The 114,197-nt window shown below is 52.1% G+C and overlaps 6 protein-coding genes across 8 annotated transcripts; 4 read left to right on the forward strand and 2 right to left on the reverse strand.

The window, feature by feature from the left end:
• Nucleotides 1–3,953: 3,953 nt before the first annotated feature.
• MYO15B (myosin XVB) lies at nucleotides 3,954–34,844 on the forward strand. The gene is given in 67 exon segments (XM_057501707.1): nucleotides 3,954–4,199; nucleotides 4,201–5,538; nucleotides 5,540–6,006; nucleotides 6,396–6,465; nucleotides 6,710–6,819; nucleotides 6,980–7,058; nucleotides 7,369–7,491; nucleotides 7,739–7,842; nucleotides 8,013–8,076; nucleotides 8,250–8,363; nucleotides 8,538–8,699; nucleotides 9,264–9,312; nucleotides 9,315–9,343; nucleotides 9,468–9,526; nucleotides 9,603–9,675; nucleotides 10,408–10,503; nucleotides 10,730–10,861; nucleotides 12,586–12,711; nucleotides 16,176–16,253; nucleotides 16,499–16,614; nucleotides 16,702–16,747; nucleotides 16,891–17,015; nucleotides 17,429–17,546; nucleotides 17,800–17,963; nucleotides 19,784–19,877; nucleotides 20,512–20,568; nucleotides 20,868–20,925; nucleotides 21,151–21,281; nucleotides 21,945–22,040; nucleotides 22,348–22,583; nucleotides 22,666–22,844; nucleotides 23,068–23,140; nucleotides 23,556–23,717; nucleotides 23,865–23,965; nucleotides 24,071–24,147; nucleotides 24,269–24,353; nucleotides 24,558–24,656; nucleotides 24,814–24,923; nucleotides 25,033–25,206; nucleotides 25,399–25,477; nucleotides 25,647–25,754; nucleotides 25,828–26,086; nucleotides 26,165–26,255; nucleotides 26,371–26,590; nucleotides 26,961–27,073; nucleotides 27,270–27,329; nucleotides 28,075–28,150; nucleotides 28,273–28,391; nucleotides 28,568–28,686; nucleotides 28,760–28,901; nucleotides 29,142–29,253; nucleotides 29,353–29,507; nucleotides 29,899–30,047; nucleotides 30,211–30,274; nucleotides 30,365–30,437; nucleotides 30,839–30,915; nucleotides 31,888–31,961; nucleotides 32,050–32,165; nucleotides 32,258–32,352; nucleotides 32,454–32,531; nucleotides 32,645–32,741; nucleotides 32,897–33,039; nucleotides 33,250–33,365; nucleotides 33,699–33,832; nucleotides 33,934–34,067; nucleotides 34,187–34,327; nucleotides 34,444–34,844. Coding segments are annotated over 67 exon segments (9,024 nt in total). The 3' UTR covers nucleotides 34,504–34,844.
• A 2-nt stretch (nucleotides 34,845–34,846) lies between these two features.
• RECQL5 (RecQ like helicase 5) lies at nucleotides 34,847–65,845 on the reverse strand. 3 transcript variants are annotated; one of them, XM_036900063.2, is made up of 20 exons: nucleotides 65,687–65,844; nucleotides 65,081–65,218; nucleotides 64,159–64,280; nucleotides 62,466–62,984; nucleotides 61,883–61,985; nucleotides 61,253–61,364; nucleotides 59,885–60,047; nucleotides 56,216–56,295; nucleotides 39,113–39,331; nucleotides 38,790–38,889; nucleotides 38,616–38,652; nucleotides 38,442–38,500; nucleotides 38,280–38,353; nucleotides 37,832–37,925; nucleotides 37,374–37,508; nucleotides 36,609–37,096; nucleotides 36,373–36,463; nucleotides 35,929–36,156; nucleotides 35,648–35,717; nucleotides 34,847–35,558 (listed from the first exon to the last, which is right to left on the reverse strand). In XM_036900063.2, exons 2-20 carry the CDS (start codon nucleotides 65,202–65,204, stop codon nucleotides 35,458–35,460), a joined length of 2,919 nt encoding a protein of 972 aa, XP_036755958.2. In that variant the 5' UTR covers nucleotides 65,205–65,218; nucleotides 65,687–65,844; the 3' UTR covers nucleotides 34,847–35,457. The 3 variants fall into 3 exon arrangements, 2 of the variants coding, with proteins under 2 accessions (XP_036755958.2, XP_036755960.2); XM_036900065.2 differs by lacking the exons at nucleotides 64,159–64,280; nucleotides 65,687–65,844 and having other exon boundaries at nucleotides 65,081–65,220; XR_008997456.1 differs by lacking the exons at nucleotides 34,847–35,558; nucleotides 35,648–35,717; nucleotides 36,609–37,096 and having other exon boundaries at nucleotides 35,952–36,156; nucleotides 65,687–65,845.
• On the forward strand, nucleotides 47,166–48,362 carry SMIM5 (small integral membrane protein 5). Its single transcript, XM_036900066.2, has 2 exons — nucleotides 47,166–47,300; nucleotides 47,761–48,362. Exons 1-2 carry the CDS (start codon nucleotides 47,174–47,176, stop codon nucleotides 47,865–47,867), a joined length of 234 nt encoding a protein of 77 aa, XP_036755961.1. The 5' UTR covers nucleotides 47,166–47,173; the 3' UTR covers nucleotides 47,868–48,362.
• SMIM6 (small integral membrane protein 6) lies at nucleotides 53,796–54,222 on the forward strand. The gene has a single exon (XM_036900069.2). It carries the CDS (start codon nucleotides 53,802–53,804, stop codon nucleotides 53,985–53,987), a length of 186 nt encoding a protein of 61 aa, XP_036755964.2. The 5' UTR covers nucleotides 53,796–53,801; the 3' UTR covers nucleotides 53,988–54,222.
• A 169-nt stretch (nucleotides 65,846–66,014) lies between the features above and the next one.
• SAP30BP (SAP30 binding protein) lies at nucleotides 66,015–108,914 on the forward strand. Its single transcript, XM_036900313.2, has 11 exons — nucleotides 66,015–66,135; nucleotides 67,376–67,485; nucleotides 71,043–71,090; nucleotides 94,220–94,262; nucleotides 99,000–99,088; nucleotides 103,574–103,665; nucleotides 104,536–104,596; nucleotides 105,050–105,101; nucleotides 105,982–106,040; nucleotides 106,954–107,038; nucleotides 107,303–108,914. Exons 1-11 carry the CDS (start codon nucleotides 66,030–66,032, stop codon nucleotides 107,482–107,484), a joined length of 927 nt encoding a protein of 308 aa, XP_036756208.1. The 5' UTR covers nucleotides 66,015–66,029; the 3' UTR covers nucleotides 107,485–108,914.
• On the reverse strand, nucleotides 68,199–69,176 carry LOC130683609 (acidic leucine-rich nuclear phosphoprotein 32 family member B-like). The gene has a single exon (XM_057501708.1). The coding sequence runs from the start codon at nucleotides 69,106–69,108 to the stop codon at nucleotides 68,572–68,574; it is 537 nt and encodes a 178-aa protein (XP_057357691.1). The 5' UTR covers nucleotides 69,109–69,176; the 3' UTR covers nucleotides 68,199–68,571.
• Nucleotides 108,915–114,197: the final 5,283 nt, after the last annotated feature.

Consider the following 114,197-nt stretch of genomic DNA (forward strand, 5'->3'; position numbering starts at 1 on the left):
TGGCTGTAGCAATGATCTGGCTGATCAGGTTGAATAAGAAGAAGTCAACAACCCCACAAACACACGTGGAAATGTCCTTTGGAGATGGATTTATATCCATGCCCATTAAGGATAAGCTTTGCCTTGCCTTAAGTACACAGTGCTCTGAAGTCTTAGCTAATGGTGGTCATTTGCATATTTCAGTGAGATCAACAATTCTTATTGATAGGGCTGCACAAATGAAGGGCTTGACATTCTCTATAAAGTGGATTTAGGAAGCTGGGCTGGAGCAGAGAGAGAAGTGGGGGGTGTGGTCCCTGCAGCCGCCATCCAGGGAGAGGTGATGGTGGTGGCGAAATGCAGCTGTTGAGAGGTTGAGTTGACAATGATCCCTGCCAGAGGGAGGGGTCACTGCTGACTCCAGGGGCCTTGGAGATGTACTCCAGGCAGCTGGCCATGGGACCTGGAGACTCAGATCTGAGGGTCTCAGGCATCTGGAGGTGGGAGACTTGGAAGTCAGGTAGACCCACCCCTCCAACACTGGCTTTGTCTGTGATTGGCTCTGTGACCTTTGTAGATGACCTCAACCTTGTACGTCAGTTTACTTATCTGTAAAATGGGGCCTACCTCAGAGGATTGTTAAGGATTGTATGAGAGTCTGTAAAAACTGCACCTGGCTCCTAGTAAACCCTCTCCAGAAGGGGTGCGCATTACTGTGGATGGTGAGGAGGCCAGGAGAGGAGGCAGCGGCTCAGGAGGGAAGAGGGGGTGTGTACAGAGCAGAGTCAGAGGAGGGCTCACCCAGACCCCAGGGGCTCACAGTGTCCGAGCAAAGCAGGTGGAGGAAAGAGTGGCGAAAGCAGGAGGCAGAGGGAGGAACCGGGATTGGGGCTGGGGACAAGTTCGTCCAGGGGGTTCCCTGGAGATTGTGGCAGGTCACACAGCCAGGAGGTGGGGTGGGGACCAAGCGGGCTCTTCCAAAGCCAATTCCCAGCAGAAGCACTATGGAACAGAATAGCAGGGACTGCGGGTCAAAAGTTTGGAGTTTGGTCCCCAATTCCTCACTTGGTGGCTGTACCTCCGTAAGCCACTCCTCCCTGAGCTGTTTACCATCTGTGAAATGGGGTCGCATTCCTTTCTAGGGTTTGGGGAGGTTTAAATGCAGTGATGCCAGGAAAGGACCTGAGGCTCAGGGACTAAGAGTTTGAAATGCCCATCCAGCCTAGGGAGGCACAAGCCCTGGCCTGGACCCACAGGCAGGGGAGGGAGGCACCTGGGAAGGTAGGTGGAGATGGGAGAGGTGCACAGAGCGCCCCTGTCTTCCCCTAAGCTCACAGGACACAGGGTATTGGGCCGGGGAAACTCAAGTTTTGTTTGTAGGTGTTTAACGAAGTTCTCCAGTGGGCCTTGGGAGACAGGTTCCCTGGGTTGGCATCCCAGCTTTGACACTATGACACTCAGCTGTGTGCCTCAGTTGTATCATCCATTGAACGGAAATCCTTATAACACCTCTTCAAGTGCTTTCAAGGGTTAAACGAATTCATAGTACAGTGTTTAGAGCAGTGCCTGACACATAATAAGCCCTGACGTGTCAGCTATTCCTTGTTGTTATTACAGGGCAAAACCTTTCTGTGTTATTTTAATTATAAAATGCATACAGAATAGCAAGTCAGGAATACAACCTGATAAATCTCCACAAACTGGACAGACAGCATCACCCACACCCTGGGAATCCTTGAAACTTTTCTAGTCATGATCAGCCCTCCCCGCCACCTGCAGCCAGGGCACTGCCCTGGAGATCAGCCTCCCTCTTTTCATACTTTATGCACAGACTCACAGTGATTTATTCCTCTTCCATGTCTGGCTTCTTTCACTCCCCATTGTGAGCTAATCCATGCATGTTGCTGGTAGTTGTGGACTGTTCTCAGTACTGTGTAAAAATCCACTGTGTGAATACATCAGCCCATGTTTCTCTCTTTACAGGTGAAATGAACCCTCTGAATATCATTGTCCTTTGGCTCCCTCAGTGGTGGTGGTGGGGAAGCAAAGCTTACAGACTTTCACAGTAAAAGTTACAAGTTTTATGAGTTATATGGTAGCTAATGTTGCCCACAAGCTTGTGTTCTTTGGGGACAGCTGCTTCCTAATCTAGAAGCAAAGGCCAAGCCATTTTTTCTCCTTGCTCAGACCAGGCCTCTGGGCTGTGAGTGGTGGCCTGCCCTGGGAAATTGCGTGCTTGCAACAGCTCCAGATGTTCAGAGGTGAGACAGATGCAGGCCAACTAGAGAGCATTTGGAGGAAAGTTTCGTAGTCTTGAATGTTATCTCCCCTGCTCTGGTTCTGGATGGGGCTGCTGGTGAGGTGAGGCTGGTGAGCGGTCAGCAGGTGCACAGAAGTCCTGGTGGGACAGGTCATAGGCCCTGGCTGCATGTCTCAGCCAACTCCATCCTGGGTGCCCCAGAACCTGGGTGCCCCAGAACCTACCCTGCCACAGTTGCTCACCCTGGGGCCCTTCAAACAGTCTCATACATCCTGCCTGGGTTTACCAACAGTATAACTAACCATCTAAAACAGGCCCATGCCCAGTAGAAAGATGGGTAAAGGATGAGAAAAGACAGGTCTCAGAAAGGAAAGCAAATGCCCTAAGAGAAGAGGAAAGCTTTTTCATTTTCACAGAGAAATGAACTTTTAAAGACAGTGGGATTTTATTTGTCATATCTCAGGGAGGCAAAAATGTTAGGTAACACCATGCCTTAATGCTTTGTGGAAGTGGGTGGTCTCCTGTCTTGGTGGGAGTGTAAATTGGTAAGGCCTCCATGGAGGAAAATTTGGAAATCTCCTAATTACAAATGCATATACCCTGTGGTCCACAATTCTACTCAGAATTGCTTCTACTTTGGCACAGGTGAAATGCTGCTGCAGTGTTGTTTGTAGTAGAAACAAAAGATGGGATGAAGGTAGCATCCACTTCGGATGTAAAAATCTATCAATAAAGAACTGGTTAAACTATGGCACACTTTATTTGCTGGAATACTATGCAGTTATAAAATAGGAAGAAAAATCTTTATGTACTGTCATGAAATCTCCAAGTTAATCTGTTAAATTGAAGAAAGTAAAGTGAAGAACCATGAATTAGATAAGCTTGCATTTGTTTTAATCTGCATGGATAGCACTGGAAGGACATAGAAGAAATGGGTAAGATCAGGAAAAAAGTTGAGTAGCTGAGAGTCAGGAATGTGAGATTGTTATTTTGTGGACTTTAAACTATGTGAATGTATTACCTGTTCAAAAGTTAAATATTTAAACAACACACATTGGGGCAATCCGGAATTTATGGGGTCTGGTTATGTTCCACGAATCAAAGGAGGTACACAAGCCTTTGCTTCACACCAGTTCAAGGTTTACATTACGTTTTACCCAGTTTCTTACGGTTATATTTCACAACCTAAAGGTCTAACAAACCTAATGGAGTTCTTGCTGTGCACTAAGGTCGGCTTGGTCCCAGCCTCCTGGAGCAATCCCGGGTGCTAAGGGAGGAGGGTGGGCGACCCTTAGAACTCCCAGGAGGAGGAGGACGGCGCAGGCAGGTTCTTTCAGCACCCCCTCCCACCTCCTGCTGGGAAGCAGAGCATGGGCCCCCTCCCGGCGCGGTGCCAGGCCGTCCTGGCTGGCTGAAACTCCCGGGAGGCACGGTTGCCCGGTCCACGGCCTTTGTCCGCCGCTGCAGCGTCTCCTCTTTCCTGGAGGGCCTCCGCTCCATTGTGGGCAGAGGGGGTCAGGACCCGCGCCACCTGCATTATTGATGCTCGTAAAGCTGGAGCTCAGGGGGCTAGATTGAGCCGGAAGCCCCGCCGTAGCAAAACCGGTGTTCGAAGGCTGGGTGCGCCGCCGAGGGCTGAGGGCGCCAGTGGGCACCAAATCCTCTGGAAGCGGAGAGGACGGAGACACCGGGAAGCCTTCTTCACTGGCCCACCATGGGCGGGAGAAAGGGCAAAGCGCCCCAGCGCCCGGGGGCACAGGCCTCCGGGGAGCAGGAGTCCGGGTCGGCCGGCGCAAAAGGCGCTCCCAGCCGGGAACGCCGACAGCACCGCGCAAAGGCCGGCAGGGCGAGACCGGTCTTGGAGCCCAACACCACTGGAGGCGAGGGGGCCCCCGCTGGCCGCAGGACGCCCACCGCAGACAGGAGCGGCGGCCGCAGACACCCAGCGGCCGGGCCAACCACCGGAGGCCCAGGAGAGACTAGGCACTGCGCGGCCCCGCGGACGCGTGCCTAAGGGGAGCAGCGAAGCCAGGGACCACCGTGCGCAGCCCCTGCAGGAAGAGAGCCTCCCCCGACCAGAAGGCAGGATAGGCGCGCGCGGCCGCCGCAGGAGGAGAGGAAAAGGGCAGGGACCTTCCGCAAGGCAGGGCCGCGGAGAGACCCGGAGCCTCGACGGTGATACCTCGGGCGGAGACGCAGGCAGCTCCTGCCCGGACAGCGAAGCCCGCGAGGCCCGGGAAAGCAGTCGCCAGAGCGGCGGGGCCCCGGAGCTGCAGCCCAAGTCGGAGCAGACGGACACGGGCTCTGGAAGCACCCAGACCGGACGGGAGTTAGTGCTGGAGCCTGGCGAGAGCCCGAGCAGCGGCGGCAGGGGCAGCGACCCGTCCCCCGCCAGGCCCCGGAGCAGGGAAGGGACGTCGGAGGCGGGGCCCCAGGCAGTGGCCGAGGATTCCGGGACAGACACCAACTCAAGCCTGGAGGAGGCTGGGCCTGGACGGAGTCCCCGGGCAGCCCCAGAGATGGCCAGCAGGGCCACTGAGATCGAAGACGTTGAGCCGGGCAGAAAAGCTACGGCCTCCAGTCCCCTCGAGGGTAGCCGCGGGTCTGTTTCCCAGAGCTCGCAGGCTTCCTGCAACCCCAGGCCGGCCTGGGACGCGGGAGAAAACTGGGCGCAGCCAGAGGCTGAGGCGCCGGGCCCAGAGCGCGAAAGCGCCAAGGCCTCGACAGCTCGGGCGCGGCGCCGCCAGGTCGGAAAGGTGGTGGGGCAGGTGCAGGTGGCGGCGGCCGAGGGCGAAGAGGGGGCTGGAGGCGGAGACGGGCCCGGGGACCCAGCGCCGCTGGCCGCTCTCGTGGCGCTAAGCAGGCCCCGCGCGAGAACCCCGCCAGGCCCCGCTCCCCAAGCCTCGGGTCCCCGCCGCGCCGGCCTCAAGGATCGGCTCCTTCGCGTGGCCAGCGTCCTGGGCCTCCTGCGCTGGCTGCGGCGGCGCCTGGGGCAGAGGGAAGGAGAGGGGCGGGGGGCGGGGCCGCGGGCGGGCGACGGGCGGGGCCGGGGGCCGTGGCTGCGGCGCCGTCTTGGGCTGCGCCTGGCGGGCGCAGTGGGGCTGGGGGCACCGCCGAGGGCTCCCCCTGGCGGCGGCCCGAGCTCCACGCAGGTTGCGGAAAGCCCCGCCCCCGAAGACGCTAATGAAGATGGGGACCCGATTCCGAATCCCAAATTCGCTGTCGTGCTCCCCAGGATCCACAGGGCGGGGCGGGCATCGAGTAGCCGGAGCTCCGAGGAAATGTCCGCGGACCCCCCTCGCCGGGGAGGGGCACGTTTGGGCTTGTGCGGGGGTTTCAGGGGACAATGAGGGGCACGGGGCGGGTGGAGAAGGGGTGGCTGGTTCCCGCCGAGGATCTCTCCTGGGCCCGATTGCCCCCGACGAAGCCCTAGACGAGGGCGGCTCGGGCAGTGGAGCGGGGCCTGGAACCTTGGAAGCCGAGACTCTGGTGCACTGGGCACAAGGCTCAGCCCCCCGCGAGGACCCTGGTCTCAGCACAGACGTGCTGCTGCCCCGCCTCACCTTGGAGGCCCGCCTGCAGCTGGAGAGGGGCCCAGGCCCCTGCGGGTCCCGGATGGAGCCGTGGGAGCCGGACGACGAGGCCGGGGAGGCGCTGGAGAGGCACCTGGAGCTGAGCCCAGGGCCAGGCCTCGAGGCACCGCACTTTCCTGGTGCCGAGGGCAGGAGCCTTGGGAATGGCCTGGAAGACACCGAGGACCTGGCCCGACCGGTGAGCGGCCGCAGTTCCAAATCCGCCATGCCTAGTCACACGCTTCCTCATAGCCGACCCTACCTCCTTTTTTATAAACGGTGTCCTTAGAAGGGATTTTGCTTCACAAAAGTTCGACTGGCTGGAGGGGGCAGGTAAGGGGTGCAAGTCGGGTGCTCCCGCTTCGGGACTTCTCCAGCAGGCACAAAGACACTCAATCAGCGGCCTAGTCTTGCTTGTAGCTCCCCCCATGGATGGCAACTTACTTGGCAGCCAGGCCCCTGTGTTTGTTGGGGGCAGGGCTGAGAGAGGGTGCAGGACTTGCCCGGAGAGTCTTTGCAGCCAGAGGCACACTAACCTAGGGCCTCCTTCTGTCTCCCATCCCTGCCCCTCCACCCCGCTGTCCCCACAGACCTGTGTGTGACAACTCCGTGCTGCTGTGCCTCAAGAAGAGGTTTCACCTGGGCCGAATCTACGTATGGGGGGTACCCAGGGAGGCAATGGAGGGCTGGCATTCCCTTTCCCCTGGGATCAGAGGGCCCAACAGCACTGCTGCAGTTTCTCCTCCCTTCTCCTCCCTGGGCTTGCAGATAAACCCTGTCTGCAGACCTGCAGAGGGAGCTGGGGGTCTAAGCCGGGCTGGGAAGCTTTGGAGCCCCACTCCATTTGCACCCCCTGTTCCCTCCATTTTCTGATGAGAGCTTCTGCATTCTCCCCCAGACCTTTGGGGGGCCCCTCCTGCTCGCTTTGAATCCCTGCCGGCCCCTGCCTCTCTTCTCACCTGAGGTCCTGGCCAACTACCATTCCGCGAAGGCCCTGAATACCACCCCGTACGTGACTCCGCTGCACCAACACTCTGCTCATCCCCCCGGGTAGCTAAGACCCAGCATGGCCCATCGACTGATGTCCTGAGGACTGTGGGCACATCCTGCCTCCACCTAGGAAGGCCCCAGGTGCCCATCCCTGGCAACCTTCTCATCTGCCCCCCAGACACATCTTTGCCGTTGCGGCAGCAGCCTACAGCCTGTCACAGAGCACCCGGCAGGGCTCCTGCATTCTCCTTGGGTGAGTGGTGGCTGCCCTGAACCCGGAGGCCACACTGAGGCCCAGGAGCAGAGGACGGGAAGGCCTGCATTTGATGCTGCTGGTCTGGTCCACTGCTGGGTGGCAGCTCCGGACTTTGTCAGGGCTGTGCTTCTGGCTGAAGTCACCACGTGCCCCTTGAACAAGGCCTTGGGGACTTTCTTTGGTTTGGTCTCCCCCCTGGGTCTATCTTCTGAACTGCTGTGGGGTCTCCTCTACAGTGGGTATCATTTCCAGGGGGACATGTCCCCACTTCCCTGGCTCAGTGGGGTTGTCCTATGTGCCCCTGCCTGGAGACCCTGCCAGCCCCTCCCTCCTGCTGCGGACACAGCGGCTCAGGGAAGACAGAAGCTGCTAAAAGGATAGCACTGCTCCTGAGCGGCCTGCAGCGGGAGCAGACGCGGGGCAGCAGACGCCAGGTGAGGGCCAGCCAGCCGTTTCCCAGGGACCCAGGAAGGACCTTCTTTCTCCTTGGGGCCAGGAGTGCTGTCTTCAGGCCTCTGGCTTCTCCTCAGGGGCAGCCCTAGGTGTTGCCTCGTGTGCGCGTGGGGGGGGGTGCGATGGGACTGGCCCCTCCGTGGACCAGCACAGTCCCCAGGCACAGGATGCCTGATCGTGAGGCACCCCTGCCACTCCCAGGGATACCTGAATGCCCCTCCCATACAGCTGAACGACGTGCTGCGTGTGCTCAGCAGCTTTGGCCACGCCAAGACAGTCCTCAATGCCAATGCCAGCCGCTTTGGCCAGGTCTTATGCCTCGGCCTGCAGCAGTGAGTGATGGGGGTCCAGGTGGGCACAGGGGGCACCCGTGATCAGTGCCCCTTCCTGGGAACCTGAGGCTGCTGCCCTTGGGTCCAGCGCGTGGTGGGTCCCATTCTGAGCGGGGCCCCTGGGCTGCATCCACTCTGGCACCCTCACCTGCAGCGTCCTGTGCCCACAGTGGGGTCATCTGGGGAGTTTCTGTGTCACATTATCTGCTCGAGACCTCAAGGGTGGTGTTCCAGGTAAGACCCGCCCTGCTGCTCACCTCCCAGAGCAGGAAAGGAAAGAGGGAGGAACCCCTGTAGAGGGCTGTGGCCCCTGAGCCCCCAGGTCTTCCTTCCCCAGGATGTGTCCTGTCTCCCCTGGGCACAGGACTAGGCCACTGCTCCCCCTAAGCCAGTCCTTCTCCCCCAAGGCCCAGGCTGAGCGGAGCTTCCATGTGCTTTACGAGCTGCTGGCCGGGCTGGACCCTGTGAAACGGGAGCAGCTCTCCCTGCAGGGGCCGGAGACCTTCTACTACCTCAACCAGGTGGGGCAGGGCCCACTCGGTGCTGGGGGACAGGGCCTGCCTCCAGAAGGGTCTTGGCACAGAGGCTGAGGAGGAGCTGGAGTAGGGGGGAGGCTGAGGGTGAGGGGCAGGACCTGGAGTTGAGCAAGGCTCTGGGCGGTGGGCCTGCCTCCTCACCCTCGCTGGGCTCTGCAGGGCCAGGCCTGCAGGCTCCAGGGCAAGGAGGACGCTCAGGACTTCTCAGGGCTGCTGAAGGCCCTGCAGGCACTGGGCTTGTGTCCCGAGGAGCTGACCGCAATCTGGGCTATGCTGGCCGCCATCCTGCACCTGGGCAACATCTGCTTCTCCTCTACAGAGGTGGGCTCCCCCTGTGGGCAGGGGCCAAGAGGGGCACTGGATCAGTTGTGGCTTGTTTGCATAATCAAGACAGCAATTAGACCCCAAACACCTGTAGGTAGAGACTCCAGAGGCCCGGGCTTCACAGCTGTCCTGGAAAGCAGGCGGTCCCCATCACAGGGACAGGAACAATGCACTCGGGGTCCTCTGCACCCAGACCAGCGCCTGTTCCGCTAAGCTGCCGCCCTAAGAAGGATAGCCGCCACTAACTGAGCAGCTGTTACACACCTGGCCCTGTGTAAATCACTTTACACGTGTTTCCTAATTCTGTTCTCACGACAGTGCTGTAACATCAGGGTTGTTTTTCCCCTTTAACAATAAGGCAGTGGAAGCCCTGAGAGGGAGACACTTGCTAGATCCGGGCAGCTAGTGAAGCGGTGCAGTCAGGACATGCACTCAGAGCCCCACACTCCAAGCCTGCCCACCTGCCCGGATCTCCCTTTGGGTAGCAGGGCAGCTTGTGGGTAAAGTAACGTCCCGGAGGACAGAGGCTGTCCACAGCATAGCTCTCCCTCTTCCGTCCAGCGGGAGTCCCAGGAGGTGGCTGCTGTGTCCAGCTGGGCCGAGATCCACACCTGGAGCGGACTGTCACCAGGAGGGTCATGGTGAGCCCGAGGGTCCTGAGGAGATGGGGGCCCCAGCCCAGCCACCTGCAGGCTTCATGAGCACCCGTGTGGATCTTGAGCCTGATGGTCCACATGCATTGCATGGCCCTCCTCTGCCCTCCAGGAGACACCCTATGGCTGGGTCTGGAGATCCCTGCCCATGGAAAGCGCCATCGATGCCAGGTGGTCCTGGGAGCAGGAGAGGGCCTCAGCCAGGTCTGGCAGTCTGCTGCACGTGGCTCACTCACCATGCCCGCAGGGACACCCTGGCCAAGGCCCTGGAGGGAGAGAGCACGGACACCGTCACTGTCGTGGATGTCTATGGCTTTGAGGTCACCCTTGGTGTGGGCCCCAGGACAGCGTGCCCACCTCATCCTGATTGTTTCTGGGGACCCCAGGAGCTCCAGCTCTCCCTGGGGGCACTTGTGAGCTGCTTGCTGCCTGGCCTTGGGATGGCCCAAGAAATGGCTGCGTGTTCTGTGGGTGTAGCCTTTCTGCCCTGCTCTGTCCAGTCCTCACATTGCCTCTGGAGAGTTCTGTCCTGCTAGGACATGCAGAGTCTCACAGGACCTTCTAAGACAGCAAAAGACAGAGACCCTAGAGTGGGTCTGCCCACAGCCTCATCTGTAATCCCTACAAGAAGAATGCTGAAAGGCTTCTTGGAGGCGGCAGTCCGGAGCCTTGCTCATGAGGATGTGGGGTTCTGATAGTCAGCAAACTAGGTCATAGGATAAGGTACTTTCCAGACTATAGGATGGCTTTGAAGAGGCCTGAAGGCTCAAAGCCATGCTGAGGCAGAGGGCAGGGGTGTGGCCTGCTACAGGGAGGCCTGACCATGGCTGGGCAGGACTGAGGCAGCCTGAACACTGTGCCAGGGCCTTTGGACTTGACCCTGTAGGCTGCAGTATCAGCCTTGGGGCACCAGCTCTCCCTGAGTTTCTGGTGAGAATGCAGCAGCCCTGGGGGAGGGGGAGGCAGGGCACCAGGCCTGTGTGCCGGCCCTGCATACCTACCCATGCCCCTGCCTTGTGTGGGTGCCCACCTCCCTGCTCATGTGCCCCCAGGCACTGTGGGTGAATGGTCTGGAGCAGCTGTGCAACAATCTCGCCAGTGAGCGCCTGCAGCTCTTCTCTAACCAGCTGCTGCTGGCCCAGGAGGAGGTAAAGGGGACCTGGGCATGCATGTGGCAGGAGGCACCCAGGCACTTCCCAGAGCAGAGGGCACTGAATGAGCGCTCTGCCCCAAAGCCCCCTTGCTCTGGGCCGTCTCGGTCCTCTGAGCCTCATTTCACTCATTTGTAGGAAGGGAGGGCCATTCCTGCTCTGGCTCAGGTGAGGCCCCCCACAAATGTGGGTGGGCTCTGTAAACAATGCTGACTGTTCCCAGGAGGCCTGTCGGCAGGAGTCACTACCATGGATTCCCATCTCCCAGCCTCTGCACGAGTCCTGCTTGGACCTCCTGGTAGACCAGCCCCACAGCCTCCTGAGGATCCTGGACACCCAGACATGGCTGTCACAGGTGAGCCCCAGCGGTGGGGACAAGGAGAGGGGGCCCTAGTGGTCAGGCAGGGGGCAGTGGAGGCTCTCAGGGGAGCAAAAGCTGATGGGATCCAAGGACCCTGCCCGCAGCCCCCCGGCATAGCTTGGGGAAACAGTGGCCAAACTGGGTTTAAATCCTGTCTCGGGTGATCTTGAGCAAGATACTGTACCTCTCTGAGGGTCCTCAAGTCCTGGCTGCAGAAGGGGGGCTGTAGTGATGGGTAGTTGGGGGCAAAGTGGTGGGGGCTGCACTGGGCTCATGTGGGGCTTGCGAGGGGCCCTCAGGCCTCTGGCCAGCAGGGGGCAGCCTCAGGGCCTTGGGGCATCCATTCCACAGACACTCACTGACTGCCTCCACCCCCAACCTAAGTAACTCCCATTACTCTCCAGCCTGTCCTGTACTTTATATTTTTATAACAATTGCGTCCACATGCAGTTACAGTATATTTATTCATTGACTTTCTCCTGAGCTAGGCTGAGCTCCATAAAGGCTGGGTCCTCCTCTGAAGGGTTCTCGCCTTAACTGCAGTGCCAAGGGTTCACTTAATGTTGAATGAATGAGTGAATGAATGAATGAATGAATATGTGTATCAGGAACTGTGTTAGGGATAAAAGGTGAGCCAAAATAGACCCAGTCCCTCCCTCTTAGAGCCTGCAATGTAGCAGGAGAGAAATGTTATCATTATGGAGAATCGAATATGAAATCACACCCGTATGGCTCCACAGGTGGGTATGCAGGGCCACAAGCCCGGGCAGAGCTGGGCCTTCTCTGAGATCTAGGGCAGTATAAGCTAAATATATCATGACCCCAGATATACGATGACCTCGTTTTTTCCCATTCAGAGGTTAAAAATGAAGGATGAAAAATAATGGTAAAATAGTAAAACATGGTAATATTTCATTGCTCAATATAATGTTAATATAAAAAGCATTAATATATAATAAATACTAACATATCATAACCACATATCGTTATACATAATGTATGACAGTCATACATATTTGAAATCTCTTATTAGGTGTGTTAATTCATAAATGATTGCTTTTCTTGATCACATTTCATAAAGTCTTATCAGAGCTTGTCCCAGGCATCTGTGGCACCTCAGGGCCGCCTTTGGAACCACCCAGCCTGGGTGTCCAGAGCTCCACAGCACCACTTAGGTTTCCAGCATTTAAAACAGCATGTTCATGTCTGTGTTGGGCGTCCACCCTGGAATTGTGATCCCAAGCGGTGACATTCAGGCAGGCTTCCTGTGGGCATTTGTTTTGTATGCTCCTTAGCTCTGTAAAGTAAGCTCTTATTGGGCTGCTTGTTTACAGTGTTTTTGGAAGACTCATCTAGAAACACCTGTGATTGAGAGCTTGCACTCCCAGGAGAGGTTGCTACCTCTGTCTGAAAGTCTCCCCGGCCCCCTTTATTTTACATGACTTTATCAGATGTCTCTAAGCTGCCAAATCTTGTATTGACTGAGCAAGGCTACTGTGTCTTTCTAAAATAGCACTTAGTTGTTCAAAACTATCACTGGGAAAGAGCACGCCCTTTATAAGGACTCAGATAAGGAGTGACCCTTCCTGTCTGAGGAAGAAGTTTGGGGAACAAAGCCAACCTCACCTTATGCTCAATGTCTTTGGTCACTGGGGACCTGGGGAGGGCAGGGGAGCAGCATGTGCAAAGGCCTGAGGGAAGCTTGTCCCACTTACCAGGCCACGGACCACACCTTCCTCCAGAAGTGCCACTGTCACCATGGTGGTCACCCGTGCTATGCCAAGCCCCAGCTGCCCCTTCCTGTCTTCACCGTGAGGCATTACGCTGGGACTGTCACCTACCAGGTATCAGAGTGAATCAGTAAGGGTGATGTGAACCTGGTGTCCCCTCCCAGAGCTGAGTCACACCTGACAGGTGAGAGGAGTGGGTGAGGGGAGGCCCCTTCCAACGCTTGGCCATCTGTCCCTACCTGGGCGCTCGGCCCCACCCAGTTCTGAGGGTGATGTATTGAGTTCTGGGTGACATTTTAGGGTGGGGCGAGTTGAGTCCTGGGGACTCTTCAGGCCAAGAGGGGCAGAGCATACTCGTGGGACCTGGCTCTGATGACTTCAGGCAGTCTACTTTTCTTTCTGAGCCTCCATTTTCTCATCTGTAAAATGGGAATGGGAATCTGCCCTATAGCATTGTCTTGAGGATTAAATGCAATAATATGGAAATGTCTGGGCAGGTGCCTGACATATACCAAGTGTTCACTGAACTGACTTTCCTGTCCCCTGTCTGAGTTTCACAGTGACTGCACACTGGCCAGGTGTGCTGAGGGGAGCAGCTTGGTATAAAGGGCAGGACCAAGTGACTGGTTTAAAGTAGGGCAAGTCAGGTAAGGCTTCCTGGAGGAGGCCACATGCTCTGGTTGCAGAAGAAAACATACAAACTACCCAGGAGTCATGCAAACCAGGAATACACGGAGCATATGTCAATTATACTTTAACAAGAATACAATCACATCTAAAACAGAAAGAAACCTGGAGGAGATTGAATAAAGGAAACCGAAACTATATTGAAGATCATAAAAGACTTAAAAAGGAAGAGACCATGGACAGCTACATGTAAGAGAATGAAACTGGATCACTGTCTAACCCCATACATGAAAGTAAACTCAAAATGGATCAAAGACCTGAATGTAAGTCATGAAACCATAAAACTCTTAGAAAAAAATATAGGCAAAATCTCTTGGACATAAACATGAGCAACTTCTTTTTGAACATATCTCCCCGGGTAAGGGAAACAAAAGCAAAAATGAACAAGTGGGACTATATCAAGCTGAAAAGCTTCTGTACAGCAAAGGACACCATCAGTAGAACAAAAAGGCATCCTATAGTATGGGAGAAAATGACATATCTGATAAGGGGTTGACATCCAAACTATATAAAAGCTCATGCACCTTAACAAACAAAAAGCAAATAAGCCAACTAAAAAATGGGCAGAGGAGCTGAACAGACACTTCTCCAAAGAAGAAATTCAGATGGCCAACAGGCACATGAAAAGATGCTCCACATCACTAATCATCAGGGAAATGCAAATAAAGCCACAATGAGATATCACCTCACACCAGTAAGGATGGCCAACATCCAAAGGACAAACAACAACAAATGTTGGCGAGGATGTGGAGAAAGGGGAACCCTCCTACACTGCTGGTGGGAATGTAAATTAGTTCAACCATTGTGGAAAGCAGTATGGAGGTTCCTCAAAAAGCTCAAAGTAGAAATATCATTTGGCCCAGGAATTCCACTCCTAGGAATTTACCCTAAGAATGCAGCAACCCAGTTTGAAAAAGACAGATGCACCCCTATGTTTATTGCAGCACTATTTACAATAGCCAAGATATGGAAGCAACCTAAGAGTCCATCAGTAGATGAATGGATAAAGAAGATGTGGTACATATACACAATGAATAGTATTCAGCCATAAGAAGAAAACAAATCCTACTATTTGCAACAACATGGATGGAGCTGGAGGGTATTATGCTCAGTGAAATAAGCCAGGCAGAGAAAGACAAGTATCAAATGATTTCACTCATACGTGGAGCATAAGAACAAAGCAAAAACTGAAGGAACAAAACAGCAGCAGAATCACAGAACCCATGAATGGACTAAAAGTTACCAAGGAGAAAGGGACTGGGGAGGGTGGGTGGGAAGGGAGGGATAAGGGGGGAAAAGGGGCATAATGGTCAGCACACATAATAGGGAGGGGGATATGGGAAAGGCAGTATATACAGAGAAGACAAGTAGTGACTCTATAGCATCTTACTACGCTGATGGACAGTGACTGTAATGGGGTATGTGGGGGGGACTTGATAATGGGGGGAGTCTAATAACCATAATGTAGGAACAAGCCCCTCGATGGACAGAATTAAGAGCCCTATAACAGACTCAAAAGCATGTAAAGGAACTAGATATGAGACTGAGGCAGGCTTTTAAAAACTGGTAAAATATACATAACATAAAATGTGCCATTTTAGCCATCTATAGCATACAATTCAGGGACTTTAAGTACATTTACAGTTGTGTAACCATCACAATTCCAGAACTTTTTCATCATCCCAAACAGAAATTGTCCCCATTAAACAGTAACTCCCCAACCCTTGGTAATCTAATCTACTTTCTGTCTCTAGAAATTTGCCTATTCTAGGTGCTCATATCAGTGGAGTCTTACACACACACACACACAATCCTTTGGTGTCTGACACTGCACTAAGCATAACGTTTTCAAGGTTCATCAATATTGTAGCAAGGGTCAAAATTTTATGACTGAAGAATCTTCCATTGTGTGGATAGACCACATTTTGTTTATCATTCATTAGCTGGTGGACACGTGAATTGTTTCCATGGCTATTGTGAATGCTGCTGCTGTACATGTGGGTGCACAGGTATCTCTTCGGGTCTCTGCCTTAAATTCTTTTGGATATCTACCTAGGGGTGGAACTGCTGGGTCCTGTGGTAATTCTGTTTACCTTTTTGAGAATCCATCAAACTGTTTTCCTCAGTGGCTGCAGCCTTTTATATTCCCACCAGCAGTGTATCAGAGCTCCAATTTCTCCACATCCTTACCAATACTTGTCATTGTCCATTTTTTAAATTATAGTCATCCTAGTGGGTGTGAAGTGATATCTCACTGTGGATTTGATCTGAATTTCGCTAACGTCTAGTGACGTCGCACATCTTCTCATGTGCTTCTTGGCCATTTGTGTATCTTTGGAAAAATGCCTCTTCGAGTCCCTTGCCCACTTTTGAATTGGCTTGTTTTTTCTTGATACGTTGCAGGAGTTCTTTACATAACCTGGATATTAATCCCACATCTGATATGTGATATTCTCTTGCAGTCTGTGGGTGGCTTTTTACTCTCTTAAGAGTGTCGTTTGCTGCACACAGTATTTCATTTTTATGAAATCCAGTTTATCTCTGTTTCGTTTGTTGTCTGTGCTTCTGGTTGTCGTAGTCAGGAAATCATACCAAGTCCAATGTCATAAAACTTTTTCCCTATGTTTTCTTCCAAACTTTTTATAGTTTTAGGTCTTACATTTATGCCTTTGATCCATTCGTTTTGAGTTAATTTTTGTGTAATGTGTGAGATAAGAGTCCAACTTCATTCTTTTGCATGTGGATTTCCAGTTTTCCCAGCACCCTTAGTTGAAGAAACAACGGTGGCCTCCTAAGTCCGTGGGAAGCGGCTGGATGGACAAAGGGCTGGGCCTCCCCACCCAGACCTCTCTCCTTGGCCTCCCCTCCCCTCCCCACATTGTCTCTTGCAGGTTCACAAGTTTTTAAACAGAAATAGGGACCATCTGGACCCCGCCGCTGTGGAAATGCTTGCCCAGAGCCAGCTCCAGGTGCCGCTGTCAGCCCTCTTGGGCCCCCTCGGGCCCCCTCCTCCACACTTGCCCCCATTCTGTCCTCATCTGGACGCTGTTGCCCAAGGGGCTCACCCTTAAGCCCCTGGCACCTCAGACCGTGGGCTGAGCTTGCCAGGGTCTGGACGCTGTGGGCTGGCCCACTCTGGTTGCTGGGTTGGGGGGCAGGCTGGGCTGTGGACAGGGCTGGGAGGCCAGCCAGCTCAGCCCTTCTCACCCCACAGCTGGTAGGCAGCCTATTCCAGGAAGCAGAGCCCCAGGCCGCAAGTGAGCTCAGCAAACCCACCCTGGCCTCTCGTTTCCAGCGGTCCCTGGAGGACCTCATAGCTCAGCTGGGCAGGTGAGAAGAGTGCCCCCATATTTGACCCTGGGGAGTTGAGTGGGGGAACCGGTCTGTGCCCAGGTGATGCCCGCTCCCACCCAGCAGGAGTCATGTCCACGTCGTCCAGTGTCTCAGCCCCAACCCTAGAAAGGTGAGCTCCCCCCGCACCTGGCCCCAGAGCCCTCCCACCCGTCCTGCCCTTCCCAGCCCCCTGCCCTCCTCTGCTGGGCCTTGCACTCCCCACAGCGGTAAGCCCCTCAACTCCGGTCCCTTGGCTCTGCCCCATGGCCACAGCTTCCCAACCTCTTTGATGTGGGACATGTGGCAGAGCAGTTGCACCAGGCGGGCACCCTGGAGGCTGTGTGTACCCGCAGTGCCAACTTCCCTGTGCGCCTGGCCTTCCAGACCTTCCTGGCCAGGTAGAGCCCCAGGAGGGGTCAGCTGATGGAATGGGCACCTCAGGGCCAGGACTCCCAAGGCAGGCCCCCTGGAGTGGACAGCAGACTTGGGGTTCCTTCAGGGTGGAGATGGACCCACTTTCCCAGGGGCCCAGGGCCTGCATGCACCCCTCCCTCCTTTGCCTCTTCTCCCCCTTCTCTCCCTCCTCCCCTTTCCTTTCACTACCCCTAAACCTCCAGCCCTGAAGACCTTCTGTATTCATGCACCCCTCCTCTATTCAGCAAACTTCTTTGGGTGCCTGGCACATAGTAGGTGCTTTCCAAATCATTGTTGAATGACTTAGGGACGGCATAGACACTGAGGGGCTCAAACCCTTTTGGACGGAGAGCCTTACTGTGCTTATCCCTACCTTGGCTCTCTGTCCTGGGGGCAGGTTCCGGGCCTTGGGGACACAGGGACAGAGAAAGCTCTCGGACCGGGAGAGGTGTGGTGCCATCCTGAGCCAGGTGCTGGGGGCTGAGTCGCCCCTCTGTCACCTTGGAGCCACCCAGGTGGGTGTATGGAGAGAGGCAGGCATGGCTGGAAAGGGAGAGGAGCATTCTAGAACAAGCTTAGGATTTCGTGGTCCTTCTGGGTGGTGCGGAAATCGAGCAGGGCTGGGGTGGCAGGTGCCCTGGGAACCCCAAAAGAATAGATTGTCTGGCTCGAAGAGAGGATGCCGAGGCCCCAGGAGAAGAGCAGAGTAGGCCTCTGCCCCCTGGCACCCATGCCTGGCCTGCCTCTGGCCCACGCCTCTGTCCCCAGGTCCTGCTGCGGGAGCTGGGCTGGCAGCAGCTGGAGCGGCACTGGGCGCAGCAGGGCTCCCAGGCCCTGCTCACCCTGCACCGCAGCCTCCGCGCCTGCATCTCCCACCAGTGCCTCCGCCTCCTGCCCCAGATGCAGGCTCGAGTGTGTGGACTCCAGGCCAGGTCTGCAGGGGTCGGGTGAGGATGTGGGCCTCCTCGAGGTGGAGGGGCAGGTCTGCCTGCCCCAGTGCCATCCATCAGCACTGACTCTTCTTGACCGCGTCTTGCCTTTACCTGTGAAGTCTACCTGGAGACCCCCAATCCCAAGATGCTCACTACCTCCCAAGGCCGCCCAAACCTGTGGGCTTGCCTCTTTCTTTGAGTGTTTTCTTTCCTAGTCTGTTCTCCACTCTGCATCAAGAGCGACTTTTTAAAAGCGTGCATCAGGTTGACGAGGCCCTGGCTCTCTCTCCAGCCTCTTTTCAGGCCAGACTTTTACACTCTGGGTTCTGGGTACTCCTGGTCCCTCCCCTCCTCACCTCACAGCATGTCTTTTCTCATTCACCCACCAGCTGTTGGTTGGGCTTCTCCATCTCCCCTAGGCCAGACATGGGGCTCCCAGGCTAGCTGGGAAGTTGGGTGCAGACTGTAACCAGCTGCCAAGCACCCCAAAGGTGATGATTAAAGCGCCGAGAGCCAAGTGACAGCTATAGACAGCAGGGAAGCCTCCAGAGAGGGGGCCCCCTTCGCCACTACCTGCCTCCAGAATGCTTTCCCCACCGCCAGGATCTCCATGCCCGTTATAGTTGCCCACCCTCCCCTCCCTCCCACCCCTGGCTCTCTCCAGTCCACGTGCTGTCTCTATGAACCTGCCTGCTCCACATAGTTCATAAGTGGACTCAAAAACCATTTCCTCTTATGTCTGACTTATTGCCCTAAGCGTAGTGTTTTCAAGGTTCAACCCTATTGTAATGTGTGTCGCAACTTCATTATTTTATGGCTGAATGATGTTCCATTGTATGGATACATCACATTTCGTTTATCCACTCATCTGTCAATGCACATTTGGGTTGTTTCCACCTTTTGGGTTTTGTGAAGCAGGCCGCTAGGGACATACATGTACAAGAAGTTGCTCAAGTCTCTGCTTTCAATTCATTTGGGTCTTTTATATCTAAGAGTGGAATCGCTGTTCATATGGTAAATCAAGGTTTGTCTTTTTGACGAGTAGCCTCAGACGGTTTCCCAGAGCGGCCACACCGTTTTACAGTCCCAGCATGTATGAAGGCTCCAGTTTCTCTACGTCCTTGCCAATACTTGTCATTTTCCACTTTTTGAATTATAGAAATCCTAGTGGGGGTGAAGTGGCATCTCACTGTGGTTTTGATTCGCATTTCTCTAACGACTGATGATGTTGAATAGAGCATCTTTTTATGTACTTGTTGGCCATTTAAGTATCTTTTTGGGGGGAAGTATTTCATTTGGAGAGATACCCATTCTAGTCATCTGCTTGCTTTTTAATTACAAACCTTTTGTAGTCGTTGTTGAGTTGTAGGAGTTCTTTATGTATCCTGAATATTAAACCCTTACCAAATGTGTTATTTGCAAATGGTCTCCCATTCTCTGGGTTGTATTTCCACTCTTTTGATAGTGTCCTTTGATGCACAAAAGCTCTACATTCATTTTAAATGGCTGCTGCTCAGGACTCCCTCACTGAGAAGTCTCGTCTTTCCGACATATGGAAACTTCTCAGAGATGTTATCTCCACCACGATCTCTCACTAGATTTCCAGTGACGCCGTTTTTCATTTGTGGAAGTTCTGCTTCTTAATAATATGCCTGACCGCTCTGCCAAACAGATTCTTGATTCGCATGTTCTTTCAGCGTCCTGTCCTTTCCCCAGTGCTTCTGTTAAGTACCGGAGGGCTGCGTTAGTGCAGTTCTTACATTCATGGCTTGGCTTGGAGGACTTGTTTGGACTCCTCGCCACCCCCTTCCCGCTTCCAGGAAGCGGCACCTCCGGCGGAGGGCAGCTCTGGGACAGCTGAGCACCATCCTGCTGGCCGCCCGGCCCGTGCTCTGGAGGCGGCAGAGATGGCGGGTGACGCGTTTGGGTGGGGCTGCTGCACGGGCAGCTCCGGGTAGAAGCCAGGCAGCCTTAGTGGCCAAGTTGCCAAGTCCTGACAGTGTCCACCCTCCGAGCCCAACTGCACAAGGACCGAGGCCCCAGAGATGGTTGCTGGTTGGGCTCTTCCCACTTCTCTCTGCCTGGCCAGGGCAGGCTGGGGCCTCCAGGAGGTCATTGCCTTCCTTTATCCCTGCCCATTCCCAGGGCCTCCCCTCCTGTCTGCCTGGGGTGCCTTCCCATCCCCTCCAGCCCTCCCTTGGGGCCCACCATCTCTCTTCTCCTCCCTGATGACTCCCATTGGAGGGCCATAAAGCAGCTCAAAGGTCGGTGCCCACATACTGCTCCCCTCGCTGGCTCCTCCCTGGCTGGACTTTGTCCCTTAGGATCATTCCTTCCCTTCTTCCTGCCCTCTTCCTGGTACCCTGGCAGACGGGCAGACGCCCAGAGCGCTAAGGCTGGTGCGGGCTCTGGAGGGCTGAGGGCAGGCGACTTGCCCCTTCGGGTCTGTGCTTGTTCCTCGGCTGCTGCCGGGCCCCGGGAGGAGCCGCGAGGGGGCTCCTGGTGACTCCTCACCAGGCATCAGCTCTTTCTGCGTTTCTCCCAACAGATTGGGCATTGGCGTGGCTGGCACAGCAGTGGGGCCTCCGAGGAAGCGCGGAGCATGGTAGGTGGCCAGAAGCTGGAGGGTGTCCACTGGGTTGGGACCTGCCGAACCCGCATGGTTTGAGGGGCAGCATGGGCTCTCAGGATGCTGCCATGGGTTCTGTCTCCAGGGCATCCACTGTGTCCCTGGGAAGAGGCCTGGGGTGCCCTTGGTTTCCCTCTGAGGGCTCCTGGGCCCTGTTTGTTTGGGTGCCCAGAATCAGAATCCTTGGTCTCTGGAGGGGAAGTTTACAGTCCCGGGTGAGGAGGGACCCCGTCTCTGTGCCCCTCCCTTAGTACCTGTCAATCACTCTCTGCCAGGAGCTGGGGCGTTTGGAGGTCCCGGCTGAGCTGGCCCTCATGCTGAAGACAGCAGAGGGTGAGTCTTGACAGGTGTCCCTCTTGCCGTGGTCCCTTCCCCAGTCTTTTTACTGTGCAGTGGGTCTGTCCCTGTCATCCCTCCCCTCTGGTGCTCTGAGCCCCCTGAGCTCACTGCCCAGGTCCCTGTGCATCAAGGGTAGAGACGATGATAAGGGGTGGAGGTGCTGCCAGAGCCAGTGCCTTACCTGGGTGTCTCCCGGCTGCCACTCGGTGCTGTCCGCAGGCCGTCAGCACGCCCTGGTCCAGAACATCACGGAGTCCATGCCCCCGCAAGTGCCTGTCCGGCCCAACCTGACTCTCCCGCCGGACACTGACCAGTTCCCCTTCTCCAGCTTCGTCTCCATCAGCTTTCAGGTGGGCTTCGGCTCTTCCTGCCTGAACCCTACAGTGCCCCAGATGTTAGCCCCTGCCAGACAGGAGCTGTGTCTGTTCCTCTCTCTTCTGCCACCCTGTCACAGAGGGTGTGGCTGCATGGCTCGGAAAACCTCTGCTGAACCTAAATGTCTCTGTCTGGTGTTGGATACATGATGACACATGATGCCGCACCTTAGTTACACCTGTGGCATTGCCCTACCATTGAAGTTGTGTCATTAAAGTGTAATGACAAGGCCGACTGTCCAGGCTGCAGTGTTGGACACAAAAGCAGGATGCAAAATGCCTTAGTTTTGTGATAGTTTTGCATTTAGAGAAGGCTCCCAATTTTATTAAAAACAACAGTGGGTGGTGATGTATGTATCTAAGTGCAGAAAGGAACTAGAAAAAGGCTAAATGTTGATGTGGTGTGTCTAGTGGTAGAAGGTTAATGGTGGTTTTCATTTGCCATCTTTTTCTGCGTTTTCTGCATGCATGGACACCAATTTTCTAATCATAAGGAGCAGTTAAGATGTGTTCTGAAGATTGTTTTCCTCACCAGCTTCTCTCCCTCTCTGAGGCTGCGTGGCCCCATGCTCCCCCGGACCTCCCGCAGGTCAGCACAGACCAGCCCCTGCTCAGTGCTGTAACCCTCCTTCCCTGCAGGAGCCATCCCTACCTAGCCCCGGGCAGCTGCTGGCCAAGCCCCTGACCCGACTGGATGGTGAGAACCCTCAGCATGCCCTGGATATCAACAAGGTGGTGAGTGACACATCGAGGAGGGGACAGGGTGGTCCATGCAAGGGCTGGCCCCCGGCCCCTGGTACTGGCTGGGCACAAGGAAGCCTGCAAGTCCTGTGTCTGTTCCTCTCTCTTCAGCCACCCTGTCACAGAGGGTGTGGCTGCATGGCTCGGAAAACCTCTGCTGAACCTAAATGTCTCTGTCTGGTGTTGGATACATGATGACACATGATGCCGCCCCTTAGTTACACCTGTGGCATTGCCCTGCCATTGAAGTTGTGTCATTAAAGTGCACTGACAGGCCAACCGTCCTGGTGTGTGTCTGCAGATGCTGCGGCTCCTGGGGGATGGGGCCCTGCCCTCCTGGCAGGAGCAGACCCTGGCCGAATACCTGGTGCGGCAAGGGCAGCGCCGGCCAGGGCTGCGGGACGAGCTCTTCAGCCAGCTCGCGGCCCAGCTCTGGCACAACCCAGACGAGCAGCAGGGCCAGCGTGGCTGGGCCCTCATGGCCATCCTGCTCAGCACCTTCCCCCCAATGCCCACCCTGCAGAAGCCACTACTCAAGTAAGGGGCCAGGCGTGGGGGGTCTGGCTGGGGGGGTCAGCGGGCCTCTCGCCCCCATACCAGCCCTGTGCTATCCCCACAGATTTGTGTCTGACCAGGCCCCCAGTGGCATGGCAGCGCTGTGCCAGCACAAGCTACTGGGGGCCTTGGAGCAGACACGGCTGGCCCCCGGGACTGCACGGGCCCACCCACCCACCCAGCTCGAGTGGACAGCTGGGCGGCGACGGGGCCGCATGGCGCTAGATGTCTTCACATTCAATGGTGATGCACGCCTCCGGCTTAAGCCTCCGCAAGCCTATAGTGGAGCCAGCCCTGCCCCAGGCCCTTTCTGGACCCACTTCCTGCCTTAGCCCTCCTGCTGTACAACCTTGAGAACCCTGATCTCCCTTCTGTCCTGCCTCTGGGACCCCATGGGGACAGCAGACCTTTCTCAGGGTGGGCCCTACTGTCCCTCACCCTTGCCCCCGACCCCTTGACCTTGCAGAGGAGTGCTACTCAGCTGAGGTGGAGTCCTGGACCACAGGGGAGCAATTTGCCGGATGGATTCTGCAAAGCAGGTGTGGGGGACTGGGGGCGGTGGGGGAGGTGGCCAGCACGGACCACTTTCCTGTCTTCCTATGTCCTCCTCCTCTTGCCAAGCACCTCCTGCAGCTGCTCCCCCAAGGGGCCAGGTGGCAGCAAGGTGTGAGAAGAGAAAGGCAGGGTCCAGACAGTGCACTCAAGATGCAAGCAAGCACAGAGATCACACCGATCCACTAATTAGGTAGCTGATAGAAGTGAGCTCCTCAGCCCACAGAGTAGAAGGATGAGAATTGCAAATACCAGAGACCCGTCCAGGTGAAACCAGCACCCTCGCCAGCTTCCCGTCGCCCTCCGCAGCCCCCTTCCCCACGGCTCCCTCAGGTCCTCGCCCCTTTGGGTGGTCGTCTGCCTGGCTGACCGCTCCCCTTCGGCTCGCCCCATCCCGCTCAGAGGCCTGGAGGTGCCCCCCCGCGGCTGGTCGGTGTCACTGCACTCCGGGGACTCCTGGCAGGACTTGGCTGGCTGCGACTTTGTGCTGGACCTGATCGGCCAGACTGAGGACCTGGGAGACCTGGTCGGTCCCCACAGCTATCCCATCGCCCCCCATGGCTTGTAGGTGCCTCCCCAGCACCCCTGTCCTGTTGTAAGCCTCCTCCAACCTCACGGGGCCAATCCCCACAGCAGCTTCTACACGTCGCCTCGGCCTGGGCACCACGCCCTGCCAAGGTACCCCCTTAGCTGGGCCACTGTCTCCTGCAGAGCCGAGAACATCCCCCCTGCCCCTGGTGTCCAGGCCCCCTCGCTGCCCCCAGGTCCTCCTCCAGGTCCAGCCCCACCACTGCCCAGCAGGAGCCTCACAGGTAAGGCAGGAAGTGGGCACACGGAGATAGACAGGATGCTGGGAATGGGGGTGCAGGAAGTCCCATGCCTAAGAGGGCGACAGTAACCCTCTTCCGGCCCCACAGGCGAGTCCCGCACCTCGGGGAGCCTGGACGGCTTCCTGGACCACCTCTTCGAGCCAGTCCTCTCCCCGGGCCTCAGTGTGAGTGTCCTGCACACCCCCCATCCTGCCCCGTCCCTACTCCCCTGGGGCCTCTGCTGCCCTTTCCTCTTCCTCAGGGCTCTAGCTGTGACCCCGTGACATATGGCTTCTGTCCCTTCAGGATCTGGAACAAGGCTGGGCTCTGAGTAGCCGCATGAAGGGAGGCGGCGCCATTGGGCCCATGCAGCAAGGCAGCTACCCCATGGGTGAGTGCAGGGAGGGCCCAGCACCCATCCAGTGTCTCTCGGCCTAGCAGCATAAGCAGGCATGGCCTGGGACCCCCCAGGTGGCTGGGGTCAGAGCTCCAGTAGGCACCCTGGTGGCCCATACTCTTCTCTTTGCCTGGGGCTGGAGGGAGGTGGTCTGTGGGCCCAGGTAGGGACCGACCTGGGAGGGCTTTGTTCCCTCAGTATACCCAGGGATGATGCAGATGCCTGGATACCAGCCGGCCATGATGCCTGCCCCCGTGCCCATGATGCCAGCCATGGGTGCAATCCCCGCCATGCCAGGTGCGGCTGGGCCAGGGGCACCCGATCCCTTCTCAGACAGGGACTGGAGGAGAGAGGCTCCTGCCAGGGGTCAGAGGGCACAGTGGGCAGAGGGCTGCGTGCACGTGCAAGCTTGGCCGTGGTGCTCACCTGCCCTGTCCGTCTGCCACACTCACAGCCATGGTGGTGCCACCACAGCCACAGCCACAGCCCCTGTTTCCCAACGTGGATGCAAGGCAGCTGGCGGTCCAGCAGCAGAGCTTCATCAACCAGCAGGCACTGATCTTGGTGAGAGTGGGCACGGATTCTGCACAGGGCCCTTGGATTGCCTGGTGGGGCCAGGTGTGGGGTGGGGCCAGGCCAGCTGTTACCTGGCCCACCGCCCCACTTCCCTCAGGCCCAGCAGATGACCACCCAGGCCATGACCCTGTCCCTGGAGCAGCAGACACAGCAGCGCCAGCGCCAGGCTCAGGCCCCTGGGGCTGCCTCCCCGACCTCACCCGCACCTATCGCCCCCAAATCCAAGAAGCCCCTGGCCCCCCAGAAGGAGCCAGAGCATGAGCTGGAATTGGTGGGTGCCTGCCTGGGGCTGAGGAGTCGGGGCTAGGCAGATGGCAGGCCCAGGGATGGGAGATGCGGGACCAGGGGGCTGGAAGGCGCAGAAGGTTGCTGCCGGGCCTCAGGCCCAGAGATGGCGGGGCTGGCTGTGAGTATGGCAACTTGGCCGGAAGGCCTGCTCCTTCACTTCCCCTTCCTGCAACAGGAGACCTCACAGGAGGCTGAAGCCAAGCCCTGGCGGCCCAAGAGCTTCCAGCAGAAACAGGACTATTTCCAGAAGATGGGTGAGGGTGCTTGGGGTGGCAGGCCCTTGAACAAACTTGGGCACCACCTGGCTTGGCCAGGGGATGGTGGGGCAGGTCTACTGTGCTCCCCTGGGTCAGTGTGGCCTGTCCAGGAGCCCCAGTGGGCAGGCCAGGTGGAGGGTAACACGGCCATCTGGGGCTCTTACAGGGCAGCAGCAGATCAAGGTGAAGATGGTGAAGCCTCCGGCCAAAGTGCAGATCCCCCAGCAGGAGGAGCAGGAGGAGCAGGGGGAGCATGCAGAGGAAACGAGAGCAGGTGGTGGGGCGACGGGGGAGGCCAGGCCCCGCGTTTCTGCACAGGGTCTCACGTTTCCTGTCCTCCTGGTCAGTGCCGTCCCCTTCTCCTCCCCCGGTTGTGAGGAAGCCACCGACACCAGGCGGGGCCAAAGCTGCCCCGAAGGAGGCTGAGGCTGAGCCGGCTTGGGAGGCCGGGCCTGGCGGTGGCGGCAAGCCGTCCCAGGGCAGGGCGGCGGTGCCCAGATCGAACCCTGCGCCCCAGCGGCCTGAGCCCAGCAGGGAGATCCGCAACATCATCCGCATGTACCAGAGCCGCCCTGGCCCCGTGCCTGTGCCCGTGCAGCCATCCAGGTGGGTGCCAGGGGGCGGCCGGGTGGCCTGCTCCCCAGGGAACCGCCCTGTGGACTCATGAGGCTCCTCTTCTCTCAGGAGGCCCCCCAAAACTTTCATAAAGATGAACAACCCTAAGGACGAGGCTCTGGCGAAGCTGGGGATCAATGGTGCCCTCTCGTCCCCTTCGGTGAGGCCCCATCCCAGCCAGGGCAGGGCTGCTCTGCTCGGAAAGCCAAGGCTCTCTGGGGTAGACCTGGTCTTGCCCCTAGACACTGCCGTGTGTGTTCTGTGTGCCTCCCCAGACACTGCCCCCCAGCCCAGGCAAGGGCCTGCCACCGGCTGTGGCCCGTCGGCCCAAGGCCCCAGCACAGCCCGGGCTTTCCAGCTCCATCAAGGAGAAGCAGGGGCCCCTTCAAGAGCTGTTTGGCCAGTCCCCACCCACTGCCCAGGCCCCCCCACCTCCACCAGCACCCCCACTGCCTCTGCCCGGGGATCCAGGGAGCCCTTCAGCTGAGCACCGAGGTAAGGAACCCCACATCCCTGTGCGGTGGGCTTCAGTGGGGCAGGGGCAGGATTCCCAACAGCTTCTCGGTGCTCCGGGCTGAGGACAGCTGCTGGGCATCCGGCCTTCGGAGCCGTGAGCAAGGGGCCCCGGCTTCTACATTCCTGTGCAGGGCAGGGCCTGAGGGACTGTCACATATCGGGTGATGTCCTTGATGCCTGGCAGCTCTGAGAGGAATGTGGTGGCTCTGCTGACACGGTCGGGGGGCCCCATACCTGTCAGGGGCAGCAGGGAGTTGGAGAACCAGAAGCAGAGGCAGGACATGGGACCATGTCGCCTCATCGTCTGGCAGCTCCTCGCCTGCTGTTCTCTGCCTCCTCCCTCTTCTAGGCTTGATGGAGCCCATGGGGGACCAGGGCGTCCCCACCCAGCTGCTCGTGCCTTCTGGCAGTGTGTGCTTCTCCTATGCCAGTGCGCCCTGGAGGTTGTTCCTCCGCAAGGAGGTGGGCATGAACACTGGGCCGCAGCCTGGCCTCTCTGAGCTGGGACCTCAGCCTCTCCTTGGCGCACTCAAACACTGGGGGTGCCTCCCCACTGCCCATCTCCTCAGGCGTGGTTCCCATCAGGGCCCGGAGGCAGGTGGGCGGGGTGCTGGGCAGGGCCTCCTGCCTGTTCTCACTTTCCCATGCTCTTCTGCAGGTGTTTTACCCCCGGGAGAACTTCAGCCACCCCTACTGCCTCAGGCTCATCTGTGAGCAGGTGAGAGCCTGGCCCACCTGTGGCAAGCACAGGCTGCCTCCTCCCCGGGCCGGGTTACCACCGGCGCGACGGCATAGCCATAGCCGCACCTGTGGGGCACTTGCCAGGTTTCAAGTCCTGCCTTCATTTATTTAGTACTCACAATACCCCTAAGAGGAAGGGCCATTACCATTTCTGTGCCATCCCCTCAATTTTGCTATGAACTCTAAACTGCTCTAAAAAAAATGTCTTAAAAGAAAACCCAGCATGTTTATCGAAGGGAAGATATATTAAACAAACACACAAATAAAAAAGACAGCTGATCTTATTCATGAAAAAAAAAAAAAAAAAGAGTAAGGGCCATTATTGGCCTGTAATGAGGATTCAAAATGAAACGTAGACAGTCCCAGCGCGGGCCCTGGCACACAGCAGGCGCCCATGCTTGCTCCTTTGCCGCTCTGGATGCTTCCGGGGCTGTGCCTCCTCCCCCGCCCCAATTCTGCAGTAGCTTCCTCTCCTCCCCCAGGTTCTGTTGCTCCCGGGAAGCTTCCCTCTGCTGACCAAGGGACAGTAGCCCAACTAGTGCAGGCAGTCAGGGTGGCAGATGGGGGCTCCAGGGGGACATGGCCCTGGGCTTGGAAGTGCCACATCCCTCCCTGCTCCACCTGTGCCCACGGGGCATCACAGCTTTTCCTCCATGTGTGGCTGCCTGCATGGTGCACTCTGGCCTTGGGACCTGGCGGTGACCACCTGGCTCTTCCCCCAGATATTGAAGGACACTTTTGCTGCGTCCTGCATCCGGATCTCCCAGAATGAGCGGCGCAGAATGAAAGAGCTGCTGGGTATGGACCTGGGGCCCTGAGGTCAGGGAGCTGGAGTGCTGGGTCTGCCCGGAGGGAGAGAGCGAACTCTGGGGTTATTGTGAGGGAGCCTGGGTACAGTCTGGGGCCGTTCCTGCCCTCAGGAAACCTGGAGGTGAGCCTGGACTCACTCAGCACCACGGAGGACAATGTCAAGAAGCGCATCGTGGTGGCCGCTCGGGACAACTGGGCCAATTACTTCTCCCGCATCTTCCCTGTCTTGGTCAGTGAGTCTGGGGGTGGGGCTGGGATGTCAGCACCCCGGGCAGGATCCCAGGACACACTGCAGCAGGGAGAGAGCTGCAGCGCGGGAGGGCCCCTGCAGAAGGATGAAGGGCAGCACTGGCCCTGAGCAGGTGGTGGGGACCCAGGAGCACGTGCCACCTACCTTCTGGGCAGGGTGAGAGTGGCAGCGATGTCCAGCTGCTGGGCGTGTCCCACCGGGGGCTGAGGCTGCTCAAGGCGACCCAAGGCTCTGGCTTGTACCCAGACCAGCTGAAGACTCTCTGCTCCTACAGGTGAGCGTGGGCTGGGGGTGCAGCGTGCAGGGGGTGAAGAGGGCCTCTGGCTCATGCCCCTCCCTGTGCACAGCTTTGCTGAGGTGCTGGGCGTGGAGTGCCTGGGCAGCTCCGCCCTGGCACTGTCCCTGAAGAGTGAGCAGCTGGTGCTGCACACGGCCCGGGCCAACGCCATCAAGGCCACGGTGGAGCTGTTCCTGGGCGAGCTCAGGAAGGCAAGTGTGGGCCGCGCGGGGCCTCCGCCGATGCTGCCCTGTGCCCTGTCTGGTTTGGCTGGTCTTAGAGCTGCCAGCCTAACACCTTCAAGCTGCCGGGGTGGGGCTGGGGGTTCAGGCTGGGTCCCTGGATCTCTGGGTGCCGGGTGGAAAGGAAGCCAATGGGGGAGGACCAGTGAGGCAGGCGGGAGGCGGGGCCCAGGCCAGCCGCTCCCTCCCCACTCACCTGCCTGCCTGCAGGACTCTGGCTACGTCCTTGCCCTGAGAAGCTACATCACTGATGACCGCAGCCTCCTCAGCTTCCACCGTGGGGACCTCATCAAGCTATTGCCAGTGGCCACTCTGGAGCCAGGTATCCCCAGGGGCCAGCAGGGAGGATGGCAGCGCATGGCAGAGCCTCTGAGTGGCAGAGCAGCCAGGTGGTGAGGCGCCATCCTTGGATGCCTTTTAGGCTGGCAGTTTGGCTCCGTCGGGGGCCGCTCCGGACTCTTTCCTGCCGACATAGTGCAGCCAGCTGCTGCTCCAGACTTCTCCTTCTCGCCAGAGCAGAGGAGTGCCCGGCACAGGGGTCAGCAGCAGCATGGAGAGTGGGACAGGGCATCGGAGGTGAGGAAGACAGGAGCCGCAGAGGCGAGGCCTAACTAGAAGTCAAGAAGGAAAGGGCTCGGTTGCCCCAGATTGACCAGGGGCCACCCTGGCACCTGGTGGGCAGCACTTGGTCTGGTGCTGTCTCTCTGCTTCTCTCCATTTCTTGCCTTGTCTCCCCAGCAAGACTGTGAGCTCCCTGTGGACAGGGGCTGGGGGCACGTCCCGCCCATGTCAGTGCAGCACCACCTAGCAGATGCTCAATAAATGGCTCTTCGACTCCCCTGGCTCCTGGTGGTGTGCTCACTGCAGCTGCTCCTCTCGGGCTGGGCAGGGCTGGGGCTGGGGCTGGGCGGGGCCTCTGGACAGGCCAGCGGGCACTCGAGTGGCTCTAGGTCTTCTGTGCTCCCAGCGCCCCAGACGCCCCTGGAGTCAGGCACTCAGTGATGAGTCAGAGGCCACCAGCTTGCCCCACTCTGTGGCCTACATCTCTCTGTCCACGGACACCCACAACTATACCATGCAGGAATTTGCCCTGAGATACTTCCGGAAGCCACAGAAGTGAGTGCACTGGGCTCACCCCTACGCCTGCTTATCCTTAGTCTCCCTGAAGTGCACCCTCTGCTCAGAGCCACCAGGCTAATGCTCTCAGTACCCTCCCTACACAGCCTGGGATGGGGGCGGGAACCCAGCAAGCAGGGCTGTCCCTTCTCTGCCCTCTCAGGCTGGACCACAAAGGTGGAGGTGCTAAGGGGAAGTCCGTGACCAGCCTGGTGCAATACACCAAGGTAAGGGGACCAGGTGGGCAGGAGTCAGGCCAGTGGACCCACCTTCTGGCCCCAAGGACTCAAACCACAGCCCAGCCTCTCTGGCCACAGGCTCCCATCCAGGAATCGCTCATCTGCCTCAGTGATGAGGACATGAACAGGCAGGCTGTGGGAAGCTTTCAGGGTGAGTGGCCCCAGTATCCTGGGTCCCTGTGTCTGTGGAGCCTTGGACCTAGGCGCCTCATTGCCTTCTCCTCGAGTTCGCCAACTCGGGGAGGCTCACTGGTGGTTCCTGTAACCCATAGCCTCACCCACTTCTGCTCACGCCAAAGGGCTCGTGCGCTATGTGGAGTTGGGGCTGGAAAGCAGCAATGGGTCCGGCTGGCTAAGCACTGTGTGTAGCCGAGGGTGCCCACAGAATCTCTCGAGTTGCTTCCTCATCAGAAAAGCTGAGATGCCACTCTGTCTGGCTCACATGCATTTTGGCAGCAAGGAGAGATGGCAGGGGAAGGCCCTGTGCGGTGACCACACGAGTTAGAGCCAGGCCCCCAGCCCAGTTCACCATGTTTCTCATCCTACCTGCAGCTCTGATGCAATTTATGGGAGACCAGTCTAAGCCCCGGGGCAAGGACGAGATAGATCTCCTGTATATGCTGCTGAAGGTGAGCCAGAGCTGTGTATGCTGGAAGCTGCAGGGAGATGCTGGGGGCCCTGAGGGAGCGGCCCTGTCCTCTTGCTGGGCCTGAATGGGATCCCCGTCCCTTGGTCACTATTCACTCAAATTACCCAAAAGTATTTCCTGAGCACCTGTTCCCTGCTGGGGGCACGGCAGTGAACCAAGCAGGCTAAGTCCCCACAAAGCTTACAATTTAGTCAGAGAAGACAGACAGTAAACCATGGCGCAGTGTGTGAAAAGCACTGTGGGGGATGATAGAGCAGGGGGAGGGGCTATAGTGCAGAGGGCTTGGTGACAAGGTGATGCTGGGGAAGAGATCCCAAGCCGGGGAGCGAGGCACACGTGCGCTGGGGCAGTGCACATGGGTGGAGAGACAGGCGGGGGACAATCCCAATGAGAGGCTGAGCTCAGCACCACCGAGGCCAGCATGGCTGGAGCCCAGATGCCCAGGGAGAGTGGAGGGTGAGGCCCGGCAGGGACAGTGGGTCCAGGTCACAGCAGGCATTATAGGCTGTCAGGACTCTGATTTTTTGAGAGATGGGCAACCACTCAAGGGTTCTGAAGAGACCTGGCTTACATTTTCCAGGGATGCTCTGGCTGCTGTTTGCCACTCTGGGGGGTGTAAAGGCAAAAAGACGTTATTGCAATGATCCCAGGTGAGAGATGGCATGCAGAGATCAAGGAGATAAGGGGAGCCAGTGGAGGTGACTAAGACAGGGAACAGAGAAAGAGGACAGGGCCATGCACGGCCTGCAAGAGGTGAAGACAGTGACTTCCTGACCAGTTGTGCAAATGTTGTTAAACTAAGACAAAGACCAAAAGGTGACCATTGATTGGGCTGTCACCTTGACTTGGTCCCCAACTGTTAGCAGGATTTCTGACTTCAGATCCCTCACTGTTCCCCAGTGCACTGCACTGCAGCTCTGCCCCTGCCCACCTGCCCTTCCTGTCCCCACAGCTGTGCCGGGAGGAGAAACTCCGGGATGAGATTTACTGCCAGGTCATCAAGCAGGTCACAGAGCACCCCCGGCCGTGAGTGTAGGGGACTGGTGGGGAGGGGCAGAGGGCAGCCCAGTGCCATAGTCCGGCCAGCCTGAACCCCAAGCTCTCTGACCTACAGGGAACTCTGCGCTCGAGGCTGGACCTTCCTCAGCCTCCTCACTGGCTCCTTCCCACCGTCAACCACGCTGATGCCCTATGTGACCAAGTTTCTGCAGGACTCAGGCCCAAGCCAAGGTGCCTGCGAGAGGGGCTTCCACCTTGGGGTCTTGGCTCCTTGGGAAGGGGTTTGTAGATGCTCATGACCCCAGTGTGGCTCCTCTCTGCAGAACTGGCCCAGAGCAGCCAGGAGCACCTCCAGTGCACGGTCAAATACGGGGGACGTCAGCGGCTGCCCTCCCCTGGTGAAATGCAGGCTCTCCTGGTACTGGGGGCACAGGCGACTGGGCATCCTGGGGCTCCCTGATGGGAGGCAGCTGGGGCCTCTGTCCACTGGTGGACTGACCCTGCAACTTGCCTTGACAGAAAGGGAAGCCGGTCCACCTGCTTCAAATTCACATGCCTGGGGGTGTGGATTACAAGACCAATATCCGGACTTTCACGGTGAGACTGGGGCCACCAAGGGGGGGCTGGGGAGTGGACGGGAAGCTGTGGGCGTCAGTCCCGGGGGCACCCTACCCTCTCTCCCCCCATCACGGCCCTGTCCACATGCCCAGGTGGCAGCAGAAGTGCTGGAGGAGCTGTGCCGGCACATGGGCATCATGGACCCCCAGGAAGTACAGGAATTTGCCCTCTTCCTCATCAAGAGGGAAGGTGAATTGTCTAGCCTGGGGAGGAAGGGTGGCTTGGCAGGATTCAGGGAGGCAGCTCACCTGGCAGGCCCACCTGTGCCCACGGATGAGGCAGTCCCTACACTGGGGCTGGCCCTGGGCACTGGGGCAGGCTGTGGACCTGAGCTCCCCATGCAGGCGGTCTGGTGCGGCCCCTGTGGCCCCAAGAGTACCTCAACAGCGTGCTGGATCAGGATGTGAGCCTGCACAGCCGGAGGCTTGGCTGGGAGACACAGCTGCACTTCGATAATCCCACTTACATCAGCACCCACTACAGCCAGGTCAGCACCCCACCCCCCGGCCCTGGGCTGCTCTGCCGCTGGTGGTTTGAGCACCGGTCGCAGTTTGAGGGCAAGTCCCTGCCTGGGTGGGCGACCTTCCAGCATCCCTCCCCACCAAAGAGAAGGGATGGTGGCAGGATGGGGTTTGACCACAGGAGCCACCAACCAGGGGGCTTCGGGACACAGCTGCTCACTGTGCTCCTCTCCCAGGTGCTGAGGGACTACCTGCAGGGGAAGCTGGTGGTCAGCACCCTAGAGGAAGCCCAACTCGCCAGGCTGGCTGCCCTGCAGCACCTCAGCAAGGCCCATGAGGGACCCCCCTCAGAGTGAGTGGGAGCACAGCCCCTACACCTCCCCCCATGCCTCTTGTCTTGTCCCTCCTGATGCCGAGCCCCACCTCAAGGGCCTCTCCTTCAGTTCACCTTCGCCCCCAACACCCCAGCCCAGGTCAAGGCCACTTGACCTATACACTTCATGGTCCTAACCAGATGGGCCTGGAGCAGTGGAGGCTGTGTACGCCTGTCCTCCCAAGACCCTCAAGGGCAGGGGCCACGCATCATTCATGTGTCCGGATCCCCAGTCTCACCCACAGTAGCTACTGGTTCGTTTGCTTAGCACCTGCTGTGTACCCAACCTTGACTGACCAGGCTGTGTCCTAGGCAAGACCTGCTGGCTTACTTGCCGAAGTCGCTGCCCTGGCAGGTGAACCTGGCCGCCATCAAGAGCCTGACAGGCCAGGAGCTGAGGCAGCTGCGAGGACACAGCCCCAGGGACGCACAGATCGGCTTCATCAGTGAGCCTGGGGCCGCAGGAAAGGGTGAAGGTGGGGCCCGGGCTGGGCAGGACCCAGGTCCCCAGTGGCCAGAACTCCTGCCCCAACCCCTCCCTTCCCAGAGACCGTCAGCCAGCTGCCCCTCTTTGGCTACACGGTCTACGTGGTGCTGCGGGTGAGCAAGTTGGCTCTGCCCGGCCCCGGCCTCTTGGGGCTGAACCGCCAGCAGCTGGTCATCATGGACCCCAGCTCCCAGGTGGGCCGGGCTCCTGCCTCCATGCCCGCCTGGGCACCCTTGGGCCACTCCTCTCCCGCCACCCACACGGACCCCTCCCCTCCCAAGGGGCCAAGCTCTGCTGTCTTTGCTGCCCCCAGAGACTGTACTGCTCCATCACCCTGAGGGACCTGCAGCGGCTCCACCTGCTGAGCCCCCGGGAGGCAGAGGGGCCTCCTGGCCTGGAACTCAACTACGGCTCTGTGGAGAACCCCCAAACCATCTGGTTTGAGCTGCCGCAGGTGAGTGGTGCGGGCCCCTGACCAGCCTGGGAAGATGGCGAGTGCCTCCCCCAGGCCCCGGGTGCTTGGAGCCCAGGGGTGCGGGAGCCCCGCCCTCAGCAGGCCTGTGCCTGCAGGCCCAGGAGCTGAAGTGCACCATCGCCTTCCTGCTGGAGAGCAGCAGAGCTTCTGCGTAGTGGCCGGCTGCGCCCAAGGGGAGGAGCGGATGGCCGGAGGAGGAAGGGGCCCCTCTCTGGCCCAAGACCACCAGGAAGGTCTCTCTTGGGGGCTGTCGTGCCATTTTGTTTGGGACTTCACTGCCTGGCTGTTCTGGAACCTGAGACGATGATGCACGGGCTGCTGCAGTGACATCAACCGGGAGAGTGGCGAGACTGGGAGGCGGGCCTGGGCCTGGGAGGGGGCTGCAGGAACTCGGCTGGGCATCTGACGTTGCTCAGTCTGAAGGAGATGCCCACCTGGCCCCAGGCCCCAGCTCTACATCAGCAGGTGCCGAGGAAATAAAACTCCCGAGGAAAGGGCTGCACGTGCGTGTGTGTCAGCACAAACAGGGCTTTATTCCTCTGATAAATGTCTCCATCCAGCCTGGCCTTCCTGACAGGAGCCGAGCAGGGAGCAGGACCTGGCTACTGCCCCCCTACCCACGAGCTCTGCATGTGGGCCAGGCTGAAGGCTGGCATCACAAAGGCAGGGGTAGTGGGCGGGAGACCCAAGGCTGGCGGGGCTCTTCCTGAAGAGACCCCAGTGCCTTGGACAGGCAGGCCTCGCCCCCAGTTTACAGCTAGTTAAGCACAAGAGGTGGAGGGACTGTTCCTTCTTGCTGCCACCTCCTAATCTGGGGACCTGGCCCAGAAAACCCAGCCATGTGGCCTAGGAGAGGCAGGGAGGCTAGGAGAAAGAGGACCTCAGGCCTTGCAAGCAGGAGAAAGACAGGCTGGCCTCTGGCCTCTGGCCTTGATCTGGGAGGCATCCAGAGCCATCTCCAAAGCAAGGTGTGGCCAGCAGGGTGAAGACCTGAGAAAAGTTGATGCCCGGCGGCAGCAGGCCTGTCCACCTTCCCCATTCCAGGGGAAGGCTGAGGGGGGCCCACAGCAGAGTCCAGGGAGGGTGGCGGCCCCGGTGGGCGGCAGCCGTCACCTCTGGGGGTCACACAGCCCACTCCAGTCAGCTTCACTCTCGCACCGAGTCCGGCCATGGAAAAACTGCTCGATGAGGTTCTGGGCCTCTTCCTTCACTACAGGGTCAGGGTGGGGAGAGTGAGGGCCGGGCTCCCCCCTGCAGTGCTCCCCACGTGCCTCCAGGCCCAGTGATGCAGGCACTCACCACTCCCGCCAGGAGAGCTCTTCTGAGTCAGGGAGTGCGAGAGGTGGCGGGCAAAGGCCTTGAACAGTTCCTGGGAGGCAGAGGGTAGAGGAGCAGAGAGCACAGAGCCCTGCCCTGCTCCCCGAGCACCCACGACCCACAGCCTGACCCAAGACCAACGCAGCCTCTGGCTAGGCTGCTTCCTCCCTGCGTCCTGCGGTCCACATTCCTACCCCACCCCGCCCACTCACTGTACCCACTGGCCAGGAGCAGGGGAGGGCAGACCCACCCTCCTACCCTACCTTGGAGGCAAACTTGCCCTCCTTATAGAAAGGGGTCAGGCACTTGACCACAACATTTGCAGCCTCCTTCAGGGAGATGCCAGGAGCTGGGAGCTGGCAGGAGCTCTGAGCCATGGGTTTCCAGGTGCCCTGATCACCGGTTGAGATACTACTGTCTTTGGCCTTGACTAAGACGGAGACGTCGGCTGAAGAGCAAGGCCTCTTCTGCGCGCAGCTCTCGGGGTTCTCCTGTGCAGGACCACAGTGCAGGGTCATTCTCGGGCTCCCTCTCACTGGCCCTCCCTCCCATCCTCTGGAAGCCTGGGCCACAGCACCCCCCGGCTCCCTCCAGCCCAGCCCATGTGCCCCTGGGATGATCTTGCCCAGACCCCTAGCGCAGAGCAGAGCAGAGGCAGCTGGTCCCGGGGCGCCTCCCTCTCACTGCGGCCTGGTCCCGGCCAGTACCTGCGGGGGCCTGGGCCGCTTGCCCTGCCGTGTCTCCTCTGTGGGGGTACGCCGACCCTCAGGCAGCCCCTGGTCTTGGAGTGAGCAGGCCCTGTTCAGAGGGCAGAGCAGGCATCAGAGCCCCAGGGACCAGCCGTGCCCTCGGCCCAGCGGCCTCCGTCGGCCTGAGGCGCCCAGCCGCTTCAGAGGTGTTGCCAGCGGGGATTCCAGGGGACCTGGGCATACTGTGCCCTCACCTCAGCGCCTCCCTGGGGCGCTTCTCAGTCTGAGGGGGAGCCGCCGAAGAACCCAGGGACCCATCCCTCTCTCCTGTGTGCTTTTCTGTGGCAGCTGACAGGCGGGGAGGCGGGTGCTCGGCCCCGCGGCGGCAGAAGTGGGCGACGTTCCGAGGATCCCCGAGGGCCGCTGCGGCCAGGAGCTGCTGCTGCGTCTCGGCCGGGGCCTGGGCAGCGGGGCTTCCCCTAGAGGGGCCTGTCGCCTTCTCCCCGGGGGGGGACACCCCACGGTGAGCGCCACGTCCAGGGGCCTCTCCTCTGGGCCCAGGCCGGGGCTCAGCCCTGTCCTCGCCCTGGAGGCCGCAGGGCCGGCTGGGGGGCCTCTGCTCGCCTGCCCACACAGGCTGCGGGGCTCGCTCCTCAGTCGCCATTTCCTCCATGAGCTCGGTGGCCGTCTGGAATGGGCCGGAGCCTCTGGGGAAACCAGCTCCCCCTCGCTTGGGTTTGAGCTGAGGAGGAGAGGGTTCTGACCACCGGGCCCTCTTGCAGGCCGTCCCTGGCTGGTCCGGGCACAGCTGTGCTGGTGGGGCTCTTGGGAGTGGGGGAAGCCAGGCGGACGGGGGGAGGGCTGTGGGGGCTACAGAGGGGCAGCTGGCAGGGCAGGGGTGCCCTGGGGCCGGGGTGTGATGCCAGTAGAGGGCACAAGGCTATGCCTTCGCTGGGGGCACAGGGAAGTGGTGCTTTTCTGCAACCCAGCTTTGGAGGGGACACCAGGTCACTGCTCACCGAGTACACCTGGGAGGCTGGCCGGATGTCATGCTCGGTGGGCTCTGGGGGCTGGGCCTGGGGGCTGCAGCTCTTGGCACCGCACGCCCCTTCATACAGCTGCCCGTCCCTGGACGCTCTGTGGATCTCAGCCACCTGAGGCAGAGACAGGTGGGGACGACGTGGCTCCCCTGGCTCCTGAAAGCCCCCAACCCAGGCTTTCCCTGAGCGGACTTCTGTGGCCCATGGCTGCGGGCAGCCGGACACTGGACAAGTCGTAGTCCCCATGGGGTTGGCTGGAAATACCGCCAGCTGGCAAAGGAGGGAAGTTGGGGTCCCCCTGCTTAAGTGGCCTCCCGGTAAGGAGTGGGTAGGAGGGCACGTTCTGGGCCACAGGGCGCGCAGGCAGCCCGGAGTGTGCAGGGGCTGCCTCTCCCACCCTAGCCACAGCGTGCCCTGCCCGCCCCCGCCCGGCCCACCTTCTTCAGCACACCGGCCTTGTACAGGTTGGCCACCTTGGCGTTTCGGAACATCTCATGTTCCAGCTCCACAGCCTTGGCCTGGAGGGCAGGTCTGCGGGTAGGAACGAGCACCAGGCGTGAGCTGGGCCGGAGCCCTCTTCCTGTGGAGCTCTCGTTGGGTGTTGACTGTAGGCCTGGTGGGCAGGGCCTTGGGCACAGGGATTCCGCCCTGGACTCTGGGCGCCCTGCGGCTTGCTGTCCTTCAGCAGCCCCGGCAGCCCCTCAGTCATGGCTGAGCCTGCCCCCTGGAGAGGCTGTGGGGACCTGCCAGACCCCCTGAGAGTAGGACGGGTCACCAGCTGGGGAGGGGGGTGCCCACACAAGCCAGGTGATGAGGATTCCTGCTGTCTACAAAGGACCAGGAGCTTGGGAAGCCCTCCTCAGCTCCATGACCTGGGACACTCACCCGTCAGTGGTACCCGTGGCCTGACGGTTACTGCTCAGAGCCTCTTCCAGAAGCCCTAGGCAGTGCTCACGGGCCTGCACAGGGGAGGGAAGTCGGTCACACCAGCCTCAGTGTCGGGGGAGAAGCCTGAGAGGCAGGTGTGAGGGGTTGCCCACCTCTTACCTTCACAGTGAGCCTGGGGATCTTCCTGCTAGAAGCTTCTTTCAGGGGACAGTCCTCATCTGAGGGGAGGAGGGATGGGCCCTTCCACTCTCTGACGTATGCAACCCCTCCAAGCCGTCCTTCGTCACTACCCTGGGGACTGCCCCCAAGCCCCCAGGGGTACTCTGTACTGACCTGGGGGTACAAATTCTTCTATCTTGGGTTCTTTGCCCTGGAATACAACATGGAAGGCCCATGAGGTATCCTGCCCCTGCTGCAGGACAGTTTCCCGTCCAGCACCAGGGAAGGAGCTTAGAGGAGCGTGGGGGCAGGGAGGGAGGGGGACAACAGGGAGCCCACGCCCTTCACCTTGCGTAGACTCATCTGCTTCTGGTAGAAGAGATTCCACTCCCGCTTGTGGGCCTCGTCTCTGCCCTCGTCCCCGCTGCCTCCAGAACCTTCGTCGTACCTAGGGGAGAGGCGGGGCCTGAGCAACTCGGCCTTCTCAAGCCTCTGCTGGGGCAATGACGTCCCTGATGCCGCGGTGGCTCAGGTCAACACCAAGGCCCTGGCCCCAGTATAGCCTCCAGGCCAGGGGGTGGGCTGTGGCACCAGGTCTGGCCTTGGCACCAGGGGAAGAATGCCAGGCTATTTCCAGGGGGTTGGGGGCCCCTAGCTTCATGGCCCCTCACCTGCTGAAGCCCCCATAGCCCCTGCGGCCTCCCTCATACAGCTCAGGGTCAAAGCCGTTCCCCTGGGAGGGCCTAATGCAGGTTCGGCTCCAGCTGCTTTCGTGCTCCAAGGCGTCCAGCTGCTTCCGCACGGCCGCTGGGTTCTGGCAGTGGTCACAGCCTTCGGTGCAGGTGGGGGGCGCATCCCCAAAGTACTTCGCAATGGCAGCATGGCGGCACCTGGAGCAAGCAGTGTGGCAGAGGCAAGGGGTGAGGGACTCAGGTCGGCCAGCACGTGTTCCCCCAAGGCCTAAACGTGTCAGGTATTGTACTAGGCACCTCACACTCCTCAGCTTATACAAGCCTCACAGGCATCGTTTGGCTGCCCATTTTACAGATGAGGACAGTGAGGTGAAGGGGTTTTCTCAAGGTCACATAACACCTGGGAGACTCCAGAGGTGCCAGGCTGTGACCCCCATTCTGTCCTGCTTCTCAGTGTTCCTCCCCTGGGCCCTGGCCTCCTGCGCCCCCGTCCTCTGGCACAGGGGTGTCCTGGGAGGAACTAAGGCTCCTCTGCTAAGGCGAGGCAGATGCTGACTCTGGGAAAGCACTTGACTTTACAGAGGCTACTCGCTCTTGCCTGTGACAGTATGAGCGCGCTGGCCCCTAGGGCTGTAGTGCAGAAGGGCTGGGTGAGAGGACACTGAGGTGCTCTGCACAGTGTCTGGTACCCACAAAGGGCTCTGTTATTGCTGTTCCCCCTTTCCCGGGGGTGGGAGAGGGCAGGCACAGCAGGAGGCAGCACTCTCCTTCCACCTCCCGGCGACTTCTTCCTCATTGTCCCCAACAAGCCTCTGACCAGCCCCGGATACCCGGCTAGGGGCTGGGGACTGCCAGAGAGCAGGAACAGCAGCCCTGAGAGCTGTCATCACATGCCGGCCCCTGGTGAGGGCAGCAGGGACAATGCAGCCTTGGCCAGTCTTCCACTGCCTTGACCCTGACACACCCCTTGGGGGTGCCAGCCTCCAGCTGTCTCTCCTGTGATCCCCCAGGCTGGGGGCACAGTTGGGGCAGATGCAGAGGCCCAAGGAAGGGCTGTAGCTCTATCAGGACCTGTACAAATGGCCAGTTCTGCCACAGGAATGTGGCATCAGGCAGGGGAGCCCAAGAGGAGATGCCTGAGCAGAGGCAGGGCTGCCCAGGCACCACATCCCAGGGACAAGAACAGCTGGCGTCAGGGCTCTAACCAGAACTCCTCTCAAGGTGAGCACTGCCTGAGTCTGCAAGAAGCCCAGGAGAAGCTGAGCCCCTAAGGGCCATGCTCCAGGGAAGAGCCGACGGTTACGCAGCCCATAGGAAGCGCAGCCTGGTTGCTTGACAGCTGAGTGAAGAAAGCAGCTCTGAAAGCCAGACAGCAAGAAAGTTGTAGTGGCCACTAGAGGGCGCTGTCCCCACGGATCCTCAAATCTACGTGCTCATTGCGTCGCTTCAGTCTGTGCTTCCGCACAGTGGCCGTCTGTCCCTGGGAGGCTCTGGCATCCAAGTGGTGTGGCCACAAGGTTGGCTTCCTTCCCCCTGCCCTCCCCCAAGCCCTGACTCACTGGGGTTTTGTGCTCACACTCAAAGGACTCCATTGACAGCTCACAGATGCAGGCTGGGGTCGGCTCCTGTCCTGCCCCGGGCACAGCCCGGTCCGCTGGGGTGGCACAACCAGCAAAATGTCAAAGGGCCCCACCGGCCACGGGGCTCCGGAGCCCATCCCTGCCTGCCAGGCCAGGAGTGTGGAGGCAGCCCCAGCAGGCACCAGCAAGAACGAGATTAGCAGCGTCCTCTCCTACCGGAGGCAAGCGGGCCAAGCACAGGCCACGCCCGAGGCACTCCAGACTCCCCAGACCTTCCCCCAGATGCCTCCCCAAGGGGATGGCTGCTTGGGTGGTCTGGCAGCTCTGCCACTATTTCCTAGGAGAGGCCAGAAGGAGGGACCAGCCAGGAAGCCGCCTGAGGGGCGGGCTGGAATGGTCAGGGGACAGGGTGGGGTGCAGAGCCAAAGAGCTGGGAGTGCCGCGGGGCTTCCCTGCCTCCTCCCCACTCTGCTGCTCAGGTGGAACCTCCCAGGGGTCATCTTTGCCAGGGAACAAGAGAGTAGACCTCCTCTTTCATCAGTTCACAGCCCAGGCCCAACCCACAGCGGCTTAGCACACGCCTGCCAGGAGGGAGAGGCGAGGAAGAGGAGGGACCAGAAGAGAGGGAGCTGGCCAGGCAGCCCTCCTGGGGGCAGGGGGCCCAGCAGGAATCTGAAGAGGACCAGGTCCTGGCAGGGGTTCCCTCGCCCGGCGGGGCCAGGGTGGCACTGGCTCCCCCTCCAGTGGCCACCCCTTGTTATTTGACACTTGGATCTCCAGGACGACCAACAACAAAAAAGCTGAGGCCCAGACAGCAGCTGGCTGTCAGCAGCCAGGAGCTCCGCTCACAGTGAGGAGAGGTGCCCACGGAACAGCAGTGGGTCAGGGAAGAGGCATTCGAGGAGGACGAAGAGGTGCCAGTCAGACCTCATGAAGGCTACTGCACTCCCCAGCACCTGCGGTTGTCCCTAAGCCCCAATACCTGAGCTCGCAGGTGAGTGGTGCTGGCTGCGGATCGGGGAAGGGAGCGGCCGGGGTCCCCTGCCGTAAGGGTGGAGGGTTACAATCTACCACGACATGTAGAGGGAGCTCGTGGGGGACACACATGGTCATGGTCTCTGAACAGCCTCCTGTTCAAACCTGGGCTCTCCTTTCTTTTGCCAGGACCCAGCACTGGGAGGCACAGGCCAAGGCTGCAGCCCTCTGCTCACCGTGGTACCCCCCTCTGCCCCCGAGACTGTTGGGCGGAGTGGCCCAGACAGGCCGCCCACTCTGCAAGTTAGTTTAAGCTTTTTCTATTCAGGGGGCTTAAACAGGGATTTGGCTATCTTGGCTTGCAAGAGAACTGTCGCCTCCCCACTGAGCTCCCCTTTTCCCAGGATCAAGGCAGAGCCCCCCCTTCCCTGCTCCTTCCCAGCCAAGAAGGCTCAGGGCAGGGTCTGCCCAGCCAGTTCATGACCCAGGACCTGTGGCAGCTCTGCCCGCCTGTGTCCTGGACAAGAGCAGCAGTTGTCACTTCCTGGGGGAGTCCCGGCCCACTCACTGCCAAGTGTTCTCAGCTCAGGGCTGGGCCTGCTTAGACCCCAGGAGCCCCCATTCAGGGCAAGTGTGAGGGGCTGCCTCTGAAGCCAGCATGGAATGGGGAAGAGGCAGCCCCGGGGGCACTGAGGCTGCAGGAGGGGCCACCTGGGCAATCTGGTCTTCTGCTGCGTGGCTGTAACACTGCCCCCCTAATGGCTCTTTGGGCAGCACCCTGTTAACCACGGCTGGCTGCCTGCTCCTGCCTCCCTGTCCTTGCACCAGGGTTAAAGTCTCCCTCCCCAACCAGATGTTTTCCCTAAAGCAAACAAGCTAGTATCTACTTAGAAAGAAAAACAATCCAGGAAAAAGTAGAAACCAAGGATCAGTCCAAGCATTGTTGGCTGGGCAGAGGCTGTGGAATTTGGCCTGGGTTGGTGCTGGGGAGACTAAATGTCCTGCTGCAATGGACAGCACATGGCAGAGAAGCGACAGATGCTGTGCTGTGCCAGGCGAGGGGGAGGTGCAGTGGTGAGCCCATGGCTCCCCCAGCCAGCTCCTGTCTGTAAAATGGCCCCCCTGCCCCCACAAGACACAGGTGGATACGATTCCCTGAACACAGTCCCTGAGCTGGGACAGAAGGGTGATGCCCAGCTTCTGAGGGGAAAGGGCCTCCTCCTGGAAAGTCACAGGGCTGGGGAAGCAGGAGTGCCTGAGGTTCCAGCGCCTATGGCCTAGGGCAAGCCAGAGCCCAGGCAGAAAGGGGCGCGGTCTGAAGGCTCAGTGCCCCGAACAGTAGGTATCTCTGCCTTGCTGGTCAGGCCTCCGGACACCACAAACCTCCCACAACCATTAGTTATGCCTCATTCTAGCTGTTTCTCAAACAAAACAAAGCCCTGTGGGGCAGGGGTGGCTGAAACCCACGAAGACAAAAGCAGAACAAGAAGCCCTTGGGGCCCTGAGCCACTGACACACTGTGCTTATCAGTCACAAACACACTCGCCTGCTGTCAGCTCTCTTCCAAAGACGTGTCTGGAATGGGGGTGTCAGTTTTGCAAAGAGAAAACAGGGAAGCTTCAGCACCAAGGGGCAGCTGTCTGGCCTGCAGGATGCCTGCCTGCTCTGTCACAAGGTTTTCTGTGCCAGGAGATGCCACACAATGGAATGTTTTCTAGTCCCTCCCGTCTGCCAGCCTTCCTGGGCCCCACTCACTCTTCACTGGCGCTGGCTGCCGCTCCACCGGGGAGCACTCTCTAAAGGCTCCAAGAGGGCCACGCAGGCAGCTAATGCTCTCTCTCCCCAGCGCCTGGGGAGGCCACACTTGCTCTGGCTACCCCTAACCAAGGTACTACAGGGCACAGGGGTGGGAGGGACTCTGGTTTTCATGCCTCACGGGCAGGAAGTACAGTTTTGGAGGGAGTTTGGTGGAGACAGAAAGACTGGAAAAATATAGAGAATTACCAGTAGCCCCTTCGGGCTTCCTGCCTTCTTCCCTCTGAATCTGGGAGGGTAAGAGGGACAAGCAGCAGCCAGCCCAGGGCATCCACCTTCCCCAGGAATACTTAGAGCTCCCTCCAGAGCCACAGCTGGGGCACATGTCACATGGTCACCTGACGACTACTGGTTATATCAGGCACCAGGTGTCCGGCACCCCATTGGCCTTGCTTTAAATAGTCTGCTGGAAGACCGCCTGGGGCCTGCTGGAACGTGCCTCCTCCCTCTAGAAGGGGGCCCTACGGCTCCCCAAAGGTCCCGGCTAAGGTTCATCTATTCCAGCCCAAGCTAGAAATGACAAAACATCAGCTGAAAAGCAAAGGGGGCTCTTCCCTGACCTCTGGGGCAGAACAGTGTCTGTTCACAGGTCCTCTGGCCATGAGCCTGCAGCTTCCCGACTTCATCACCGCCAGAGGATGGCTGACTTCAGAGCTGAATCCTCTGATCCACAAAACCCTGCCCTTCCCGCAGAGCAGTTCAGCCTTAGCCCAACCTTCCTCTCTTGGACTGACCCAGGGTCTCCATGCCACTTCACTCATAAGTGGAGGTGCCCCTCTGCAATCCCTCCCTGGGTCTTTGGGCGTGGGAACGTAAGTGAAAAGCCTCCCCGTGCCACTCACCCTCTGCCTGCTTCCACTTTTAAGGAGCCTCTGATGGCTACATTAGTCAATGCAGGCACAGGGCCAAGCAGGCTGAAAAAGCCAGCCCAAGTGAAGACGAGGTTGGGGGCAGCAGTGGAGCCTCTGAGCCCTGGGCAAATCTCCCCCAGGGCTTCAGTAGGCACTGCCCTTCCCTCCTCCAGGAGTGAGGCCAGCGGGCAGACTCCTGTCTTCCTGGAAACTTGAGGAGTGGGGATGCCCAGAGGCCCCAGAACAAGGGAGAGGACCCCCCCCTCCTAGTGCAAGCCCGTCCCACTGGCCAGTGGGAAGAAGTCTGTTCAGTGTGACCAGAGGAGAGGGGTCCTGTGCTGGGAAGGAGTTCCACGAACCGGAGACAGAGAGATACATGAGATCTGTCCCTTTAGTCAAAAGTTACATGTGCTTCTCAAAGAGCAGGAGTGGCCCCATCCTGGTGAGTGATGCACCGCATAAAAGCGATGTTCCAGACTCAGGCATGTGGGTAGGACTGATCATGTAGAGCCCACCTGCTTCTGGGGGGCTCTGGGGCCCTGGTACCTGTGCAGAGCCCACCACGTAGGTGATGCTCTCAGCAGCCTGCTCCTGGGCTGACTTACCTTGCCGCCGAAGAGCAGGCTGCCCAAGACAGGCCTGCATGGAGACAGCATGGGGCAGTAGGGGAATGCAGGCCAGACCCTGTCCTGCTGGGTGACCTTGGAGAGTTAACCAGGTCTCAGTTTTCCCATATATAAAAGGAAGGAGGTGGGGGTGCATGACGTGGCATTCCAGGGCCCTACACCTCTCAGTACATTTGAAAACAGCTATCCAGACCTTTGCAGAAATATGCTGCCTTGGTGGGGGCCATAAGAGAAGCTAGGGGGACCTAAATCCCGGAACCTCCCACTTTGAACAGGAAACCTGTTAATCTTCCACACAGCCACCATCTGTCTTGCTACCCCCATTGTCAGTTGAAAACATAGCTCCTCATTTCCAGCTCACCCCCACCACCTCGCTACACCTCACACACCAGACAATCCTGGGAATGAGGGACACAGTGAAACTCCCAAGAGGTGTTTGGGGAGGGTTACTGACAGTACAGGGGTACACAACTGCCCCCGAAGGCTGCCTTGACTCTCCTGCACTGGCCGGACCCCACCCACAGGGGCCTCGCCGTGCTGGGTTCCTTCCTATGCCAAGAGCTGTGCTGCCTGCTGCTCTGTTCTGCCAGATGGTCAACCTCCCGACAGCCTTGAAAGACAGCACCTCATCTTCATGTAAAATGAGGAAAAGAAACAGATTCCGAGAACTGACTCGACCGATGCACAAAAGCAGGAGAGGGCAGGCGGCATTCAGATCCAGGGCGATTCACATAACGTCCTATGGGGCGGACTTGCTCGAGGGAGAGCCGTCACCCTGTGGAGGAGCAGATGCAGAGGGCGCACCCCAGCGGCCGTCAGGTCCTGTGGGACTGTAAGGCGGACGGGGTGGAAGCACCCTAAGTGACCATAGGCGAGAGGAGCGAGGTCAGCAGGAGGTCCCACCTTCCCATGACCAGAGCTGCCCCAGGAAGGATGGGGTGGGTTGCTCCCCACTCATGCCGGGAGGGGCACAGGTTGCCGAGTGCAGGGTGGAGGGCCTGAACAGATGACCCGCGAGGCGGCTGTAAGGTGGCTAGGCCGTCACGGCAGCACCGGGAGTGACCGGCTTCACAGACCTTGGGAGAACCTGCCTGGCTGAAACCAGGCACGAGGCGGCAATAATTAAAAGCCCCAGGTCTGGCACAGGTCCCTGGCCACCTGTTCCCTCCCTTGGATTAGAGCGACCTTGGTGAGCAGGTTTGGGCTGGGCTGGCACAAGGCTGCTCCCAATCCCTCTCTGAGGCTCCCTTGTGCCCACAGGTGAGGCAGAAGGGGAATGAAACTGATGTGTAACATGTCCCGACTCACAGCCTCAACCTGGGCCTTCACCTTCGGCCTCTCAGACAGCCCTGGGCAGGAAGAGGCTCTTGGTCATGGGGCCTGGAAGGCTGAGCTGGCACACACCTAGGGCAAGGGTGGAACAGAGAGGCTCTCCCGGTCAGGCCAGAGGAGCAGGTCCGAGCCAGCAGGGGAAGGGCTGGCTAAACCAGCCCTGGGATGGCCGATCCCATCCGGAGAGAGGAACCCTTGGGACTAAACAGAGGGACATGGCGTCGTCTCTTCCTCCTCACAGAGGAATATGGTACGAGTACAGAAACTGGGCTGGTGGGGAGACCCAGACCACCTACCCTAGTCTGTTCTCAAACACGGCTGACCCCGGCCGGAAGGCCCAGGAGCCCTCTCTCAGGAGAAGCCCGTCTTCTGCCTCCCTCCCCACTCTGCCCCCACCGTCATACGATGAAAGGCTGAATCCTGAAGCCCAGTCTCCCCTGTGGGGAACCTGGGGGAGCACCCAAAGTCCTGCATGACCTAAGCCATGCCAGACTAAGGCATCCTGGCAAACCTAGGAGTGGTGTCTGAGACAAAGGAATATGACTGTAAAGTCACCCCACCTTAAGATCAGAAACCTTGGCCAACCTTGGCCAGCTGGCAGACCCCCTCCTGTGTCTGGCTCTGAACAGCTCCGGCAGCAGGGCCTCAGGCTCACCGCCATCACCAGCTCCCTCGCCCCGGGCAGCACCAGCTAGGTGGGGGCTGAGGGCCACCCCCATGAGCCTGCAGGGGAGCGATGGCTGAGACCTGACAGACTGGTTCTGCGGGCTGCCGGGTGAGAGGGCAGGTTCTCTGCAGCCAGCCCTGTGCGGACTCCAGGGCCTCTTTCTCTCCGGAGCCCCAGCAGGAACCCAGTGCAGCATGGCGGCCTCCGACTTTGTGCAGGAGATTCACTCCATAGGTGAGAGGCTGAGGCTCAAGCTGCAGAGGCTGCCCCGGGCCGAACCTGTGGAGATCGTGGCCTTCTCGGTCATCCTCCTCTTCATAGGTAAGTCAGGACTCTCAGGTTCTCCTCAACACGCCTGGTTCTCCTTGGCGTCCAGGAGAGATGAGACAGCGGCGCTAGCCAGAGGGCTGGCGGAGGTGGCGGCAAGTCCCCCAGACAGACGAGGAGAGGCAGGTGTGCCCCGGGGGAAGCCACGGGGTTTCCCCTGCTTGAGTGACGGGGTGGTGCTGGACCTGGGCCCGTAGGCACTCCGAGCACCCCGGCCCAGGGATGAAGGGAGCCAAGCTCTGAGCAGCAGGAGACAGCAGGGAGGCCAGGGCCCTAGTGGCCGGCACGGGGACAGTCAACGCCTCTTGTCAGACTCCTGGGTGTTCCTGACCACTAGGCCAGACCTTTGGGAAAGGTCCCACCCCCACCAGAGGGGCTTCTTCAGAAGTAGGGTGGGACCCGTCCTCTTCCCCCACCTCTGAGCTCCGAGCTGCTTCCATCTCCCAACCTCCAGGCGTTGTCCTGCTGCTGCTGCTCATCGCCTGCAGCTACTGCTGTGCTCACTGCCGCCCTGAGCGGAGGGCCAGGAAGGTCCAAGTGCGGCCCAAGAGCCCACAGTGAGAGCCGGAAGGCTGGCCGGGGAGAAGCAGGAGAGGAGACCAGCAGAGCCGTGACCCTGCAGCCCTCACCGCCCAAGACAAAGGCCCACTGCCCCACCACGGCCCTGCCCGGGGGCCCAGAAACTGATACCTGGAGCTTTATCAAGGAAAACAAGGGCTGTTATGGCCACAAAACTGTCACCTGTCAGCGAACACTGGTGCCAGGAGTTGTCAACTGTTTAAAGACTGAGTAAATCACTGGGGAGTCTGTCTACCTGCACTTTTTAACAGAACATAGAAGCAGGGTCCCCATTCCTGGATGGAAAACAGCCCACACCTGTGGGGAGCTGGCCCTTGGGGCTCCCACGCCAAAGAGGAGCAGGTCAATCCAAGGGACTCTGTGCAACAGCTACTAGATCAAGCTCCCCGCCAGGGAGGGGGCACGCCAGTATTCTATCCCAGTATTTGCCTGTTTTTTTCCCAGTAAAAGCTTTTTGGTTATGTCTGTGGCACTAGACTTCCAGGGGCGCGGCTGGTGACTGCTCTTTCCAAGCCTCTGTTCTCCTGTGCCCAGGAGCGCTGGACACACACACAGGCAGGAATGCCATGCAGAAGGGGTGCAGTGAAACTCCTATCACACACTAGCTGCTAACAGGCTCCGGCTCCCAGATGCCCACACAGCCTGTCCATCCTGGCAGGTGCTGGGTTCAGAAATGCCACTTAACAGTTTCCACAGCCATTAACTTTAGTCTGCACAGCTCACATTAGCAGGCTCAGGCCACTGGCTTCCCAAACTTCTGGAGTAAGAAAAGAGAGGCCAGGCCTCTAGTACTGTCCAGAACCTGCTTTCTGACCCCTTCGTCCTTTCCCCACTTGTGTGCCAAACTGCTCGGGTTCAAATCCTTGCCCTTCCACTCAGCTGTGTGACTGCAGGTCAGTGACTGACCTTCTGTTTCCTCCCCTGTGAGACGTGGCTAATCCTATTAACTACCTCCCTGGGTAAACTTCTGAGGGTGAACTAAGACGACCTAAGGTGAGCACTTGGCACGGTGCTGGGCATACCCTCAGACATTGGTAGATATGAACTGTTATCATTATCTGTCCCTCTAAACAAGGGGCCAACCTAGAGCAACAAGGACCCCTTTTAAAGACTGGTCCTGCTGAAGTGCGACACCACCCTGCCTCTCTCCCTTCGGTTTACTTCCTATCCCAGAGAACTTTCCACGTAGAGCTACTACCCCAGGAATGAGGGTAGGGAAGCAGAAGGCTCCTGTTAACTCGCCCTCTCCCTCCACCGGTCCCCCCAGAGCCGTACAGAGGTTTGCCCCTTTTACGTGCTTCAGTCTTCTTGGCCTGTGCAGCCCATGCTCTGGCTGCCTGGGACCCGAGTCCTATCTACCCAGAAAATGGGGTGGGAAGGGGATGCCAGCCCCTGTCACTAACCCCCACCCCCACCCCATCTCCAGCTGGCAGGCAGGTGGGAGAGGCTTTCCCTCTGGCCTGTTTTACTTCCTGGTGTCTCTGGACTTGTCTGACAGGTCTGGTTTGGGTTTAAGATGCACAGAGGAAGTGCTTCCATAAAAAAATAAAAGAAAGCCCAAGAATCTGCCTGTACCTTCCACATCCCTGCCACCACAAAAGAAGGGCCTCAGAATAATGATGAGGATGAAGAAGGTGATGATAAAGATGGCTAAACTTCACCGAGGGGCTATGCATGCTCAGCCACTGTCCAGAGCATTTAAATTCATGTAATCACCACAACCTCATTGCTGCAGACACCAACTATTATTCCCATTTTAGAGATAAGGAAATTGAGCCTTAGTGACACTAGGTAACTTGCCTAAGGTCAACCAGCTGAAAAGTGTCAGAGCCAGCCTCTGGGCCCAGCCCTCTGGCTCCAGAGCCCCTGCTGGCCACATCCAGAGCCCTCCTGGGTGCAGTGCAGGTCAGGCTCTGCAGGCTCTGATCCTACTACCCTCCGTCAGCCAACCCTGGATCCCAAACACCCAACACTCTAAACACTCTCAAACCACCTCCCTGGGAGTGGGTGGGGCCCACAAGAGCTGGGGTAGGGCCCAACTAGGCCTCCCTCCGAGAACACCACAGGGAAGGTGGGAGGAGCCAGATGAGAAGCCCTGCCCTTTCAGTCCCCACACCCATGGCAGGAGGGGTGAGGGGCAGGAAGCCCTCAGTTCAGGAGGTGCTCCAACCCTACAGCAGCCCAACTCCTACGTGACTTTTCCTTAAGCAAGTTTTCATCAGCACCAATAACGCCCTTTCCTGAGGGTGGCTGTGGCTAAGCCTCTCTGCTAGAAAAGATCCTGGCTCCCTGGTTCAGCTGCCAAGTGGTGGGGACCATGGGCAGGACCATGGGTACTGACAGGCTAACCGGCAGGTTCGTAGAATTTTCCTCCTCCAGACCAGGTAATTCCTAATTGCTGAGTACAATAAGACGCTGTCCCTGCCCTCAGAGAGCTTGCTCCTTCCCCTAACTGGCTCACACTGAGCCCTGCTGTCAATGGCTCCCTGCTGCTGTCTGGTCAAGTCCTGGGCAGGCTTCAGTCCCACTCAGCTTAACAAATCAGGTCTGCTCCAGCACACAGCAGCCTGGCACAGTCCTGGCATGGGTCTTCTCTGGGGTAGATGGGCATGGAGAGGAGGCAGCAATTCCCCACTGTGGGAAAGAGTAGAGAGAGAAGCAAACAACAAGAGTGACAGAGTAACAGAGTATACCGCAAGACGGGTGGTGGCCGTGGAAGACCGGCCATCAGCTGGCAAGCCCCAGGGAACATCTGGCCAACTGCAGCCATCACACCTTTCCATGCCAGACACCCTGGACCAAGCCACCACCAAGGTCTGCCTGTGGTCACTGCAGCAGCACCCTAGCCGGACTCCGTGCTCATCTCTGCAGCCTCTTCATACCTCCCCTACTGTGGCCTCTGCTCTGCCATGCGGTGATCTCTCAGTCCCTCAAAAGAGTTCCACTCTACACTTAAGATCTGAGCATTTTACTGTCTGCCTGCTATGCCTGACCAGAAACTACAGTAAAGCCATCAGTACAAGAAGCGCATTAGCAAAACTTGGCAGAGCACATAAAACATTTTTCTCCTAAAACTGTTTTCTCAAACATTAACATTTGAAAGCAATCTATAATAAAAATATGCATGACATATTTGCTTCTGGGTAATACAAATTCCAGACCACAAAAAAACAAAGACAAATTAATTTTGTCTTTAAAAAAAGTTTCTTCACTCTCCTTGGGACCTGTTGCCTGCCATGGGACACTGTCCCCTGATCCTCTACACAGCCCTCATGTCTCAGCTTAAAGCTCCATGTCAGGGGTGGGGATGCCCTCAGCCAGGCTATGCCACATACCAGTGACATTCTCCACCTCTTCTCACCATATCATTCCCTTCATGGTGATCATTTCAGCAAAATTTTCCAACTGGGGCCAGCAGTTAATTGAAAAAGTCAATTAAAGCAACCTTCACGTACATGGCAAATACAATCTCTACCCATCTCATTTTAAATGGAAGCATACACGCACAGGCCTCGGCCCATCTTTTTGAGGCAGGGCCAAGGTCTTTTCTCTGAGTGTGGGTTTGCTGACTGGAATTCCTATATTGACTACTTGCTAATTTTTGGTTTCTTTAAAGCAGAACAAGAACTTAAAGATATATGCAAAGAAACCCAAGGGTGAAATCTCTGGATTTTTACAAGATGCTTTCAGTTGTCTTGTCCACATCTATTTTGACAGGACTATGATTTGAGAAATTCCCAAGTGGTCAGACAGGTGTCTACAGAAACAATGACTTTGCTCTCTCTGAGGTTCAGCACAGAGCCTCACAGCTTAGGCTGTGCAGCTGAGCTGAACAGTGGGCGTCAAGCCCCAATGCAGTTACTTCTTAGCTGAACGACCCTGGGGAAGTGACTTCACCACCTGCGTGTTCCCCAGCTGTAAAATTGAGGTTTCGGCTACTATTGTTGCCTCATTTTCTTATGTAAGGTACAATAATGTAATTAGAATAACCAGTACAACTGCCACAAACAGGTTTGGGAACCAACAGCTGCCTCTAGATAAGCATCTAACTGAACTGAGTGGAAGCAAAGGAATGTATCAGAGCAGCCTGCTGGCTGGGGGCACTAAGCGCGCCAAGGGCATTAGTCAGGGTGTTTTACAGAGGGAAATGTGAAGCACCAGGTAAGCCAGGGGTCATGTATGCCCATGATCGTTCAGAAGGACTTTACTGAACTTGCTCATCATCTGTCTCCAACCCTGGCTGTACATGAGAATCACCTGACAAGCTTTAAAAAGCATGGGGCTCTGACGTGCCCACAGAATGATGTAAGTGATACCAGGCGGGGCCTGGGCACAGTACTTAGAAAAGCTCTCAGAAGGCTCCAACAAGCAGGACTCAAGACCAGCGTGCCACCAGAATGGAAGCTCTACGTGGGCAGGCCTGCCCCTTTCGTTCACATCTGGTCACGCAGTTGTGACCAAGACATGCATTGCAGTGCCTGGCCACAGTAGAAACTTAAATCCTATCTATATATAAAGGGATCCCCTATATAAAGGGATGAAAGGTGGCCTCTAGGTTTCAGGCACAGGGCACAGGCTCCACTCCTGCTTCCCCGCTGCCCTATCCCAGTAGGTAGGACCAGCCACAGGAAACAGCTGAGGCCGTGCCCACAAGGCAGATGAAGGCCGGAGGGAGAAGCGAGGCTTCCACAGGAACCTGCGCCCCAACGGTGGTAAAAACTCTTGCACACAAAACTAGTTCCAGGAGGTGGCAGCCAGAGCTGCAGGTAATCATTCACCCTGCACCACAGGAAGTCAGCAGCCCGTGCGGGCGTTCCTGCGCCAGGGCTTCCTGCGCTCTGGGCAGGTCCCCTCAGTCAACAGGTCTTCGACAGAGAGGAGAGGAGGGACCCAGCCTCAGGTGAGGGAACAGCGGGGTAGGGGGCTGGGGGCGGGGGCTGCCTGGGGCAAAGGCCCTGCTTCCTGGCTCTCTGCCCACCTGCCAGGTTTGACTTCTCCCAGTGAGGATGCCTCAACACAGGCACCTTGAGCAGCCACCAAAAGGACATCACAAAAGGGCAGAATGCTGCTGAGGGACACATAAAAGGCAGAAAGGAACAGTGTTGCTAGGCAACAGGCCCTAGCCCACTTTTGTTGCCGGTGATGACAATGAGGACTGGTCAGGGCCACTTGGCAATGCAAACACGTTTTCCTCCCAACAGCTGACTTTTTGAGTCAGGGTGCAGCCCTGGTCACCTAGTGGCTTCTGCAGCGCGGGTCCCCAAAGCGTGGGGCCTGAAAAATTACCCTGATCAGCCGCTCTAGGACACACGAGTGTTAGCAGCAGAACCCGGTACTGACGCCTTCCTTTTCCGCCCTTACTCCCTCCGACTGGCCCCAAGGTCGCAGCCTGTGGATCTTAGCCGTGCTTCAAAATCAGTTACTCCTTCTGTTTTCAGCCACCTCCAAGGAAGCTTACCAAAGTCTCAACCTGAGTCAGTCTACTCCTCAGCTCCTGCGCTGATCTCTCAAAATGCTTCCCCAATGTCTGGCAATTGATATAGGAAAACAGAAGGGATCTGTAGTGGGCTTTTTAGATTCTGGCTGAGTAGGGCTCGGATAGGAGCACAAGCCCTTGCTCACGGCTGGGCTGTTCAGGAAAGGACTGGGAATCAAGAGCAGCCGCGGGGAGAACACAAGAGCCCCTCTCTCGGTGCCTGTCCTTGCGCCCAGTTCCCTAGGGGAGGAAGTCCCTTTGTTGCCTGCTGGAGACACTGAGTCTAAAGAATCACGCAGCTCAGTGTCCACTAGCTGCGGGCTGAGCCAGCTGCTGAGATTGCTCCAGGGGGCAAAGCTGAGGGATGGGGAGGTCGCCTGGGACAGGGCCTTGGAGAGGCCCCACACTCAGGGCCACTGTCCCCTCTTTTCCAGGTTCACATGGACAAACTGATAACAAAGCAGAATGGTATCTGGAATGACAGGCTCTGGCTAAACCCCTGGGACCAGGGGGGCCTGGTAGTGATCATCTTGTTCATCACCACGGTCCTGTTTCTCATCTTGTTTGCTATTATGTTTGGTTTATTCTCTCCATTCAAGAATGTCAGCCAGTGTGAAGAGTCGTGACCCAACTTTCTGAAAACACCGTGTACTTGTTCTTCAAAGCCCATTAAGAGTCTAGAATTAGACCTTTTTTAAGTGGTTACTTGCTAAGTGCCTGTCCTCCCCTTGGATGAAGCCCCTTAAAAGGGATGGGTCTCTTTCTGCTCATCACTGTATCCTCCATGTCCAGTGGGCCTCACATACTATCAATCAGTATTTTGAATGGACAAATGAGCAAATAAATGAACAAATGGAAAGATGCCGAGCTGTTGGTTCCTCCAGGCCAGAGATCCCAGGAGACGACAGAGCGCAATTCAATCGAGGCCTAAACATACAATCGTTCCTCCACCTCAGACAAGGAACAGAGGCCTCTAGGCCAGATGTTGCTTCAAACCTCATTACTATTCCTTTCAACACTAAAATGTAAAGAGCTCTGTTATGATTAATGAAATGCTTTTCACAGCCACAGCCCAGAGAAAGTAGCTGCATGCAGAGAAGAGAGGAAAACTGCTGTGGGCCCCACCCTGACCTCATTCGCACTGACCCGAGCATCTTTTCTGTTGTTCCCAGGGAAGCCCAGGTAGAGCTCTCAGAGTCCCACAGCCCCCATGCAGCCCAGACACTACAACACTGCCTCTGTAGAAATGTGCCCATCTCTGCCAAAGCCACCCCACTGGCCTTGCTGCCAGGCGCCCTCCCTTAGCAAATAGCTGCTTCAACTTCAACCTTAACCCAGGGCTATTCACAGAAAAGGGGCAATTAACTGGTGGGGAAGGGCCTTTGTCTTATGCTATACACAATTTGTGCAAAAAAGAAACATTCCTTTAACTCAAAGAGCAATTTCAAATCCAGCCACACCAGCAGTGTTTATTCCATCCCAGGGCCTGGAGGTCCTGCAATCTGGAACTCTCACATGAAGCAAAGGAGACAGGAGAGGGGAGACAGCTCACAGGGTAGCAGGAGACCCTTAGAAGCCTGGGCCCCTCATATGAGGCACAGAAATAAAGGTAGAGACCCTAGGAGGACCTGGCCTCTTGCCCAGCAGGCTGCTGCAGCCCAGAGGAATATGGCAGAGCTAATCCTCTGCATGGCCCTATAGAGCCTCAGATTCATCCCAGACAAGAACCCAGATTTCCAGCAGAAGGGACTCTGACAATTAGCTGAGACACTGGCCCCTAAGAAGGCCTCATTTAGCAACCCCCTGTACTAGTGCCTGAGAAGGGCTCTGCTCACTATAGCTGTGGGCACGGGGGCCGACCACTTCTGATGGGCGTGGTCTGGCCACACAGGCCAAATGAGAGGTGGCTGCTTGAAGAAGGAAACACCTTCAGTCCAGAAGCCACCAACTCATCGGTGAATGGGTGGGAGTGGAAGGCAAAACACATGGCCCAGACCACTGCATCTCTGGCTTTCAGAGAACCCCAGATATCTGCTAGACACCAGTCCCGTGTACTTCATCAGCTCCATGCTTCAGGAACCTAGCCTTGAAAAAACCAAGATGGAACGTATGCATGCAAATCTGTTACTGAAAAGCAGGGGTCCACAATTAGAGGTTGTCTGCCTACTGGGAGCTTTGTGACCGTGACCTCTCTGGACCACGGTCTGTTCATCTCTAAGTCTGAGGCAATCACTTCTGCCTCAGCTACCTCACAGATCTGACCAAGGAGAGTGCAGCATCAAAAAGCATCTTAGACCAAAAAGCGACACAAAAGGGAAATGCTCCCTTCTTGTCCAGAGTCCCCCAGGCGCCCCACACACCATGCACTCACAGCTAGGGTCATGTTAGAAAAGGTACTTTCTCTCCAAGCACGTTACCTACCCCCAAAGATAAGCTGGTTCACATGCCTCTGTTTGGGTCCAGGATAAGAGTGACCACTACCCAAGTGAAGCCAGTGTCCAGCTCAGTGCCACATGATCACAACACTAATGGTTTAGAACTGGTCACATGACTCAGGACCGACTCACTCATGGGCCAGCCATTCCAGAGGAGGACGGAGTGAGACGGATGGATGATCATCCAAAATCTGAAGGAGTCTTCACAACGCCAGAGTTTCTGGGGCCTTCCACAGGTAAGTGGAGAGGTACTGATTTCCATGCTGCCTGACGGGAGGTGCCCCACACAATGGTCTTTGGCGGGCAATGGTGCCTTGGTGGCCCAAGAGCTGCCCTACCTTCGCTGGTTACCCAGTGGGTGCTGGGGGAGGAAAAGATCTCACTAACACTTTGCTCCACATACAAAGCATCTCACTCACCCCAGTTCTTCACAGAAGGTCACCAGAGCCTCAAAGGCCAGCACAGTAGCTTTGGCAGATGCTTTGTTCCCTCTCTTTTCCTGGAGACAAGAAATGACCCATTAGCAAAAGTCTTACGTAGTCAGAGTATCTTGTAGCCCAAGAGATAAGAAGGAGAAATATATCAGGTGACAGTAAGAAAGCAGTTTACAAAACAGTGTCCCCAAGCCTGACCATGCATCTGAATCACTTGGGCAACTTTAAAGGAATGACCTTGGGGCCCACTCAGACTACTGAATTGAACTTTTTGGAGTTTCAATGAAACTTTTTGGAGTTTCTGAATGGAGCTTTCGGGAGTTCATATTTTCAAAAAGCTGCTCAGGTGGTTCCATGCAAAGGGCCCAGCAACTACCATTTGGGGAAGTGATCTAATTTAATAGTAGTGCATATATGCTCAAGTGTGTGCACTGACATTTGGAGGAACATATATATATGTCTCTGTGTGTATGGCCGATATATACTAAAACATTAACAATGATTATTTCTGAGACTTGCCATTATGTGTTATTTGCCTTTCTGCATATGTTTGTCAAATTTTCCTTTCAAAAAAGTAAAATTAAAAAAAAACACAATACTTTTGGAAACTAAAGAAAATATAACACACACTGATCTGAGACATTATGCACTGACTTTCTACTTCTGGAAGGTGAGTCATGCCCACCTCCCAAACACAAACATATACACTTACTTCCTCTAGCCCCATTCTCCCGCTGTGCTTTTATCACAATTTCTTCTTAATCTCCGTATTCTATGACCCTTGTCAACACTGTTCAGAGCTAAACCTTGTGATTACATTTTTTAATTTCCCATGATCACATAGCCTTTCTTGTACAACTTTGTTCCCCTGAAATTTATAGCTGCCTTGTTTTTTCATTTACTTAAGAGTTCAGTGTATCACTAATTCACCCCGAAATGTTCATTTCAAAAGGGGCCAGAGATGGCAGGTTCCACTTTTATTTTTGGAAACTTCCTTCCTGGAGCCTTCTGTCCCCCTGGTTCAACCTGGACCACTGCCCTCTAGGCCTAATGTGCCACTGTCTGAGGCTGCCCTTCGATACCGTCCTAGGACATTCCCTCTGCTGAGTCCAATCTTCCTTTCTCGGTTCACTGCCGCTGCAATGGAGACTTCCTAGAGTAGCTTCTCTAAAGAGGAAGTTTCTTGAAAACTTGTGTCTGAAAATGTCTTTATCCCACTTTCAAACTTTACTGGTAGGCTGGGTAGGAAATTCTAGACTGGAAATGGGTTCTTCAGAATTTGAAGGCAATGTTTCGTTGTTTCTCCCTTCTGGAATTTCAGCGGAGAAAGCACATGCCCTTCTGGCTCCCAGTCCTTCATGCATCACCTCTCTGGGAGCTTTCTAGATACTCTCTTTATCTCAAATATCTCATCTGTGAACTCACAGTGTGAATTCTTGTAATTCATTGTTAGTAAGTTTTAAATAAATACCTTCTACCCCATCACCTTACCAAAATCTTTTCCTTGTCTAATTCAAACTTCAGATAAAAGAAACAAGTCAACCAAGCCCCTTAATTCAGGGCAAACTATCACTCTTGATCCTGGCAAGTCCCCTTTATCCCCACTCCCTACTTGCATTCACCTTCTCTCCCCATTCATTCATTATTCAATAAATACTTATTAAGGACCTACTGGGTTCCTAGCACTGATCTCTAGGCATTACAGATACACAGCACATAAAAGACTCCTGCTTTCATGGAACTTAACATTTCAACAGAGCAGACAGAGTATAAACAAATCTATAACATCAAATAGGAATAAACATGATTTTTCTAAAAAAGCAAGATAGAAGACTTGCTGGGCCCTCAGCCTATAACCCTACGGTGAGTGTGTAATAGGACTTCCTCCCTCCTCATTCCTGGATATTTAGTTTGTTTCCTAGTTACTGTCCTCATGAACAATTCCGCCACACAGGCCCTCGAGCACATGAGCTTATGTACCGGCACTTTTATTTCAGATGATTTGGTCCCAGAAATAATAATCTGGGTCAAAAGGTACCTATACTTAAAGTTTAATAGATATTGCTAGATTGCTTCTCCCTAAAAGATTGTAATAGTTCATTCTTCTCTTGGCAAAATGTAGGCACTCTTCTGCACATGCCCCCCAGCAATAGGTGATAGAGTTCTTTCACATGAGTGCCACACCATTTCACTTGATCTTACATCCACCTGGTCACTCCTGAACTTGAACATCTTTGGAGGCACCATTTGGATGAGTTTTCCTGGGAGCTTTCTTTTCATATCCCTTGCTTTTTCTTATCAGTTGGTGAAAGCTCTCTATTGAGTCTCAACTTTAACCTTTGGTTTGCCTTCTGCATGAAATAGGTATGCCTGTTGGCTTTGTTTATGCTACTTTTTGTGACATAATTTTTATTCACAGATTCAGGATTTGTAGAAATTTAAGAGTTCTTTTGCATATTCAAATAGTTTTTTAAAAGACAGTTTCTGGAATTCTAATTTTCAACACAAAAGTATCTCCAGTCCTAAATTATACACTGGACTAAATTTTCTTGCAAAATATTATTTTTTACATGTGGGTCCTTAATCTGTCTTTTATATAAGGTGTCAAATGCAGCACATTTATTTTATTCCAGAGGGATAGCTGTTGTGTCAGCACCACCTACTACATAATCCACTTTTTCCATTAAATCCAACTATCAGCTTCATCAAATATTTGATTCTTATGTATTCTGGGACCTATTTCTAATCCTCTCGGCTGTTTCCCTGACATCACTGTGTCATACGGATTTGGTTACAGTGTCATTACCACATACTGGGTTCTGATACTGGGTTAAGCATCTCTTCATAAGTTATATTATATATTCTGGTTCACTATTCTGTGAAATGCATACTTTTTGTTATGCAGCTGTTTACCTCTTATTTATCTATAGCCATTCTTTATATATTCAATCAGTTATGTATCTCATTTTCCATTTGATAATGGTGTCTCTTGTTACATGGAAATTTTTAGTTTGAGTTTAGTCAAATAGGTCATGTCTTCCTTGATGGTTTCTGCCTTTAAAAATCTTGACATACCCTTCTCTTCTTCAAGGTCATAAAATACCTCCCCCACTTGTACAGTTTTTAAGGTTGTTGACTCACCTGTAGTTCATATGTGTAGGTATGGGAGGTAGGGATCTACCTTTAACTTTTTCCAGTACCAAGTATTCAACAGTTAATCCTCTTCCTGTTGATTTATAATGTGACCTATCGTATACCAAGTCCCCTTATATACTTGGGTCTGTCTCTAGGCTGTCTACAAAGAATGTATAACTTTTAAAAATGAAGAAAAAAAAGGTTAAAAACAAAAAAATTTATAATATAGTAAAGCTACTTATGCAACAATGCTAATTAAGACAAGGCAGGATTGATCCTGACGACATAAAATAACATGCACATGAAAGACTGTATTAAGATAAATATAAAGAAAAACATCTAACCTAGCTTATTGCAAGCTGCCTACGCACCCCCACACCACACCTCCTTGGCTCTACAGTCTAGCCCCAGGAGCACCCCTCTAGGTCACAGAAGCTCCTGCTGGGGGCATAAATAAGCGGCGTGAAATTGAAGAGTGGTGGGTTTGGACAAAAAGGTCTCTTACTGTCCAGAACTTACCTGGAGTTTTGCAACTTCCTTCCTGATCAGGAAGCTGACTTGGTCCCGGTCATTTCTGGAGTAGTAGAGACGGCACCAGGAAGGCTTCCCATCCCTGCCCGCCCGGCCAGACTCTTGGTAGTACCCAGCCATAGACTTGGCAATATTCCAGTGGGCGACAAACCTGTAGGACCCAAAGGGACACACAGCATGAGATGTGGCAGAAGAGTTAAGGGGAGGAATGGTTCTGCACCCCCAGAGCAGGGTCCTCCACAGTGACTGGGGGCGGAGAGGCGGGCAGGTAGATCCCAGAGTAAGGAGGCTTGAATGCCTGCAGGCCATCAGCAGGCCTCCCTGCCCTGGAGCAGTCCAGTTTAGAGGTCACAGCAGTTAAGCGGGTAATTCCAGCACACATGAGAAACCAAAATAAACTGAGTCAGAGACCCAGTCCCCAAAAAATACTGGACTTAAAGAAACAAGATTAGGTCGCTTATGAGCCCCACAGCCTTGAATAGTCCTTTATAACCTTTTTGAAGAGGAAAAGGGATAGCATTTATTAAATACCTACTATGAATCAGTTGACATATTTGTCTCATTAATTTTACAGTCACCATCATGTGAGGTAGCCCCTTTTTATAGACAATGAACTTGAGAACCAGAGAGGTAAATTTGTACAGCATGACACAGCAAGGGCACAGCAGAGCTAGGATTTGAGCCTAGAGCTGCCCGACTTCAAAGTTGGCCCCTAACAAGACACAGCCTGCCCAGGGTCTAAACTCTGATTCAAGAGTCTGTGTTCTCTCAAATGCAAGCACTCAGACTGATTCCTCCCTTAACCACCTCACAGCCACTGTGAATCTTAAAAGACCACCTAAGCAGAAGTGGTCCACTGTTGTGTTAATCAGCGCAAAGGGCTTCAGGCTGTAGCCCCAAATGTCTCTGGAAGGCCAGGCGTGGCTAGAGGTAAAAGACTTCCAGTCTCCCCTGTGGGGCTGGGAGGCTGGGACGTACAGTCTCTTCCAGTCTGTCAGTAAGCAGTAACAAGGAATGGCAGGAATAAGGTCTTTGCCTTTCACTTCCCAAGCGGAGCAGTTTAAGATAGTTACCAGGGTCCTCTACCCACCACAGGGCCCATCAAATGGGCCGTGTTAATGGATGTGGATGAGCCCACAGGCCTGTGTGCTGCCCCCTCTCCCGGGGGATGACAGAACCATGCCGTGCAATCACCTGGGAGCAGCATGTGGACTTTGTACTAAGGACTCTCTCCTGGGGCCTCCTGCCCCTTAGGCCCTAGAAGGAGCATATGGACCTCATCTTCCGGACAGAGCACTGGACAGCCCTCCAGAACCAGGCACCCACCGGGAAGATAAAGCACGAACCAGAGCTCACCTGACGTTGGCTTTGTCCACTCCCATCCCAAAACTAACAGTTGCAACAATTACACGGACCTTCTCCTCCATCCACTCGTTCTGCACCAGTGTTCTTTCAGAAGCCTTCAGCCCTGTAAAGGAGGGGAGGCTGGGAAAGGGAAACCCCATTTCCCTTGGGTGAATTTACCTCAGGTTTGATTCTGTGCTGGGCACTGTGCAAATACCCTGAACCCATCACTTACCAGCTGTATGATGTTGGGCCAGGCAGTTAACCTCACTGAGCCTGAGCTTAAACATAAAGACCCTAGCCCGTGCGTGGCACAGAGCACTCAATAAATGCTAGTGCCCAGATTCCAACCCATGTCATTGGCCTTCAAAGACTGTGCTCTTTCCACACCACCAATACCTGGGCTATAAAAACTGATCACCTGCTGCTGGGTGGGCACAGGATGAGAAAAAGAATTCAGAAGTCACAGTTCTCATTTTAGACCCATTTGTGTCTGGACTCCCTTTTGTGGATTTGTGAATCACTTTAGCTCTGCCCTGGATGTCTGGAAAAAGATGTTGGTTACCCAGGATCCTTAAGAACAAGAGACTCGCTGAGAGGCCCTGAGAGTAAAGAGGACCACATGGCCTGGACACCCCTTACCTGCATGGTAAGCCTTGGCGCTCACCCCCCTGTAACTGAGCTCTATCGCCAGCTGTTCACAAGCCTCTCTGGTCCTGCAGTAGACAATGCCGCAGCCAGACAACTGAATGCGGAGACACAACAAGTAAGCACGGGGAAGGCCAGAGCCGTCGGCCATTTCACTGCAGCCTGCTTTAAAAGAAGCTCTGCGCTGTCTTCAGTCAGCCTCAGTCTCCTCGGAGGCAGGCTCCCAGCAGGGCTCCGCCATTTTCTAACAGAGCAGGGCCAGTGCAGCTCAAAGCCTCAACCTAACCCTTCAGCCCCCTCTCCTCACCCCATGGAGAGGGCTGCAAAGGCCTCCCTCAGAGGAGCTAGCCGCTCGCCTCCCATAGAATTCCAGGACAAGGGAACCTCAGTAAATGGAACAATGCCAGGAAACCAAAAGGACAACTGTGCACAAACGTAAAGAAGTTTTGGCTAGGCCTGGCAAAGGAAGCTAGAAAAAGCAAAGGTCTTAGAAAGCCACTACCCATCTCTGCTTCAGAGAGTACCCCGTACCCCTTGCCCCAGATGCATCCTCACCCCTCAACCTCAGTGCTCTCACCCCTTTATCAGCCTTCTGTCCAAGGGCCTTATGGCAGAAGTCTCTCAGGTTCCCATAGGGATCAGAAAGAAGTTCCTTGAACTGCACATCATAGAAGAGGTTGGCCCTGAAGCAGGGAGTCTTGAAGGTGGCAACTGGCTGCTTTAGGTGCAGGGCAGCAAACACATCCTCTTGGACCTGCAAGGTGGCCGTGGCGGTCAGAGCCACACATGGGGCATGTGCCAGGCGGGAGCGCAGGGTACCCAGACGCAAGTAATCGGGCCGGAAGTCGTGCCCCCACTGGGAGACACAGTGAGCTTCGTCTACCACCAGGTAGGAGAGCAGGTGGCGGGACACCAGGGAGTTCAAGGTGGGCTGGAAGGAAGCCGAAGCTGCCATTTCTGGTGTGAGGTACAGAAGTTTGGTCCGGGGCTTTTCTTGCTCCAGGTCAGAGAGCAGCTCCTTCTTCTCCTGCACTGAGAGCTTCGAGTTCAGGGAACTCACTTGTACCTTCAGGGCCAGCAAGTGGTCCACTTGGTCCTGAGGGCAGAGGGGGAGAGGTCACAGAGGGGAGTACAACCGGCCCTCAGGACACAGGGGTAAATGTCACTGTGGCTCCCCGGAGAAGCTTCCAGGCCTAACATCTTCCTCCCACCCTCTACTGTGTCTTCTCCTGCATATAAGAAGCACAGAAGGTGAAGTGGTCGAGAGGACAGACCTTGGAGCCAGACAGACCTGGATTTATTCCCGGCTCACTTAATTGCCACATGCTGTTTGGCTGGCTCTTAACCTTTGAGACTTGGTTTTCTCCCTCTTTCTCCCTCTCCCTACTGCAGAAATAGTATTTACCTAATAGGATTATTTTAAGAATTAAAGGAAATTTTGCACCTCAAAGGTGAAACTTAATGCACATAAAGCACTCAGCACCAAGCCTGAGACCCAGTGTTATTGTTCACTGTCTTTCTCTTTCTTCATGGTGGTTGGCTCTTAGCCACACAGCCACACTTCCTCTTTCTGATTCTATCAGCCCATCTGCAGGCCTTAAATATAGTCAGAGGTGCAGAGCAGATGTTAACAACATCCTAACCAGTTTCTCATCTTTCTTTTTTTCTCTCATAGCTGTATCCTTGCCAGAATAAACCAGGATACCAGGGAGTTACCCCATCAATTTAGCTATCTATCTGCATCTTCTATCCTATAAAAAGTGCACATGTGCACATCTGAGAGTGAATGTGTGTGTATACAGATACCTTCTCATACTTCTCTGACAACAGTGACAAATGAGGGTGAAAGAGCTCAGGCCCTCTAAACTTGGAAGACTCATCCATACCACGAGAGTGCCAGGCCTTAGTGGAAAACCCCACAACTGTGCAATTCAGAAACCCAATATAGAGAGGGAGATAGGTCAGTCAAAGAAATGAGAGAGAAAAGACTGAAGAAAGGAGAAGTAATATTTTCAGCTATTAAATCTCCCCCTCTGTAAGTTGGTCACAGAGATGGTAGTACAACATGGAGAATATAGTCAATGATAGATAGTAACTGCACTAGAGGGGGTAAGGATTTAATAATATGGGTAACTGTCAAACCACTGTGTTGTATATTTGAAACCAACCTAAGATTGTATATCAATGATACGTTAATTAAAAACAAAACAAAAAAAACAAACCTCCCCCTAAGCTTTCTGGGCTACCATCTTCATTCCCCTAAGCCTCACCTGAATTAAAGCAATGAGTGGAGAGACTACAATGGTGATGCCTTTGGCCATCAGAGCAGGGAGCTGATAGCAGAGGGATTTTCCTGCCCCTGTGGGCATGCACACAAAGACATCCTTGTTACCTGCAAAAATACAAGACGACCTCTCACTGCATCTTGCTTTTATCTTTTTCCTTCATTAAGGCTGTTGAAAATGAAATGAGAATGTAGGAAGCACCTAATAGAGTATCTGGCACATGGGAGGGTCTCAATATAATATTAATTCCCTCCCCATCCTTTCTGTGACAAGAGCAGAGATCCAGGGATATTTGGAAATGGGCACAAACCATTTCAGGCAATGGCAGTAACAACTACAAGGGTAAAAAGTCTGAGTCTGCTGAAATATGGGTGACTGAACTGAACAGCCATGAAAGTTGAATACTTCTGGATGAGTGGGCATATCTGTGTAGACTTGGAAGTGACATCACATAGAGATCTTTTGTTTATAAATGTTATACTGTAATTAATAATATACTGCTGCTCCCCTCTTGACACCTCCATTTGTCAGCATATCTCAAGTTTATAATCTTAATACTCCTTTTTTCCCTATTAGGACCCAGGCCACTCAGTCTTTAACAAAGTGACTGGAAGGTCAGTTATTAGGTTAGGCTATTCCTGCTATCCCCACTACTGCTTGCACACAAATGAACAAAACTAGGAATCTATGAACTGTTATGTAGCTCTGGTTATGAAATATAAGAACCAGAAAAGCTGGGTGATTCTGCCAATAAAACTGCAAATGTTGGGTAACAAGTCTACAAGATTTCCAAAACCAATTATGGACCAAGGGTGGGGAGATAGGAAGCATCAGAAGGACACTGTTCTGTGGCAGTGCTACAGTACAGCCAGCATGAATGTAAATGCAGGTAGTGTGGCAATGTTACCTCTCACCACAGCCATGGTTGCACTCTCCTGTAGAGGCGTCTTAAAAGAGTCAAACCCAAAGACCTTCTTCAACATGCTCCGGACTCGACGTTCAGGGTCAAAAGGAGAAGGGTGCGTGCTCATTTTGGCGATAGACAGTGGCGAAAGGTTAAGGCAAAGGTGAAGATCATGTTTGTGACAACCCTCTGTTCTGCTTTTAAAATACTGCTTATTTTTCTCTATAAGTATAAACTTGTTTTATACACTCAAGCAATATATTATTTTCAAGTTATATAGCTGCAGGTGAATAGTGCCAAGCAATACACTCCGGGGTAATTAACATCTCCACTTTGATGCTCCGTGAAAATACAAAAACTGAACTATCTGAGGCCAAAGTATAGCACAGAGCCAGAAATCAGACCACTGGAAGAAATATAAACGCCTTCGGGATATTTTGGAGAAAATGGAATTGTTGTTCTAAGATCCACTATCTGCTCCTAGAAGCTTAGCCATCACGCCCATTCTTCCCCCCAGGACCCTGATCCCTTCGTCCCACCTCCCGGAGGAGAGTTCTTCCCTTGTCTCCTTTCCCCAGCCGAAGCCTCCTTCTCTTCACCCTAAGATATCAAAGCCGTCCTTGGTTCGCCCAGGAGCGAAGGGCTCTTCCCGGGCCGCTGCTGCCTGCCGGCTGGGGAACTACTAGATGACCTCCATACGCCAACCCCAACTCTGAGAAGACAAGGGCTGGAAATCCAGTCACGTAAAACCCACACAATCCGTCGCGCAGCGATGATGTGACACAAGCCCTGGTACTAGGGGCGGGACCAGGAGCAGAAATTGTCGTCTTGATTGGTTCTCGAACTGGAACGGGCGCGGGGTCTCCTGGGATACGGAAGAAGTAGCCTTTTCTCACGGAAGTCGGGTGTTTAGTCACGGAGGAGTGAGGCACGCCGGGGCTGTGGGAGTAAGATGGCGGGGAAGAAGAATGTTTTGTCGTCTCTGGCAGTTTACGCGGAAGATTCAGAGCCCGAATCCGACGGCGACGCAGGAGTCGAAACGGCGGGCAGCACGACTGGTGAGGCCCGAGTAGGGAGAGGGAAGGGGAGAATCAAGTGTCTGCCCGGAATGCTGCTCCCTGGCAGAGCGGGAGGGAAAGAAAGGGCCATTGTGCCCAAGTATAGGACCCCGGACCCCCATCGGGGTCCTCAGTGGGTCAGACTAGAAACGCTCTATCGTAAAAATGGACCGTCTTCTGTTGATTCTATTATTATGCCGAAACTTCCTAGAAGTTTTCTCCGTCTTGGGAAGAGGGATGGATGAAGGGTGGAGAGGATCCGAGGTTCTATTGTACCACTACCTATTTTCTCCAGGCACGTTGTTTGTTGGGGAGAGCGAAGAGAAAACGTATGTGAAGGGTGATAAAGGTTGCATCTTCAGTTAATAACTTTTAGTTAGGGATGTGCCCTGAACGCATCTTGGAGCTATGAAAAAAAGAAGAAAAGAATACATACATATGGTCTCCACTTCAAGAGAGACTAAATTGTAGATCTGGTGTAGGTCTGGGCGTTTTTGTGAGCTTTTTAAGGTTCCTCCGTGATTCTGTTACTTTGTGAGCTGTTAAAGCCCATCAGTGATTTTGTTGCCCTGCTGTAGGTTGAAAATCACAATGTTAAAAATGGAAACTGATTTCTTTGGCTGCAAGTTACCTAAGGTATCTGGGCCTTGGTTTCCTTATCTGGAAAGTGATGGAGGTTGGATTAGATTAGCTACTCTTGGTTTTGTGTGGTCTCTTCGTGTCAGGAAGTTCTCTCATGGCCTCCCAGTAATTTGTAGTGTTTTGGGGATTTTCTTTGTTTGTTTTGTTTTAAATGTAGAAAAAGATTTTGCTTCTCAAGTAGGTGTGGTTGGGAACCCCTCAATGCCCCAAAGTCCTGTTCCTAGTGGAGGGCACACAGAAATGAGGATAACAGAGTCCTTGTCTTGTATGAGAAGACAAGTTCACTGGTGCTTGTAATACAAGGTGCATATCCAAAAAGGTTTTCAAACAGTGTGCTCTAATGGTTCAGAGAAGGGAAGACTTTGAATGGAATAATAGGTGGGTTGGAAGTATTAGAAAAAGAATTTAGCACTTGGTTTTCCTACCTGTCCTTTTAACAATTCATTCACTAAGTTGTGGCCTTCCCAAAGGCAGAATCTGGGCCCATGGTCACTTACATGAGATTTAGGTTTCCCAAAGCTATGCCCACTCAAATCGCTGAAAGGTTTTCTTTCATTTTTGTCCCCATTCATACATTCATTCTCCCGTTTGTTTTCAGAGGAGAAAGGTGGATTGGTATCTGAAGCTTATGGAGAGGATGACTTCTCTCGCCTTGGGGGTGATGAAGATGGTTATGAAGAAGAGGAGGATGAGAATAGCAAACAGTCAGTAAGTAAATCTGCTCCCAAATTCAGAGCTGCCCAAAGCACCATTTCATTTGTTGGAAACCTTCTGAACTGACCCACAGTGTTCCATTTCATGCCTAACTTTATTCCTTCTCTCCACTTCACCCCTACTTTTTTTGTTTGGTATCTGTTGAGGACTGGGTTGGATATTAGTAGTTCTGTTTGAAAATAGTATTTGTTTTCACCTGGACCATTTTGTATTAATTTTTGCATTGAAGTTTAAGGGAGAGATAGTGGATTATTTTATTTAACCCAAATATTGGTGTCTAATGTTGGTTTTCCCTGCTAAGATAATTTATTCCATTTGTAACAACACATTCATCCTAGTTGGTGTATCATTTATATCTGCAATCAGTTATATTATTTTTAGTCTTTGTTGGGGCTCATGCAAATCATTAATTTTATTTAAAAGATGAGGAAGGATAATTATTTTAGTTTTTATTCGTGGTTTGATCCTTCTTAACTTCTTCTTGACATTTAACTTGGCATTTGGTTCTTGAGCACAAATCTTGCCTGAAGTTTGATGTGTGCTGGCAACGAAGAGAAGAGAACTTGTGTTTTTTTTTTTTTTTTTTTTACCAAAGAGGAACATGTTTATTTCACTTAAATCTTAAAAATACTTTTTTTTGGCAGTTGTCACATAAAATGTCCTAATGTAAAAAAATGTCATTGAAAAGAAAAGCATGAAAAAACAGACCCAAAATGTTAAGATTTTATTTACAAAGCTTCTTTGTTGTACAGAAAGTAAAAATGCTGTTACAATCTCAGTGTAACTGGCAGCCACAGACAGTTGACTCACCAGCTATCCATGCTACAGCACGAGTCTTACATGAAAACCTAACAACGCTTACAATTTTGTTGGGGTGAAGTCCCCAAGCTTGGTGGTGGATTTCCAAGGGGACTAAATGAAGGAAGGTGGAATGTCACAGGAACTATTCTTTGGCTCTTTGGGTGGGCAGGTGTCCTGGGGTTTGTATCACAGCTTACCTTTTTAAAAAACAGCTACCAAATCCATATGAGCAGTCCAACCAATACTGAACAGTTCTTTTTTTGCAGGTTATTTGGGGTCTTAATCATCTTCTCCTTCATCATCTGTTTCTCTCTTCCTCTTTTCACCCTTTCCGCTTTCTTCCTCCTCTTCATCCTCATCTTCATCCTCATCATCTTCATCTTCATCAACTTCCCCATCATGTCCAAATTCTTCTTCCTCCCCACTGACTTCATCTTCATCCTCTTCTCCTTCTACATCTTCGTCTTCATCTTCATCCTCGTCATCATCAAACTCTTCCTCCTCACCATCCTCATCCTCCTCGTCCTCCTCATCTTCTCCTTCTTCATCTTCCTCTTCTTCATCCACACTATCCACTTCAGCATCTGAGTCAGGGGCTTCCTGATCCTCTCGGTCGTAGCCATCCAGGTAGGTCAGCTGGGGCAGGAGCTTGAAGACACTCTCTCGGTAGTCATTCAGGTTAGTAACCTCACAGTTAAACAGATCCAGGCTTTTCAGACATTCCAACTTTTTCAAAGGTTCCAAGGTGCTGATATCTTTCAGTTTATTTCCACTTAAGTTTAGATGTGTGAGATTTGGAAGTTTTTCTGCTAACATGTCCAGACCTCCAAAGATTCTATTGTCACTGAGCTCAAGCTGCAAGAGAAAATGCACATAGCTTTTTCAACTTAGGTAGTTTGGGGAGATTTGAAACTGAAATCAAGCCTACATTTATTAAACTGAGGAACTCTAAGTTCACAAATTCAGCTGTTAAGCCCTCAATTTTCCCATCATTTGATTTACAATTGTCCAGGACAAGTTCTCGAACACGCTCTCCTCCGGGGAAAGACCCCGGCAGCCGTGGAGCTCAAAGTTTTCTTTCCCCCATCCCACCGCCTTCGCCGGACGGCCGAGAGGGCTCGCGGGCGGCCGAGAACTTGTGTTTTAACCAGAAAGACTTTAGTTACACTATCACCTGAGTGTCATGAGCCACAATTTAAAAGTTTGGAGAAAAAACAAGGATTCAAGCTGGTGTTTAGCACAAACACATACAAAGTTGAATCTGGATATAGAATCTGGCTATTTAGCAACAGCTTTAATTGAAACACTCAGTGTTTTTTATTATTTGTTTTAAATTTTGTTGTGCATTGATATTTAAATGTTAGCATTAAAAATGCTTTCCATGTTAAACAAAAATATATTTTGTATCTGATTCCCTTGTAGAAAATATTCTCATACCCTCAGCTCCACCATTAATGCTGATCATTCAGAATTGACTGAAATTGTTAAGAAAAGTTTTGCAAGTTGTTTTCCTTTCTTAAGTGCACACATACTGGCTTAACATCTGTAACTATTTTCTTCTATAAATTTGTATAATGTGTGTTTATGAAGTGTTCCACATTTGCCTTGCTTAGAATTTCCATCATACTTAAGCTTTAATTTTCATATTTTAGTAGAATCCTCTGATCAAGTCCCAATACAGACATTCTGAAATGTGATTGTATTTGCCTGAGCTACATCTCTGCCTATTTGGCATGATTAGTTTCATTTTAAGGAGATTGTGGAGATTGTCTTAAACTTTTGTCTCACTGACACCTTACATGACAGTTAAATCTCAAAGCCATCATGATAGTTTGTTCAAGTCTCTCAGATGCTATTTAATGTTTGGGTTAAAGTGTAGCTCAATTGGAAAGAGTAAATTCAAGTGAAACTTAATTTTTCCTTGGCTGTTAAGTTAAAGGCTCCTGTGCATTGGGGTTCTGCATAGTGGAACAGACATGGCTCTAGCCACCTCATAGTGTAGCTGATCTTTGACCTTTGTTAGCATTCAGTGGAATAGTGGGCTGGCTTGTGTGAGGCCAGTGCTTTGGAGAATGCCTTACCTACATGGTGCTTTGTGTCAGGCAGGTCATTTGGATAAGGAACAAGACTGGATAAAATGGGTCACTGGTGGTTCTGTGAGAGCTTGGATGGAGGCTGGGCCCACTCACTTGGGACTGAGGAAAGGCAGGGTATTGCCCTTTGGTTCAGTTGCCCTGCTCATGTTAAGCCTGCCTTCCTGCCATTCGTGTTGCTGTAAATGCTGCTGGGTTGAAGTGCTGGGGTAGTGGTGTGTGGGCCACAGTACTCTTGACAGAGTATTTGCATATATGAAAGGCAAAGAGGGAAATTACATTCCTAATTTTAAATAATTGATATTTCATTGGAAACACTATGCCTGTTTTATCCTGTGGGGCCTGGTCTTATTCTTTTGTGAAGCACATTGCAACCTTTCTCTGTTTTTTATTTGTGTGATTTTTAATTGCAGACATTTTCGTTAGTGTAGATGATGGCACTGCTGGAGTAACTACCCTGAGCTGCTAATGTTCTTTTTTCCCCCCAGAACACCTCCTTTCTCCTTCTCTTTATCCAGTTCTGGGTCATATGGTAGGGGTGGGGTTCTTGGTGGGATGACCCAGGTTGGGCAAATTTGCTCCAACCCCTAGTTGTGCCTGTGAGAACCCTCAAGCCCACTCCTTTAAGCTTAATCCTCTAAATTCTTTGTCTTGTAGGAAGATGACGATTCAGAGACTGAAAAACCTGAGGCTGATGACCCAAAGGTATTTGATGCTGGCTGTGGTGGGGTGGCTGGATACAAACAAGGCATTTTAACATTGTGGCTCAGTTCATGTCTGGTCAAGATCTGTCCCACAGATATGCTGTGCCAAAAGTGTAGATTTTCTGCTATTAAACCGGATTTATAAAGAAACAGGGAGACCACCTTAGAATGAGTGAGTCCCAAGGCAGCTTGGATTTCCAGCCTTGCAGATAGTACCATATCTACAGACTACCAAGGCGAGGGGCCTGGCCAAGCGCAGTGGCCCACCTGTGCTCTACACCCAGGTGGGCTTGGTGGGGTCACTGCCCCAGCATGTGGGTTAGATGTGGGAACATTCTCGAATCGGAAAGCCACAAGGGCTGCCTTGTGTACTCGACTCTCTTTAGTCTAGAAATGAAGAAGGGCCACAAGTGGGTTGGGTGAGGGGAGGCCTCTCTCCAGCTGCTGGGGAAGCTGCACCTAATCCTCATTGCCCAGGCCTGACCTTCCACTCTTGGGTAAACTGTGCAGAACGGTCTTTTTTGAAGTAATGTAGCCATTTCTTATATTTCCATCCCACTAACAGCCAAGAGTGATTAGCAGCATTTCCTGTTCCATACCTTGACCTGTTGTGATCAAGGTCATGATATCACCTATTGTGAAAAGGCTCTCTCATGAGCCTGTTGAGGAAACACTATTTAGGGAACATTTTTTTCCCCAAAGAAAAAGGTTAATTCCAACATGTTAGGCCTAGGGTATAGGGACCAAATTTTATAATTAAAAACTTCTTTGAAACCAACCGAAGCCTTGAAGGTGACATGTAGAATTTAGGGAAATTGTACCCAATTACAGTCTAAAAGAGTGGTATATCCAAAGATATAGCATGAGCTGTTCCAAATTTGAACTAAAAGACTGTGGGTGATACAGATAAGAACACATTTTACCAAGAGTTTTAGCACCAGCATACAGAAAAAAGAAAAAAACTGAACCCTATGAACTGCAAAGGCAAGTGCCTTTCTGTGCCAAATGGGGAGCCCAGGCCTAAGCGCTCATCCAAGCATTACTAGCAGGTGGGTGGCCCTGTGACCTGGGTCAAGGACAGTCACAATTCTGCTTGGGCTTACACAAAGAAAATGGTCTGTAGTATCAGGGCTCATCTTCTGTCAGTATTCGGACATGTGAGCCTTAGAATCTGCGCATAAATGACCCTCAGGCCACCAGGTGTTGGGGTTCTGGTTGTGGAGGGAGAGGAGGATTTTGGGGACATGGCCCTTGTCTGTGTAGGTTGCCATCCTTTGCCTAAGGCTAGAAAGCCTCCTTGGGAGTTGGCTGGCAGGCAGTCTGTGTGCACCTCACTATCACCCCTTCTGGAATACAGTGATCCAAACAGCAAATCCCCTGGGAATGGCATCCTTAATGAGAGAGGAAGAATAGTAGAGAGAGGTGGGGCCAAACTGGGAAGTTTGCAAATGTGTCTGGTGTTTAGCCTCCCCTTTCTCAGTCCCACATGAAGGTAGCAAAGGTGTGTCATTTATTCCTGCTCCTTGACTGATGGGATTTACTCTCTTTCATTCAGTCATTTGAATTTTGAGTCTGTGGAATAAGAAGTTTTCATGGCACAGTTTAGGGAGCCCTCAGAAAAGAATGCAAAATCCAGCCCTTGCAGTAACCTGAGGTTGTTCTTTGGAAGAGTGAGTATGGAGGGAGGTCAGGAGGTGCTCACCAGCTCAGGTGTCCTCCAGCCCCCAGTGGCTAGCAGAGGCCCACCAAGGGGACACAGTAAGGTCATGAGTCCTCTTAGCCTCCCCAAGGACTAGAGACACTTCCCAGCATGAGTCTTCTGTGTTCCCTTGGCCTTCATCCTGGCCCTGGCTTCCCCTCCTGCCTGAGCTGGCAGGAGATCTGCTACCATGTCCCAGCCTCCACCTCCAACCCCTCTCAACCCTGCCTCTGTTTGAGAACTTCCTTGGCACACAAAAGTTTTACTTTAATTGGTTTTTAACAATATTTTTGTATTCTAAACTCTTAATTTTGAATATTTCTGCCACACGTATGTGACGTTTCTAACAATAGCCTACATCACTAGAGTTTTGTTAGAGGTGTCACTTGTTAGCAGATGGGTTGATGTCATAACTGTCTTTTCCACCAGATGGCACTTCTTCCTGCTTTGGCTTTTTAAGTTCTGCTTTTAATTTGTTACTATAACAATTGTCAAAACATTTTAGTTCCTTTACACAATTAAAAATTGAGAATCCCAAAGAGCTTCTGTTCATTTTGGTTTTGTTTGTTGGTAATTTACTATCTTAGAAGTTAGAATTGTGAAAATTGATAAATATGTACTTCAGAATAACAACTCAACCCATTCTGTATTAATATAAATCACAGTTTTATGAAAAATGGCTATTTCTGAAATTTTAAAAAAGTTCTTGCAAAGAGTGGCATTATTTTACCATCTTACAGGTCTCCTTAATATCTAGTGCCTAGTTTAATAGACAGCTAGGGTCTCATAACTGCTTCTGTATTCACTCTGTTGCAGTATGTTGTTTAGGTTGAAGTGGTGTAGAAAATGTGGTTTCACAGAGACAGGTCATTGGAAAGAGAAGTATTTTAATAGCCCTTCAGTAATTGTGGGTAATCTCTGATACTTCATCAAAATTCAACAAGTGGTAGTTTCTTAAAAGTTAGTTGCAACATTAAGTATGAAACTTTCTCAGTGAACTTTTTGTACTCTGCTTCATTAAAATCCTCAGTTCTGTCTTGCAATTTCAGTGGCTCTTTGCCATATGTAGTATTGCATCAAGTGCTGGTGATTTGGAAAATGTTTGCTCACCGAGTTACGCAGATCTCTGCATAAGATAAATGTTGATGTGTTTTATTCAGTAATAGCCAAACACCATATTAGTGGCATTACTGATCTCATCAGATAAGCCTGAAGTATTGGAAAGTATCTGGCTCACAGTGGGAAGTACATATTTTACAAGTTGCTAACTTTTGCTTGAGATCTTGAATTTTATCATTACCAATAAATACTGTCAGAGTTTTCCTTGAAGTGTCAGGCTTCATTTTTGAGAAAATATCTGCCAGTTACCCAAGTTTGAATACTCAGAGTCTGTCAGTCATTCTTTCAAGTAAAAAAGGTATTTCAAGAAGAAAGCAGCCAGTTCAGCTTGTCACTCAGTCATGTATCTGCTTGTCCTAGAGATAACCATTACACTTCTGTATGCAGCAGCAGTGTTTATGCATATCTCTCATGTCATCACACAAAAGGCTAAAAAATATTGGTACTCAAGGGTCAGGATTTAATATTGGTCATTTTCATTGCTTCACCAAGGGCATTCTTAAGTAAATTTAGCTTTTTTATTTTAACTGAGAGTATGAATAATAAAATTTGGGGCTGCTGCCTTGATTGGTTCCAAATGCCAGCCAGTTTACCCACCCACCTTTGCTCCTTTAAATGTCAACACAGTGAAAAAGCAAATAATTGTTTAGAATTTTAAAAATAGTTTTGACCTTGCAGATCCCTGGGGGTGGGGGGGTCCACAGATGAACTTTGAGAACCACTCTTCTTCAAGAACTAAAATTGTAGGTTGGTGATATTCAACAGTTGTTGGAGAACTGTTTTCATTGCTGTCAGCGCCCATTAAGCTGTCAGCTCTGGGGAGCCTTGAGATGCATTTGGAGGTGGAAGAGCACCCGGAGTAAGCTGGGACCCGCCGGGTGGTGGGGAGGTTAAAGCCCTGGAGTCAGAGACCTGGTTTGAATACAGCTCTCCCTGCGGTTCTGATCTGGAAAATAGGCATCATCATAAAATCCGTCTCATGTCTTTTATGAAGATTAACTAAGTACATATAAATAAGTACTTAGCTGTATGGTATCTGGCACAGCTGTGTTCAGTAGCAGTCGCTGCAATGATCAGTACCTCCCTGCTGGCTTTCCAGGCCGGTCACACAGGTTGGTGGGCCTGTTTTGGAAAACTGAATTCAGCGTTTTAAACTGGAGCATGTTCAGAGGAGAGCAGTCAAAATTGAGGGACCTACAGACCTCATCGTGTGAGGAAAAGTTAAAGAGCTGGAAGAAGAGACTCGGGAAGAGGCGGCAGTTAGGTCCGCATGAAGAACTTGCAGCAACGCGGAGAATTGCAGGGAGGACGTTCACCTTCACAGCATGAAGACCTTTCTGTCATCTCTGGGAAAAGTGGGCTGAGCTGCTTCAGGAGGTAGTAGACTCTCTGTTCCTGGACCTTTTTCAGACAGATTGTAAGAACCCATTTGTCAAAACTGTCCTAAAATAAATTTATGACTTGGGGCTGGACTAAACCACCAGGGCGTCTCCCAAGAGAGCACTTGAGCATATGGGTAAGCAGGGCGAGTATTCTCCAACGTAATGTCTCTTGACTTGAGGAAATACAAGTGTAGAGCACAAAAAACTGGAAATTACCCTCATGTTTTTCCCTCTGGTGTTTGGGGTAACCACAATCCCATACTAAGGAATTTGAGTAAAAGACGGCAACTCCAGACCTGCCTCCATCAGGAGCCTTTGGTCCTCAGCCCGGGTGGCAGAGATCAGTTCTGGAGTCGCTGAGTTCGCCCTGAACTAGAGAAGGGGTGTCTGAGCATTCTATAGAAAACAATGCTTCGGCACTTCTGTCACATCTTTTTCTCTAACTTCAGTTTTCTGGGCGCACCTCCTCTGTGAGCAGCGCGGGCGCGGCATACTGTTCTGATTGCTGAACGTTAGGTGGCACTGCTGTCCTAGAAAAGGTCAGACTAGAAGAGGCAGTCCTCACTGCAGGGGCAGGCGGGACTCATGGCCTAAGTGTTTCCTTCATCTGTTTGCCTTTGGCATATGAGCTACCCTTCTCCCACTCTCCTTTGTCCATGGTTTACCTCGATTGCCCTGGAGCATTTTCCCTTGTTTATTTTTTCTCCCTCCCATAGTTCCTGTGGATGAAGGTGTTTCCACTCACTGTCTCTGACACGCCCTTCCTTTGAAAACAAACACGGGCATCAGTGACCTGGCTGGAGAAAGTGGGAACAGCCTGTTGCCAGCTAACTGGGAGTGCCGGCTCCACTGTGTGGGGCTGACTCGCTGGCCTCCTTGAGGTGCTGTGGTCCAGGCTTTGACCCAGAGAAAAAGTCCTCCTGGCCCAAGGAGCAAACATCTGTGAAAACAGAATAGTGTCTCTGGGTCAAGGGGGTGGCATTGGGTGGGGGAAAAATTTCTTCCAGCATTTTTTAAAAGGTGTGTACAACCGCAGTTAAAAACACATTTTTAAAATTCTTTGTGCATGAAAGCAGTGCAAAAGTATGAGGTCCACAACTTTGAGCTGGTCTGGTAGACTTAGAGTCAGAAGACCTGGGTTGAGCACTGGCTTGGCTTCCCTCCGCTGTGGGACTACAGCACGTAACTTAAATTGCACTTGGCAGGCCTGGAAAATCACAACTTCGATTGCCACTTTACCAGGTGATTGTGGGAGCAGACAGAGACAGTGTGTGCAAATAGGCTTTTCAGTCTAAAATGCAGCAGTCAGCAGTGCTCGGCCTTCTCAGCAAAACTGAATCTGATTATGTGCCCTCATCCTGCAGATGAGAGGTTGCCACATATTCTCAGTTCAAGGCACCCTTGGTGACTGGAGAATTTTAAGTAATTAAGCCCAAACAGTCAGCATTACTCTCCTCACAATTTAGTAGCTACTTGAAAACCTAGTGCACAAATTTGTGTGGTACAGGACAGATGTCAAATGATGTTTCTCTTGAAGTTTTCAGATATCATAGGCAGCTTTGTGAGTTAGCTGTGCCACTGTGGGGTGCCGTAATGGGCAGTTTTGGAACTGCATTTGGTAGATTGTCTAGATTTCCACAGTGGTGGAGCCTGGTAAAGTCCTTACTCTCCCCCTGAGGGCTAAGCTGAGTGACAGGTCCCTCTGCCTTCAGTGGCTGTACATAACACCTGAACTCCTTAAGAAGGTCAAGTGTCTTCATCACCATGTGTTATTAATTGACTTGGAGTCTAGATAAAAGATTTGCATTAGCAGAACTGACTCAGTTCCTCACTTCCTCTTCTCTCCAGCTCCTTCCTCCTGACTCTGCTTTATTGTTCGTCTTTTAAAATTGCAGAATCAAAGATCTAGAGGATGAAAACTGTCCAAGGAGCTTGTTTCCTATGAATCTGTTACTGACTACTGATTTTAGGAAGAATTTTCAGAAGCCTGCCAGCAGTTGCATGTGGGCAGTTGGAATCTTAGATTCTCTTTATTAACCACGAAAGGAAAGAGGCTTCACAACTTGTGCCGGTCAGCAAAGCATTTTCCTCTTTGGGCTTGGTGTGTTTGCTGTACCTCCAGGACTCTGAAATCAGAAAGAATGATTGATGCTAAGGCTTTTCATAAACAAGTTGCACAGGACTCTGTTCATTCTGAAGGATCTTAAGAGGGTAGGTTGTATGGTGTGGCACAGGAACCAATTCTTGTCTAGCATTTGGAAGTGGTTCATTGTGTGCCCTTGGTCGATGAGCTTCTGGAGAACCTTCACCTGTAGAATGGTTTTACCTGTTAGAGCTAAAACTTGGTTGTTCTCTTAGAGGTCTTTGACATGGAAAGGGTTATATGACACTGTGGTTATCCTATCAGGGTTTGGTTTGGTTTTTATAGTGCATGTATTTTATAGTCAAGTTATTACAGCAAAAATAGAATATTTTTGTAAAAGAAAAGAAATCACCTAATTCCATGATCCTGTGTGGCCATCTTCATTCTTCCTTTTTTTTGTTTGCCTGCATAATAGCTTTTATATTTTGCATTGAGTTTTGTTTCCATTTGAATTATAAACATCTTTAATGTTGCTACAGTCTGGGTAATTATAGCATAACACAAATTAAAAATTAAAAAATTAAGCACTTAAGAATTATATGGTATGTGAGTTTTATCTCAGTTAAATTGCTGTAAAAAATAAATTTTTTTTCTAAATACCTCCCAATGGGGAATGACGGAAAAGGTTGAGATCCATCACCTTTTGTTCTCATAGTGATACCAGGCTTTAGAAACACTCCTGCACAACGATCCCCCTTAGCCCTCTTCATATTTTCAGCTAGCTAGAATAAAATCCAAAACTAATACATTATAGTAGCAAAATATGGGTATATTTTTATAGTTGTTACTGAATAAAAAGCTTTGTAGGCTTTTTCTTTCCTGTGAAATTCTCTGATGGACCAGAAACATGCTGTGCTCTTTATATAGGTCAGGAGAAATAATTCCTTTAAAACTTGAGTTTTCATTGGAAATCCCCAATGGTTCACCCAGTAGGGATGGAGGGCTTAGTTAGGTTCAGGATTTGGTAGTATTTCCTCTGTGTGCCCACAGGAAATCAATCTCTAGTTAAGGATGGGGTGGCAGCACCAGCCCTTCTGTTCAAATCAACTCAGACATTACTCCTTAGGGCACCACAGACTCTTAAACTGTTTCCCCTGATCATTACAGTTAAAAGGTAATAAATCTGGCCATCTTCCCCTTCAGTCGAGAGTGTAACAGGTGCCTTGCTCTGTGACCTGCTACAGAGTCATTCCTGGAGAGCTATCTTTTCTACTTTGTCTTTGATACTGGCTTCTCCAATGGTTGAACCAAGGGCTTTGTAGAAACCATTACTGTTTGCAGCCTCCAAGCCTAGAGGGAAAAGGTGAGAAACTGGGAAGCAGTATTACTAGCTGTTGGAGTCAGACAGAATCAGATCTGGATTCTGGCATTGCCATTTACTGGGCAAGAAGCTGTCGCATTGTGCTTTGCCTCAGTTTACTCCTCTGTAAAGTGGAAATAATAATGTCTGGCCTCTTGGGGTTATTATGATGTAAGTTTTTAGTGAGTCCTGCATTAAGGGTGTGGGAGGAAGAATGTATGTTTTCTCCCTGTGGCTTGATTTTATTATCCTACCTGCCCCCATGTTCTGCCTCCCATACCCCATGATCCTTTGAGTGCTGACTAGAAAATAGAAATTACAGCATGACTCATCTGGAACCAGAGAAGGAGAAAAGGCCCTTGACCATTGCTGCTTTGAGAGCCTTTGAACTGTTGAGAGTTCCCAAGCCTGCTTAACATCTGGCATCTCCTTGTTCTTGCTGGGATGAATGGCCAAATGGCCTTTTTCAGGCCTCATCTTTGGCAAGGCTGGGTTGCCCTTAATGGAAGTGGGAGACATGGAATTTCTGTGCTGGGAGGTCATGTCTGCAGGTCTGTCTGGGTGGTGACCTGATCTGAGAAGCAGAAAGGACAGCCACCGTGGCTGGGGGGCGGCAGGCTGTAGAAGTAGCTCATCTGTTGTCCAGATTGAAAGAAATCCAAGCTAGGTCCGTTGTCTTGCCACCTTCCAAACAAGGTCCTGGCTATATCTTAAGCTGAACACTGCTGGTAGAAACGTTGTAGTTGCTGGAAGCTATGATCTCATGCAAAGGGGAAGAACAACCATTATTCTCTCTCTGACCTCCCCTTCGGCTCCACTGCACTACCAGCAGGACCTTCTTGACAGCACTTGCTCCAAGTCAGCTGAAGCACAGAATCCCAGCAGCCCCACCCCACTCCCACGGGGTTCTGCAGCCGAGAAGGAGCCACTACATGCCCAATCTGCCCTCCCAGCGGCCATGCAAGCCCCAGCGTCCTTCCCTCCCTTCGGGCCCAGATGCCACAGATTACTTACTGAGGTGTGGCTGGGCGCCTCCTCCCCAGCTGGGGTTTATCTTTTTGAAATTATATGATGCAGAAAGCAAGCTGCCTGTCCTTAGGGATTCAGCATTTCCCACCTTCCTTCTGCATTTTAATCCACATCCCTTGAAATGCTGCTGTGCAGCTTCTGGGTTCGATAGGATTTTGTGTTTGTATTCCTGACCTTGGAGTTCAGTTTATTTTTTCCAAGCAGTGCCTTAAAGATACTAGCATTCTGTCTGGCCCTGTCGGTATAATTAATTCCTCTTCTACCGTGATGTAGATGATGACCAGTTTGTGTGTCTACACACCTGGCTTTCTGGCACTCAGTTATATATGCCCTGGGTGTTCATCTACCTCAGCTTGGCAACTGACCTCTCAGGCAGAGTAATGCTTTTGTAAACTGGTGGCCATGTCCAATTGTTTGTCTCATGGACTTCACTTTGCTGTCCTCAGTCTCACAAAAGTGTCTCCTTTGTCCTTGTCTGACTCTCACCACCACCACCACCAAAAAATAACAACTTAAAGCATAGAGACACTGTTCTGGGGGGAAACCTTTAAGAAGAAAACACAATCTGGGCCTACCACTGAGGGCTTGACCCAAATCCATGATGTGAGGGAACCACCACATGCAGGTAGCCCGTCCTGGCATCCTGGGGGCAAGAGGGTGAGAGGGATGGGATGGCCCTCTCTGAACATCCTCTGCAAGATCTTCAAGAAGCTCGAAATCTTCATTTGTTCTGAATCAAATCTGAGATTACATTTGGAATCGTCAGATAACAATCTCCCTTTGGAAATGGCTCTCGGCCAGAGCTTTGCATTTACATTAAAGTCTGGTTGGTTCTGTGTAACAGGGCATCAGCACCGTGCTGAGAAATGTGGGCTTTGTTGTAGCCAGATTTTTCCAATAGAGAGACTGTTTCCTCTCCCCCTCCCTGCCTTTTCTGCGTTCCACAAGGCCAGTGCCAGAGCAGGCTTAGTTTGTCTTGGTAGATGCCTGTTTAACCCTTTCCTGTAGAAACTTTCCTGTAAGTAAGCCAGGAGTAAAGGAGAGCCCATTACATCCAAAGCGACCCCACCAACTTCCGCCCATTTTCCTGATAAAGTGAGTGTTTCCATCCCCAGACGGGCAGCGTGCTGTGGCAGTGGCCCAGTCCTGACCAACAGGATACAACTGGAGGAAATGTGCTGGTGGACAGGCTTTGTCCAGGGCTCTCCTGTGTATGTGGGTAAAACAACCCATGCATGCCAGGCATCTTTGCCATGGGGCTGGCCCCCTGATCCTTGGGTTCAGTGGCTTCCGTTGAGCCTTGGGATTGCTGACAGCTCTCAAACTACACCCCCAACCATGTCTCTCAAGCCCCAGTAATTATATTCTGGAGCTTAGAGGTATTTTGAGAAAAGTTCCAGAATTGCTGCTTTCTTAGCAACCTGAAGTGACTCACACATGCACCTCAGAAAAGCCTGATTGTCATTTTGATGCCTTCCAGAGGGCTTGCTAGGCACACTGGTGACTTCTGAAGCCAGCAGTAGTCCGGCCCAGCCTCATGGGCTGCTGTGAGCTGAACCAAGACCTTTCATTGACTTGGTTAGCCTGCCGCCTCCTTTTGCTCCCCATTGACTTTTGGTCATAGTATCTCCCCAGGGCTTGGCCCATTGCTTGGGACATAATAAATCCTCAGTAAATCATTTGAGGAATAAACAAGTGAATTAATTGTACAATCACTCTGTCTTTTTGCTTTAGGGTTAGGAGTAGCAAGCTAGATTTAAAAAGATTTTCTAAGTTCCGTATGGGTGCCCCCGCCCCCTTCCTCCTCCTGCCTGCCTGTGTCAGCCTTTGATTGCAAGTCTAACGCCTTTATTAGTTATTCTGCTGGCATGGAGTCTGCACATGGAAACAAACTGTGGACTTGGCCAGGTTTACGGTCTGGGGATTAAAGCACTGCAGCCAAAGGAGGCTATGAAAACCTAAACTAGACTGAAGCAGAACCGGCCACTGGCAGGTTAGAAAGAGTGTGTGTGTGTTTCATCAGTGAGCAACTGTTGTGGGCAGGGCACCACCTGCAGGTGCTGGGGACATGGCAGCCGAGGAGACAGTGAGGGCAGAGTAGGATGGAGATCCTCATCCTGAGTCGGGAGGAAGGCTTCCTTGAGCCTAAATCTGAAATCTAAGTGGGCCTGGGGCTTACTTGGCAAGAAAGGGGAGGGGGGTGTTCCAGAGCAGGGGCTGTGCCAGGAGGGAGGAGAGGCTGAACTGGGTGTCAGGGAGTCAGGCCCACAGCAAGAGGTCATTTTTAAGTAGGCACTCTGCTCATTAAGGGAGATATCATTCATAAATACTCGGGGAGTCCCAGGTCTAAAAGCACGTAAGATTTGGAGGGCACTGTTTATTACTAATCTGCCTCCCCAGCTGTCACCTGCTATTAAGATGCAGGACTCCATCATCTAACAGAATGCATACCATCTGCAGCATTTTTCCACTGGGCAGCAGGGACAGTCTGCCCTTTGCCCTCTGTTCAGAGTGCTTTCTCTATGCCTGCTGCTCCCAAGGCTGGGGAGAAAGTGACATTTTGATTTGGCAGAATCCAGCTTCCAGAGGCTGTATTGCTTTGTCTCAAGTTGGATGCTGGCCCTTCGAGTGAGCTTTGTGGGGCTGGTCGCAGGAAGGACTGATGAAGCGTCGTTAGCTGTCGGTAAATCTCCATTCCCTCTACTAGGACCTGGTACTGCTTTGCTAAGTAAATCCTCCCAGCTCAGATGACAGCTTATCCTGCTTCATGGAGCCATATTGTTTTCACCTCCTTCCTCTGCAACAGCCATAGTTTCTTGGGTGGCTGGACTTTTGTATTCTGTGCAGGGGAACCACATTCCAGGTTCTGTGACTCCTGAGTACTCAGCCTCTACCGTGGCTGTGTGTTCTTACAAGAAGCAGACAGAATTTATTAAGAAACCAAAATCATCGATTTCATGTCACTGTTCTCCAGGGATGTGCCCTGGTTGGAGGGTGAATCCTGGGGAGGCTGGAGGGGAGCAAGCAATCCCAAAAGGAGGCCTGGCCCCACCAGCTCAGAGCTCTCTTTCCTTCATTCCTGTCTTTTCATTTGGCTTCTTAGGAAGCTGCAGGTTTTGTTTTGTTTTGTTTTGTTTTTCCTTGTGTCTTAATTGGACTTGAGCTAGAGAGCTGAAGTGGTGTACCTGGTCTTTTCTCCTAGGAGCTGCTAGGTGAGACTCTCTGCTTCCCCCTCCTAATAAACTGGGTGAAGACCCCTCAGCCTGCTGTGTTTGCAGGTCAACTGCTGTGGCGCCCAGGTCTGTCTCAGTCTCTGGGCCATGGGCTTCATGCTTCCCAACTGATATGCGAGACAGCTGTCTGATAAATAGATCTTCAGGCTGAGTTCATAACTTTGCCCACCTGAGAACATCCTTCTGGAGGCCAGAGGGATGGATGCATGCAAGTCAGGACAAGTGTTCCCTGTGCATTCTGAAACACTGCTTTGGGGGAAGAAGAAGAACAGTGGTTTCTTGTTGCTTTTTATTTGTATCCTAACTGCTCCCCTCCTGCCTTTAAGAGCATAGTGAGATTCTCCCCTGTAGCAGGTTTTGTTAAACCGGTTTCTAACCTACTGGCAGTTCAGTAATGTGAACCTTCCTTCTGTCTCCTTAGTTCTGTCATACTAAATACTTACTCAAATGTTCTTTCTGACCCTGGCTGGCTTCCAAGATAATTAGCGTGGGTGCTTGGTTCGTCTTTGTACTGAATTCCTGGATCTGGGTATAACTGGTAGGAGGAGGTCTCTGGGTCTTGGTCTTGAGTGTGGCCCGCTGCCCTGTCCTGTCCTCCTAAGGCTGCTTTCATTGGATGAAAACTGCCACAATGGACAGTTGAGCATAAGTGGTTCTAAAAAGCATCTTTGGGTATTTGACGCCCGTGCTCAGCGGTCTCTCAGATGCCCCATCTCTCCCTCCCTGCTGCTCTTCCTTCAGCATTGCTTGAAGTCCTCGCCCCAACTCCATTTTAACAATGTGATGCCGTGGCTCCGGGCTCTTCCTGTGGCACGTACTCAAACCCTTCTTCTCACGCTAAAGGTGGAGTATTGGGATTAGCTGCTTCCAGATCCAAAGGAACTTGGATTGTGGGCTTTCTTCTTCAAGGGCACCTTGGTACAGTGACACCCCAGCCTTTTCATGTCAGAGGGCACAATTACACTCTGAAACAGAACTAGGTGTGGCCACCAGGAGGCATAGGTTCCCATTATTTGATTCTCCAGGGCCTTGGAAGTCCCACGGGCGCCTGTGACACAAATGGGGAATCAGAACAACCGCAGAGCCCAAAGTCTTCCCAGGAGACTTTTGTGTGGCATTGCGTGACTCATTTATACCTTTGGCTTATAGGGTTTTCTAAAGGCAGGAGAATCTTCTCACACTTGGAGTTGGGACCACGGTCACATGGCTCTATGGGGCTCTGGGTGCACTCTGGGCACCCCCACCTGTGTGTGTGCGTGTGTGGTGTAAAAGTAGAGCCTAACTGGTAAATTGAATCCTACTACCAAGTTTATCTCCCTATCTCTTTATAAAAATAAAGGTTATCTTTATTTTTTTTTGTATGTGTAAAAAGATTAGTGTAATGAAGGGCCAAGCCAAAAAAGGAAAGACTAAAAGAAAAAGGGAAAGCTTCCTGTTTGTGATTTTGCCTCATCTTTTCTTTTCTCCCAGAGATGTGACTAAACCACCTCAGCTAAGCCAGGCAGGGACCTTGTGAAATGCAGGACTCCCCTCCCCCCCCCACCCGCTGCCAGGGGCACAGAGGCTGCCAGAAACCCCACAATGGCTCACAGCCTTTTACCCTACCCAGAGAGCTCCAGGAGTAAACAAGTATTTTCCCCTTTGAAGAGACAGCGCCTGTTGGGTGACTAACTTCCTTTGCTCCTGGGGTAGACATGTAATAGCGTGCCTCCTTCCTCCCCTCCGCACTGGGGCTGTGCAGGGGGGTGGGGGGGGGCTGGCGCCCCACAGTGCTTTGGGAAAGAGCCCCTAGGGGCCTTGGAGTAGTTAACAGCCTGCCCTCCGTTTGGTCAGCCAACTGTCCTAGGAGGGGAGGGAGGATGTACCCAACTGATGTTTTCCCACAGTTAGCACCCAGAAAGCTGTCCCCTAGATGGAAAATTTAAGGACCTTTTACAGCCCCACATCTTGGTACTGCCATGCTCTTTAACACTGGTTTGTCCAGAGTCACTGCTACAAAGGGATTGTTGCAGGGGCCCTGGAGACTGGCACTCTGACGGAGCAGCTGATGGATGAGCAGCCTAGTTTGGCATGGCAGCGGTCTCCAGGCCCGCCTCCCGACCCTTCTGGGCCCCAGCTCACGGCCTCCTCTTGGCCCACCTGATTGGCAGGGGGCAGTGGGTAGAGGAGACGGGTTGCTTAGCAGCCTGGCCTGGACATTAGGCCCGTCCAGGTCGAATGAATAGCCACAGTGTTCAGAAAAATGAGGGGTTCGGGTCTGTCCCAGAAATCAGGAGGGACTTTTTGGGGAAGGGGACTAAGAACTACTCTGCTGTCCTCAGTGTGGGGCCACAGTGTGGAAGGGGGTTGGTGGCCTTGCTTAGATGTTATCTCGCTCACATTCTTTTTTTTTTTTTTATTTTTTATTTTTATTTTTTTTTTTTCTTTTTTTTATTTTTTTTTTTTTCTTTTTTTTTTTTTTTTTTTTTTGTTTTTTTTTTTTTTGTTAGGGCATCTCTCATTTTTATTGATCAAATGGTTGTTAACAACAATAAAATTCTGTATAGGGGAGTCAATGCTCAATGCACAATCATTAATCCACCCCAAGCCTAATTTTCGTCAGTCTCCAATCTTCTGAAGCATAACGAACAAGTTCTTACATGGAGAACAAATTCTTACATAGTGAATAAGTTACATGGTGAACAGTACAAGGGCAGTCATCACAGAAACTTTTGGTTTTGCTCATGCATTATGAACTATAAACAGTCAGTTCAAATATGAATACACATTTGATTTTTATACTTGATTTATATGTGGATACCACATTTCTCTCTTTATTATTTTTAATAAGATGCTGAAGTGGTAGGTAGATACAACATAAAGGTAGAAAACATAGTTTAGTGTTGTAAGAGAGCAAATGTATATGATCAGGTGTGTGCCTGTAGACTATGTGTTAATCCAAGCTAGACAAGGGCAATAAAACATCCACATATGCAGAAGATTTCTCTCAGAACAGGGGGGGTGAGGTTCTAAGCCTCACCTCTGTTGATCCCCAATTTCTCACCTGATGACCCCCCAGCGACTGTGCCTGTCTTAGGTTGTTCCTCCCTTGAGGAATCTTACCCGTCTCTGGCTAACCAGTCATCTTCCGGGGCCACACAGGGAAATGTTAAGTTGGTAAGTGAGAGAGAAGCCTTATTGTTTGAAATGGTTAGCTTTTTATTTCTTTGCATATTTATGCCCTGTGGCTTCTATGCCCAGCATTTGTCTTGAGGTATCTTTACCACTTGGAGGAGTTATGATACTCGGTAAATTTGATATGAGGCACGAATTCTATTTAAGAATTCGTTGTAATTAGGAAGGAAGAAGAAAAGCTATAGAAGTAGCAGGCGGGAGAAAACATGGGAAGATTGATTATTTCTTTGACATATCTTCTTGTAGAGTAACTTCAGCATGTATATATTTTAAGCTACTACTTAAATTGCGCACACACATTAACATAATAGGAGTATAGTTACATAACCAAAGCATACCTGTAATTACCAGCCATCTCCAGTGAAACCAAGAAAACCAGTTAGGCACCCTAGGCATTTGTGAAAACTTATCAATGATATGATGGTTATTATCTAACTGAATTTGAATAGTTTGAGAAAAATCAGACAAATTAAAACAACCCATTCCTGGGCACTGTTCACATCCCATATGTTCTTTTAACAGTAAATAGTCTGTAGTTGTAAGATTTTGGAGCGCTACAATTTGCACTTCTCCTAATTCTTGGTTGAGTTCCAACAGTATAGATCCAGTCAAATTTGTTGTTTTACTGTATGCACAGGCCAGCTTAGATATCTCCTTCATTCCCATGGCAAGTCCAGGAGCTGGTGGGATGAGTGCATCTACAGCTGTAGCAGTGCGTGGATCTTTGTTGGGGTTTTTTGATGATCATCTTCTGGCATGAGTCTTCCCGAGAGTGCTGATGTTGGAAGTTCTCTTTCATATCGTTTCTTAGTTCATTTTCGGGGTAGCCAAATTAGGCTTTGATCCTCTGTATAAACACAAACAGACCCTTTGCCTACACTTTTATATGTCCTTTATATTATTGTGTAGAACTCATTAGAGGTCACCACATAGGAACTGCATTTTTTTTTTTTTTTAATCATTAATCTACACTTACATGACGAATACTTACAAATACTTTGTTTACTAGGCTCTCCCCTATACCAGGTCCCCCCTATATACTCCTTTACAGTCACTGTCCATCAGCGTAGCAACCTGTTGTAGAATCACTACTTGTCTTCTCTGTGTTGTACAGCCCTCCCCTTTCTCCCACCCCGCTATGGATGCTAATCTTAATACCCCCCTACTTCTCCCCCCCTTATCCCTCCCTACCCACCCATCCTCCCCAGTCCCTTTCCCTTTGGTACCTGTTAGTCCATTCTTGAGTTCTGTGATTCTGCTGCTGTTTTGTTCCTTCAGTTTTTCCTTTGTTCTTATATTCCACAGATGAGTGAAATCATTTGGTATTTCTCTTTCTCTGCTTGGCTTGTTTCACTGAGCAAAATACCCTCCAGCTCCATCCATGTTGCTGCAAATGGTTGGATTTGCCCTTTTCTTATGGCTGAGTAGTATTCCATTGTGTATATGTACCACATCTTCTTTATCCATTCATCTATCGATGGACATTTAGGTTGCTTCCAATTCTTGGCTATTGTAAATAGTGCTGCGATAAACATAGGGGTGCACTGATCTTTTTCATACTTGATTGCTGCATTCTTAGGGTAAATTCCTAGGAGTGCAATTCCTGGGTCAAATGGTAAGTCTGTTTTGAGCATTTTGATGTACCTCCATACTGCTTTCCACAATGGTTGAACAAGTTTACATTCCCACCAGCAGTGTAGGAGGGTTCCCCTTTCTCCACAGCCTCGCCAACATTTGTTGTTGTTTGTCTTTTGGATGGCAGCCATCCTTACTGGTGTGAGGTGATACCTCATTGTAGTTTTAATTTGCATTTCTCTGATAATTAGCGATGTGGAGCATCTTTTCATGTGTCTGTTGGCCATCTGTATTTCTTTTTTGGAGAACCTTCTGTTCAGTTCCTTTGCCCATTTTTTAATTGGGTTATTTGTTTTTTGTTTGTTGAGGCGTGTGAGCTCTTTATATATTCTGGACGTCAAGCCTTTATCGGATGTGTCATTTTCAAAGATATTCTCCCATACTGTAGGGTTTCTTTTTGTTCTATTGATGGTGTCTTTTGCTGTACAGAAGCTTTTCAGCTTAATATAGTCCCACTTGTTCATTTTTGCTGTTGTTTTCCTTGCCCGGGGAGATATGTTCAAGAAGAGGTCACTCATGTTTATGTCTAAGAGGTTTGTGCCTATGTTTTCTTCCAAGAGTTTAATGGTTTCATGACTTACATTCAGGTCTTTGATCCATTTTGAGTTTACTTTTGTATATGGGGTTAGACGATGGTCCAGTTTCATTCTCCTACATGTAGCTGTCCAGTTTTGCCAGCACCATCTGTTGAAGAGACTGTCATTTCGCCATTGTATGTCCATGGCTCCTTTATCAAATATTAATTGACCATATATGTCTGAGTTAATGTCTGGATTCTCTAGTCTGTTCCATTGGTCTGTGGCTCTGTTCTTGTGCCAGTACCAAGTTGTCTTGATTACTATGGCTTTATAATAGAGCTTGAAGTTGGGGAGTGAGATCCCCCCTACTTTATTCTTCTTTCTCAGGATTGCTTTGGCTATTCGGGGTCTTTGGTGGTTCCATATGAATTTTTGAATTATTTGATCCAGTTCATTGAAGAATGTTGCTGGTAGTTTCATAGGGATTGCATCAAATCTGTATATTGCTTTGGGCAGGATGGCCATTTTGACGATATTAATTCTTCCTAGCCATGAGCATGGGATGCGTTTCCATCTGTTAGTGTCCCCTTTAATTTCTTTTAAGAGTGACTTGTAGTTTTCAGAATATAAGTCTTTCACTTCTTTGGTTAGGTTTATTCCTAGGTATTTTATTTTTTTTGATGCAATTGTGAATGGAGTTGTTTTCCTGATTTCTCTTTCTGTTGGTTCATTGTTGGTATATAGGAAAGCCACAGATTTCTGTGTGTTGATTTTGTATCCTGCAACTTTGCTGTATTCCGATATCAGTTCTAGTAGTTCTGGGGTGGAGTCTTTAGGGTTTTTTATGTACAGTATCATGTCATCTGCAAATAGTGACAGTTTGACTTCTTCTTTGCCAATCTGGATTCCTTGTATTTTTTTGTTTTGTCTGATTGCCGTGGCTAGGACCTCTAGTACAATGTTAAATAACAGTGGGGAGAGTGGGCATCCCTGTCTAGTTCCCGATCTCAGCGGAAATGCTTTCAGCTTCTCGCTGTTCAATATAATGTTGGCTGTGGGTTTTTCATAGATGGCCTTTATTATGTTGAGGTACTTGCCCTCTATTCCCATTTTGCTGAGAGTTTTTATCATGAATGGATGTTGAACTTTGTCAAATGCTTTTTCAGCATCTATGGAGATGATCATGTGGTTTTTGTCTTTCTTTTTGTTGATGTGGTGGATGATATTGATGGACTTTCGAATGTTGTGCCATCCTTGCATCCCTGGGATGAATCCCACTTGGTCATGGTGTACGATGGTTTTGATGTATTTTTGAATTCGGTTTGCTAAGATTTTGTTGAGTATTTTTGCGTCTACGTTCATCAGGGATATTGGTCTATAGTTTTCTTTTTTGGTGGTGTCTTTGCCTGGTTTTGGTATTAGGGTGATGTTAGCTTCATAGAATGAGTTTGGGAGTATCCCCTCCTCTTCTATTTCTTGGAAAACTTTAAGGAGAATGGGTATTATGTCTTCCCTGTATGTCTGATAAAATTCCGAGGTAAATCCATCTGGCCCGGGGGTTTTGTTCTTTGGTAGTTTTTTGATTACCGCTTCAATTTCGTTGCTGGTAATTGGTCTGTTTAGATTTTCTGTTTCTTTTTGGGTCAGTCTTGGAAGGTTGTATTTTTCTAGGAAGTTGTCCATTTCTCCTAGGTTTCCCAGCTTGTTAGCATATAGGTTTTCATAGTAGTCTCTAATAATTCTTTGTATTTCTGCGGGATCTGTTGTGATTTTTCCTTTCTCATTTCTGATACTGTTGATTTGTGTTGACTCTCTTTTCCTCTTAATAAGTCTGGCTAGAGGCTTATCTATTTTGTTTATTTTCTCGAAGAACCAGCTCTTGGTTTCATTGATTTTTGCTATTGTTTTATTCTTCTCAATTTTATTTATTTCTTCTCTGATCTTTATTATGTCCCTCCTTCTGCTGACCTTAGGCCTCATTTGTTCTTCTTTTTCCAATTTTGATAGTTGTGACATTAGACCGTTCATTTGGGATTGCTCTTCCTTTTTTAAATATGCTTGGAGTGCTATATACTTTCCTCTTAAGACTGCTTTTGCTGCGTCCCACAAAAGTTGGGGCTTAGTGTTGTTGTTGTCATTTGTTTCCATATATTGCTGGATCTCCATTTTGATTTGGTCATTGATCCATTGATTATTTAGGAGCGTGTTGTTTAGCCTCCATGTGTTTGTGAGCCTTTTTGCTTTCTTTGAACAGTTTATTTCTAGTTTAATGCCTTTGTGGTCTGAAAAGTTGGTTGGTAGGATTTCAATCTTTTGGAATTTACTGAGGCTCTTTTTGTGTCCTAGTATGTGGTCTATTCTGGAGAATGTTCCATGTGCACTTGAGAAGAACGTGTATCCTGTTGCTTTTGGATGTAGAGTTCTGTAGATGTCTATTAGGTCCATCTGTTCTAGTGTGTTGTTCAGTGCCTCTGTGTCCTTACTTATTTTCTGTCTGGTGGATCTGTCCTTTGGAGTGAGTGGTGTGTTGAAGTCTCCTAGAATGAATGCATTGCATTCTATTTCCTCCTTTAGTTCTGTTAATATTTGTTTCAGGTATGTTGGTGCTCCTGTATTGGGTGCATATATATTTATAATGGTTATATCCTCTTGATGGACTGAGCCCTTTATCATTATGTAATGTCCTTCTTTGTCTTTTTTTACTTTCTTTATTTTGAAGTCTGTTTTGTCTGATACCAGAATTGCAACACCTGCTTTCTTCTCTCTGTTGTTTGCTTGAAATATCTTTTTCCATCCCTTGACTTTAAGTCTGTGCGCATCTTTGGGTTTGAGGTGAGTCTCTTGTAAGCAGCATATGGATGGATCTTGCTTTTTTATCCATTCTATTACTCTGTGTCTTTTGATTGGTGCATTCAGTCCATTTACATTTAGGGTGATTATTGAAAGGTATGAATTTATTGCCATTGCAGGCTTTAAGTTTGTGGTTACTTACCAAAGGTTTAGGGTTAGCTTCTTTACTGTCTTACTGTCTAACTTAACTCGCTTGTTGAGCTATTATAAACACAATCTGATGATTCTTTATTTCTCTCCCTTCTTATTCCTCCTCCTCCCTTCTTCATATGTTGGGTGTTTTGTTGTGTGCTCTTTTTAGGAGTGCTCCCATCTAGAGCAGTCCCTGTAGGATGCCCTGTAGAGGTGGTTTGTGGGAGGCAAATTCCCTCAACTTTTGCTTGTCTGGGAATTGTTTAATCCCTCCTTCATATTTAAATGATATTCGTGCTGGATACAGTAGTCTTGGTTCGAGGCCCTTCTGTTTCATTGCATTAAGTATATCATGCCATTCTCTTCTGGCCTGTAGGGTTTCTGTTGAGAAGTCTGATGATAGCCTGATGGGTTTTCCTTTGTAGGTAACCTTTTTTTTCTCTCTGGCTGCTTGTAATACTTTGTCCTTGTCTTTGATCTTTGCCATTTTAATTATTATGTGTCTTGGTGTTGCCCTCCTTGGATCCCTTGTCATGGGAGTTCTGTGTACCTCTGTGGTCTGAGAGGCCATTTCTTCCCCTAGTTTGGGGAAATTTTCAGCAATTATTTCTTCAAAGACATTTTCTATCCCCTTTTCTCTCTCTACTTCTTCTGGAATGCCTATGATTCTTAAATTATTTCTTTTATATTGATCACTCAGCTCTCTTAAAATTCTTTCATTCCTGGAGATCCTTTTATCTCTCTCTGCATCAGCTTCTCTGCGTTCCTGTTCTCTGTTTTCTAGTCCATTAATGGTCTCTTGCATCTCGTCCATTCTGTTTTGAAGTCCTTCCAGAGCTTGTTTTATTTCTGAATTCTCCTTCCTTAGTTCTTGCATATTTCTCTGCAAGTCCATCAGCATGGTTATGACTTTTGTTTTGAATTCTTTTTCAGGTAGACTGGCTAAATCTATCTCCCCAGATTCCTTCTCAGGGGAAGATGTAGCAGATGCCGAAGCTGTCTGGGTTAGTCTTGTCTGAATCATATTTTTTTGCCTTTTCATGTTGACAGGTGCTATTGACTGTCAGCTGGGAGGGCCAAAATTTTCACTTACTACTGGCCTTTCTTTACTGGGGCAACTGCGACCCCTAGTGGCTTGTGTTGGGTAATTGCGTGTAGAGTGGGTCTTTGTGTCTTGCCTGGCCGGAAGGGAGAAATTTCCCTTTCTGTGGGCGGAATTTGTCTCAGGCTGCTTCTCTGCTTTCGCAGCGCCCGGTGGGGTGATGGATGGGGGGGCTGCTTGACTGTTTGCCTCCGTGAGGGGTCTCAGAGCTGTTGCCCAGGGGGTTAGTGCACCCGGTTTTCCCTGTAATTTCCAGCTGCTGTACTGTGACCTGGGTTGTTTCCGTCAAGCTGTTAAGTCCCTGTCCCTTTAAGACTTTCAAAAAAGCCCCCGCTTTTCTTTGTCACAGGGGCATCAGCTTCAGCACCCGCTCTGAGGTCTACCCCCTGTTCTCCCAGTATCCAGGGCCCCCTGGGCATATACTGTGTCTGCGCTCTGGCCCGGATGGCTGGGGCTGGGTGTTCGGCAGTCCTGGGCTCCGTCTCCCTCCCGCTCTGCCTATTGTTCTCCCGCCGGGAGCTGGGGGGAGGGGCGCTCGCGTCCCGCAGGGCCGGGGCTTGTATCTTACCCCTTTCACCAGTCGCTGGGTTCTCGCTGGTGTAGCTGCAGTCTGGCCACTGTCCTGCGTCTTCTGGTCTCTCTTTTAGGGCTAGTTGTGTTTGTTGTATTTTCAAAAGTATATATGTTTTTGGGAGGAGATTCCCACTGTCCTACTCACGCCGCCATGTTGGCTCCGCCTCTCGCTCACATTCTTAGTGTGAGTAAGCGCACAGTCCTCTACAGCTGTTTTCATGTGCCTTTTGATCCAGAATCGTCACTCCCTCATCTCCTCCCTCACCCACCAAAGGGACAGTGAGCGAGCGCCGACACGTTCCTGCGAGCGCAGCTTCTGCCACGTCGATCGTTAGCACGGCGCTCGAGACCCCTGATCTATGAGGGTCCGGGTTTCCCCAGGAGTGGGGAAACAGGGCATGTCTTGCCATTCGCATTTGGGACCACACAAGGGAAGGCCTTCTTCCCTGCCGTGCCCGGGTTTGAGTCGGGGACTGGTGTCTTCTGCAGTGAAATACAGAGCAAGTCCAGAAAACTGGCTGATGAGGAATGGTTGCTCTTAGGTTTCTGCACGCAGCTAGCGCTGAAGGCCACGTGCAAGTGGGTGTTGTGGGCGGTAGTTCGTATTAAGGATGAGAGGAAGCTTTTCTTTGTGAAGAGAGCTGAGAGGTGAGCCATGGAGAGTCAGGGAGAAGCTGCCTGCACGTCAGGGCCTTGCTGGGTGGGGCCTGCTTCCATCCCTTGTGAAAGGCCCGCTGCATGCCTGCTCCAGGGTTCGAGGAGCTGCCCACCCCCTCATGACAGTCTCCCTTTTTTGCTTAACACTAGAAAAATCTCTTGGGACAGTCTTTTTTTGTGTTACTGTCTCGGGGGCTCTCCTGTTCTGAAGTAGCCACCTCTTGCCTCTTCGGTACCAGGGAGGGGCAGCGGCGCTCTGGGGTGGCCGGCCAGGCCCCGGGGGAGAGCAGCGGGCAGCGTCTGGGTGGATTGGCACCGTGTTGGTGTGTATCGGACCTTATTGGAGGCTGTGGAGGAGTCCCTGAAGCGGCGTGCGCAGCATCCGGCTGCCGTGAGGGAGGAGGCGGGGGGCTGCCGAGGAGGTTCGGGGTCCCAGGGAGTCCCCAAAGCATCTATTTACCCTCAGGCTTCTTTGTGGCGCTTTCACCTCTTCTCCTTCCTTAAAAATCCTGAGTGGTCTCGAGAGGAGAGTGGCCGGGTCAGGAACCCCAGCTGACCTCCTTGTTTCCGTTTCTCTCTTGCAGGATAACCCAGAAATAGACAAGCGAGATCCCCAGGAGTTAGTCGGTGAGTATCCCGCGGGGGGCCTTGGGGGCACGTTTCTGAGCCCTGCGCAGAGCAAACGGGCTTCCAGCCACGCGGGGCCTGCCGCCGCTCCTGCACCCGGCTTCTCGGCCTCAGCCGAGGCGGCCGCTCTGCCGGAAGCCTTGTCTCTTCAGGCTCTCGGGGCCTTGGGCATTTCCTGAGTGGCCTGGGAAAGACACCCAGGGAATGATTCTTCATGGAAAGTCATATTCAGGTGCATTTCCGGGGGCTTTGGTCGGTTGCCAGTGTTGTCGGGAGGCACTCGGGGCCCTTCAGCTGGGAGTTCATTCTTCTTGTGCTGTGGGCCTGTCCTCTGTACTGTCCCCTCCTCCTCCCTCAGGTGACATATTCATGTGCTCAGGGAGCAAACCTGTGGCTTCTACTGGCACTGTGCTCTGTCCCCAGGAGGAACTGGCCTCTCAGCTCTGGAGTCGGGGACCCTTGTGACTTGGGGGAGGGCAGGGCAGTTAGCATTTCTGGAAGCATGCACACATGTCATCACAGTCCCGCGTCAGCCCCGTCCTCTTGATCCTTTTGAAAAGTCCCTCGACTCTCTCAGGTTAGCCGTGGACGTGGTAACCTCTCCCAGAGCCTCGCCGAACCTCACAAGGGTTGACTCTCCCTCCCCGGTGACTGTGGCCACTCCCTGCCTGCTCCGTTAGTCTTCACAGGCTTCCTGCAGCCCTTCTAACCTGCCCTTTTTCTAGACAGGATTCTTTCACTGGGGTGGGAGGTGGGGACCCATTCTGGTTTTCCCAGCCGAAAGAACTGAAAATTGTTCATTGTATTTGCCTTCTGAGGAAGGATTGGGTAGGGACGTGACCACCCCAAGCAGGCCAAACCCTCAGCGGATTCTGCCTTTATCCTCGAGTTTTCTGATGGATGGAGTGTGAGTTTTTCAAACCCTATAAAAATCTGAATTTTCCCTAAAACGGTGGCATTTGCACTTGAGAAAATGGCACTGTGGGGGCACACCGGTTGGCTTCATGGGCAGAAGCAGCAAAGCACAGCCTTGCCGGGATGCAGTCCCCGAGTGGGTGCTCCGTGGGGGCAGGTATGCACTGGAGCCTCAGCCTCCTCTCCCTTACCCAGCCCCACCCATCCCTCCTGTTTGCTCCCAAGAAACTGGGGGTGGGTTTGGGGGTCAGAGGGCAGCTTACACCCAGGAGCCCAGCACAGCAGTGCCCTCTGCTCTTGCTAGCAGGGCTCGGCCAGCAGTGGAATGTGTGTGGGCATCAGCCCTCTCAGCCCTGACTTCGTCCTCAACCAACTCACTTTTTCTCTCCTTTTCTTCTTTTTCTTTTCTTCCCCCTTTTTGAAAATAGCATTATTGAGGTGTAGCTTACATGCAGTAAGATTTGCCAATTTTAAGTGTGCCCTTTGATGAGTTTTGACAGATACATATATAGCGGTGTTAACCCCTCCTGCAGTCATGATGTAGAGCGTGTTCATCACTCCAGAATGTTCCCTCTACCCCTCATCTTGCAGACAGTTTCCTCCCTCAGCCTCAGGCAAGTAGTGATCTTTCTTCACCATAGTTCTGTCCATAGAATGTCATGTAAATCAGGATTTCTCAAACTTCAGCACTATCGAACTTTGGGCTGGATGAGTTGGTGGTGGAGGCCTGGCCTGTGCTTCGTACGGTGTTCTAGCAGCATCCTTGGTCTTTGCCCACTAGATGCCAGGAGCAGTCCCCTCCCCCCAGCATTTGTGACAACGACAAGTATTTCTTGACAGCACTAAATGTTGCCCCCAGTTGAGAACCACTGATACAAATGGAATCATAATCTTTTTAGTCTTCAGTTTTAGTATGGCTTCTTTTCACTTAACCATATGTTTCTGAGGTCCATCCATATTGTTGAGCTGCTCTTTGTTGCTAAATATTTTTTCGTTGTAGGGTTGTACCACAATTTCTTTTACTCATTCACCCATGGAGGACACCGACAGATCCTTAAGCCTCTTAGCTGTGCTTGCTTTTTCCATTTCTCACTGAGGCGGTAGAGGTCGAGCTGTGTAGAGTGGCTTCCCCTCATGGTGCTGTGGCTGTCAGCCCCTGTGCCTGAACTCAACCCCTTTTGTGATACCTCTTGGTATAGGACTGGGGTTACCCCTCCCCCACCGCCCCAGGTACGGGAAGCATTTTCCTCTGTGTGAACAATCCCAGGTTTAATGGAGCAAATGGAAGGTTTTCAGCAGTGTAGCTGCTCAACAGAGTGCTCTCCCTGCCCCTCCTCTCCAGGTGCCCTCGATGCCCCATGGGCGTACCTGAAATCCTGCAGTTGGGTTCTCCATGTCTCTAGGGAGCTAGAGGCACTCCAGTGCATCCTCCTTACAGCCCCACTGTACCCCAAGGCATCCCTTCACCCCCATTGCTAATTACATAAGCCCAGCTGACTAGCTGCTCCTGCTCAGATTCACACCTGGCGGCTATGGATATCAGTGGCTGTTTCTGACTTGGGCACGCACGGTGGGTGAGTCACGCCAAAGACAGGCTTCTCCGATCCTGAGTGCAGCTTCCCTCCTAGAACACCTCCAGCAGACCCAGAAGCAGCCACAGACCTGGGCTGCCCCCAAGTGCCTGGACACATTTCTTGATGTTTTTGCCGGGAAAATGATCTGAGGCACTGGCTGCTCAAATAGCCATGTGTCTGGTGTTTTCTAACTTGAGATTCGTTCTGGGACGTAGGGAAGAGAATCACTGAAAGTTTGCTTCTGAAGTCTGTGGGATAAACTTGTAGCTAGTTTGCTGAACGTATACGTTCATTTGCTGGTTACTGACTAGGAATTCTATAGTTCCCAGGCCAGGTGCTCGGGAGGGGCTCCCTCCCCCATCATACTTATACCATTGGAGCCTGAGTGTGGTTGGGTTGCTATAACAGCAGTGTCACACCCTGGTTTTTCCAAAAGGCTTTCCTGGCAATGCCAAAGGGCATTCTTTGTCTCTTTGTCACGTGCACACATATACGCCCCACTCCATGGAAGAGCTTAACCTCCCTTGCTGTGTGCCCCAAGCCTGCCCAGACCTTCCTTGCTTTTGTTGCTGATGCTCATGAAATACGAGGACCAGCTCACCCCAGCTGATCCCACTCTCAGTGGGTGTCTGCATCCTGCGCGAGCCTAGGGCTCCCAGAGCTGGGAGGAAGCAGGAAGTCAGGATGAGAATTAAATTCCAGCCAGATCTGGGTGTCACCCTTGCTTCAGGAGTCAGAAGACGGAAGGAAGGTGCTGGGCAGAGAAGCACGTCATGCCCTGGTGGAAACTGCTCCTGGGCTGCACTGGTATCTCGGGTCCACAGCAGAATATGGCACCCTGTCTGTGCCCTCACACAGAATGGCAGGTCCAGTGCCCTGTTCCTGAGGCACATCCAGTGAGGACCCACTGATGGCAGTGAGGATTGGCGCACAAAGTGTGCTAGGAGACCCCCCCCCCCGGGGTTGGGCCGCAGCCTCAGTATTTGCAGGGTGCACGGGCTCGTTTGGGAGCAGCTGAGACTGGCGAAGACAGAGGAGCCATAGCCTCAGCCCTGCTCAGCACGGAGTTCTTAAGATAACTGTGGAGCCCTCAGTGGAGATTAAAGCACCTTATCTGCTAAGAAAACATTAACCTGGCCTTAGGACAGGGGAAGGCTGTGCTGTGCCATGTCCAGGCCGCTGCTTGAGGCTAAGAAGTAGTCTCGCCTGGGGCCTGGCACAGAGTGGGCACCCAGTAAGTACTTGCTGGGTGTTACTGGGACTGGTTTGTTCTTTCTTTCCCTTCATCCTGCCCCACCCCACTCCGCCTGCTATTTACTCCTTGTATGGCCCTTTTCATGAGGGAATGTTGTAAAGAGCACAGACAGACTCCGACAACAAACAGTGCATTGTGAGTGATGCAGAGCAGGACGCTGCAGTCGCCAGGGCAGCAGCCAGAGGCTACAGGGAAGGGCGTGGAGAGAGTGAGAAACTTGGGTGGGCAGCAGCAAGTCTCTGAGAGAATTGTCCCTCGGGAATTGCGGTTCTTCACATCAGAGTTAGGCCTTTTGTTCCCAAGAATGAGGTGGACCAGAAGAGGGTTGATTGGTTTGTTTTAAAAGGACCCTAAGCTAATAACCAAGAGGTTATTTTTTAAATGCCCTTTATGTACAAGGCAGTTTCGAATGCCTTGAGTCCCAAAGCCTAGAGAAAACCCTGAACTCTGTTTTCCAGAATCCTGGGAGGGTTTTTGGGGGCATAGCCAGTGAGGCCTGGAGCAGGCTCACCTTGTGAGCCAGCGGTGCAGGTCCCTGCCCAACCCTGGGCTCAGCAACTTCACACTGGTAGCTTGACATTGGCCATGGCAGAGGAATTTACACCCCAGGAACTGGCAGGTGCTGCAAAGAGTGCCTCCTCCCTTCCCCTGCAACCCCAACTCATGGTTAAGCATTTACCAGCAAGCCCCGGGACACACCTTTTCCTTAGAAGTGGGCCATTGTGACATGATAGCCCGCATCCTTACACTGATGCCTTAACTTTCTCTTCCCCGAAGTTGGCATTTGCTGGTCCTTTTCATCATTTGATCCCAACTCAGAGGACAGCCTCTCAGAGAGGCCACTGTAAACACCCTGCTTTACTGTTTCGTAGGATTTTCCATCTCTGAAAATACTTTCTGTGCTTTGTGTTGTTTTTTTTTAATTGTCCATGTCTGCCCCCCATCCTAAACCCCCACATCCACACATAGAATATTTCTCTGTTCTTTCAACAGCCTCCTTTTCTGAAAGAGTCCGGAACATGTCGCCTGATGAAATTAAGATCCCACCTGAACCCCCTGGCAGATGCTCAAATCACTTACAAGTAAGCACAGAGCTTGGCCACCGAGGCCCACACAGACGAGGCATTGTGGGTCAGGTGTGTGGTATGACCTGACTTGAAGAGGCTTCTGTGAGAGCAGCAGCCCAGGGAGGAAGGAACCTGCAGGCCTGGTGACCCCTGCTTAGCCCGCTCTCAGAAGTGGCTCTGAACCCACTGGCACCCTCAGCCTCCTTACCGCTGCTGCTCTAGCCGCGACCCCACAGCTTGCCTTCAGTGAGGTCCTAAGCCCACCCAGAGGAAAATAACATGCCTTTTCTGCGCAACCCACTGAGCCGACAGGACTGTCTCGGAAGGAACTTTGTTATGCTAAGTGAAATAAGCCGGGCAGAGAAAGACAAATACCATATGATTTCACTTGGGATCTAAAATAAAACGAAATGAACAAAAAACCACAAATAGACTCATAGACACAGAGAAGAGACTGGTAGTTACTATGGGGGAGGGGAGGGGCATTGAGTGAAATAGGTAAAGGAGATAAAGGCACAAAATCTAAATTATGAAGTAGTCAAGAGGATGAAGAACAGCAGAGAGAAGAGAGCCAATAATACTGTAGTATCTTTCTTTGTTATCAGTAACTACACTTGTTGGGGTGAGCATTTAATAATATAAGTAACTGTCAAATCACCATGTTATACATTTGAAACCAGTATAGTACTGCATATCAACTATTGTTCAATTTAGGGAAAAAAAGGAATTTTGTTAAAAAACTGAGGGCCCACATGTATAATTAGCATGTGGGGTGGCACGGGGAGGGCTGTGCAACACAGTGAAGACAAGCAGTGATTCTACAGCATCTCACTGCACTGATGGACAGTGACTGTAATGGGGGTTGTCGGGGGGACTTGGTGAAGGGGGGAGCCTAGTTAACAATGTTCTTCATGTAATTGTAGATTAATGATAACAACAACAAAAAAGTAAGGGGTTACTACCATAATATCAGTAAGGTACATTCATACTTAAAAAAAGCATTAAGTGAAACAAAGAATGCGACTTTATAATGTTAATGGGTACAGTTCACAATGGATTAGTTATCTGCACACCAAAAAGAATAGCAGGAAGTTTAATAATGCTGAAATTACAGGAGATAAGAGAAATAGACAGGAATACTGTAGCATAAAAATTTTTTATTAAGTTTTCTCAGTCTAAGCCAGATCAAGTATAAAACACACTTAAGTAAAGATAGAGAAAACCTAAACAACCTAAAGTGATATAAGTGAGTATAATTTAAAATTGGAGATTATGTCTTCTTTCCAAGTACCCATGGAATATTCATGAAAATTAACTTATCTTTAGACCACAAAGAAAACCTCAATTAAAAATGAAGTGTAAAGAGCAGAGAAAACAGTTTCTGATCTCAATAAAATAATACAAGCAACTAATAATGAAACCACAAAACAAAACTCTTTGGCCTGGAAATTTTAAAATTCCCTACTAAATATCTTTTGGGTTAAAAGAAAATAAATAAATTAACAGAATTTATAGAAACAAAGATAATGAAACATATTAGCTCCTATGGAAACTATGGGCTAAAGCAGTGTTCATGGGAAATTTATAGCCCCAAGTAATTATGTCAACAAAAGAGAAAGAATGAAAATAAATGAACGAAGGATCTGGCTCAAAAAACTAAATAAATAATTAAGCTGAAATAAAAAGTGGAAGGAAAAAAAGACAAAAGTAGAATTATTAAGTTAGAAAACAAACACTAGAACTGATGTATCAATTTAAAAAAAAGCCCAAATATAGTCTTAATAAGGAGGAAATAAACACAGAGACAGGATCAACTTTAGAGAATTCTTATAAAAAATGCTTAACTTGAATCTAATAGTGAGGGGAAGATATCAGGCAACTTAAGAAATCAAGATATTAAAGTTATTAGACCCATTAAGATTAAGATGTGCCCACTATTACAACCACTATTTATGAATATAGTAGAGTAATTAGCCAACAGAATAGTAAACTCCAGAACAGCATATCTAAGAAATTATGTAAGTTATGCATAATTAGAATCCCAAAAGGAGAAAAGAGAGAGATTGGGGCATAAAAAATATTTGAAAAAATAATGGTTGAAATTTTCCAAAGTTAGTGACAGATACCACAGATCCTAAAATTTAGAAAATACTGAATAAATCACTTCTTCCTTCTCTGAAACCACAAACTACATGTATAATATTCAAGCTGCTGAAAACAAAAGACAAAAAGAGAATCTTGAAGATAACCAGAGGAAAAAAGTCACATTACATACAGCAGAACAAAGACAAGAATAACATCGGGCTTCATTTTAGAAATCATGCAAGGTAAAAGGCAACGGAAAGACATCTTTAAAATGTTGGAAGGAAAACACTTTCAATCCAGAATTCTATACCCAATGAAAATACTTTCAAGAATGAGGAAGATTTAAAAATTTCCCAGGATAACAAAATTTGAGAGTATTTATTACCAAAAAAAACGTATTCTATAAAAAAGTTAAAGGAAAATTTTCAGGCAGAATGAATGTAAGACTGGATAAGATACTGGGATCTTCACAAAGAAATATAGCATACTAAAAATAGAATAAATAAAAGTAAAAAAAAAAACTGAGGGCCCATCAGAATATAAAATAAGCGTATTGTAGACATGCAAAAAACATAAGCATTTATATGCATAAAATTCCTAAAATGCCAATTCACTAGCTTCTTGCCTGACAAAACCTCATAAAGACCTGACCTGAAGTTTTAAAACCCCAAGGAGAGGGAGCCGTTAGTGCAATTACGCTCTCAGCAGCAGAACCTCAGGGCAGCTGAGGTTTGTGCCTCCTTGTCCACCTCTTGTGACTGTTTGTCCTTGTCCCTCCATGGGTGGTCCTGTGAGTAGAACCTGATGATGTACAATAAGACAGACACCCAAGGCTGCCCAGTAGTGGCACCTGGTTCACCTACTCTCCTCTAATCCCATAGGTTCTACTGGTGCCTCTGGCTACACTGCAAGCCCATGGCACCAGCCTAGCGGACGGATGACTAATGGGACCTGGGGCTGCGGAATGCGGCAGGCTGGGTGAGGGCCAGAGTCAGGGCTGGGGGTGCAGTGCAGGCTTCTTTCCCGGAAGTCTCCTCCCTTTGCTGAGTTGTCAACCCTCACCCCTACCCCCACCAGCCCACAGCATAGCGTCACCTCCACGCCCAGCAACAAGCCACAGCCTGTAAGGATAGTCCAGCAATCTGCCAGGCAGAGACAACCAGCTAGCTGAGCCTTCAAGTTCAGAATACTTGTCCATTTTAGATAAAATCCTCTAAAGGTAAAACATCTCCTGCTGAAGGTAAAAACCATGATACCGAGCAAACATTTTAGTTCACCCAAACTGGCAGAACCCATTGATGGCTCAGGACACCCGACAAAGTTATCTGTAAGATAGAGGTTGGCCTCAGTTTGCCAAGTCTTCTGTACAAGGCCCCCCTCCACTACCTTTGAAGAGATAATATTGAGGTTTTGTCTCTCTTTCCTGGTAAATGTACCCTCTACAGATCTCTGTAATTCCATCCTTCCCGTGACCAGTCTCAGCAAAAAGGTTCAGACTTCTGACAGAGGGAGTGGATCACCCTTCCTGACGTTCTCAAGGACGTCACATGGGACCCCCAGCCCTGCCCACCTCCTCTGGCAGGTGAAGAATGCCTTAAATGGAGAGTCTGTATTCAGCTGTTACTAGTGTGGAAGGCTGCAGAGAGGCCTTGTCCTGGGCCAGCAGCAACCTGCTGGCTGAAGACTACTGTTCCTCAGGGGGTGCTCTGCCCTGAGACTGGGGAATTCCAGGGCCTTCTGTGTGGGCGTCATCCCCATGGGCCTTGGGGTACCTGTGGCCCTGGCCTGGATCCCTGCCAGGTGGTTTTCCTGTTCCCCATCAAAAGCCAGAGCAAGGGCCTGGGGAGGGAGGGGGATGTTGACAAGCGATGGGCTCTCGACCCCTGACAGTACCTCTTTATAAAGTCTTGGCTTGGCCATCTGTGAGCTTCCCACGAAGGACACACCGGGAAGTTTGTGAGACGAAATTGAAAAAACTACTCCTGCCTTCCTCCAAAAGGACATTCTGCCCAGGTCTCCCACTGAGGAGAGTGTTAACATTTAGAACAAGCACTGAACCCCTTACCATAAACACTAATGCCTAAAACTCCTCTTCAGATGATTCAGTAGCTGATTAACCAGGTAGGGATTCGTTCATTGTCTTCTCTGTGCTTCTCTGCCTTGATCTTCTTATACTCACTCGACAAGCCATCCAGAGGGAATCAGGAGAAAGCAAAATGAAAACAGTTGGTCTCAGTTTATCTTATTTGTGCTCAGTGCTGGTCCAGGGCCAGGTAGAGGAAGGCAGTGTGGCTAGAGTGGAGCTTCACATGGCTCTGGGCCTCTGGGTCCATGCTCCACACAGCACATGACACAGATTGGGATTGTGAGTGGGTGCGGTGGGGTCACAGTCACTTTTCTGTTTCTCTTTTGTAGGACAAGATCCAGAAGCTTTATGAGCGGAAGATAAAGGAGGGAATGGATATGAACTACATTATCCAAAGGAAGAAGGAATTTCGGAACCCCAGGTGAGTGTCCCATGAGCCTTCAGAGTCAGTTGAGCTATTGATGTTGGATAGGGGTCCAGGATGCCCCTATGTAGATGACAGAGAGGCCCAGCTAAGATCCCCCCAAACCCAAAGGGGCCATCACCCAGCCTGCGTTATTTAGCTAACACTATTTTGGGAGGCTGCAGAGAGGCTTTGCCCTGGGAATTTTTGCCCACTGGAGGTTTATGATTTAAGATCCAGGCTGAACACATAAACCAGTAGGTAGCTTGGAAGCCAAGAGAAATGAGGTGCAATGGGTGAGGCCTGGCTGGGCTCTCATCCCCACTCTGCTTCTAAAGCACCTGACCTCACAAAGCCTCAGTTTCTTCACACATACAATGAGAGCATTAGACTAGACAATTACTGTGGATTTTTCTACCTCTAAGAGGTCATTGTGCCTACAGGCATTTTAGGAACAGAGTTGTGTCTGTGTCTTATGCCCAGTGCCTGAGCAAGTGACATACCTGGTAAAGAATTTGGTGTGGTAACAGCAGGAACCTGCCCTGGCCCTTATGTGGGCCTGAGTGTGGTGGCCTCAACCAGCCATACAAACTGAAGGTCAGACGTCCCAGTAAGACCCAAAAAAATGCAGCCCTTGCCTGATACTGTACTTCTCCTGGCCCTTGGCTAACAGTCCATCTCTGGAGGGCAGTGGGTCACAAGTGACTTTAAATGTCAGCCCAGTGGACATTTCCTCTTCCATTAGGAAGCTTGCCTAGAAAAATTCAGCTGGGGTCAAAGGATTCATCTGAACCTAGGAGCTGGGTGATTCTGTTCTCTTGAAATCTGGTACCGCTCGGGACCGTGGCACTAGGGCCTGCTCAGGGCCTTCTGGTATTTCTCTTTCAGCATCTATGAGAAGCTGATCCAGTTCTGTGCGATTGATGAGTTGGGCACCAATTACCCAAAGGTATGTCCCCCAAGTGGAGGCTTGGTTGAGGGGGGGCACCCGTGCTTGTTCCGCCCGATTCGGCCGGGGTCTCTGGAAGGTCCGTGTGGCGGCAGAGCTGGCTGCAGAGCACAGTCCCCTCTCTTGTGTGAGGCCCTGTTGCTCTGAGTCAGTCCAGCAGAGACTGCAGCAACAGGCTGGGCCTCCGAGGCCGATTAGATGGGGCCTACGTCTGGACCTGCTGTGCACCTGTAGATCATCCCGTGGATAGACCATCAGTGCTCTCGTGTTTCTAAGAATGAATTAGCCACCCCCTTGGGAGGAGACCAGCGGTAACAGCTGAGCCCCTATACCCTAAGGCAGGGGGACTCCAGGAAGATCCTTGCGAAGATTCGGTGGGGAGGAGACTTGGTTCTCTCTCATTTGTCATCCAAGGGCCCTTACTGACTACAGCTTTAACCTTTTCTTTCTCAGGATATGTTCGATCCCCATGGCTGGTCTGAGGACTCCTACTATGAGGCATTAGGTAAGTAGCCATCTATCCATCTGTCTGTCCAGCCAGTCATCAGGCCACATGTATTTCAGCATTTCCTCTGTGAGGCCACATCCAAGGAGCTGGTATGCAGTCTTGACCAAGGCAGACGCCGTCCCTGACTTAGGAGACTTGTAACCCAGCAGAGGAGACAAGACCCAAGGAGCACTTCCTTGATGAGTGTTGTGATGAGGGGTTGCAGTCAGGACGCCTAACCAGGAGAGGGTGGGGCAGCCGGCCTGAGGAAGCCATGTCCCAGTGGAGGTTTGAAGGTGCATAGAGGCACGGCCAAGCCGAGGTGGGCAGTGTCCCAGGCAAGGGCCGGCATAATCAGAGGTCACTGAGCACAGCATTTCTCATGGGGTCCATTAGGGAGAACTGGAGGAGTTTCAAAGGGTCCAAGCCCTCAAATGACAGGTCTTAGGCCAGCAGCCCTTGGACCGGATCTGGCCTGTAGGTGTGTTTTTTTTGGCCCATATAAGTTTTGTCACTCTAATTTGAGTTAGTTCCAAACATTTTATGTAAGAATCCGGAATTCTAGCTTCTCTTGGTCATTGGGAAGGTAGTCCGCAATGGGCTTCATTCCCACTTGGCAACTGGAGCTTAGGAGCAGCTGGCCCCTCCCGGCGGGGTGTGCAGCCCCCAGCCCTGGGCCTTTGAGCCTGAGGCCCCTGCTTTAATTGGCCACAGGCTGGCACTTGGTGTTGCCCTTCAGGACAGGAACTGAGCCCATGCGGGCGTGGAGGCTACTTCAGTGCTTTGAATAAGAACACAGGGCAGCGGCAAATGCTGGCGGGGTCGCCCAGCCCAAAGTGTCTCCTCACATGGGAGCCGACCCAGCGCCGCTTTATGACAGCTTCTCTTGTCTTTGTAGCCAAAGCCCAGAAGATTGAAATGGACAAACTGGAAAAGGCCAAAAAGGAGAGAACCAAAGTAAGTGGTGGACAAATGTCCTGGGTGAAAGGCCAAGTGCTCGGGGTGCATGGCCCCGTGGCGAAGCCCAGAGGCCTCCGGACGACCCCGCCCCCTCCCGCGTCTGTCGCCCGGTGGATGGTGCCCTGAGCAGCCTCAGACGGGCCTTGTGGGCTCAACAGGCCGTGCTGGCTTTCCAGCCTCTGTAGCTGGGCTTGAAGAGGCTTCCGGTTGCTTCTGTTTGTTTTTCGGGGGTCTTTTTTGCAGTTTGCTGCATTATACCTTCCCTTCCCCTCCCCTCCCCTCCCCCTTATAGCTGCAGGGCCTGGTGGCTTTTTCTCTTCCGGGTCTTTGGTGTCCCTGGCCTGAATGGAGGCAGCTGTTGCCTCACGAGAGCGCTGTGGTCGGTGCCTTTCTTGGCCTCTAGAGCTGACCTCGGCGGCCTGCCTCAGTGCTTTCGCCATGTCTGGTGGCCAGGTGACCCCTCATTTTAAGACCTTGAGCACCAGTTCTTCCCAAGCAGTGTGATCTGGTCAGGGAACAGAAATCTGGCTGTGAGACCCAGGTACCCTTGGCTGAATTTCCCTTCTCTCTTTCCTCTCCCTTCCTAACCCCAGGCTTAGTGTGGTGGGCATGTCTCTGCAGCGCTGGGGGCCACCTTCTCCGGGGTGTGAGGAAGGGCCAGGGTATGAGGTGGGGCAGCAGGCAGGGATGCCCAGAAGATTCCAGTACTTTCTGGGAAGCTTTCCTGAGAAGAGTAGAAATCCCCTCGAGGCGCCTCCGCAGCGCCTCTACCCTTCTCAGTCACAGTAGAGCTGGTCCTCAATGACTCCTTTTTATGGGCCAAACTCCAGTCCCCTGGGAACAGACAGCTGGCAAAGGGATGTGGATAAGCAGCCTGGCACAGGTCTTACTATCTTCCCTCCCCCTCCAGATTGAGTTTGTGACGGGCACAAAGAAAGGCACCACGACCAACGCCACGGCCGCCACCACCACTACGGCCAGCACAGCTGTTGCAGGTAGAGGGCGGCTGGTCTGCTCCCGCCACACCATGGATGGAGTGAGGCCTTCCCTGCCTTGCTTGGGGGAGTGGGGACTGTGGGTTCTGGGTGTCAGCTCCACCTCGTCGTGCTCTTTTCTGAGCCCAGAGTTTCCAGGCCAGCTCTGGACACGAGGCGGGGGCAGGAGGGCTCCTGCTTCACTGGCTGGCCTCTGGCTGCTGGGAAAGGGACTGCTGCGCTTCGGTCCATCTGGTCCTGACTTCTCTCTTGCCTAAATCGCAGATGCCCAAAAGAGAAAGAGCAAGTGGGACTCCGCCATCCCCGTGACAACGATAGCCCAGCCCACCATCCTTACCACCACAGCAACCCTGCCAGCTGTTGTCACAGTGACCACCAGTGCCAGTGGCTCCAAGACCACTGTCATCTCTGCTGTGGGCACCATCGTGAAGAAGGCCAAGCAGTGACCTGAGGGACCAGCTTGGCGTGGCTTGGACATTCTTCCTTCCATGGAAGGGAGGAGCCACTCCAGGACTTGACCCAACTGTGCAGCCCCACTGACCAGTGCCCTCAGGGAGATGCCGCTTTGTATATTTCAGGACTGGAACCTGCTCCCCACATGCCACCTGAGAAAGCCTCTGTGTGGCCTTCAGCCAGAAGGCATTGCCAAGGAGGAGTGGGGCACTATGGCCAGTGTCCACACACTGCCCAGGGTCTGCTGCCCTATTAAAGCGCCGTGTTCTCCCACATCAGCATCCCAGGTGCACTGGCCTCGTCTGCACTGTTTTCAGGCAGATGTGGCAGCTCAAGTGTCCTCTCCATCTTCTTGGTGGGATTATCACCTCAGGGTTGGTATGGAGTGACTGAAGCCTGTGGCACTAGTTGGGAGTGCGGGGAGAGTGACCGAGGAATTGGCTGTGGTCTTGGCATATGCCTCTTGCCTCTTGGTGTGGGTACGTGGAAGTCCAGAGAGTGGGTGAGACCCCATGTTCCCACTGTCTGCTGCCCTGATAGCAAAACCCAGCCAGTTCTCAGATAAGAGCAGAAACCTCTGCTCCCTCGTAGGCAATTGAGCCCTCTGGGGAGCACTTTTCAGATGCACCCAGGGCGGGGAGAGGTGTCGGCACCTGGCCAAGGCTGCCGCAGTCCCTCTGTGCCCGGCCAGCCGGCGGCAGCTTGGCAAGGTGGGGGTGATGAGTCACCTCCTGCCCTGGCGTGGCCGCAGCTCATTGTTTGTGAAAGCCTGGCTCCTGGGAGGATCCTACCACCCCGCCCTTCCTGTACCTGTTATCTCTGCCCCACAGCAGACCCTGGGCAGCGCCAGTGGCCACTGGGCTCCTCTCGGGCCAGACTGATTTCCCAGCCGCCGCAGTCCAGAGAGGACACATTTGCCTTCCTTGCTTGTTGGCAGCTTTCCACTCCAGGGGAAGTGCTGCGCACTAGAGTAGGAAGTCAGGCTGTGAAGAGCCTCGCTGCTTCCACGGGGCAGGCAGAGGATTAGAGAGGTGGTCCTAAAACTGCACCCAATATGGTTGCATGACCAGAGAAGTATGATGGAGCTGCCCCCGCCTTCCCCCCAAGAAAGATCAAGTCACACGGTCCCTTCCCCCCACATGCATGCTTGGGCGCTGGAGGAGGTGGGTTCTCACCCACCCGTCCTTTGATGGGACTTTGTGACCTTCAAGAAAGGAGCTGCCAGCTAGCCTTCTCCTTCCTGCCAGGGCACTGCGGAGGGCAGTGGGACAGTGGGACAGTAGTCAGTGCAGACTCAGCCCCTCGCTCTGGACCCCAGTTTGAAGCAAGCTGTGTTTTAGTTGTGTGCATCTTGGGCCCTTACATCTGTAAGCCTTCTCTGTCCAATCACAGTAATAAAGCTGCTTAAGGTGGTTGTGAGGAATCAGCTTGTGAGGTGATTTATGCAAAAGCTTTGTAACTGTAAAGTACTCTACAGGTGCTTCTTGTTGGCCAGTCCAATTCTTTCTTGATTTAGACCAAAGACAGAAGCAAATTCTGGAGCTGATGAAACTGGCTGGGATCAGGGCCGTCTGCCGACCTCTGGGCCTGCGCTCCGTCGAGCTGCACGGTTGCAGCAGGAATGACCACTCGCCCTGTGAGTTAGGCAGTGCTGAGCAGGCCATGCTGTTCCACTGGGAGGCCTCATGAGCTGGGTCAAAGCCTGTAATCCCTCTGAACTTTAGTTTACACTTCAGTAAAACAGGATTAGCTCCTGCCCACCTTAGTCCCACTGAGGATGGCACAGGGGCCAATTGCCAGTAGAGACCAGATGACTCTGGCACTAGGTACCCAACTGGTTGCTGATTGGTTTGTCCCTGCTCACTGAGCTCTCTAAACTGAATCCTGCACCCACCCACCTGTCCATCCCCTCCCTTTCCCTCTGGTTCCGGTCTCATAATGACATCATGATATGCCCAAGGCCCATAGTGCCATACCTGGAATCCTGTGCTCTTCCCCCACATCTGAAAGGTCACCTCAGAAACTGCCCCTCCACCACCCTTACTGCTCATCCAAGCCCTATCTGGCCAGCTTGCTACACACCCTTGCCATGTGGCTCTGCCATGTCACATGATCCCCTGCTGTCTGCAGGAGGGTTGACTTCAGGTCCATACACTAAGCCACCAACATCCTCATCACCTCTCCAACCCCTGCCACAAGCCCTAGACTTCAGCTCCTTTTTTTGAAATTATTATTAAGGTATCATTGGTATACAGTCTTAGAAAGGTTTCACATGAGCAACATTGTGGTTTCAGCATTCACCCATATTATCAAGTCCCCCGCCACATACCCCATTGCAGTCACTGTCCATCAGTGTAGTAAGATGCCATAGAGTCACTTCTTGTCTGTGCTGTATTGCCTTCCCTGTGACCTACCTATATTATGTGTGCTAATTATAATGCCCCTTAATCCCCTTCTCCTTCCCTTTGGTAACCCTAGTCCCTTCTTTGAGTCTGTGCATCTGCTGCTGTGTTGTTCCTTCAGTTTTGCTTTGTTAAACTCCACAGATGTTCAGCTCCTCTTTTTCACCATTGTCCTTGACCATTGCTCACCTTTGCACATGCGATAGCTTCAAGATACTGGTGAGGTTTTCATAATTCCTGACTCCCTGGGCATTAGTTGCCTGTTCTCAGTGCCCCCGCCACTCGTGCCTCTGATAACACTGCTGCCCTGCAGCTTCTGTCCATGTGTTGATGGTCAGAGACCATTTGGATCTCCCAGTTCTCCCTGTGAGTGGGACAAAGTGCCTGGCATGAGATAACTGCCCAGGTGATTGGAGGGATGGTAGGAGAGGTGGTCCTGCCCCCATGGCCACTGGATTGAAAGCTCTCAACTCTCCTGTCCCACACTCATACCATCCTGTTGTAGATTATCTGCACTTGGTAATTGTTGAGGCTCACTGATGGTGCAGGAGGGTCTCATTATCCTAATTTTGTCTATATTTAAAAGCTCTGCAGTAAAAAAAAAAAACTTTTAAGAGCTATTGAGCCATGAAAAAGAATGAGAAAGCTCTCCATGGACAGATGTAGCATGATCTTTAGGAAGGAAAATGAAAGGGGCAGGTGCAAAACAGTGCATGTAAGATGCTCCATTTTCTGAAGGGAAGAAATACAAAATGAGGAAAGGGGTACAGGAATAAAATCAAAGAAATGAAGAAAACTCTAACGTCAAATTTGAATTAGAAATACCAATATGAACTCATGATACCAAAAAACAAGCTCCTAGCTATGGCCATTAAAAGGACCCAGAGCAATGGCCCCAGGTAGTAATGAGTACATGAAGCACCCAGATCTTGATCTGTAATACCATTCCCCGCTGAAGGAACCAGGGCCCTTTAGAGATGGGGAGATCTGCGTGGGGCTGGGGCAGTTTGTTCCAGGGAGCAAGAGTGTTTCAAAGGTCAAAGGAACTGGTTTGAAGGGATCTGCCACTGGTCAGATTTGATTTAATTTGAATATTCAGGAAGAATGAATGTAATCAAAAAGGAGAAACTCCCTTGCTCACGACTCCCACAAAGCTCTTCTGACACCAAGTGCATGTGGGCTCTTGGCACCATGCAATTCTGACGCCCACCGCTGAAGTTCGTGTGGACCCCACAGGGTAAGGGCTCAGTCCCACAAGACTGTCCCTCTCGGCTGCCCGTACTGGCAACTACAAATCCAGGCCTCCAGTACTTCTGGGGCATTAGTTGCCTGTTCTCAGTGCCCCATAAATTGGCTATAAATTGGGGGTTCCCCTGACCTCCTCCGTAGGCTCAATAATTTGCTGGAATGGCTCACCCAACTCAGGAAAATACATACTGGATGACCGATTTATTATAAAAGGATACAACTGAAGAACAGCCAGATGGAGGAGATGCATAGGGCACTGTATGGGGCAAGGGGCGTGGAGCTTCCACGGCCTGTCTGGGCACCACCCTCCCAGCGTGCCATGTGTTCACCAATATTCAGCAGCCTGGAAACTCTGCACCCCTTCTGTTAGGCAGGACCTTTATGGCAGCTTCATTACTAAGCATAATTAATTAAATCATTGGCTGTTGGTGACAACACTCAATCTCCAGGCCATCCCCCGCCTCCGGAGGTCGCTGGGGGCGGGGCGGGGGCGGAGGATTGTAGAGTCTGGAAGTTCCAGCTCTCCAGTCACGTGGCTGGTTCCCCTGACAACCAGCGCCCCTATCATTGGCTTTCCAAAAGTCACCTCATTAACAAAGCTTCGGTGTAACTGAAAGGGGCTTTTTAGGAATAACAAAATACACTCCTTTCACCTTTACGGCTCCGGAACTGTTCCCGGAACCTTGGACAAAGACCAAATGTGTACTTCTTACTTTATTACAACAACACTATTGTAAACTATTGAATAAATAAAAATCTATTCCTGCATGGTATTTGAAAAAAGAAAGGAAAAAGATGTACTTGCCACCATTAGAGTCCACTATATCAACTCTTTACTCTGAAAATGGGAGTTGAAAAAGAAAATCCTTGAGCACTGTTGATGGGATTATAAAGTGGTGCAACTGCTATGGAAAGCAGTGTGGGGGTCCTCAAAAATTTTAAATGAGATTATACCTGATGCATCAATCCCACTTTTGGGTATATATCCAAAAGAATTGAAAGCAGGGTGCAGATTCAGGTGATCTTTTAGCTTTTTTGTATGTTTGAAAATACCAAAAAGTTGGGGGGAAAAAACCGTAAGTTCAAAAGGGGTCTATTGAGCAACCCACTGGCCCCCAGGAGAGACCTAAGTCTAGAGGTGGTCCACCTGAGAGGCCTCACCCTCAGTTGGAGGGGGTGGTTGATACTGGGCCTCTAAACTGGTCACCAAGTTGTTTTGATCACATATCCCCTATTAATCATTTAACTTGTTTATAGAAACATGTACACTCTACCAGTAAGTGACGTCCACTGCGAAGCACAAAAATGGAAAATACGCTTCCAGCCCACTTCAGAGACCTACCGTTTAAACCCTGAGCACCTTAAAGCAAGAAGGCAGTGGGTTTCATTCATATCCCCAGCACCTGGCATAGGAGCTCATTAAATACTTGTAAAATGAGTAAGTGAATGACATAATGCTTGAATAAATCTGGCCTACCAGAGGCCACATGTGTGTACAGGGGAGCTGGGAGCCGCAGAGTGAGGTTCGGGCTTCCCCATCCTGCCCAGGGGGCCTCCCCCTCTGGCAGAGTCTAGAGAAAGAAGCTCCTCTACATGCCAGCCTTCCTCCGGCTTCAAGGCTGCAGAACAAGACAGTGGGGTTTTGTTTTGTTTTTACAAAATCAACATGTAGCTCAACATATAACCTTACCCTTTGGGGGCCAGTGTAAAAATAAGGAAACCCACATTCTTCTATCAGATACACTTGGAGTTTTGCACATGATTACAGATGGTTCATGGACCCCCAAGGTCCACACACAGGCTCTGGTTGATGACACGAGGGACTCTGGGAAAATTGAGGAAATTTGTGGCTTGTCTTCTCTGGGCCTCATTGGAGAAGACCTCTCATCTGCTGCAGGACTCTGGCCCCCCTCATTCTTAGAAGAGTCTGGCGATGAGGAAAGGAAGGGGCCTGCTGGGCAGAGTGGAGTCTGTGGCATTACCACCCCCAGGACTGAGTCTCCTCTAGAAGAGTGCTTCAGCCGCCTACCCACAGAGGGGTGCATATCTCCTATCCCAGTCCCCTGGCACTGGCAGGCTGGTCTTGGAGCTCCTACTTCCTGGGGTGGACTGGGCACTCGTTGGACTAGCTCAGGTTCACTAGGCACCTGTGCTGGCCTGACACTCCCAGACCCCAGTACTTCACCAGGGCTCCTGCCACAGTGCTCCCAATCCAGGAGCTAGCCTCTCTGAGAGCCCCGCCTGTGCCCAGCAGCTCTCAGAAATGACTGGGTTAGGTGGCCAAGGGGCAACTGCGGCTCACACAGTTGTGATGAGCATTCGTGCGCCCCTAGCTCTTTCACATCCAGTTCCAGCTACTCCCACAATCACTCTGAGAGTTGGCAGAACAGGACTCTGTTTACAGATGAGAACACTGAGGCTCAGGGAGGCTGCAGGCAATCCCATTGGGTTCAGCCAGCCACACTTTTATTGAGCACCTGCTATGTGCGAGGCACTGTGCTAGATGCTGGGGATAACAAGATGTGCTAGAGAGGGTCTGTCCTCAGGGCTCACAGACCAATGAGGAAGAGAGACCCCTAAACAGATCATTTTAAACCAAGGTGGCAAATGCCATGAAAAAGCCATGCCCCGGGGGTTTACAGGGACACAGAACCCAACAGAGGGTTCAGGGAGGTCAAGGAGGCTCTGGAGAGCATGCGACATCAGCACAATGCCTTCAAGGATGAGAAGGATAAACCAGGCTGGCTGCAGGAAGAGGTGAGGACATCCTAGGCAGAGAGATCACCAGCCTGATGCAAAAACATGGTAGCCTGAAGCTGCGTGGCTTGCAGGAAGGGGAGTGGCACTGCCAGCCATCAGGTGGTGTCTGGCATGGTTGGCAGGTGGGGCTAGCCAAATAGACCAAGTTGGGGGTCATGAAGCAACTTGAGAGGTTCCAACTTGAACATATTTAACCAGCAGCACTTCAAAGACTGACCGCAGAAGACTGGAGAGGTCAGATTTGTGAACCAGCTTGTCAAGAATATCTATAACCATCCGAGTGCCTACTCCATACC

Source organism: Manis pentadactyla, chromosome 4 (genome assembly GCF_030020395.1).
Source record: "Manis pentadactyla isolate mManPen7 chromosome 4, mManPen7.hap1, whole genome shotgun sequence".
Taxonomy (NCBI): domain Eukaryota; kingdom Metazoa; phylum Chordata; class Mammalia; order Pholidota; family Manidae; genus Manis; species Manis pentadactyla.

Bases quoted from the DNA above. Each gene is read 5' to 3' on its own strand.
- SMIM5 (XM_036900066.2), top strand. From the start codon at position 47,174: ATGGCGGCCTCCGACTTTGTGCAGGAGATTCACTCCATAGGTGAGAGG. The intron at 47,301-47,760 runs GTAAGTCAGGAC...CCCAACCTCCAG, and splicing joins GGTCATCCTCCTCTTCATAG to GCGTTGTCCTGCTGCTGCTG.
- SMIM6 (XM_036900069.2), top strand. From the start codon at position 53,802: ATGGACAAACTGATAACAAAGCAGAATGGTATCTGGAATGACAGGCTC.
- RECQL5 (XM_036900063.2), bottom strand. From the start codon at position 65,204: ATGAGCACGCACCCTTCTCCTTTTGACCCTGAACGTCGAGTCCGGAGC. The intron at 61,365-61,882 runs GTAAGGGGTGTC...CCTCCTTTACAG, and splicing joins CGCCAAGGCTTACCATGCAG to GGCTGAAGGCTTCTGAAAGA. The intron at 36,464-36,608 runs GTGAGGGCACAG...CCCTCTGAACAG, and splicing joins CGCCCCAGGGAGGCGCTGAG to GGCCTGCTCACTCCAAGACC.
- SAP30BP (XM_036900313.2), top strand. From the start codon at position 66,030: ATGGCGGGGAAGAAGAATGTTTTGTCGTCTCTGGCAGTTTACGCGGAA. The intron at 71,091-94,219 runs GTATTTGATGCT...TCTCTCTTGCAG, and splicing joins CTGAGGCTGATGACCCAAAG to GATAACCCAGAAATAGACAA. The intron at 99,089-103,573 runs GTAAGCACAGAG...TCTCTTTTGTAG, and splicing joins GATGCTCAAATCACTTACAA to GACAAGATCCAGAAGCTTTA.
- LOC130683609 (XM_057501708.1), bottom strand. From the start codon at position 69,108: ATGTTAGCAGAAAAACTTCCAAATCTCACACATCTAAACTTAAGTGGA.